General features: G+C 39.9%; 1 protein-coding gene across 3 annotated transcripts; it reads left to right on the forward strand.

The window, feature by feature from the left end:
• The first annotated feature begins 20,034 nt into the window (after positions 1–20,034).
• clmpb (CXADR like membrane protein b) lies at positions 20,035–121,439 on the forward strand. 3 transcript variants are annotated; one of them, XM_047391716.1, is made up of 7 exons: positions 20,035–20,500; positions 91,331–91,482; positions 103,210–103,414; positions 111,852–112,019; positions 113,160–113,282; positions 113,742–113,883; positions 115,610–121,439. In XM_047391716.1, exons 1-7 carry the CDS (start codon positions 20,470–20,472, stop codon positions 115,944–115,946), a joined length of 1,158 nt encoding a protein of 385 aa, XP_047247672.1. In that variant the 5' UTR covers positions 20,035–20,469; the 3' UTR covers positions 115,947–121,439. The 3 variants fall into 3 exon arrangements, with proteins under 3 accessions (XP_047247672.1, XP_047247673.1, XP_047247671.1); XM_047391717.1 differs by lacking the exon at positions 20,035–20,500 and adding an exon at positions 89,539–89,672; XM_047391715.1 differs by lacking the exon at positions 20,035–20,500 and having other exon boundaries at positions 91,285–91,482.
• The last annotated feature ends 457 nt before the right edge of the window (positions 121,440–121,896 follow it).

Consider the following 121,896-nt stretch of genomic DNA (forward strand, 5'->3'; position numbering starts at 1 on the left):
CAACACTGTTTATAGTGGGGGTGGGAGGATGCTGACCTCGACTGAGGACATTATCGGGCGGTAGAAGGAGTACTTCGAGGATCTCTTCAATCCGCATTCCCTGGTGGAAACAGAGGCTGGGCACTCGGGGTTGGACTCTTTCATCACCCAAGCTGAAGTCACCAAGGTGGTGAAAAAGCTCTGCGGTGGCAAGGCTTCGGGGGGGGGGGTGGATGAGATCCGCCCTGAGTACCTCACATCTCTGGATGTTGTGGGGCTGTCATGGTTGACACGCCTCTTCAACATTGCGTGGCGGACGGGGACAGTGCCTCTGGACTGGCAGACTGGGGTGGTGGTCCCCCTTCATAAGAGGGTGTGTTCCAACTACAGGGGGATCACACTCCTCAGCCTCCCTGGTAAGGCCTACGCCAGGGTATTGGAAAGGAGACTCCAGCCGATAGTCGAATGTCGGCTTCAAGAGGAGCAGTGTGGTTTCGTCCCGGCCGTAGAACACTGGACCAGCTCTATACCCTCTACAGGGTACTCGAGGGTTCATGGAAGTTTGCCCAACTGGTTCACATGTGTTTTGTGGATCTGGAGAAAGCATTCGACTGTGTCCGATGTGATGCCCTGTGGGGATGCTCCAGGAGTATGGAATCGGGTGCCCTTTATTAGGGGCCATCCGGTCCCTGTACGAGCAGAGCAGGAGTTTGGTCTGGATTGCCGGCACTAAGTCAGACCTGTTCCCGGTGCATGTTGGACTCCAGCCGGGCAGCCCTTTGTCACCGGTCCTGTTCATAACTTTTATGGACAGTATTTCTAGACGCAGCCAAGGGCCGGAGGGGGTCTGGTTTGGTGTCCAGTGGATTTTGTCTCTTCTTTTTCCAGATGACGTGGTTGTGCTGGCCCCCTCTAGCCAAGACCTACAACATGCGCTGTGGCGGTTCGCAGCCTAGTTTGAAGCGGCTGGGATGAAGATCAGCTCCTCCAAGTCAGAGGCCATGGTACTCGACCGGAAAAGGGTGGCTTGTCCTCTTCAGGTTGGAGGGGAGTTCCTGCCTCAAGTGGAGGAGTTCAAGTATCTCGGGGTCTTGTTCACAAGTGAGGGAAGAATGGAGCGGGAGATCGACAGACGGATCGGTGCGGCTGCTGCAGTAATGGGGGCACTGTGCCGGTCCGTTGTGGTGAAGAGAGAGTTGAGCCGAAAAGTGAAGCTCTCGATTTACCGGTCAGTCTACATTCCTAGCCTCACCTATGACCATGAACTTTGGGTCACGACCAAAAGAACGAGATCCTGGATACAAGCGGCTGAAATGAGCTTCCTCCGTAGGGTGGCCGGGCACTCCCTTAGAGATAGGGTGAGGAGCTCGGCCATCCGGGAGGGGCTCGGAGTAGAGCCGCTGCTCCTCCACATCAATAGAAGCCAGTTGGGGTGGCTCGGGCATCTTTGCCGGATGCCTCCTGGACGCCTTCCTCGGGAGGTGTTCCCACCGGGAGGAGGCCCAGGGGACGGCCCAGGACATGCTGGCGGGACTATGTCTCTCGGCTGGCCTGGAACGCCTTGGGCGCCCCCGGAGGAGCTGGAGGATAAATTGGCCTTAGGTGTGAATAGTGTGTGCATGGTTGTTTGTCCTGTATGTTTCTGTGTTGCCCTGTGATGGACTGGATTGGACTGTGATGGACTGGCGAGAGGCAGGGTACACCCTGCCCATAGATTGCTGGAGATAGGCTCCAGCTCCCCTGTGACCCATTATGGAATATGAGGTGTTGAATGGTGAATGAATGAATGAATGAATGAATGAATGAATGAATAATCAAAAACTAAGAAAAGACCATTCTAGTGATACACTTACAATCAGTCACATTGTTTACAAAGAAAGTAGCCTCACAAGTCCACGATTAGCATTTGGACAAGGTCTTTTTTTTGTTTTGTTAAAGCATGTTTCCAACAACAACCTAATTCATATAATAAACAAACAATGATTCTGTTAAAATGAACATAAATAATGTCTCTGCAGCATCTCTTGGGTGGATGGTCTTTCAGTGATTGATCCGCAGCCTTCTGTTATTTAAAGACATCTCTCTCTCTCTCTCTCTCTCTCTCTCTCTCTCTCTCTCTCTCTCTCTCTCTCTCTCTCTCTCTCTCTCTCTCTCTCTCTCTCAGAAAGCTTCACAACAAAAGCCGTTATCTTTAATGCACACTGTTGTGTCTGTTTTCCTTGTCGTCCTTCACTACTACAAGGTGCTGTGCTGTTGTTTTGTGCCTCAGTTTCTGTTGAGTGCAGCTTTATTGCAGATAGCACCACTTAAGTAATTGGTTCCACTGTGGTCGGAATATACTCGGTTAGACTCAGTGTGATTGGTAAATGTTCCCCTTGCCGTTACTCTGAAAGTGTTTATCAACAGCTTGGTCATTCCCTCCAGTGATGAATTGAGACACACTAAAGATGGATGCCTCCCCGCTACACTACAACCTGACATACAGTTTGATGCAAAGAGTCAGTTGATTTATGCTGGGTTTTTGCCACCATATGGCTCACATTACTCATTCCCCGCGACCAAGATAGCAATCATGTTATCCAACACTGGAAAGAAGATGGTTACAGCAGTGGCTTAGAACGGACAAGGAGCAGAGGAAGTTCTAAATAGGGTAAATCGAGCAATCTGCAATCCTGGCATCCCTCCTCCACTCACTTATTCTCCAATCAAGCCTTGTTTATTTGCCAAACCAAAATGGGCTCGCAGACTTTTGGTCCTGTGTTTACAAAGCTGAAGAGGCAAAGCGATCAATGATAAACAGGCATTCAATTTAGGTTTAAATTAAAGGCTAATCAGATAATTAGCTTTGCTAAAAGTGGAATCCAAAGCTTCCCACAAACGGTCCTGAAATGCCCTGATAATGATCAAGACTATAGTTTTCATTTTACATATTAAGTCAGTTAGTTGTGGCCACAGAACGTGGGTTATTGAAGAACCAGTTGAGATCAGTAAAGTAAGACAAATAGCATGCCAATCTACATATTATGTGTGATATGTATATGTAGTAGATATCAGCAGCACAAGGTCTGAAAAATTATGTAATTAATTTCAGCATAGGGCTGCACATGGACTGTGGCCTGCTAATTAATCCTACAACTTCAACTGTTTTCAGATCTTTTCACAATTTCACAAACTTCAGTGAATTTTCTTTATGTAAATGACCAACACATTGTAGTGTGCAATTCTGAAGTGGAATGAAAACAATATTATTACTTATTTACAATCAAAAAGCTGAAAGGTTTGGTTTGAGCATGGATTCATATTTCTTTACTCTGACAGCCCTTACTAAAATCAAGTCACATAAATACTAAATTACGTCCAGGTATGTGTAATCTAGTCTCCTTTTAAATACAGCTGTCTTGAGAAGGCCTTAGTGGTTTGTTGGAGAACATTAGTGAACAACAGCATCATGAAGACCAACGAACACACTGGACAGGCCACAGAACCTCTATAGAGGTTCTACCCATATGGAGACCTCTGGTGGAGCTGCAGAGAGCCACAGCTCAGGTAGGAGAATCTTCTGACACAAAATCTATTAGTTAAGTGCTCCATAAATCTGGTCTTTATGGCAGAGTTGCATGATTGCTGATTTTTTAAAAGAAATCCTTAGGAAGTCCTACATGCAGCCACAATCAATGTAGGACACACAGCTAACATGCTGAAGAAAGTACTCTGGTCAAATAAGACAAATTCTTTGGCCTACATATGTGGCAGAAAACAAAAAGCCTGAACACACTATACCCACCATTTAATGTGCTGGTTGCAGCATCATGTCATGGTTATTTCATTTTTTAGCAGACACAGGGAAGCTGGTCAAAGTTGATGGGAAGATAGATGGAGCTAAATACAGGCCAATACTGCTGGAAAACTTGTTAGAGGCTGCTAACCTTGAGACTGGCATGGAGGTTCACCTTCCAGCAATATGACTACCCATAACATACAGCCAGAGCTACTGTTGAATAGTTTAGATCAAAGCATAGTCATGTGTCAAAATGACCTACATCTATTTGAGAAATGTGGCAATACTTAAAAAATATTGTTTACAGGCACAAGTGTTATCCATACAGTCTGAATGAGCTTTACCCATTTTGATTAAGAGGGGGTAAAAAAAAAATCATTTTCTAGATGTGCAAAGCTGAGACATACAGTTCAAAAGACTGGTTGTTCTATAAGGTAGGGGAGGAGCTGGAGGATAATGTGGAATCACATGTAGATAAAAACTAAAACATCCATCATTCTAATAAAATATGTTGAAGCTTGTGGTTAGAAAATGACTAAAGGTAAAAAAACTCCATGTGGTAAGCATATATGTTTGTCCAAGGCACTGTAGATAAATGATTGACTTGCCACACTCTAAGGTTGGAAATGACACCTTGATCATGGCATACTGCTGTGCATCCATGCCCTCACTGTTGTAAATGAGCTCTCATAGCCTCCTCTAACTAAAAAAATCTGGTTGATTTTTCTTTTTGGAACATTTATGGGAACAGGCGAGATTCAGTATTTTAATGCATCTGCTGGTGTAGCAAAATGTCTGTGTTGAGGAAGATAAATTCTAATGCCAGATGCAATAATGTGGAAATTATTTTCTACTTTGACTGATCTGCTTTCCCTCAATTTGAGCAGGGAAACTCCTCCCTTTTCTAAAAATTGGAATTATGCAATTTGAATTAAAGAGCCACAAGTCTTAACTTTTTCAAACAAGTCACATCAACCATGTCTGGTTTATTCAGTAATTAATTAATATACTGCTTGATGAAGTCACCCATCCGCTCTTGCATTAGATCAGTCTTCTTGAACTTTTATATACAGGTCCTTCTCAAAATATTAGCATATTGTGATAAAGTTCATTATTGTCCATAATGTCATGATGAAAATTTAACATTCATATATTTTAGATTCATTGCACACTAACTGAAATATTTCAGGTCTTTAATTGTCTTAATATGGATGATTGTGGCATACAGCTCATGAAAACCCAAAATTCCTATCTCACAAAATTAGCATATTTCATCCGACCAATAAAAGAAAAGTGTTTTTAATACAAAAAACGTCAACCTTCAAATAACCATGTACAGTTATGCACTCAATACTTGGTCGGGAATCCTTTTGCAGAAATGACTGCTTCAATGCGGCGTGGCATGGAGGCAATCAGCCTGTGGCAGTGGTGAGGTCTTATGGAGGCCCAGGATGCTTCGATAGCAGCCTTTAGCTCATCCAGAGTGTTGGGTCTTGAGTCTCTCAATGTTCTATTCACAATATCCCACGGATTCTCTATGGGGTTCAGGTCAGGAGAGTTGGCAGGCCAATTGAGCAGAGTGATACCATGGTCAGTAAACCATTTACCAGTGGTTTTGGCACTGTGAGCAGGTGCCAGGTTGTGCTGAAAATGAAATCTTCTTCTCCATAAAGCTTTTCAGCAGATGGAAGCATGAAGTGCTCCAAAATCTCCTGATAGCTAGCTGCATTGACCCTGTCCTTGATAAAACACAGTGGACCAACACCAGCAGCTGACACGGCACCCCAGACCATCACTGACTGTGGGTACTTGACACTGGACTTCTGGCATTTTGGCATTTTCTTCTCCCCAGTCTTCCTCCAGACTCTGGCACCTTGATTTCCGAATGACATGCAGAATTTGCTTTCATCTGAAAAAGTACTTTGGACCACTGAGCAACAGTCCAGTGCTGCTTCTCTGTAGCCCAGGTCAGGCGCTTCTGCCGCTGTTTCTGGTTCAAAAGTGGCTTGACCTGGGGAATGCGGCACCTGTAGCCCATTTCCTGCACACGCCTGTGCACGGTGGCTCTGGATGTTTCTACTCCAGACTCAGTCCACTGCTTCCGCAGGTCCCCCAAGGTCTGGACTCGGCCCTTCTCCACAATCTTCCTCAGGGTCCGGTCACCTCTTCTCGTTGTGCAGCGTTTTCTGCCACACTTTTTCCTTCCCACAGACTTCCCACTGAGGTACCTTGATACAGCACTCTGGGAACAGCCTATTCGTTCAGAAATTTCTTTCTGTGTCTTACCCTCTTGTTTGAGGGTGTCAATAGTGGCCTTCTGGACAGCAGTCAGGTTGGCAGTCTTACCCATGATTGGGGTTTTGAGTGATGAACCAGGCTGGGAGTTTTAAAGGCCTCAGGAATCTTTTGCAGGTGTTTAGAGTTAACTCGTTGATTCAGATGATTAGGTTCATAGCTCGTTTAGAGACCCTTTTAATGATATGCTAATTTTGTGAGATAGGAATTTTGGGTTTTCATGAGCTGTATGCCAAAATCATCCGTATTAAGACAATAAAAGACCTGAAATATTTCAGTTAGTGTGCAATGAATCTAAAATATATGAATGTTAAATTTTCATCATGACATTATGGAAAATAATGAACTTTATCACAATATGCTAATATTTTGAGAAGGACCTGTATACCTATTCATTGAAGTAAAGCAAAACTAGGCTTCTTGATCCTCTTCATTTGCATGCCTTGCGTTTAATTAGGGCATGAAAACGTGTTTTTGAACCCTATCCCTATCTTTTTTTATGTTCCCTACCAAACAACCATAACTTAAAAGAGGCAGAACATTCAGTTTTAAACCTACTGGGCTTTAGCAGGGGACAGAAATGGTTTGAAATAGGAATTAGCTGCTTTTCCTACATTATAGTGAGTAAACAGTTTTTTGTAATGACAGAAACCATAAACTGATAATACTCTATACATTGATTTTCTTGAAAATGTTCCATATAAAGAAAGATAATCCAAAGAGAATATATAATATAAATGATAATAGGTAGCCATGTGGCGGGCACTGAACTGAAATATTTACCCAATAAAATTTCCTTCATATAAATGTCATAATCTGCTATTTAAATTAAGAGACATTGAGAAATGAAACCCATATATCCTACTCTCTAAGACTCTCTATATCTGCCTTAACTTAAAGAAACACAATATACAAATAGGTTAGGAGAACAACAGTGCATGCTCTTCATGTGGTGTAAATCTACGCTGACACCAAAGAAACCAAGACAATAAAAAATCAATAAGCATATTTCCTGCATTGGAGAAATACATTTTCACATTCAGGTCAATTTGGTCCTTTTCATGGCATTGCAGTCCATGTATTGTGGAAGCCTCCCAACATGGGAGGCATGTACTGTAATAACAATTAGCAGTTTGTTTAAAAATGTGAGTAAAGCTATGTAAGTAAATGTGACAATGTGAGTAAAATTATTTTTATTTCCATGCATTGGGAACACTTGCGCATTATATTCTAAATCAAACCTTGAAGAAAAAAGTGCCAATCTTTTAATCACATTATATAAAATGAAGAAAAATGAACACTGGGCTGTTCAATAAAATAGCAGTGTCTGCATTTTTCTTTACAAAGTCAAATGTTTACTGTATAAACTGAAAACTCTTTAGGATTTATCATTCCTGTGAATACTATAATTAATATTTAGTTGTATAAGCACTGTTTGATACCTCCTTGACCTCTGTGTTTCTGTGTTGCATGGCATCAACCAACTTCTGGCACCTGTGAACAGGTATTCCACCCCAGGATAATTTGACATCATTCCACAATTCCTCTGCATTTCTTGGTTTTCCTTAAGAAACAGCACCCAAGTTTTTAGTCAGATTAAGGTCCTGGGATTGGGCTCCAGAACTTTGATACCTTTGGTCTGGAAACAATATGTTACTTGCAACATGACCTCTTCAAGCATTTTGATTATGCCAACTGATCTATGATCCCTTCTATGTGATAAGTTGGCCAGACACTATAGTTAGAGAAACATCCCCATATCATGATGCTTGAACCATCATGGTTCACTGTCTTCAGAGCGTACTTTGGCTTCAATTCAGTGTTTGGGGTTGTTCTGTGCCCCTTGAACCCTCTTTCAATCAATTATTCAATTACACAGTAAAAGGAGCATGCATATAATTAATGTTGGTTCTGTTAGTTTTCTAATTCTTCTACACTTACTAGTAAATTATTTGCTATGTGATAATACAATGTGATTGATCTGGTTAGTCTATTTAGACTGCTATTATTTTGAACACAACTGTAAGTTTGCACAGAAAATGTTTCAGAACTTATTGAATTTTCTGTTTAGTTTGAGGTTAGTTATTGAGATTTCCTACATTACACTATTACCAATATTGCTTTGTGTATTGAGCATTGCTAGGTCCAGCAACACCAACAATCACTCGCTGTTTTTTTAGGGCGGAAATGGACCGTTGCCCAGGGTGGCATTAGACATATGAGGTATGAGCACATGGAGGCACACATGTCAGTTGGGAGTGCCCCACTACCTCATGTTAAGAAGACACTCCCACTTGCTGCTGAGAAGAAGAAGACCAGGTTACTTTTTTAGTTAGGAGGCAGCCTAGAACATTGTGCTTTTTTACCCACCCACAATCTGGGACGATTTCTAACATTTTGAATCATTTTCAAGACTCATGGAATATTAAGGAACATTTGGCATTTGGTTATGACTGTGGAGCAGGCTGCTTTAAGCTGTTAGCAGGTACAGAGATAAGCCACTCCTGAATGTGGAAAACTCCTTGTAATTCATTTATTTTGTTTACATATTCCAAATCAATTCAAAGTTTTAGTTCATTCCCACTCGATCTCCATCTACACCATCTGCGCATTTTTGGTTATTAATGCACTCCTTTCATAGAATAGTGCAAGCTTAATTAGGTGAAAAGTCAAATAGTTGATTGTAAGCGAGGCTATCTGTTTAATACATTTTTACATAGATAAAGAGATAGCATTTTTGTTCTTTTGTGTAAGAGTGATTATCTGTCAAAATAAGGTTAGTGTACGACACCATTCTCAGAATCAGAATCAGAAAAGCTTTATTGCCAAGTACGTTTTTGGACATACAAGGAATTTGTTTTGGCATAGTCGGTGCAATACAGTACAAATTAAACAGTACAAACATATCTACAATATAATATAAATATAAGTGCACAGTTTTAAGTGAGTGAGAGTAAATATAGAGCAGTATAAGATGCAAGAGCAATACAACAGTGCAGATGATCATTGTGCAAGTAAAGCAGTGCAAGTAAGCAGGAGTCCAAGCTGAGCGTTAATGTAACACATAGAGTTACAGGTTACAGGTGTCCTGTCAGCAAAAAAAGGGGGGTGTGGGTGAAAGGGAGAGTGTCAGTGTGGTTTCCGGGCTTTGTTAACCAGGCTGGTGGCAGATGGGAAAAAACTGTTCTTGTGGCGTGAGGTTTTGGTCCGGATGGACCGCAGCCTCCTGCCAGAGGGGAGAGTCTCAAAGAGTCTGTGACCGGGGTGGGAGGGATCAGCCAGAATCTTCCCTGCCCGCTTCAGGGTCCTGGAGGTGTACAGTTCCTGGAGCGACAGTAGACTGCAGCCAATCACCTTCTCAGCAGACCGAATGACACGCTGCAGCCTGCCCTTATCCTTGGCTGTAGCAGCGGCGTACCAGATGGTGATGGAGGAGGTGAGGATGGACTCAATGATGGCTGTGTAGAAGTGCACCATCATAGTCTTTGGCAGGTTGAATTTCTTCAGCTGCCGCAGGAAGAACATCCTCTGCTGGGCTTTCTTGATGAGGGAGCTGATGTTTGGCTCCCACTTGAGATCCTGGGAGATGATGGTTCCCAGGAAGCGGAAAGATTCCACAGTGTCAATTGTGGAGTCACAGAGGGTGATGGGGGCAGGTGGGGCTGGGTTCTGCCTGAAGTTCACAACCATCTCCACTGTCTTTAGAGCGTTGAGCTCAAGGCTGTTCTGGCTGCACCAGTCCAACAGATGGTCCACCTCCCATCTGTATGCGGACTCGTCACCATCAGAGATGAGTCCGATCAGGGTGGTGTCGTCCGCAAACTTCAGAAGCTTGACAGACTGGTGACTGGAGGTGCAGCTGTTGGTGTACAGGGAGAAGAGCAGAGGAGAGAGAACACAGCCTTGGGGGGAACCGGTGCTGATGGTCAGGGAGTCAGAGACGTGCTTCCCCAGCCTCACGCGCTGCTTCCTGTCAGACAGGAAGTCAGTGATCCACCTGCAGGTGGAGTCGGGCACACTCAGCTGGGAGAGCTTCTCCTGTAGCAGAACTGGGACGATGGTGTTGAAGGCAGAGCTGAAATCCACAAACAGGATCCTGGCATAGGTTCCTGTGGAGTCCAGGTGCCGGAGGATGAAGTGAAGGGCTAGGTTGACTGCATCATCTACAGACCTGTTGGCTCTGTAGGCAAACTGCAGGGGGTCCAGGAGGGGGTCGGTGATGTCTTTTAGGTGTGAGAGCACAAGGCGCTCAAAGGACTTCATCACCACAGAGGTCAGGGCGACGGGTCTGAAGTCATTAAGCCCTGTGGTCCTTGGCTTCTTGGGAACAGGGACGATGGTGGAGGACTTGAAGCAGGCTGGCACATGACATGTCTCCAGTGAGGTGTTAAAAATGTCTGTGAAGACTGGAGACAGCTGATCAGCGCAGTGCTTCAGGCTGGCTGGTGAGACAGAATCCGGACCAGCAGCTTTCCGGAGGTTCTGTCTCCTGAAGAGTTTGTTGACGTCCCTCTCCTGGATGGAAAGAGCCGTCCTCGGCGTGGGTAGGGGGCTGGTGGGGGGGAACTTCAGGGTGGGGGTTGGAGGTGCCAAGGCCCCTCTTGAGGTTGGGGAGGTGGGGGTGGTGGATTGTGGCTGCAGCTGTTGGGGGGCGTCGTGGGAGATGGTTGCAGGACTGTCCCTTTGTCTTTCAAAGCGGCAGTAGAACTCGTTCAGGTCGTTGGCGAGGCGTCGGTCGTTGATGGAGTGGGGGGCTTTCGGCTTGTAGTTGGTGATTTGCTTGAGCCCTTTCCAGACAGACGCAGAGTCGTTGGCTGAGAACTGGTTTTGGAGCTTCTCAGAGTACAGTCGTTTGGCCTCTTTCACTGCCTTGCCAAACTTGTACTTCGCCTCTCTGTATATGTCTTTGTCCCCACTCCTGAAGGCCTCTTCCTTATCCAGTCTTAACCTTCTGAGTTTAGTTGTGAACCAGGGTTTGTCGTTGTTGTAACTCACCCTGGTGCATGATGGTACACAGCTGTCCTCACAGAAGCTGATGTAGGAAGTCACAGCCTCTGTGTACTCGTCCAGACTGTTGGTAGTAGTCCTGAACACATCCCAGTCTGTACAGCCTAAACACGCCTGGAGATTCTCCACAGCCTCACTGCTCCACTTCCTTGTCGTCCTCACAACAGGTTTGCAGAGCTTTAGTTTCTGCCTGTATGCAGGAATCAGGTGGACCATGATGTGGTCGGATTGGCCCAGTGCAGCACGTGGGACGGCGTGATAAGCGTCTCTGATGGTGGTGTAACAGTGATCCAGAATATTGTCCTCTCTGGTCGGACATTTTATAAACTGTCTGTATTTGGGGAGTTCGTGGGTCAGATTACCTTTGTTAAAGTCACCAGCGACGATAACTAAGGAGTCCGGGTTGGTCCGCTCCACACTCAGTATCTGGTCGGCGAGCATGCGCTGTGCGACCTGCACGTTAGCTTGCGGCGGGATGTAAACACCGACCAGGATGAACGAAGCGAACTCACGGGGGGAATAGAAAGGCTTACATTTTATGATGAAGGCTTCCAGGTCTGGAGAACAGTGCTGCTGAATCACTGTCACGTCGTTGCACCAACCACTGTTGAGGTAAAAACAGATTCCTCCACCTTTCGCTTTGCCGGAGAGTTCCGTGTCTCTGTCCGCTCTGTAGAGCTGAAATCCTGCCAGCTGCAGCGCAGAGTCCGGTATTAATCCACACAGCCACGTCTCCGTGAAGCACAAAACTGCCGATGAATAAAAGTCCCTGTTTTTCCCCAACAACAGTTGTAGTTCCTCCATTTTGTTGGGAAGTGAGCGCACGTTACAGAGAAATATTCCAGGTAACGGTGTTCGTAGTCCACGCTGGCGAAGACGTACCAGCACCCCAGCCCGTTTCCCTCTCTTCCGGCGTTTCACCGCGTGAACAAGGTGAGCGCACCTTTGACCAGAATGTCCAAACATTCCAGAGCAGTAGGTAGAAATGTTGGAAATAACTCCTCTGGTGTAGTAGCCCTGATGTTCATGAGTTCTTCTCTGGTGAGAGAGCTCCGGGTACCATCACAGAAGACCGTTTTAAAGCAAAAAACAAAACAAAACAATGCGCACCAACACGCCGAGGCGACCATCTGCGGCGCCATCATGATGTCAGTAAAACAGTTGATAACATAGCAACATTTGGCGTGGTTATAGTTAATTATTATAGATTATTAATGATAATCATTCATCTTTTATACCGCTTATTCCATAGTGGGTCACGGGGGGTCTCCAGCAGTCTACGGGCGAGAGGCTGAGTATACCCTGGACAGGACGCCGATCCATCGCAGGGTGAATGATAATCAACTAATTGTAATTATTAATAATGATAAACTCTTACAGGTGGCCACTATTTTCCCTTTCTGAGTTATGCATCAGCTTTCCAGGAAGTGCTTGAGGGCAATTTTTCAGAGCCTCTCTATATCTGGATCCAGACTTTAGCCTTGAACAAGATAACCCCAATGATCACAGGGGTACTACAACACTTGCACCATTTTAAGGTGGGGATTCAGAACAGAAGATCTGGAAGAAGTTATTTTCTTTTTTTAATTAACAAAATAATTAGTATTGAGAAATATCCACATAACTGCAGTCATAGCTAGAATGTTTTTTTAAAGTTAGTCACCAGACAAAGACATTCATCAGAACACATTAACCTAACACTCCAAATGTTTCCCAGCACTGCTGTTTAAAGCACAAACAGATGCATTCAAAGCCTTGTAGGAAAATGTTGCATTTCCATTGTTCAAGTGGAAGCGTCCATTCTATTAATGGACCCTGTGTGTGCAGCAGATACATGCAGACAGAGACCAGGGAGGAGACAGTGATTTGAGCAAATTGCTGTGTTTTTGTTGTTCTGACACTCATTGGCTGGTTTCTACACACCCTTTGCCTCAAAGCTTCAGAACAGAAATTTCTCTAACACAGCAAAGTGAGAAAAAACAAGGAAACTGTAGACAGATAGCTGTGTCTTTGCACAGGAATACAAAACTAACCTGCTAGAGAATATTTTTATTTTGGTATACTGTACTTCATCTGACTATAGGACATCTTTTTATTTGAAGAAAGAATGAAGAATAGACAAGAAGAATAATGGTTTTACTGACTTAAAAGGAGGGTGACAATTTGTTCCTGTGGCAGTGTCAGAGAGTATAGACAGGAGACAGCTTTACTGACCCATACGCAAACATCCAACTGGGATCAATAAGTGGCCAGTGCTGCCTTGAGATGTTTGCCATAAATCTCAGTGGGCCGTCATCTCCCTCATTAAATTATAAATGATCTGCGAGGCGTGAAGCACTAACGGCACAGCATCACATTGGTTGCTAAAAATAGAGACCCCTAAACAAGAGCTTTTTTTTTTCCTCATCCACATTGTTACCCAAGAATCCTTTTACCACCCGCCTCTTTTATTCCTTCAAGTCGATACATCACAGCACACTTGCGTGTGTTTCCAGGGTGTTGTCTCTGATTTGGCAAATCACTAATACATCCCTGTGATGTCATGATAAGGGAGTTACAGCTGCTCAGAACGACAGAAGGAACCGTCTTTGTGAAGTAGTTTGTCTCTGTCCTAAGGTCTGAGGTGCATCTGTTTCCCCAGACTCAAATCCACTTACATTTTACATTTTAGTGCTGCCAGCTAAAATGTAAGCTGTGTTGAGGCAGGGAGGTTTTGCTTTTGAAATCATGGGCACTGCACTTTGGAGGGTTACATTTTCATGCACAAAAGAGGACGTTGATACATTATCACTGTCATCACATCCAGAAGAAGCACAGGATTTTTATTTAAACAATTTCATTTATTCAGTTTAGCTTTTATTATAATTTTCACAACCCAAAGCAGATTTTTTAGCCCACTAAAAAATGACTGTGATGAGATCGCTACGCTCTCAGTGATGTGACACTAATCGTGGGGGAAAGAGCAGTTTCCACACTGGTGACTTTTCAGGCCCCTGTGGTATAAATATCAACCATCTGTGAGGCCATCTGCATTGGGGTGCTATATCATGCACCAAGGCCAAACCACCAAATGCAGACAGGTGGCCTCCAGTGGCCCCATCTACAATGTCCGTAAGACAAGTAAACCATAATGCAATCATTACTATCAAAAATGCATCTGGCCTCAAAGTGTTGTCATCAATATATTTGTAATGGAGCAGGTCCAAAACCCTCAGCGTTTTGAGGTGTTTAAACTAACTCCAGATTCCACAGTCTCGAGAAGAAATGTCAAAGATACACTCAGTGGCCACTTTGGTAGGTAAAGCTTGCTAGAGCTTAGTTGGACCCTTTTTGCCTTCAGAACTGCCTTAATTTTTTGGTGCAAAGATTCAACAAGGTGCCTCAAACAATCCTCTGAGATTTGGCTACATACTGACATGAGAGAATTAAGAAGTGGTTGGCTGCACATCTGTGATGCAAATCCCCTGTTCTATCCTGTCCCAAAGTGTGGTCTTTTGCTGATGTAGCTTGAACAGGTGTACCTAATGCAGTGGGTGGTGGGTGGATATGTATTATATGCCGTTTACTGGCCTTTTGAGGGCTCAGATTACAATGCAACTGTCATGACTGGCAGAGGGATGTATGTCTTTAAAACCTAGCCATCCGTGGCTCTTTCGCAGCTGCTTTTGCCATGTGCACTTCACTCCCCTGTGCTGCAGGTCACTTCTGAGAATACCAATCTCCGTGGATGAGAGTTGCAATGAGACCGTGACCTTTTACATTCTGCCGAATGTAAAAGGCGGACAGAACGCGAAAAGTAGAAAAAACAGCATGGAATTGCAAACAAAATACTAATCCACACAAGACTGATAGCATACCATTCACTAAGTATTTTTGCTTCTTGCAACATCTGGAATTATGTTGTTTATTTGTTCATACCCTCTGCCTATCATTGTCTGTTTTTGTTGGTACGCATGTGTCGCTTCAACCTTGTTTTACAGCGGACAGGAGAGGAACGAGTACATTTGTGCATGTCTGCTTGTGCATGTGAGACGTTGTTTCAAGCTATCTAGTTATTGGAACGGAAGGGGAAAGATGAAGACTGGTGCTGGAGAGTGGGCCACTTGAGGGCTGAAAGAGAGAGCAGGGAAGCAGCCTGGCCACAGGCGAGCGAAAATCCTCCTGTTATTTCTGTTGATTGTTCAGACAGAGAACAGGGGAGGATTAATTTGTCTCTGGGCCTGAGAGCAGCCGTTAGCGCACAGCCATACTTCTCATATTGCTCAATGTTTACCCAACTTAGACCATGCTGCTCTTGTAAAACATCCCACCAAAAATCCTCTCAAGAGATAAATGTGGTGTGGCATGTTTGAAAAGATTGACTGAATAATCCCAAATTTGAGAAGCTGGTTGACAAATAAAAAAAAAAAATATTGAGCAAATATTAACATGAATATGAACAGATTTTGCACCGCCTTTGATTACAGTTATGAATCATCATAGCTTAAAAACTATAGATAGAACAGGAATATGGCATGTTTTGGATTCAACACACGATGCCCTTCATGTAAATTACTACCAACATAGTCTACACAAAAAGTATTTATAGGAATTACAAACAGTGCTGGTTACAGTTACTGGTACCCCTGCTAAAGAGGTTTGAAAATCATTCATCTTTTAATGCAGTAGCATCTCACGCTAAAAAAAAACTATTTCATTACTTGGATAAAAACACTTCTAACAAAATCACTGGAGGCACAATTATTGGTACCCCAAACAATCTTTTTAATATAAAGAAGGTATACCAATTATTGTGTAAGTTAGTTCCAAGACTAACTTTACCTCATTTCCAGATTGCTCAAGATAATCCTTCGCTCTCAAATATAAATAACGTTGAATGGTAATGTCAGTCAGTCAGTCAGTCAGTCATTTTCTACCGCTTATTCCATAGTGGGTCACGGGGGAGCTGGTGCCTATCTCCAGCAGTCTATGGGCGAGAGGCAGGGTACACCCTGGACAGATCGCCAGTCCATCGCAGGGAATGGTAATGTTATATCCTTATATTGGTCATGGTTTTAACCATCTTTAATTCACCTGTTCATATTGTGTATATTCTTCATTATTTCTTTGCCTGGTAGTTTTAGTTGGATTGTTCTAGTATAGTAGTCCAGTATAATGAAATATAAAAGTGAAATATGTTTGACTTTGAGTTTACTTGTTTTTGTTAGTAAATTCTTGTATTTTAAAAAATTGGGTGAATTTATTTAATGTGTGTGCAGAGTTTTGCTGTTCAGTAATGCTCTTGCCACCCTTTTTATTATTGTCCTAGTACCACTGCCTTTTTGGGCTGGTATTCACAGGACAACACTAAACAGACTGAATTATTATTTAATTAAATATTAAATAATATAATCATAATAATAATTATAACACTGGTAATTTTGCCAAAAACATTTCTGTTTATGAAACTTTTCTTCCTGAGTGAATGAATGTTCTCAGATAAAATGCTGGATTTGTCTAAATCCTTTCAGTATAGCATACTATAATGAAAGATTAATTTATTTTAAAGCTTTCATGCATCTTTATCAGGTGTGCAAAAAATGTGTCAAACACTATAACCCTGAATATTGGAGTTGTGCTTAGGACTTTAATGTTTTATTCCGGGATTTTAAATGTTTGTTTTATTTTTGTATTGCTGAATGTTATTTGCTATGCTTTACACTGTGTTAACAAAATAAAACACCTTGGATTTGTTTTGCTTGATTTTACTATGCAGCACCTTGGTCCAACTAAATGTGCTTTAAGAATAAACTAACATTGAGAGTGATGTATTGATTTATACATAACATGCAGTATTTCGACCCACAACTCCCTGTTTGATTACAGATTGATTGCATTGCCATTTCAGTAAGGAAATCTGCACCAGCACAACGAGATCTATGTGCCCACTACGACAACCAATGTAGTCAACTCATACTGAGATTGTTTCAGCGTATTCCAGTGCACACACCATAGCGCTCCTAAAGAGGTCATGCTGACCAGATGCAACTCTGTGAGACCAGGTTACCATGTTTACTTTTGGTATGTAGCAACAAAAAAAAGCACTGAAAAGGTCATTCTGTTTGCACAGAGTCAGCCATAGCCACACTCCTGGCATTTGTTTTTACCTCCATTTTATTTTCTGAAAGATTCTGTTATGTTGAATGAGAAGATTAACAGCTAGTTTAGATTAGATGCACAGACATTAATCTACAAGTGCTTGTATTTTTTATGTCTAAAATAACGTCACAGTTGGATCAGGTACACAGGTTTTAAATTAGTCATTTTTAGCTGCAGTCATATAACCTTGGCTCAGCTTCAGCTCAGCTGCCCACAGAAGACAGAGTGGGTGTTTTCACATCAGTAAATGGTCCTTAAGGAAACGGAATTACTTCTTATTTCTCTGGCTTGCTAGCATGTTAATGATTACACTTTAGGATGGTGTTTTTAGATGATGGCCTATTGGTATCATTGTAGCTATAAGCATGCAGCTGTAATCATAAAAAAAAAAAACATACATTGTCCAGGTATCCTGAAAATGCATGACTATTTTCACTGCTTGCATATTCAAGAAATCATATTTTGTACTCCAAACTCCAACATTCCCATGTCTGACTTAATGTTGTAAAGGGAATGCAAATCATTAAAAAAACATGGTAGCAATGCAACAGGAGCAGGCGTAGCGGTAAGAGTAACGATAGTGATGGAGCATTCATGCACAGCTTTAAATCTTTCAAGCAACAAAACCAGGTTAGTATAATGAATTAAAACTAACTCAGGGTTGTTGCTAGTTACCTCACATCATGGCATGTGACAATGCATGCAGTTTCAATCACAGGTTTACAAGAAGTCATCATGGGCATGAATGTCTTGTCACATTTGTACTTTTAATGTTAGATTTAAACAGTTATATATCGAAGTGGAATGATTCTACAGCATATAACTAAGACAAGAAGTCTGATTGCTTTGTGGTTTTTTTTTAGTCCACAAAATGTCAAAATGTAGATACTGTACAGGCTCAAATATATTCATACAGGCCGATATTATTTGGTAAATGTCTCCAGCCAGTTGCTGAGAAACCACGTGGGTTTTTGTAGCCATGAACAAGAATGTCCTCTCTATTTTCACATTTGGTTGAGTTAATTTAAATGGGTCGGTTTTCTGGCACATGCTCAGGTTTTAAGCTTTATTTGGGACCATTGTCCTCTTGTAGCACCCAGTTGTGTTCTAGTTTAAATCAAACCCAAACTGTCATCTTTAGATGAAAAGAATTTGATTTAGTTGTTCTAAAGCAAGGCTAAGGCTGATCACAACATGACACTTATCACAGTGAAGCGACTTTAGCGTTGAAGTTGCCTAAGAAGCTACTGGCAAAGAGGGGAGTTCATGCTATGAACCTAATACCTTTAAGCTAGATTTAAATTTGCAGTCTACTCATTAGGACAAGACAAAGGTCTTCTGGGGAGAGATTTTATGATCAGACAAGACAAAGATTTAGCTATTTGCTCAAAATGACAAGAAGGACTTTTGTAGAAGTCAGGGTGAGTTTTTTAAACCTAAAAACACTGTGGCAGCTGTCAAGCACATTGATGATACTGTAGAATCATGCAGGGAATCTTGCTGCCAGTGGTACTGGTGCATTGCACAAAGGGGATAAAGTAATGTAGGAGGATTAGCTTCAAATTATTTAACTTCTTTTTGCCCTGCGATGGATTGGCGACCTGTCCAGGGTGTACCCTGCCTCTTGCCCGTAGACTGCTGGAAATAGGCACCAGATTCCCTGTGACCTGCTATGGAATAAGCGGTATAGAAGATGAATGAATGAATGAATTAATTAATTAATATTTAACTTCGCCTCAAATCAAAAACTATCCTGATGAAACTTACATATAGCTAGGTGAACCAACAGGGCAATGATACAAACTTGGCCTGAGGTTGTGGGATCCATCCATCCATCCATCCATCCACTCACTCACTCACTCACTCACTTCCACGGTCGGGTCATGGGGGCAGCAGCCTAAGCAGAGAGACCCAGACTTCCCTTTCCCCAGCCACTGGGGGAATCCCAAGGCGTTCCCAGGCCAGCCGAGAATCATTATGCTGACAAGGCCTAAAATTCTCGAAGTTGATATTTACCTAACTTTTGTCATTTACAAGCGTGAAAGAACTTGCACAGTTAGGGCACCAATGCCAACCATACCTAGGTACCAATATCCACTTAAATTTGGCCCCGTCCCAAATAGTCTTTCATAATAGTTTTTGGTTACAGACTAACTTAAGCTTTCGAACCTCCCTAAGGTTGTACCTTTAAATGTATAGGTATTTGAGTTTGTATGTATAATTATGTCCCTGTTCAATATTAAACGTCTGCACTCAATTCTTGTTTTTTGTTTTTATTATTGAAATTCGTTGTTTTATTAATCTTTTGTGAAAAAAGGTGCAAATAACCTACTAAAAAGCTCAAAATTCATAAGGTAGTCATGCTCATGATGCTCATATAATATATTTTAAATGTTGGAAAGTTTTATAATAAACGTGTTAAAACTGCTGTCTTATATGACAAATAATATGTGGGTTGTGGTAGCATAAAAACACACATTTACACACGCACCCAGATTATATTTGGAAGGAATATTGATATACCTTCTCAGTGGCCACATAAATCAACTTGTCAGCTGAAGTGGTAATTTCTCACACTGGTAAACAAATCAGTAGAGCTGCGTGACTGTGGCACGATTCTGTATTTTGAATAAATCAAAACAAAAATAAAAGCCAGTTTATTAAACCCACTTATTTATTTTCAAGCATGTTTTTTTTTATTTTTTTTTACATATATATTACAGCGTGCATACAACTACAACGTGACCCGCACCCTCCCATGAAGCCTTTCACTGTATGTTGCAGGATGCTCTGACTGCGTAAGAGAACTTCAGACTCTAGAGGTCTCCATCCTTCAGCATCCCCTCATCAGCCACCTATTCGCCCTCTCCTCCTCTTTGGGTGCTTTGTGCGGCGGAGGAGATGAGGAGAGGCTGCCTGAGGAGGAGACAGAGGGGAGCCCGAGACTAACACGTCCCACGCCAGAACCACACAGCCGTGGGCAACTTTAATTTTGGAAGCACCGTAGTATAGCCTGCGATGTACATGACAATTAAGAGAAAGAGCCACGTTTCCTCTTCTTTCTCTCCTTCTTGTTCTCCTTGGGAGGCTTAGATGCGTCGGGCGTGTGCAACATACTACTACGTCCTTGGACTGAGGCGCTCAATGAAGATTTATTTCTCTGTGATTTCGCTGATGATACCGCCTCGCTGTGCCTGCGCTTAGGTCATGAATCCGAAGGCGGTCTGAGCGCATTGTTTCCTGCTCCGTTGCATTTGGGATTTCCAGCCGTGATGTCTGCAATCTTGCGCTCTTTGTTTCTGGGTAAGTCACTTTGTGTGTCTCTAAGAGCTCTGGCATTAAGCTAATTAGAAAGGAGCGCCTTCCTGTCACAATTCCCACTAATACAGTCTAAGTGGATTGACTGTATACATTTTGTATTCCAGTCTTTTATTGTTTAACGCGTCATAACAGCAGATCTCACTGCTTCATTTCGGAATGATGTCAGAATATATTGCCTTATAGTAAGCCATTGCACGTTATGATTCAAAGAGGCTATATTTTTAAGCTGCTGGTCATTTTTATGCTTTGTTTGAAGACATCATGAAAAAGCAGAGCTCAGCTTTGTTGCTCTTCTTTAAAGGGATCTAGTTAAATGAGGCAAAAAAGGGGGATAAAAGTTCGCCGGACCCCTCCCTTTAAATCTGCTCCCCAGTTTTATATACCTTGCATGTACTGACACGTTTTTCAGAGGAAGGCCTACTGTGAATAATCAAAATCCCTTTAGTGACATTCTGAACTAATGTAAACAGATATATGCATGCACTTCCTATTTTGCCCAGTTGTAGCCATCAGGGTTAAAAATCTGTAAATGTCTGGATTAGTTATCAAATATTTAATTAAAACTTGTCTTTCTTATGGTAATAAATCATTGACCATCGATTACATTGTATGTCAAGAAATTAAAGCAAGTACCATGTTTCTTGTGCTAATACAAAAAATACAGCTGCGCAACAGTCGTTTCCAGGTCTGCAGCTAAATGAGGAATGTTTAATTCCACTGTGACTCCACTGACTGGACGTTTCTGTTGCAGTGTGAGCCAGAGTTTTAAATTGACTTCCAGTAAGTGGTGTCACACATCACTTATCACTGTTGTTCTAATACCTAATACCATTGAAACAGAGAGGAAAAACTCCCTATTCCCCTGTGCTGGGTGGAACACTCTTTGAATAAAAGTGGTTGACGTGGAAAAGTTTAAAGCTCCCTGTGTCAGGGTTTAGGAGTGGATGAGAGTGAGGGAATGACGCATGTAACACGACAGCAGCTTTTCCCCTATTGGTGCATCCTTTGGAGTTTGACTTTATGTTTTTGAACAGTTTGCTGAAAACAGTGCAGAGGATGTTATTGGCTCAAGCTTAACACAATTTTAGCTAAGGCTGGTAAACACATAAAGAGTTTGTTTTCCTTAGTTACTGCTTTTGGTTGTGTGTGTGTGTGTGTGTGTGTGTGTGTGTGTGTGGTGTGTGTGTGTGTGTGTGTGTGTGTGGAACACCTATATATATGCTCCACATCCACTATGACCCCGGGCCAGAGTTATAAAACACTGAAAAATACAAATATTACGGAGACATGGATGCATGCTGGCCTGGAAAAGTTTAGATGCTCACCTGTTGTGACTCTTTTGGATGTTGCATCTCGGCTGCGTCATGCTTGTCATCTTCTGTGATATGAACAAAGTTGATTTATTTTTATCAAAACATTGATATAGATAAAATTGAGCCAGTAGGCATATAACAAAAATATTTTGGCACAAGTTCTCACAATATTAAAACATCATGATTTTTATCATGGAAGTGGTTTGTGTTCAGTTGCTGTCAGCAGGCCAGCTGACAGCCTAGCCTGGGCCCAGGACAAGATGGGGCCCCACCCACAACATTCTGGAATAGTAATTACAGAATTATTTAATATTCACAATTTAAAGCCATTATTGATATGGCTTTTTATCTGTCTCCTTCCATCTTTTCACTTACTCTACTATTCGCTTTCTCTCCTTCCTATCTGCTTCATACTTTGGATTTGTTTGTTTTCTTACCTAGAACAGGGACTAGATGATATTGCTGCTATAGAAGTTGTTAAATATGTTGTTTAATGTGTTTATTTGAATAAAATTGGAAACATATATTGCAACTAAATAAATATATTTTTTCAACGTATTTTAAAGGTCTCAGTTTAATACCTAATGAAGTAGTTTATTTAGGAAATAAAACAAGATTTGAATAAAATATTCATATTCAATAAATTTAACAATTATTGACAAGTTCATTTGTTCCAGTAACTCAGTTCACTATGTGAAACACATTATATAGATTAATAAGACAGACTGATGTTTTCAAGCCTTTATGTAAATTATGATTTATGCCTGCAACAAATGAAAACATAACATTTAAGATTGGGCCATTACAAAACATTTTTAATACAGAAATTTAGGCTTAATGAAAAGTATGTTTAATACATGCTTAAACGTTGTGATTCTCTAAAGTTATTTTTAATCTGACAAATGAGCCCCATATTCTAATTTACTGTGTATGACTGTAGATGGTAAAATCATACATAAGAATTTCAGTTTTTGTTGTTTTTTTTTTTGCTTCCTGTGCTAAACTACATCATGAAACAATGGAAACTTCTGCTGTATCTGACTGAATAAATCATATGATTGGTTAACCTGCACAGGAACGCAGGTTGAGTAATTTTGATTTGTGAGGTTGATGTGCTGCAGCACATGACCACACAGTAAAATATTTATGAAATAATTACTAACAATTCAAATGAAATGTTATTAAATCAACATTTATTTTGTTTAAAATAATGATAGATCAATTTATTTAACAAATCCACCTTGAATTTCATAAAAAAAAATTTCTCATGTATTGATATGAAGTTTGGAAATGTTTGACTGATTAATTAGTATCACTATTCCATACTGTTTGTATTTTAGGCTTCTGGTTATGTGACATATTTGGTTTTGAGCTCCAAATGCCTTAGACCAAACCTTCCTTTCAGCAGTTGGGAGTCTAAGTTGGTGTGCAGGTGCAACGGTGAGGGTGAGCCTGGTAGTAACGCCAATCTAGAGCACATTATATAACAGTGCAGCCATTACCATTTACCAGCTTCAAACATTACCTGTCCGACGTGTTCTAATTATATTTTTCCACTAGCAAAGGTGAACAATATGGTAGTGCAATTAGACCAGAGGACACACAGGTAAGAGATGTCCAGCTGTAGTGATGTAGTGGCAGCATGACCCAGAGCAGATGGACAAGGACATGTATTGTCCTGTCTCTGGCTGTAGTGCACTGGGCTTAATGAACTCAAAGTCTGAATTCGCAACAGCTGGTGGACCATTATTGTGTTTGTGGATGGGGGTAGAGCACTTCTAACAATTAGGAAGAAAAAATAAACAAAACAGCTTTTATGTAACTTAAATACTAGGCCTACATTTTTCTTGGGCCCAGGACAATTGAATTGAGCTGCTTGGGACTGAGAAAAACTTCTCATCTGGCTTTTATATTAGCATTGAAGATGCCCCAAAACTTTCAAATCAAAATGTCACAGTTTGAGATTTAGAAAGTCCTTATCTTATTTGAAAAAACAAAAAACATACAAAAAAATGTAATTTCAAATGCTTTTATTTGCAATGATGACCTTTAAATTTGACAAGCATGAAAACCACAGTATAGAGACTGGTCAACTCTGAACTGTTACGCTCCACACTGACTACAGATATTTAAGAACTCAATTTGTGATCTCTGAAATTTTACTCTAATTGACAGAACAAACCACAAAACTAAAACTAAACTGAAGCTAAATCTAAAACTAAAACTAAATTATTAGACTAAACTAAAATCTGGGTGTATTTTCACACACCCAAAATCATGTATTGATGTGTTTCATTAACTGAATGTAACAAAATAAGCTAAATTTCCAGTCACTGTTTTGAAGTAAAATTCCGACATTGCATATTAAATTACACTACAGTGATGTGTTTGTTGCTAATAATAGTATTTCTGATTTCTTAATATAACCACACAAATGTGCCTGGAGTATTAATAGACTTGCTGTTTCCACGGTGAGGCCTTTGTTCCTTCCTGTTTACTTCTCAGACTGAACAATATCCATTTTATTTGGCCAAAAATTATAATTTGTCTGCATGTAAAAAAAAAATGAAGGATGTTATTACTGAGTTCCGGCCAGTGCTGGTTCCGAATGAACACAATGGTCATGATTTAAAGGTGTTTGAGTTTTTGTTTTTCCTCTCTTTATAATTATGTTTTTCAGGTGATGCTTTATTTCATTCCTTTAGGTTTAGTTTCTTGTTCTGTTTATGGTGCATTTTATGTTCTGTCATTTTTGTAAGCATTTCCTTTGCTTAGATTGTGCTCTTGGATTTCTGTTTAGTTCCTGTCATGTTTTGTTTCCACTCTCTGCCTCTGCCATAGCAATCAGCTTCATTCGGTCCACTTGCTTATTGCCACTCTCTAGATTTTCAACTGTGCCATGCTCTTTACATGCTGTGCTTTTCTCTCCACTCCTCGTGGATACATACTGCTGTCATGCCAAGCCAAGCTTTTCCATGTCCTTGACTGTTTCTATAGCAAGCCTATCCACGTTCATTCCTGCAATTGCTACAACCTGCGTGCTATGAGTTTTTCTTTTGGTTAGTTATGAAGAAATATTTTTACTTACCATGCTGCCTCTGCCTACCTGTCTGCATTTGGGTCTTAATTTGAGAGCCACAGTATTTGACCCCAATGACTAAATCAAAGAAAAAACAAGCCAAAAAAGGGGTTATCATATAACATAAGAATCTATATCCATAATACTGGCTTTTCTTTATATTTAACGTTGGCCTTGCCTGTCCTGAGACATCCTTGAATTAATATCTGCTGGAGATGTAATATCCAGTGTTCATGTTACAGATAAGTAGCACAATTAATTGCCACAGAGAGTTCTTCAGTTCCCTTCGGTTCCTCTGCCCAGACGAAGGAAGAAGCAGAACAAGGTCAAATAAAGTAACTCTTTCTCTCTCTCTTACAGTGTGCTGCATTTGGTGATTTAGCCAGGTAAACACGAGTGATTGATTGCTCCGCTAGGCAGAATGAGGGAATTTTAAAGCAACTGTCCGAGGCACAATAACACAGTCCGAGGTCCCAGACAGAAATATAATTGGATAGCCTGAGCAGCTCTTTTCCAAACCTCTGCACTCGGAGTGCAATAAGGGTCTTAACATCACTTGATGTGCCGATCCGTGTATGTCTGCATGCATAAGTGAATAACAGTGAGAAGATGAGATGGCCGTGCGTATAAACTCGCAACTATCGTTAAATGTAGATAAAGAGAGCTATGGCTCCGAACCGAAATACTGTCCCCATTCTATATTTAGCATGGCTGGCGGGGCAGGCAGAGGATCTCTGAAATGTGAAGATGACAAGAGCCTCCTGAGCCAGAGGTTATGAAGTGACATCTTGATGTGCTTGTGTCTGAATCATACTCCCACACACACACAGCCAGCCAAAGACTTTTGACATTCCAACCCAGAGACTTGTCTGATATTTGACGTCTAGTTACGATGCATTCAGGCTTGCTTTTGATCTCGTTTTTTACTTACAATATTCTTCTGTGTTGTCAGCTGGCATCCTCTACGTATATTCCCAGCTTTGGAAGTATTGTGTGTTGAGTGTACGGCAGGTATTCGACAGCTCTGTTGGTGGCATTTTCTTGTGCATTCACATTGTAAGAACAGACTTTCAATGTTACCTGCAAGCCTCAGTTTTGTTACTTATGTTTAGGTAATCGATATAATGCACATACTGTACAGCTGAGTTATAACAACGTCCAGTTTCATACACAAAAATGCTTTGGCGACACTACTTTTGATTTTAAATCAGGACATTGAGAAAAAAATTAACAAATTTGTTATAACTTTCAAAAAGTAAGGTGGGGAAAGGAAATATTGTTGAAAATAATGCTGTGTCTGCATTTTCCTTATAAATTCTAAAATTTATGGTATAAAAAAAAAGTGCTAAAAGATCAAATGCCCAGATTGAACGAACAATCCACAATTCATCAGCATTTCTTGATTTTGCCTCTGAAATAGCACGTATATAGTCACCTCACATGTTTTCTTTTGTATTAAGATCTGGGGATTAGCCTGGCTGCTCAGGGTTAGGGTTAGGTTACCGTTGATCTTGTTGGTCTGGAACCAGGATACTGCCTGCTTACTGGTGTTGTTGGGGTAGTTGTCTTGTTGAAACATCAATTTCAAGAGGATTTCCTCTGCAGCATAAGTCATCATGACCTCTTCAATGATAGTAATGTATTAAAACTGAACCATGTCCCTGGTATGTGATAAACGGGCCTGACACCATAGTACATCCCCATAGTAAGGCCTGACACCATAGTACATACCCATAGTAAGGCCTGACACCATAGTACATACCCATAGTAAGGCCTGACACCATAGTACATCCCCATAGTAAGGCCTGACACCATAGTACAGTATGATGCCAACGCCAACATGATTCACAGTACAGTATGGCTTCAATTTAGTTTTTTTTTGGGTTGTCAAACTTCCGTCTGCCTCTGAACCTATATAGAACAACCTTGATTTTATTAGTTCTCATATTTTTATGAATTCTCTTCAGTCATAGTGATCTTTAAGAAACAGTTTCCTCTTCAGGATGTTTTTTCTTGGTTCTTCCCCCCACAAAAAATGACTTGAGGTCATCATTCTGGCTGTTCTTCAATCGATTCCGATAATAGTGTTCAGTTGTTCAACATCTTTCTGATTTTAGTTTTCATTTTTAAGCTTGCAAGAAGGTCCTGGGTTCGACTCCCGGACGCGGGTCTTTTTGCATGGAGTTCCCACAGCTCAAAGACATGCCTCTAAGGTTAATTGGTCTCCCCAAATTGCCCTTAGGTGTGTGAATGAGTGTGTGCATGGTTATTTGTGTTTTGCCCTGCGATGGACTGGCGAGCTGTCCAGGGTGTACCCCACCGCCCGCCCATAGACTGCTAGAGAGAGGCACCAGCTTCCCCGCGAGCCACTATGAAAGAAGCAGTATAGAAAATGACTGACAGAATGCATTATAACAGGCCTGTACATACATACAGAATGAGCAGCATGCATGTCATGATGTTGGGTCTGTTGGTTTTCTATTACTCTACTACACTTACTGGTAAATTATTTGCCATGGAGAAATCTAATTTCATACACATATAAAAAATTAACTGTACAGCATGTAAACACAAGATTCATAATCCAGTCCATCTTGCATTTTCACTGTAGGACACATATTAGGGAATAGCAAGAATAAGAATAGCAAATATTAATCACACATTTCTCCACATCGTAACATGACTTTCTTTCCAATTTCCAATGTCAGTTGTTGCACATGCAGCACACAGTGTAAACAGATTTTCGTGCAGAGACGATTGTATTAGTCAAAGCAAAAAGTGACCAATCGGAATGCCTCTGCAAAGTCAGAGTACAGTGGAATACAAAATGTCCAAAGAATGCTGTACTTTAAATTGGAAATGTTTACAGGTGAAAAAGGATCTTTGTACAGTAAGAGCTTTTATTCCTGAAAGCAGTGATTTGTGTTGCATTGCCTTTTCTTTTACACTAATATAATGGTTTTACAGAAGGGATTATTGCTGTATTTTCTGATTAAAAAGGAGAATTTCTACAATCTTTCTTGCAGAGTTTCTTCATGGACCTTTCGCCATTTGCAACTTCTAAAACGCAAGACACATGCCTCACCAGAGTCGGGTTTGTGTGGTGCCTCTGACCTGCAGACCCCACCCCCACCTTTCATCCTTCTCGGAGAAAAATGATTCTCAGATTATTTTGGAATGCATGAACAGGAACTGCCTTTTTCACTTTACTGCTAATCTTTGACAGATGTTCTGGGGAGGCTCACGTTCACATTAACTGGAGCCACATGTGCAGCCTGCTGATGACATTTCTCTACAAGTATGCTGCATAGTTCAGCAGTATTAGGAACAATAACAGGCAGATAGTTCTTGCTCATTAATTTGTTTTCTTGACAATGGTTTGAAATAGGATGATAAGATTGTCAATGATTTAAGGGTGACTGGAACAGCAGCTATTTTAGGGGGCTCTTTATTGCCTGGAACAATTAATTAAATGTTTTTTAAATTCTATTTTTATTCTTACACATCTATAGTTGGATAACTCATCTGGTTAGATAATCTTCTCTAACACATTGTAAACCCTGCCCACCCTCCACTTCTCCCAAGGCAATATCCCTTTATGTGAACTGAACCATGGTGAGGCTTTTTTATAGGCTACTATCTTTCTGATACTTCAGAAGTGCGTTAGGTGCATTTTTTTGACACACAAGGTAGTGATCTACAGCTGCATCATGCAGGGTGCAGACTTTTAACCTCCAATAAGATCCACATGCGGAGGCTGAAAAAGTATTTTGCAGGGCTATCCATCGGGAGGCTCGATTTCAAGTGAGTGGACCTAAAATGTCTGCTGCTGTTACAGTTTGGTTTAACTTTAGAGTTTTCCATTTTATTCACTTTGGTTTGGCTGTGTTGTAAAGAGAAAGGTTTCACATTACTTCATGCTGTCCAAAATATGTACACAATGTAATTTGAGCATTTTTCAGAAGAGTGTCAGAAGAGCAAGAATCTACCTTCTTTCAGTGTTTTTACTGCCTGTATTTATTTTTAGCAGTTGTTTAGCACTTTAATTGGTCATAGGGTGCAAAAGCAAAATTATGTTGTGGAATATAAATAGATCTTTCATAAAGATGCTCCACCAACAAATTGAAAACAGGGATTTAACATTTTCCAGGTGCACCACATTTCTTTTCCACCTTCTTTTGTTTTTAATGAAAGCCTGACAAAATGGCCAATAGTAATAGATGATTCAGTCTAGTCTTTGGGTAAAACTGGATTGAAACATCCAACAGGAAGTAGTTCTTTACTTAAGAAGACACTTGTCATTCTACGAGTTTGATTATGATCTACTATATTATAATAAGACCACATGAGAGTAACCACAATAATACAATTATAGTCTAGAATTTATAGCAGTTTGTCCCTTTGTCATTTGGCTGTACTGCCCCTGCATCTCTCACCATTTCCCCCACACAGAAGAATCTTGTTTAACTGTATGCCAATGATTTATTGGATGTGAAATGGAACCTATCTTGACTTTTACTACTTCTTTAAGTCTGATCTTGATGAATTCAACTTGTAGCAATTTTTCTACCTAGTTCCACTAATCATCATTCAAACTGTGTTTTAAGTCTTTAAATGGCAGTTTGAAACCAGTATTCTATTTGTGAAAATTAGAATTAGAACTAGAATAGACCATCCTAGGATTAGACATGGATAAAAATAATCTTTTCTACTCTTTGTGAACCCAATATCATGGATCGCCTTGTTTCGTGAGCTGGATGCATTGTCATAGCCCTCGTAAAAGGCTATTTCGATAATAAAAAAAAGAAAAAAAACGAACAAGGATTCGGAGTCTGTTTAATCACCTCTTGTACAAAATCTAACATTCTTAGACTGATCAAAGTATTTTTAAACATAAATCCATTAAAAGACAGAGTTCTGTTTTTACCTAGTTGCTAAAATACAAAAGAGCAGTTTCGCAACTATTTTTGGTAAGAGGACCACTTTCAATGGAGTCCTGCTTGAAGCTGCATTAAAAAAGTTTAAAATGCACAGATATATCCGCCACTCATTGCAGGTTCTTTAAATCACATTTTTAAATTGTGAAATCCTGCTCTAAGGAAAAAGTCTGGATTCTTAGTTTTCCTGAAATATAGTTTAAATCTGGTTCTGTCTCATTCCCATAAACTCAGTATCATGTCATCATCTTATCTCATTGCATGAGCTGAATGTATTATTATAACTCCAATCATGTTGTATTTCATAAAATATTAATCAGCTATAAGCATTTACTCAAAACCACACATCCCAACCTTAAAGTAACTGTGTACGATGAAAGTGCTAGCACAATTACAGTTTTCACATCTCTTAGAAAATATTAAGTGATTTGCTCCTTGTAACCATTAGTTCTGGATTGTAATCAAGTGCTAAGACCGCTTTATGTAATTAGTGAGTAAATCAGGAAGCAAACAAAACTGAGATAAATGCTGATGTCTGTCTGTGGCTGAGAAAGAAACGGTCTTGCATGGACTCACCCCACTCTATGTCCATCCTAATTCTTTGCAAATATTGGCAGTACACGAAAAGGAATTCAATGGTGAGTGCAAATGTGATTAAAATTCAGACACCTTGCAAAAACACCAATTAAAATGATTTGTTTATCAGCAGAGAGGTTGAGATGCTATCACCTTGAGCCCCAAGCACTGTTGCGGTGCTTTCAAGTGCTTTCTGCCTCAGTGAAAACTAGCAGCGCAGAGTAACGCTGCCGTGTTTTTCTTTTTTTAGTAGAACGTGCTTTTGATCAATGTTATCGGTCTCTAAAACCAGGGATATCTCCTATTTTCTATGCAGCTGTGCAATCCAACTGTACCTGAAAATAAACAGCTAAAATAGCTAAATTTCTGTTACTGAGATGCAAGTTTGAAAAGTGCATGCATCAGTGACAAAGAGAAGGAAAAACTGCACTTATCGATTAACAATTTACAGCTAATTAGCAGCACAGTCGTGACCCCATTGCGTTAAGAAAGAGGTCAAGTGTCCCACTCAGCTGCAAGCTGCGTAACATGACAGTTACCTGGTCTTTATTGTTGGATAAATCATATATTTGTCTAGGTTTTTCAGTGTCAAATCCTACAATCTGTCGATTAATAATTTATCCCTTCTTAGCAGTTGTTTAGTACTTTAATTGGTGGTTTTGGTGTATCTGTCAGACCCCTGCCTCTGCAATGCCTCATCTCACACTGTGATTATTGACTATTACGATTAGAATTAAGCTTGGACAATCTGTTTTCTTCCTTTGAGATCAGTATCAGCAAGAAAATACCGCTCACAGCTTGACTGTGACCCCAATGTGTCCTACCCATAAATCTACACAAAGCATAAAAATTGTTGAGAACAGAAGAGATTTTTTTCATCCCCAACAGTTTGGCACAATTGAACAAAACATTGACTTTTCTTTCACTTTACAAGGAATTCTGTCATAATTCAATCTGGAGGATTGACTAAATATGAATGAAAGCAGCTTGTACAGCAAACAATAGCTGACTAGGTACGTTTTTTTTTCTTCTCTACCATTTGTTGTATTATTTTCAAGCAGGAACTGATAAAATAAACAGGAGGAAATGTCCCCCATCGCTCTATTTAGACACCTGCTGCTCCTTTCAATTTGAAGCAGTCTATTAGCTCAGCAAGCAGGCCACTCCATTAGGTGTTTTGAACCCTCACGCTCCATTGTCTCAGTTCATTTCCTTGTTTGCTCACCAGCCTTCTCTAAAGCAGTTGAGGCTATAATCAGCATAGGTACAACTCTTCCCTCAGACAGTCATCCTTAACTGTCCTTGGTCATCCCAGAGCAGCCAGGAAAGACCTCATGGCGTATGATGGGTACAAGGAAGGTAATTCGGTGGTCACTGATTACAGTATTTCTTGATAAAACGGTTACCTGAAAACCATCTGCAGGAAGATATGATCCTCTCTTCAATGATAGCTAATAACTTTTGAAATGAAGTTCTGATTAAACATTATAAGGAGTTCTTATCTTATCTGCACAAGCTAATGTTCTTGGTGTCTTTGCATATAGAGTAGAAGAATGTGAAGGTGGAGACGAACAATTAGTCTAGGAGGGGACAAGTTTGAAGTGAACTTGTAACATTTTAGAACATCTTCTGTCTCAAAAACATCACAGTGGTTTACTTAAAGGTTATTTTATGAACATTTAAATCTTCAAGATGTTTGCAATGGACATTTATTTATAGAGAAGATGATGACTTTTTACATGTTAAATGTAGCTTGAGGGTGGTGGGCCACCAATGGCCTTCCTGTTTGAGACATAAAATTAGAATTTAAATGTACATTCGATTTAAACATAAAGAGGTGTAAAAAGCTAAATTGTAACAATCTAAGTGAACACCATGTAAATGATTTGTACACTTCCTCACGTTTTAACTCTACACTTTATAAGAGAAGTCCGCAAATGGCGGACCCCAAGATCCAAAGACAGAGATATCTGGACCCAGACTGATTGTGACTTAATATACTTCAACCATGCACCTTTACTGCATTTCAGTCATTTTAATGTCAGCGTTTCTAGACTCTCAGTAATGCAGCAGGAGTCACAGCCTTCCTGTTTTTGCAGAGTAGAGATGGGTAAGCCAGAGAAAAATATTGTGTAAGCTTAGTAAGGAAAATCTGCATGGCTCTAAAAGAAGAGGAACTGAGAGTGGACAGAAGCTTTTTATTCAGACTGGACAGATTGCTGCACAGTCTTTCTTTCTATGGAGAGATTAAAACCTGTTTGTCATATGTTTGGAGACAGCAGAGTATTTACAATATTACATCATACACAAAATATTTGAGACACATAGATCTAAATTTTAATCCAGAAAGTGATGAAAAATAAACACATTGTTTAATTTTCTGATAGCAAATCCTTTATATTTATTCCCCTTTACTTTAATTCTCACCTGAATCTGGAAGTATGCTAAATGAAAATACCAAGAGAGTTGTCTAATGCAGGTATGATGTTAACTTATTATGACAATTAACAAATTCTCTACTATCCCTTTACTGCAATGGTGCCATCAGCCACTATATCATATAATAATGATAATAATAATGAAAATAATAAGGTATAAGTCTTATTTTACAGGAAAAGTGTAAAGTGGTTTATGCTGCAACCTTAAAGACTGCGCTTAATCTGTTTATGTTTTGTAACAAACCCTTGGAATTGACCTTTAAATTTCTATAAGATACAAGATACAATTTCTGCTGATCATTTCTTTATAGACTCAAAGCCCTTTGTCATCAGAATTGCACCTTGCATAATTACCATTTAGCAAAAACTGTAAAATGCAATGATTTCGGCCCAGACTTGGGGTGCCGGTCCTGTCGTGTTTCACTGCGGATGTTGTGTGATGGATGATTTAATTACCCAACCGTACTGCAAGCCCCTTAGTCTTTCATAACACAGCAAAAATGTAGAAAAAAAACAACAAAAATGCTTTGCTAAATATCACTAATCAGTTTCAAGGTTTCCACTACTGTCAGTAAATGCACCACAACACTCCCTCTAGTATTAACATTAAGGAACACAGTGCCTTTTATTAGGCCTGGAAGGTTGAAGACATTTGTTACCACAGGAGATAAGGACTTTTTTTTTCCAGCACTCAGGCTTTGGTTGGAGTGCAGTGTTAGTCTCGATGCTGAGAAAGCTTTTCTCCCTCTCTCTTGTCCTCTTACTTTGTTTTCCCTATCCAAGCAAAGTGGTTCTGAACAGATGGCACCACCACCTTTTTTCTTCCAACTCGTTAAACTTGACTTGTTGATGAAATGAAGCCTTTACGCTGTATTGCCCATGCAGATGTGTAGCTGCAATTTTATTTTTGTAGCCTCTGCTGTAAACTGTGCCTGCAGCGAGGATAGGTGGAATGCACAGCCTGAACGGTGCATTTATATCTTACACTGTTTCTATATAGTGTTCTCCAAAATAGAACCCATTTTCACCGAGACCAGGAAAGCTGTGCGGGATTTTTATAGACCTAAAGTAAATGTTGGATGTGTTGGTGTCCCTGCATAGTTGCTGCATTCATTACAAAAGTGGAATGTATTTGTGAAAGGGGGACAACACATTTCTGTTTTTGTGTGAATCATACTCTGCCTGTTTAGCCTGGCCCATTATACATTTGTCAGAACCAACTTACACAGCAGCACATCTCTTGTCAAGATGCAGACAGGGGCTTAGGACAACATTCAAGATGCCTTTCATGGTTTGGCAGTGTTGTCCAAACTGTCATGTTCAGTACAGAATATTTTTTCTGTGATTCCTAGATGGAGGGTTGTGGTCTATTTCAAAGTATGTATGCTGCAGCTGCGCGAGGAAAACTGTGACGTACTCCAAGATTAATGCTTCTCTCAAGGTTATTAACCATTAAGGGGTTTTTTTTAGATTGCATTTTCTCTCAGCAACAGACATCATTTTTGTGTCTTTTTTTGAGACAAATCAAGAGTGTTTGCGTTTGGCTTGATTTGCTGTCTGGGACTTAAAGCAGTTGCGGAAGTGGAAATAGCTGAGTTTGCAAATTAAAGCTTTTAAAATAATTAAAGTTGGCATGATGATGCTGCTTTGTAGACGGATCCAAGCTTAAAAAGGGAAGCATTGGTAGCTCCAACACAGCTCTGAAATGAGAAATAACAGAGGTTAGAATATGCATCGGCCTGATAAGACAAAATCAAATGCATAATTTTGCCACTGTAGATTTAAATGGGGCTTTTTTTTAACCACTCACCCATCATAGTGGAAAATAAAAATTTTTACATTTAGAAGACGTTAATGCTGTTTACTCTGTTAACCCCTTTCCTCTCAGTTGCACTCTTGACATTGAACAATGTGGAGGAGGCCGAATCCTCATTGGCCTTTTTGCTAATGAGGCAATTAAGTATTTTCTGCCCTGGTTGAGCAAGGGGCCAAGAGAGCATCTGCTGTCTCAGCAAACACCAAGCACCTAAGGTGAGCTGCAGTCAGAGTATATAACAAGCCCACCGCTTTGTTGTCCAGGTTACCCAGTCATTGTGGTTCCCCCTTGTCATCGTGATGCACAGCCAGAGATCACAAGCAGCAAAGGTCAAATGTATTACTTTGAAGTATCACATAAAACAGATATTTTGGGGATTTTTCTATTTACACAGAAGCTGAATGATGATTTACACAGGAAATTAAAATTGGAGGTGGTGCACTACCAATGTCATTTCTGTGTGAAACCAATACTGAGAATGGAACCTTAAACGCTTCGCTGGTCAGAGAATTAAAAATAAAGTGGTACAAAAAGCAAAAATAACATTTAGGTTAAAGTGAATGCTATTTTATTCATTAAAATGCTTTAATTTTTTTGAGTGCAGAAATGCCTTACCTTTACATTTTTGACACAGAAGAAGTATTCGTCTTGCACTGCCTCGTATCTCTATTTCCTGTGTAAACAATTATCAGCTTTTTTGTAAATATTTACTCAATGCAAATGTGACGTCGAGAATGGAGTTATTTTAGGATGAAATTGGTTTTGGCCCTTCTTGAACTAACTGTCAGCTTCAGCGTTCAGGACCAGCTAATCTGAATTAATATATAAAAATACCAAGAGAAGTATTTGCCGCAGGTAAGATATTAACTACCTATAATACTATCCCTTCTATCCCTTCAGGGAATTAAAGAGTGCCTCAAATGATGCCTTATATTTACATGATTGACCTTTAAAACAGACTGATAAATTCTTAGCAGTTCTGCTTAATTTTAGGAGCATCTGTGTACTTTGTTGAGTTGAGAAAACAATGTTTTCTTTGTTTAGGTTTTTTTTGCTACATTGTTCTTTGCTGCTTGACAGAGCGAGTTCCAGGTTTTCATTTGGCATGAGGTCAATCCAGGAAACATTGCATGACAATGTTGTGATCATTCTAATATACAAGATATGTGAGATAAATAGGGCTTAAGCCAATTTATCTGATAACCTGATGAGCAGCCCATATGTTTGCATGATTCAAAAAGTAATTATACAACCATGTGAATACTAAGATGTTAGGCTAATATGTGTTCAGGACTAATTTAGTTATCAGGCCTCTTCCCTGACTCTCGTTTAGGGCTACTACATTTGCATTAAGTGCTAAGAATGATACAGATGCCTTTAAAATGTGCTGATGAATTAAAAAAACAACTCTGTTACCTATTCAGAAAAGCTTGACAGCAATTAGCGCGCTTCTTCCTTCTTAGCTTTGTGGCTGTCTGCTTTGAACAGATGCTGTGTCATATAAAAAGGGCCAGCATTAAACCTTAGTTAATGTATTTAAAGGATGCACAATTCTAACGATTGATAACCGAGGGCTTACTGCTGCTCAGAAGGGATTACTATACGTAGTTGTCTGTCTCAAAGCTCAGGCTTAACCACCATACCCATTTTTTTTTTCCCTCCTCCATCTCCGCTCCCTGGCAGTGAATCGCCACTGAATCCCGACACAAGACATGAAATAAGACATCTTACCCTGTAGGGAATAAAGATGGCTGCTCATTAGCTGTGGAAAGGTGTACCGAACCAGAAACGGGAGATGTCTAGGCAGATTTGTTTGAAATCAATGCTTGTCTTCTGAAGCTTCCTCTACAGTATGCGGCTGCCACAAGTAATCAGATAAGATTCAGAGAAACCAGGTAGGCTCGCACGCAGTGACAGTGGAAAAACAGAGAATAAAGGACAAGCACCATGACACCTTTTAGCATCAGTTTTCTTCTGCAGGTTTCACTGTCTTTTCACTTTTACTTATTTGCCCTGCCATGCGACCAGATCAATACAAAGTGATTATCTATACTTGGTGTGCGCCAAAGATTCCTCTGAAGCAGGAACAGTGACAGAGATGATGGTTTTCAGTTACAGGACACCAAAAATGCATAACGATAAGGCACTAGATTAACTGCACAGTTAGCAACAGTTTACTCTGACAACAAATATGTGTTTACTCCTGATTTAAATAACAGCATTTGGCTCAATATGTTATTTCCCTTTTTTTTTTTTGCAAATATCAAGATCCTCCATAAACATGTAGCATCCTATTAAGCATGGTTTGAGGTAAGAAATTTAGAAAATATACTATGGTATGACCGTATTTAAACACACTTTACTTTTTATTTCAAATAATAAAAATAGCTATTATTTCTGCAGCTATTATTGAAGTCACAAGAACAATAGGCTGACATTAGCTGGGGAATTAGTTGTGCTACTGTCCTTGTTGTTTGTGTCAGATCTTGTAATTCCAAAACTTTGTCTTTCTTGTAAGCATGAGAAAAGTGTAGTGTTCTTCTTTCAATCAGCTGACTAGCGATCACAGATGGGGCAGTGGGAGTTCTGAGTCACTCTACACGCCATGCAGCTGGAAACAATGTCAGATGACTCCAGCACTTAGTCTGACATCTCATTAAAAGCACTTTAAACAGTAGACAACTATGATGGAGGATTATAGTGGTGTTTGAACCTCTCAGAACCTAGGTATAGCTTGATACCAGTAACAGGCCCAATTGTAAATGCCAGCCAGCTCTTGACACATGTTTTGTTAGCTACCTTAAAAAATATCGCTTTGGATCCTATGTCACTCATTGTTTTGAAATTGTAAACAGAACAAAGCAGGTAAAATGTAGCTGGACATATTACACTCTAGGAGAATTAAAAACATCAAGCAGCACCAAAGATCATCCAGTTTTTCATAAGCTCAGATGTTTATGAAGATATTAGAAGCAATGTTGAGGCATAACCTTTACAATGCAACCAGGCAAAGTCGTAGCTTTCATCTGCTTTTTTTTCCTATTCTTTATTAACTGTGAAGTAGGGAGATCGGGCATTTAACCAGATCCGCATTTTTAAGTATTGTTCAGTTTAAAAGCATTTGCATGTGTTGTGATTATTAATCTGATAATATTATTTAATATTAATACTTTAATATTTTATCAAATAATATTTTGCTCTGTTAAGGGTTGTCCTGTGAATACTAGCCCAGTAAGGCGATGGTATTAGGACAAAATTGAAAGGGTGAGCCAAGCTCTGACATTATTGAACAGCATAAACTCTGCACACACATGGAATGAATTCACACAATTTCTTAAAATACAAGAATTTATTAACAAAAATAAGTCAACTCAAAGTCAAACATATTTCAATCAACAAACTCTTTACTATGCTAAAAACAATCCAACTAAACTACCAAGCAGAATGAAAGAACAACAAAGACTAATGGACTATGTACAACATAAACAAGTTGATTAAAGATGATGGAAAATCATGACCAAAAGAGTGATGCAACATTACCATGCAATGTTTATGTTTGAGAACCAAGGAAGAATCTGGAAGTTAAGTTAAGTTAGTCTTGGAACCAACTTAGGAAATAATCAGTAAACCTTTAGACAACCATTCACAATGCAAGATCAGATAAAATATTATTTTGATAAAATAATGTTTTAAATAATGATCTGCTGAATAAAACCAATCTTCTGGATGACTAATTCTCAACAGTGTCTCATTAGCTGCCTTTATTTATTTAAATAATATTTGAAGAAATATTATTAAGGGAGTATTTTGGAAACGGGCCAAATCTTTCTGGAGAAATGAGGCTTAATGGTGTTTACTTAGTTATCAAATCTCGTAAATGATGTTTAGGGACTATTATTCACTAGCTTGAAAACTAACAATCTTTCTGTTAAATACTCTTTAGTAGCAAGCACGTGTTCTTACTGGTTAGTTTTGAGCTTACAAAAGAAGCCAATAGGTTAGCACCAGAATCAAACACATACCTTTAAAATACAAGGGTTAATAAAAGGGTTAAAATGCATAAGCGCCGACGACACGTTATGAGCGATCTTCTGTTTTAAATCACCCTTTAATAAAGTTTGTCTTAACTTTAAAATCACACAAAGAACACAAACTAAACACGCGTGCTGCAGATAGCTTGCTAGCACCAAGATAGCTGAGTTCAACACAACAAAACTTCATAAAATGAAAAACGTTTAGATCATTTCATTCTAAATCTGTCTGTGCCCAAAACACCTAACCTCATGAACCATGGTGAGGAAACGTTGTTCAAGGGGCGAAGCTTGAAGAATTGTCCACAGTCAACAAGCGGTTAGCTTTCAGCTAACCTGACCTCCGGAGCTGTGGCTTGAAAGACGGCTCGTTCTGTCCATCAACCAGCTGTTCATTACCGTACCCACGGTGATGCGGGCCGTTGTCCTTCCTTCAGACTCGGCTTGTAGAAACAGCTTCTCTACTGGGGATTTCTCTGCGACACAGTTTCGGCAGGCTTCGGAGAGGAAGTAAGCAATGCTTATACCTTAATTTCCCCTCTTTATGAATGAAATCACCGGGTACACAAACAGTGCTTCACTCATACTTAACTTGTGCATATGATCACATGATCTTATGACACTCTTGGATCCAGTTTGAAGAGTTTATGTCTTTTTGCCAGCAAAATACATTAGCGCGCTGGGCCTCTCCTGACCGGTCCCACTAGAAGCAGTGTGGAAAGAGAGCGGATGTACCAACAGCTGTGCTTTTATTTGGGTAGTGGCATCACAGGAAGTCCGCAGTTATCCCGTTTCCTGGCTGTGCCGGAAGAAGGTTAATGCACTTTATTTTGAAAAGTTCCAGAAGAGTTCGTACCAGGGTTTAATGTTGAAATCCATGGCTGGGTCCCAACACATGGTTGATGGAATACAGGATTTTAAAGCTCTCATTCTTTTCCATATTGATTTTTATAAAACATAACCTGTAGTTGAGCTGAAGTAATCCTACTTATTGTTTATCGATCGCTTCTGTGGTAGTGTCTTTCATTATATTTGACTGGAGAGCTGTTCTTCATGTTGCCACAGTTTGTTTGCCTGGCTATGGAATGCAATATAGGTATGAAAGATGTTCTGGGCAACTGATCAGCATGGTCATTAATCCTAATATCAAAGTGGAGCTGCCATCCACTCCTTGCCATGGCTGGACCACAAGTAATCATAGCTGTACACCTCTGTGTACTGGGCTGCAGGTAAGACAATATAATTGAATAAGCTTACTCCATCAATCAAGAGGCCAAGCATTTTTTCCTCCGACCCCCTTGTTAGGTGATTTTACACAGCTCCCTCCTCCATCTTCACGGACTATGATTATAAGCCCTTTCTCTTACTGTCCAGTCCCTTCTCCACCCGCTTCTCCCCTCCTTTAAGATCTGAGTCAGGGGGGCTCGAGCCTACTGCGCTGGTATAGCTTTTTGCTGCAGGGTTGTGATGGATGGGCACTCAGCTCTACGCACCTTGCTCACCAGAGGCTGACCATATTTTTCCACCGCTGCTTGTATAGACCCACATCTGCGAAACAATAGTCAGGAATGTTGCTTTCTGTCAGCTCAGCAGGACCGAAGAGGAGTATTTGATTAGATGTAATGAAATTAGAGTAATCTGATTCCAAAAAGATGACATCTGTAATCTGTTGCAGTCTCTGTAAAATGTAACAATCAGATTACAGATTCTTATGCTCCAGCGTTATTGCTTTGCTAAGTTTAGATGTCCCAACTGTAACATCCAAATTGTGAAAAGTTTTTTATGTAGTGCAGATCCGCAGATAGAAATAAGCCCCATTTAATTGAATGATCTTGCATGAGCATTGCATAAATTAACTATTCAAGTGGCATTAGTGGTTGCGATTTTCAGCAGGTAATCAGCACACTGTGTAATTGCTTTTTAAATGTAATCGTTCGGAAGTGTATATCTGGGGCTGCGGTGAATGATTGTCTGCTTGGTCTACTCAGTCAGGGATGGACCAAGGTTAGGTTACTAAGGTTTTACTTCCTTGACAATCTAAGCACACCACACTAAAAATTTTCAGACCCGAATACATTTAAAAGTTTCTTATAATAAAATAAAAGTAATTAAAATTACTTAAAAAATAATTTTAGGGAAAAAAATATTATTCACAAATTGTAACTTAAATAGTTGTTTAAACTGAGAAATATGCAATTTTTCCATTCCTTTTAAGACAAATTTAAAGTCAAGTCTAACAAAAAGCACTGATGTGCATAAATCCACGCAACATAATCACTACAATGATAAAATATTTTATATTGAAAGTTTTTACTAGGTGTTTAATGCAGATTAACCATAATTAATCCCACAATCATTGAAAAATTAACATTACAGTGCTTACTGTGGCTTAAAAATATGGATTAGTTTCTTATTGTTTACACTAAGATTTAAAAGAAAAAAGTATGACAAAATTTCAGAGTAACATTTACGCATGATGTGCTAAAATCTTTGATTATGCACCAAGTATTACAGTTGTAATCATTGTTCCTGTATCGATTATTTATTGTTATTTTTTTATGTTACTAGCAAAATGTTTGTCTTTGTATGAAACATCAGCTCAACATCTGCTAAATTTAGCTTTCAAGTTCTTATCACACAGAATAATAGACCTTTTGCTATTGTGCTCTATAAAGAGCACAATAGCACCAGCTAATAATAACGTAGATTATTATTAGCTGGTATTAACTAGTTTATTCATTTAGCTATTAGCTCAAATAAGGTCACCTAAAGTCATCTGCTTAACAGAGATGTCGTCTGTAGTTTCAAAACTGTAGTTTTAAACAGCGTTAAACTAAAAATATCCTCTGTTTTCCACACTATGGCTGTTTTTAATGACTGGACATTTTCAAAAACAAGTAAACCTATCTGCCTTTAAAACAATAGAAAAGTGTAGTAGCTTTCTTTGAGGCAGCTGACTAGCAGTGGACAGCGAAAGGTGGAAGAGGGGCAGTGTGGTATTGCTCTATGCTCTAACCAGCTGGAGAAAACTCAAATTGGCACTTTCTCTGGCATGTAATTAAAAGCACTTTAAACAGTAAGAACAGTATGACAAAAATCTTAGTGTTTTTGAAATTCTAAATTGGTTTACCTTAATACCGGTAACTGACCAGTGTATATGACTCACAAAATGTATACCATTTCATTTCCAAGTGTGCCCCTGAAAGCTTATTTTTAAGGGCAAAGACTCGTGTCTTTTAGCCTTCCCACTGCTGCACAAAAGACATTTGGACTCTTTCGCCCTTAGAAATGTAATGTTTAGAGTTAAGAGTGAAGGACAAGGGACGAAATGGGATTCAGCCTAAATTCTGTGGGTTGCTTTACATTCAATGCTGCCTTTGGGTCAAAGACATGAGTAGGGAACAAATGGAAACAAAAAAAAGGCTCTGCTAATGATCTTGTGGCATAAGTCTAGGCTGCAGTTACACCATCGTTATGTGCTTTATGTGTGAGCCTGAATGTGTTTTTGCTGCTGAGGACTCCTGTGAATATCTGCCTTGGTGTGTTTATTTGGTGGTGATTAATTATAACCTGTGTGGACACAAAGAAGTCACTCAGAGCAGAGACGTGTGTACATATGTTGGTGTTCATATCCCAATATGGCAATAGGTGAGCCTAATTTTTGTTTGTCTATGTTTGTCCAGGTGTTTGTGTGCAAAAGCATGCAGGATGTGTACACCAGATTAGTGTGTGTGAACACACTGCAGGGTATGCATCATCATTGTGTGAGACTGACTGTGAATTCATGTTTTGTGTTTGTGTGGTACACTCGTGTGCATGTACATTTTGATGAGGCACGAGAGGCTTCTTGGCGACTCATCCATCATTTCCCCCTTGGCCTGCGCTGCCCTCAGAGGAGCATCGCTCTGTCACAGTGACATTGGGCTCATTTTAAAATAGAAAAATGGCGCATCCACCCACAGCAGTGCCAGCACAGGACGCTAACCTTACCCCTTACTCAGCCGGCTTTGATAATGCAGTAACAATCCCTCTGAACAGTCTCAGACTTCACTTGCTCTTGGGTGTACACACTGTATCCACAGGGGTAGATTAGCAATCAGAGTAAGCCTTACTTTGAAGGGCCAAAATGTCTACAGCATCTTCATAAAGTACCTTCGGGTGGGATTTCACCTTCTCTCACCCACCTCACTCATATCATTACCATTTTTCCTTCCTTTCCTCTCTTATGGATAACCTTGGATGGGTTGGACGGAAAGCAAATGAGGGAAAGAAGGGGATAGACAAAACCATTCCATGAGCATCCCACGTCCTCCCTGCCCTGCATCTTTACCTAGCTGATAATGTAAAAGGTGAGTCAGCATGAGCAACTGCAGTAAAGCCTCCCAATCAATCTGTTTACACTTGCCGCTGAAGAGACAATGTCAGAGCCACGCTGCCAAGCCACTGCTGCAGTGTGCATGTGTCTTCCCCCTCTCATCGCAGATTACCAACCCCACCCTCCCGAACACCGGACAAGCTGCCCGTCACTGCTGAGACTGATAGGTGTCATATAGGGGAAAAACACTGCTGGCATTAGATGAAGAACTGAAGAAGAGGGGGAAAAAGCATGGCAGAGATTGGATACAATTTATCTTTTGCAGGAAGATGTGTCGCTGCACCGCGGCAAGTCTTATGCAACATGCAGTGCCACTTTGTTTCTTATCAGGAGTCAGACAAAGTGGTTGGTGCCAGCACTCCTATGTAGGAGTCTGGACTCTACTTGTTGAAATTTTTAATACTGGTTTGGGACAAGATGAACCATAGTTAAAAAGGTAAGAAACACTAGAGATACACCAATCAATCGTCCAGAGACTGAATTCTGCAAATATGCCATTGTTCAGGTCTGATCAGTAACTAAAATCTGAAATATCTGATTTTAATTCCAATTTATTAAATGCATATGAGCTAAGAACTTCCACCATTTTTGAAACACATCAACCAACAGCGTGTACTTTAATGCATTTCTTTGTAAAAAATCAAATAAAGGTTTGGGTTAGGTACATAAGATTGATGCATAAATGCAGATAATCTTCAAATTCCTTGACTTTTAGTTTGATTTCAAACTACAACCTCTATCAAAGCATGTGTGGTAAATGTTTCTCTCTGTGTAATAGCACTTAAAAAAAGGCAAATCAGAACAGGAATTTCAGACTTTAAAGAAAACCAGTAGAAATCAGCATACATTTAATTAAATTCCCCCACCCCCTTCATACCGGCCCTGTCTGCACTTACAGCGGTGCGGCAACTTTGCATTGGGATACACTGACAAAAGCAAAAAAACTATGAGGAGCATAAAAATCCATGAAGGCATAGTTCATCCACCTGTTCCTTTTACATAACGTCATTCAGCACATTTTACTGCCATTACTTGCAAATAACGCTGTGCAATCAGAGTAGAGGCCATGATAAACAAAGGGAAATTAAAACAAAAGACGTCCAGCAAACATAAAGGGCAGGAACAGCAGGAAGCTGGGAGACAGAAAAAAGACACGGTACAACAGTACTTATACAACATGTTTGCTTCAGTGTCATCCAACAATTTTACATACAGAATCAGAAAATGTGCCGGAGATGCACTGATCTTCTGATACTCTGGTAGAGAACCACATGGATTCATTTTGTCAAAAACTTTCCCTTCATGGATAACCTCTGACAATTGCTACAATAGCATAAATCCAGATTCCAACAGCAACCACGGCAATGGGCAGCAAGGTCCCTCCTTAAACTAATGTCAGCAAATTTCAGAGCTTCTGTCTTTTCAAGGAGGGATTGGTTTTGCTAACCATAAGCATCCTGATAGGTGTCTTAGTTGTCGATCAGACAGTTTTCTCAATGTCATCTGCCATCTGAGTCCTACTTTGCTACCTCTCACAGTGTGCTTTGTAACTTTACGTTCACACCTGATCTCACCTTCCTGATAAGTCAGGGCAAAGGTCAACAGCTGTTATCAATCTGTGCAACCTTGCTGACTGTAATGTCCTATTGAGCCACCGCGCAATGACATGGGTGTATTGTCTTTCGTACAGTGCTGAAAATAACTTACTTCCTGTGTGGGGATCAATAATAAGGCATCGTCTGTAAGAAATATTATACCGTTTCCTTCAAAATAAAGTCAGGGTTCTTGGAGGATGTATGTTACCCGGGCTGGAATCGATAGCTGTGATTTAAATGTAAGCCTTTCTCATCCTGCTTTAGTGTGTTTATGCAAATATTATAAACAATAAAAGCAGGTTTGTGTCTGAGAAAGATTCCCTGAAGGTTTAAATATATATATATATATATATACAAATATTGCTCACAATTTAACCATATGCTTCATTGCCTCTTATCACAGCCTCTCACCATGAAGCAATAGGACATTTCAATCATTCTGTCATGGGAGAACTATAATCTTTTTTTTTCTTCTGCATGGCATATGTCTTTCTACTCCTAACTAATCCTTATTATGCCTCGGAAGCGAAGGTCATTGTCAAAGCCGAGAGGTGATTAAGTTAATCCACTTGTTTTGTGAATCTGATTTACCTCATTTTCCAAACTAGGGAACAATGTTCGAGCACAAAGACATTAAGATGATAGTGTGGCGTCCATTAAGACGGAGGGCCCCTACACTGGAGAGCCTTCTACTATCTGTCCGCATTATCTGCATCCCATTCGGCTTCCCAGTTCTCTATCAGCAGATTCCTAATAACTGCATCCAAAGCTCTCTATGCCGTATTTTGCGCCGGAATGAAATGGAGAGGAGGGTACACTTAAGTTAAAAGCGACATGATCTCTCCTATTCTGAAATCAATATGTCACTGCAGTATAAGCCAGTAGCCAAGTAAAAGCACATTGCCAAGTGGGGGGTGTGTGCTGCGGCCAGCGAGCCTCACTGAGTTACGCAGTGCAGTGGCATACAGTTGACTTCATTAGCAGGTCCCTCCCTTCAAGGGAATGGGTTATTTACTTCTGCACCGTGCAGAGACAGATGCTCCACAGATAATATACAATAGAGATTTGTACAAGTACAAATAGGTGTTTGTAAGTAGTAGATAGGGTGTGTTTGTGTGTTTCAGGGGCATGGCTGTTTGTATCCCTTACAGTCAACAAATCAGGCTGAACCTATAATATATCCTGAGATAACTATGTTTGAATTCAGTGTATGAATAAACAGATAACATTATAGACATGTGTTAGTGTGTGAATGTTTCTGTACAATAGAGAGAAGTAGTTTTGAGCTCTTAACCCCTGCTGTACATGAGTCTGCACATACCTACAAATGTTTGGTGTTTGTTCAGTTATATATTAGTGATGCCTGCTATTCCAAATATCTATTTATAAATATTTCATTATGCATTGATGTCATTACATACTGTAAAATGCATTTTCTTTTTCATTTAATATTAAACTTTAAACATTTTGAAGCATCTCTAAATGTCTATCTACACATCTGTGCATTTTCATCCACAGTATGTAACATTATAGTTTTTGATTTATATTTCATTGTAATCAGGAAAAAAAATTATTAATAAATTATTACTTAAATACTGTACTTAAATAATAATGTAAATTATTATTTATTACTTTTATTTATTAAAGTAATTATTATTATTATTTTATTTAAATAAGATTAAAGTTATGTGACAGATTATTTCATTTCTTTGCCATTTTATACATTTGCAGTTTTGTTTACCTCGTACCTGAAATTCAGGGACCTTTCGTATTGCCCTCACATTAATTTATCTCTGAAGTAATTTCCTGTAAGCTGCATTTTCTACTGTAAGGAAATGGTTACTGAGGTTCATGACCCTGATAAATAATATCTACCAGAACTGGTTCTTGAAACCGTTTGCAATTTTGTACTTTTGTAGTTTAGGTTCTTGTTGTATCCAAATAAATTTTGTACAACAGGAGGCGTCTAATATGGGACATTTCATGCTGTTCATTGAGCGAAATATGGAAAAGACCTGGAGAAAAGCAGTTCTTGTAGCTGAAAGTCATATCTGAGCAGTTCCTGTGATCTATATATCTTCAAAACAACATCATGCTGCACAGATGGTTATATGTTTTAAACGTCATGTAAAAGATTTTAAAAGGGCATAGGACAGGAAATAAAGAATAAATGATAAAAAGAAACAAGGACTGGGTTTGGGGTGGAAAGAAATACAAACAGCAACTTAAAATTAAAAAAAACGCAGATCCTGTTGATCCTTTCACTCAATCTTAATAAATAGATATTTTACACAAATACAAAACACCTGGAGCCCCCAGTCACAGACTTAGTGAAGGTTATAATCAGTGCTTTTTTGTACATGTATATGTTTTATTTCCAGCTTTTATGTCTTAGGCCCACCTGTTTGCAAATTAAAGTGTGACCTCAACAGAATGAGATTTCTCTCCAGCTAACACCACAGTACGCATTTCAACAAAAGACCTTATTACATAGTATAGTCGCACTGTTCTTGAATATGGTTTTGTAGTGATAATTAAAATATTGACTGTATTGATATGTTTTTTAGAATCTTCCCTGCTAATAAGCAATGGAATCTTAAAGTAAGAGATACCATTTACTTTCTTCTTTTTTCTGGAGAATTACAGCAAATGAGCGTTGCTGCTTGAGCCTTTAAAAAATGAACTCAAATTGAATGTACGTCAGGCAAAGTTAATGCACTGGCAAAATCATTATTCTGTCCAAGTCACTGATACAATTCAAAATAGATTCTTGTTTGTAAAAATTAAGATTTAAATCAGTGTGTGTTTTGCTTTTTATTAGAAATGAGCTGTTTATAGATCGAATTTGGTTGAACAGCAGACTAGAAAAATTCCCCTCCTGTTTTTGCACTATGAGCTCTAAGCAGTCTCCTGCATCAAATCTGTTTAACTTGGACTTATTATTGGAAAGGCTTTCTATGGAGATACCAAGGCTCACATGTTAAATATGCTTTTGTCTTCTCCGTAGTTATAGCTCATACGCAGGTTTGTGTTTGGAGTACAGTTTCAGATTATTAACATGCTGTAGCTTGCCCCTGGAGGTAAACCAAACTAAGAACAACACAACTTTAAAGCCTTCCTTGCTTTTCTTCTTATTGGAACACTTTACTCTCTTTAGAGTAGAGCCACCCAGGGTTTTTCCACTTCGTTCGGTAAAGAGAGTCAGTAAAACAAACTTTTTGAGCTCATTTGGCCGGAGGTAAAGAGGAAATATTTGATCTTAAAATTTTATCTCCTCTGCATGTGAAGAAAACTTTGTTTAAAGCAAGGAAGAAGAAACCCTAGCTTAATAGGTTTTGAAAAATTTCCAAAGTTGCATCTATTATTAAGACTTCAAATAAAAACAAAGTATTTAATTTAAAAGATAAAATTACATCCGCTGAGCAACTCAATCCCACCTCTCTCTTTTTCTTTATTGCTCTCTGGGTGACTTCCTCCAATGATGAAGCAACATTGGTAGTGGCCAGTGTGGGAGCTGATGCCTATCTCTTGAGTTCTCATTATGCTTGCCAGATGGAGCTCTTGGTGGCAATTTCTCTGCCAGGGAACATTGAAGTAGGAACTTCAGCATGCCAATAAGGACCTTAATAGTTCAAAGTGGTTGACTTTATCCGTCCCTTCATGGACTATTGGAGATGTATACCAGTCATGCTGACCTCTAATCATCTGCCTAATACCTGATTGACTAAATCTTTCAACCTACAAATAATTTTTTTCATTATCTTAATAGATTTGTGTTTTTTAGGAGCACTTTTGGCTAATCCGGTAGTTATTAACTGTCTGTTTCCATCAGGTGGGGTTATGGTGGATTTTGTTAACTCTTTCCAATCATGTGGATGAAAGTGCATCTGTCCAGGTTTGCAGCTACCCAGCTAAATCATTGCCTACTTTGAGACTCTGCCTGTCCTTACAAATTATCTCTTGGCTCACCCTGGGAGCTGGAGTGCAATGATCCATTTGAGCAAGAGAGACACCTCCCCCATTACTCTCAAACAGAGCTCAGCACCTTTTACAAAGCCATTCTGGTTAAAAACAGAGCTGCTTCGAATTTGTTTATGTTAAGGAGGGAGTGTTTTAGTGCATTAATTAGCTCTGCATTGAAGAATCATATTTTTTCATGAGATTGCTTAATTAAAAATAAAGACTCAGTTTACAAATGTGAAAAGCTGATTGGAAAAGCTGACTTCAAAATAGACAATTAAGAAACAGTATAAGAGACATGTATTATTATTTATAGGACCATATTCACTTAGTCTTTGGGGAATAGGTGGGAGAGTCTGTAAAACTCCATGTAAAATTTACAAATTATTGCCATCTCCTCCATTTTTGTATCAATTCCACGAAGCAGTTTGGACCAAATTCATGCAGGAGCATAAAGTCCAGGCAATGGGAACAATTTGCCCTTACTTTTGTGCCAGGTCCCAGCTGTTTTCTCTTCAGTCACAAACACAATGGATGTAGAAGTGATGGAGAAAACTAGTTTTACTTTTTATTATTTTTCAAACCTCCTGGGTCTCTCGACATTCTATGTTTTTAACTGCTTTGTGTTGATACAATTAGCATGAATTGTAAGGTTGCGATTTGATTTCTATTTTGTTTTTATTCCGTGGTGTTAAAGTCCCTTCAAAATTTAATATTTCATCTAATTGTTTTCCATTATATGAACATGTTTTTCATGTACTGTAAATCTTTTAATTTGCATACATGAAAAGAAAAATCTTGTACCTTTTCTGTTTTCATTACAAAATAGAGGCTTTAATTGATAAACCTGACATTTAACAGGTTGTAACATGGGCTAAATATAAGATTGGCAGTATGAAAAATTTGAGAAGAATTATGTTGAATCAGATTATTTATCATAATCATAATATTTTTCTAACAACCTTTAAAATATTGTTTTTGTCTAAAAAACACAGCGCAGAAGAGCACAATCTGAAAGAACCCTCAAGAATAAAGTAAGAACTCCAGGTCCTGACCTGACGAGGCATTTCTCAAGATTTAAAGAATAACATTGCAATGGTGTCTCCAAATCAAGAAATGATGCTGCAGATTGCAAAACAGCACTGATTCATTTCACAATCTTAATGTTTATTATCTGAACTACAAAATGATTTTTCTTTACAATTACTTGTAAAAGGGTCAGGAAGACCGTGCTAGAAGATGGGATCATTTTCATGACCTGTTTTGTTGTAATGTCAGCAGCACAACTGTTGCTTATTTCTTTTCTGCTAAAACTACAACCAGCTTTTTCCAGCCCTTTTTTCTTTGGCGTAATCTGCTTAATGCTCACGTTTTCAATGTTAGAACATGAGGATTTATTTGCATTGTCTGTGATTTACATAAATATGGATGGGTTTCTCCCTAAATGCATGCATACTGCCATGTGTGATAAACTGCATGAAAGCACAGTAACATTGTTTGCTTGGTGAAGTGAACTTTGAAGAAGTGCTTTTGTTTTGGGTTTCAGAATTAAAAGCATTTGCAAACTCAGGTTAGCACCCCCAAATAGCTTTGTGCATCTGCTCCTCAGTGCGTTGCATAAAAAACTCCAAACTAGACAATTATCAAGACAATATTAAGTAATGTCCTATTGGAGGGGTGATAAATGGAAAAACAGGGTTTTCCTTCTCCTTTGGTCCCTTTCCTTTCATAAAACCTACTGATGTTGACTTCTCTGCTCCACCTATTTAGCACACCTTGTATTTTACAAATTTCAATAAAGACACCAATAATTCAAGAGCAAATCAGAATCTCTTGATAATAAGAATGTACCCTGCCATGATATCAGCTCTTTATTACTCTCAAAGCACTTTTTAATCTTTCCTTCTTGCTCCTCTCATTCAACCGCTGTAGGTTATTAAGTTGTGTTGAATTAGAATTTTATATCAACTGTGATTTCAACACAGCACATTAAAGTTCATCTTAAGCTGCTAATTTAAACCATAAAACATGTCATGGCTCTTTAAACAATTCATTTCATCAGGAAGGTCTTTAATAGGAAGCTAGAACAGGAAGTTTAGGACATAATTCAGCTGCTATGTACCATGGAATTATGTGGAAAACATTCACAGGCAGCTAGCATTAGAGAAGCTTTGAAAGTTGGTGTTGTTCAAGGAGCGAGAGGCTGGTGGTCTTTAGGAATGTGGTTTCAGTTGCTGATACTAGTTAGAATGTGTTGGCTGCCAGATGTTAACAGGCCTTGAAGGAATATGCCAGGGCTGGTCCTGTCAGCACTCTGCAAACTATGAGAAGTCTTGGGACAATAAAGTTGTCAACTAATCTTGGCAAATCTTTTCTATTTGCAAGAGAACTCTATTGGTGATTCTGTTTGAATCATCCCAAGCTTCAAGTGGAAGATTTTAGACTTTTTCACAATGTCACTATATTTAACTTTTGTGCACCATTATGGTATTTGTTTCACTTTTTCCTTTCTGCTTTTTTTTCTGTAATCATGTAATTTATTAGCGTACAATTAAAGATTTAAGAAAAAAATAAGACAGAAACAAAACTTGTTACTTTTTTTTAGTTGGTTGATTTGAACTAATGGGTGCTGGTCATTTGTCCTCTTCACCATTGATTTTGTGGCTTTTATATTTTTGTATCTGACTTTTTCAGGTATGAAAAGGAGCCTGTTTGGTATGGGACATTTGGTACCTGCTTTTAACGACTAATGATGAGTAATTTTCTATAATCTGCTCTTAGAGTTCTGTATAAAAATTTGGTTATGTGAATCAAATAAATAATATCTACTAATCTACTAGGTTTTTTTAGTTTGATCAGAGATAATAATCTCCCATATCTCTTTAGAGTCAATTGGTTCAATAAGTTGTAATACAAAATCTTATGCGATGTAAAATTCAATGAATGATGTGTTACACATAAGCATTTTTATATTTATTTATGCCCACAACTCAGTGGTTTAGTACATGGGTATGAAATGGGTTTTTATATGTACAAAAGGAGGTTGGCTGGAGATGACAAGGCTTTGGTACAAAATTGGTTTACAAATTGGTAAAGAGGCAAAACAACACGCAGTAGGTCTAGGTTCCTTATACAATAATAAAGAAATATCGGAATTCTTTGTGTTTTAACATGTTACCTAATCAGAGATGCAAGCGATTGCTGTCTTGACACATCCTTTTCCATATCCTGATAAATTGGCATCCTGTAAGCCTTTGCAATCATCACAGCTGAGGTTCCTTCATAATGCTAATTGCTTGTTCCTTCTCCTCAATCAATTTTACTACTGTTAGTGCAGGCAAACCTTATTGTGGTAGCCGATCCAATAAAAGGAAAAAAAGACTATTTAAGTCTGACTCAGTGTTTTTATCATGCTTCCTCATTGGTATGCATTAAGCCCATGTGACTAATTTGCATTTTGCTAACTTGTCACAATCGTGTCAAAGAGGTCAGCCCCGTGATTGGATCACAGACCTTACAGGTCAATAAAGCCACCCCCTTAGAAGGATGGCCTGCTAACATAACAGGGATCACCCATGTGTCACAGGAGCTGATTAAATCACAGGCTGATGGGCGTTATTTACAGCATAGCCCCTCTGTGTGTGGCTTGTGTGGTCTGTTTACATGTGCACACCTCTCAAGGACTCTGGCCTTGTCGCAGTTTTGGCACCATCACCTTCCCCTGTCGCCCACACTTGCAATGCATCATGTTAGGGGGGATGAGAAAGAAGGCGGTGCAGTTGGATATCATTTTTTTCTTGCCGGAATTGTCACCTCTTTAGCCTTGGTGAAAAGCTAGTTGAGGGTTGAAGCCTGCTGACATACACTTGAACCAAGGTATGACTGGACGTGTGCATGTTTTTAAACACACATTTTATGGTTGACTGGGTGCTCACGATGGTTTGTGTGGCCTGCTACTACATACTGTATGCTTTTGTAGGTGCATTCAGGCAGGACGAGGCCTTTGAGTGTGCACCTAACACAACATTGCAGCTGATGGCTTGTCACTGATAGTGGTCACGATGTGAAACGAAGGTCACAGTACTCTTCTCTGGGTTTCATCTGGCCTTCTCTCAGGAGTACTTCTGTAGCTGTCAGCTAATGAGACAGCGGAGGGCCCAAGCGAAGCAGAGGGCAGATGGAAAAAAGTGACATGGAGCAAAGAGAGAGGACATGGTGTTGTTAGGACAGGAGAGAGGTGCAAACCAAGGAAAAGACTTGATAGAGGCAAGGGAAAAACAGGAAAGCAAAAACTGCTGCACCAAAACAAAGATATTGACATTAAAGGAAAGGGGATTTGATCTTATAGGAATACAGCAAACAGCAAGTGAGAGGTTTCGAGAATGTTAAATGCAGTACTGTGTTTAGCTCCAGCTCTAAGAAGCTGCAAAGCGTAGGGAAAGAAACAGCATGGGAGTGGCCTCCTGCAGTTTCCCATGCACCACACCCTCACAGACATTCAGTCCTGTGTTCTTCAGATCATCACTGCCTGCAAGTATCTCTCCGGAATTTCTTTTCTTTTTGTTTTGCGCATTTTTTGACCTATCCACTTTCCCTATTTTTTCTTTGGAAATTGCCCTCGGACAGTGTCTTTAGGTCACCGTGCTGTAGAATGATAGATTGGGTGGACAGGACATGGAAGTAGAGAGAAGGTTGTGGTGCACTGCAGTGTAGCATGACTGATGGGAACATGCACTATTTTCCTGGAGGGCTCAACCAGCAAGGGCCAGAGAGTAGTGTAGCAGTGCTACACACAATAAATGAGCCTGCAGCATCCAGGAGGCCATATTTTTATTGGTCATTCTGTTATCCTGAATCTGAACCAATGCTTATCACTTCGTAAAAACTGATGGCAGCAACAGCAGAATGGAATTAATAGAGTTCATTTAAACAGTTTTTAAAGGTTTATTGAACAACCATTGTTCTACTCCAGCTCATTGCAGTTTGTTTCCTCTAAATTGTTGTGGCTCGATCCTCTGAGTCACCATCACTGTAGGATGTAATTTCCCAACCGCTACTTCACCATCATACATCATACATTAGCATTACTTTGGCCTAAGTCCATCTTGGACTCTCACTGTTTTGTTTTTCAGTCTCCAGGGTCAGCATCTAAGGAGGTATTCATTTTTTTTAAATGTCATAAACATCCACTTGGCTCTTCCTGCAGTGCCTCTAAGTCACATCACTGGGTTGTAACTTAAAATCAATATTCTGGTCCTAAGAATTACCAGTGACTCAGAAAGAAAAAAAGGATCTGTAAATGTCGCTTCCATTACATTGTGCCTGTGCCACACATATGTACCAAAGCCTCAGCCCGGCTCATTCATTTGTAATGACTGAGTTATGACTCCCCTGAGTCATGCTGGAGACTGAGGTTTTAATGTTCAGTCAACCAGAACCAACTGTTGAAGTTGAAAAAACACAGGGATGTGCGGCTGGACATTCTTTTAAACATAGGAGCAAAGAACTGCTGATGCAATGTTAGCACCTGAGTGGAATAAGAGTCTGTTGTTTTGGATGTTATTTATTTAACTGAAGGTGACCTTAAACCATTTAACGTTGCTTACATTAGGCCCAATACTTGCAAACTGCCTCGCAAAATTATGTTTGGTAACCAGAATGTCCATGTATTTTATTGGGATTTGCTGTGGTAGTATACAAACTCTTAAATCTGAAAACTGGGGTGTGCATTTGATGGGAAGATGGTACGTAAACATGTAGCAAGAGCTAAAAAAGGAATGGTTTACATTAAAGAATATTGACAGGTTACAGTGGATCAGTCAAAGTCCAGATGTAAATCTAATTGGCAAGTGAGGGAAAAATTAAAAAAGTGATGCTCACACTCCATTTATTGAGACTGAGCTTGAATTGTTTTACAAAAGGGAAAGAATTGTGGCGTCTAGATGTGCAAAACTGGTAGAGAAATATCCCAGGAGCACTGAGACCTTCAACTCTAAATGCTTTAAAATGTGTTTTTACAAAGTACTGACTCGGGTGGGCTTAACAGATGTCACCCTATATTAGTTTTTATTTGTAATACATTTTGAAAATCATGTGTTGTTTCCTTCCTCTTCAAAATTATGTTCGACTTTATGTTGGTGTGTTTTGCAATACCCCAATAAAATACTTAATAATTTGTGGTTGTAATGTGACAAAATGTTAAATGCTTACTGAATACTTTTGCAAGGCACTGAATATGCCATTATGTTGCTAATATCATTGAAAAAGGGTAACGGATTGAAGTGTTCTTACTCCATTTTAACGTCTATTATTCAGGGCTATTTCTAAATCATTAAAGAACACCATTTTAGTGCAAATTAATAATTTTTTTTTTTGCCTACATCAGACATGTGGACGAAAATCTGTTCACTTCATGCTGCATTACCACAATCTCGCAACGACTTCCCGTAAGCCTTACTATCTTGGCATCTAAAATCTGTAACAGGTTTGGGCATCAGGGGCAGGAAAATCCTTTCCAACTAGACAAATACTGTATATTCTTGGCATCCAAAACTTAAATTCATATCACTCGTCACACAATAGCCTACAAAATATTGCATACAAGCAGTCTTTTGCATTGAGGATATTGCACACTGTTTTTATGATAATGACTTTTTAAACATTTTTTTTTGTCTTGTTTTTATAAACCAACATTTAATCTGTTTTAAGATTACCTGATTCTCAGTTTGCCTGAAAGCCATAATTACAGAGAGCCTGAGCATTTATTTTACATTTCCCTTCCATGTCACCACAACTTACATTGTTTGGTATTTTGCTTTGGCTTAAAGGATTTTGTCACATAGTCATATTACTCTCATCTTAGATGTATAAAATCATATTTCATTACAGTGTATCATTGTCAATTACCTCTTGATTCAAGTGTCAAATTCCTTTATTGTAAATGTCAGATAAAAGAAAAAGATTTTTTCTGTACAAGAATGATATTTCGTTATTAATGAAGACATGGCTTTGTGTGGATTAATTTCTTTTGTTAGGTGTTTTTACTAACGTTTGTCAGGGGGTCAGAGAACACTTTAGCTTAGCTCTGATATTGTCTCTCAGGTGTTTTTTTGAGCTCAGAAACAGAGGCTCTGTGAAGGGAAAACTCTGTTTCCAAAGGACTGCAGAATAAACATTGAAAGAGCACACTTCATCCCATCTGTCTCATGCCAAGGGTTTCTTTTTTCATCTCTCCCTCACTGCCTAGCCTGCTCCCTCTGTACATTCCTGCTCTCACTCTGTTCCTTGGACCATTTTCTTCATTTTACTTTCCTCTGTCCTTTCCATTCTCAGTCTCTTAGCTTTTTATCTAAACTAGTCCACTGTCTCTCCCTTTACTCCATCCTTCCATAGTCTATCTTCTCCTGCTGTGAACTGGAAGGGCTGCAAGACCCTGAGGACTTAATGTTAGGAAGCCAGCTCCCATGAAAGGCAATGGGTCGCCACTCTGCCTGTATAAGGCCAGATGAGTGGTCAGTGTTGTTGTAATGTGATTTTTGTGTGTGTGCATTTGTAGGAGTGAGTATGTGTCTGTGTTAGTTTTAGAAAGTACCTACTGCTGCGTGTTCAAGAGTTTTAAGATTCGGCCATACATGAGGGAGAGTGCATTGAGACTTTGAGTACATGGTATGTCAGCATGTGTGGGGGTGTGTTTTTCTGCGAGTTCAGCCCAGCAGCAGGCTGACGTGTGCCGAGCAGCCATAGGGACCAAAAGGGTTTTGCTCTCTCTCGGCTATAATCCAAACAAAGCTCTGATGGAGCCAGAATGAGGAATGTCTGGACTGTTAGTCATAGATGCAAAGCGGTCAACTAGTATGAGTGCGTCTGCAAAAGAGTCAAGAAGCTTTGTGACTTTTTATTTTTTAATTTATTTTGTTGCTGTAAGAATATTGGTAACTATCCTGTTCACAAACAGACCTAAATATGTCTAATCACTGAGAAATGATTAATTAACTGTTAATGGGAAATTAGGCAGAATCCAGCTGAGTCCTATATGACGACATTACAGAGTAAACACATTAACACCCACGCAGAAAAATAGGCACGCTTTATGTTTTTCCTGCTTCCATTGTGATGGATATGATCTACAGGATTCCAATGATTCTGTACACAAGAGCATCTCATTTTGTTTTTTCTTAAGAGGAAAGCTAATATATTTACAGTGCCTTGCAAAAATATTGAACTTTTTCCACATTTTGTCCTGTTACAACCACAAAATTATCTTTACTTTATTGGGATTTTAGGTTACAGACCATTAGAAAACTATTCATATGTCGGGGAACGACTGTGGGTCGGACCAAAGCGCAGACAAGAGCTCGGTAGCCGCATCTTAGTACTTCCTTGTTTATTCAAATAAAATCCAAAACGTAACAAAAACACTGCAGGGATGAATCATAAGTACAGTCCAAAACTTACATGAACTCTGCAGGTCACTTAAGGCAAAAACGTAGCATAGTCTCCAAACGAAGCATAGACAAAGCATAGACATGGTAAACGTAGCATAAAAACAAAGCGAAGCAAAACAAAGCATAGACATGGTAGGGAACGGGGGTAGTAACAGAACGAACCAGCGAGGAACTAAGCAAACAGAACAACTAATATACACAGAGCACAGAGAGGGGAACAAAAGGCAGGTAATCAAAGAAACAGGGAACAGGTGTGACATGGACGCAGGGAGACAGAGGGAGCAGGTGAACCTAATAAGACATGAGGAAAGGGACTGATTAACAAAACAGTGAAACAGACCTAAACGAAAACTACAGACCAAGATAAAACAGAATCAAGAATAAACATCAACTAAAGGAAACTGAGAACTGGAGGTAGCACAACAACCTAAGATCTAAGGACTAGCAAAAGAAACCATAAAGTCCAAAAATGTCACTCCATGACATTACCCCCCCTTCAAGGTCGGATTCCAGACGACCACTTGGAGACCAAAACAATAGTTCAAAACAACCCGACCAGGGCGGGCGGAGGGGGCCCCGGAAGGAGGGCAAGAGTCCAAAACACAAACCACCGAAACAGGGTGGGCGGAGGGGGGCCTTGGGAGGAGGGACAGAGTCCAAAACAAAAATAACTCCCAATAAACAAAACAACAAAACCAAAGTCCATAATCTCCAGGGGAGCCTAACAAAATCCAGGAGGCCGATGATCAGGGGGCCCGCGATGACGTAGCTAGCGAAGTGGTTGATGATCCGGAGGCCGGCAGTGACGAAGCAGCCATCGAAGTGGTTGATGATCCGGGGGCCGGCAGTGACGAAGCAGCCAGTGAAGTGGTTGATGATCCGGGGGCCGGCAGTGACGAAGCAGCCAGCGAAGTGGTTGATGATCCGGAGACCGGCGGCGACGCCAGCGATTAAGGAGCCGATGTCTCGGAGGTCTGCGGCGAGGATGCAGGCGGCTTGGAGGTTTGCGGCGAGGATGCAAGCATCTCGGAGGTCTGCGGCGAGGATGGAGGCGCCTCGGAGGTCTGCGGCGAGGATGCAGGCGCCTCGGAGGTCTGCGGCGAGGATGCAGGCTGCCTGGAGTCCGACAGCGGAGATGCCAGGCAAACCCACGAAGCGAGGAGTCAGGCAGTGTATGACGTGGCGAGATCCTCAGAGACTTGGCCCTGGCGTCCAACTTGGACCCAGGCAGAAACTCTGAAGACTTGGCCCTGGCGTCCAACTTGGACCCAGGCAGAAACCCTGAAGACTTGGCCCTGGCGTCCAGCTTGGACCCAGGCAGAAACCCTGAAGACTTGGCCCTGGCGTCCAACTTGGACCCAGGCTGCAATGAGTCAGGCAAAGAGTCAGGCAAAGAGTCAGGCTCTGGTGTGTCAATCAAAGTCAAAAAGTCAGTCCGTATCTCCAGTAACAACCCCCAGAGGAAACTGAGCAGGTGCTCAGGACCAGGTCTTTGAAACAGCCCATCCATGGGCTCCACCGAAGCATGGTGTGGGAATGGAGGCAGCCCGCCCACGGGCTCCTCCGTGTCATGACGAGGCTCTGTAGACCCGGCGATGGCCGGCTGAGGCTCTGTAGATCCAGCGACTGCCGGCTGAGGCTCTGTAGACCCGGCGACGGCCGGCTGAGGCTCTGTAGACCCGGCGACGGCCGGCTGAGGCTCTGTAGACCCGGCGACGGCCGGCTGAGGCTCTGTAGACCCGGCGACGGCCGTCTGAGGCTCTGTCGACCCGGCGATGGCTGGCTGAGGCTCTGTAGACCCGGCGACGGCCGGCTGAGGCTCTGTAGACCCGGCGACGGCCGGCTGAGGCTCTGTCGACCCGGCGGCGGCCGGCTGAGGGTCTGTAGATTTGGCGACGGCCGGCTGAGGGTCTGTAGCTCCGGCGACGGCTGGCTGAGGCTCTGTAGATCCGGCGGCGGCCGGCTGAGGCTCTGTAGATCCGGCGACGGCCGGCTGAGGCTCTGTAGGCTTAGCTGCATGCTGTGAGTCCAGAGGCATGGCTGCCTTAACGGCCACGAGAAGAGGATCGAAGGGACCTCCAGCGGAGAGTGGAGCTGGAGCGTCTAGCCATCCCTCTGCAAGAAACTCATCTAGTAAGATAGTGTGCACGTCAACCAGATCCTGAGGATTGCTAATCAAGTGAGGAACACACTCTAGGCAACGTGACTTCATAAGTTCCTTTTTGATCTCCTGCAACCCGGCCTGAACCCATGGCGGAGCAGGAGGTCGTACCGACGACCGGAGACCAGCAGAGGGCATGACGAGCTCAGGTGCTGCTACTGCTGCTGCTACTGCTGTGGACGTGACGAGCTCAGGCGCTACTGTTGCTGCAGCAGTGGACGTGACGAGCTCAGGCGTTGCTGCTGCTGCGGACTGCTTGCGGCGCCGGCGACATCTCCGACGAGATGGGGCAGGCTCCGAACTGGGAGAGTGCGCTGCAGGCAACTCTGGCTCCAAAAACGAGGAGGAAAAGTAGACTGGAGCTAGTGACTTACACCGGGGATGAGGAGAGGGTCTGTGACGCAGCGGACCGGTACCCGGAAGAGGCCTAGCCAGTCTTGTGCCCCAAAACGGTGACCGCTGCTCTCTTTCCTCATATTTCTAAAGAATTAATTAAATAATAATAATAAAAATAATACATGGTTTGTAATCAAATTGGCAAGTCTTTTCACTACAATTACATCTGCCTTTACATGGCTGCCGCTGGTCTCTACTAGCAGACCATCTGTGAACATCAATGTTGGAGCCTTGTCACTGATTCTCATTTAGATTTATAGGTCTTAGCCTCTATCAGGTTTTCTTACAATGCTGCATGATACTGCCACCACTATGTGTCACCAAGGTTATGGTGTGTACACACTGATGTGCATTATTAGTTTTTCTCCATATGTAGCATTTGTATGTACCCTCAACAGTTATATTTTGGACTCATCTGTCCAGAGCGCCTTCTCCCACATGTTTGGCCAAGGCAAACTTTAAATAAACCTTTCATGGCTTCCTTACAGCAGTGGTTTTCTTCTTGCCACTCTACCAGTATGTGGGCCACATAATAGCTGTCTTAGGATTCTCCTGGCTAGACTGAATCTCTGTACGAATGGATCTTTGCACATTTGAATCCCTACTAGCTGAGCCAGGTGGTAGGGATTCATTTTGTAACTGGTGTTTGCTGGTTCGAACCCTTACTCCATCCATCTCAGTCGTTGTGTCCTTGGGCAAAGCACTTCACCCACCTTGCCTGCTGATGGGCCCGGATTGTATGGCAGCCCCACCTCTGTCAGTGTCCCCCAGGGCAGCTGTGGCTACAGTGTAGCCGACCACTGTCCGTATGTGAATGGGTGGATGACTGATTGTAGTATGAAGTGCTTTGGAGTCCCTGGACTTGATAAAGCACTATACAAGTACAGGCCATTTTGGTTGCTTCTCTGAGTAATGCTCTTTCACTGCCTGTAAGTTCAAGTAGATTTCCATGTCTCGGTAGGTTTGCATTTGTGCCATACCCTTCCCATTTTCAGATAATGAATTGACCAGTTCTCGGTGAGATGTTCAAGGCTTTACACCATGCAATAAACTATGTCACACCTTTACCCGTCTGTCTGCTGTTTTTATTGGTCTTCATGATGCAGCTTGTTTGCTAATGTTCTCTAACAAACCTCTGAGGCACAGAAGAGCTTGATTTAGCTTGATTAACTACCGATCAAAAGTTTTAGACACACATTCTCACTTAATGGGTCTCTTTATTTTCATGACTACTTAAATTGTATATTCTCAACACGGACAATATAACTATGAATGAACACACATGAAATTATCTAGTAAACAAAAAGTGTGAAATAACTCTAAACTTTTTTTATATTTTTGATTCTTCGAAATAGCCACACTTTGCTCTGATTACTGCTTTGCTCTTTTAGCATTCCCTCCATGAGCTTCATGAGGTGGTCACCTGAAATGGTTTTCCAAAGAGTCTTGAAAGAACTTCCCAGAGGTTCATTGAGAGACAGTCAAAGGTAAATCTTTCAGTCATCACAGCAAAGGACGGCTACTTTAAGGAATCTAAATTATAAAACATATTTAAAGATCTCTTACAATTTTTCATTTGCTACATAATTCCATATGTGTTCATTCACTGTTTTAGGCCTTCAGTGAGAAACTACGTACAATGTAAATTGTCATAAACATAATGAAAACCATTAAACGGGAAAGGCGTTCAAAAACTTTTTACAGGTAGTGTATATAAAATTGTATTGAACTGTGTTGATTTTAATTTAGGGATATCAGATTAAAATGGAATAAAAAAATATATATAAAAATATATGTACATATGCAAAGCCTCATTTTCTTGTACTTAACAATGATGCTCTACATTTTGTGGAACTATCACATAAAATCCTAATACAATACATTGAAGTTTGTTGTTATAATGTTACAAAATGTAACACTTTTGCAAGGCACCTTATTTTCTCCACTCCAGTCACATTTGCACAACACATCCCCATTTGGCTCTCTTCTCACATTCCTATTGCATTTCAAAACTCTAACCGCTGATGCTGGAACACAGTTTTTCCTTTGGGAAAAACTGGTGAAATATCACTGTTTTTTGGAAACTTGAGTCTTTTGCTAAAGTAATTATTAACTACCAGTGACTGTGTTTGTCAAACACATTAAGAAAAGAAAGAAATGACAATGTTGACCTGACCAAATAAATTGAGCGCGGTATTCATTCATTTTTTAAGTGAAAGGACTCATTTTAATAGATGTTAGTGTCTAACAGGAGTGACAGGGAGGTGTATATTCCTTGGAAGATTTGATGTGATAAGGGATGCCATAGTTCTTATTAAGTGTCACTTATGCCTGTGTGTGTATTTGTGTTTGAGAAGAATAGAAGGCAAAATATAGCCTGTGTGCGATTAATCTCCATGTGCCTGCAGAGCCCATCAGCCACGGACTTTAGAGCAGCTGTGACTGGTCCCACCTCTGACCTCTGAATATTTTACTCCCAGGGTAAATCCCAGAGCGCTGTGTTTGCATTAACATGCTGACATTTGTGCATTTATTTGGCTCCATAACAATCAAACACTTGGTTGATATATTGTAAAATCTTATCCTCTTGGATTGTTTTTTTTTTTTTTTTGTATCACAACATTATGATCTATGGGGGCAGTATAAAACTGGCAGAAAACTGCAGTGGCCCTGCAGAATGCATCATGCAGAGAGATTTGACTACTGTTTGGCATTAATTAAGTTTTTCCTTCTCTACTCTTTCTTTCACATTGCATCACTGAGAATTCCAAGCTGTAATAGAAAAATGCGGCAACAAAGCAGGTCACTTTGTGTTTGAGCGCAGTTAGACTCTTTAGTACCAGTGTCTACTCCGGTGGACCGTTTAGCTTTGTCTCAAAACTGGTATAAGCTAGAACTGATTGGAGCCCCCAAAACATTGTGTCCTTCCATCGCTCCCAGACACAAGCAGTGTGTATTGGCCGTACAAGAGGGCCAATTACAAGCCAGTGACATTCGGCTGTGCGAGACAAACTGACATTAAGCGCTAATTCCTGCTAAAACCCAGTGACATTACAGCAACAGTCAGACAACTAGAGACTGTTCTTCTTCAATCTACTGCATTACAGAGCAAATAATTTGGTACCTTGTAAGGAAATTGCCAGTGACTTTATGAGTTCCTTTTCAAATGTCATTAGACTTTTCTTGTAGGCTTTTTAGCATTGGAGATGGGCTATGCATACTGTACATGGTAGCCGGGGGATTGATGGGTAGGGGTACTGCCTGCTTGGAGCTATGATAAGAATCTAAAGCACCCTGTTTGACTGAAAAAATGTAATGAATTTCCAATGCAGGTGTTTAACATTTTATGCAGATACAATGCACCACAGTGCATTATTGTGTTACTTTTTAGATAAGTGTAAGGGACTGAACATTGTTACCAAAGTGACAAGCATTGATTAGGTGTTTAAAGCATAAAAAGATAGGGTCTCCACTTCCAATCCTGTTTTATTTTGAGGGCATCAGACAGATGTTAATTCCACCCTCCCTGCTTTGCATTTGTGAGGGATAGTGAGGCCAGCCTTTAATAAGGGAGACCTTAGTGATGAAGGACACTGGGCTGGAAAGGTTGCAGCATGGAGTCAGTAGCACATTGCTGAGGGAAGCATTTACTCATCTACTCAAGTGCACGTGCACCCATGTGCATGTGAACATGCACATGGGTGCCACAATGGTGTAGCCTGGGAAATGTTTATGCGAGTCAAATGGTTAATTAGATATGCATTCTCTCTCTAGACTGTTTATAGAAAGAGGGAAAGATGTGTTTGCTTTTAAAAATGTTGCCCTAAGTGAATTCCATTCATTAAAACTTTTAGAAGAAAGTCTTCCTGACCATCACCCTTGTACGGTGAGCTTTAATTTGGTCACAATACTGCACTGCTTAAAAGTTCGGCAAAGCTTTTTAATTCGACTTTCTAGTAGGGTTTTAGAAATATAGTACATCCAGCTCAGGAGATGATAAACAGTATTGGGTTCAGAAGAACAACACAGGATTTTATTAATAATGTTGGGATTGCTAAAAACCTTTGTATTTAGTTATGGCTGGGGAAATCACAAACTCTGCTTTAAAGAATCTGTAATTGGTGAATAATGTTTCAGTCTAGGTTTGGCCAATCCGTATATTAGGGTATATGTGCCTATTTACGATCATCCTATGCCAAATTAATTTGAAAATGCTATTGTATTTTTTTCACAATTAAAATAATAGTTTCATTTTTCTCAATCTATGTTTTAAGAAATACTGTCCTGTGCACAATTATGAACAAGTTTGACCAGACCATTATCCTGTCAGACTATTGTGACATCTCCTCCTTGTGTGTTTCAAAGTGTTAGGTAAATAAGGCTCCTATGTAGCACAACAGTGTGATCTCCAGCTAAGCCAGGCTGCAGTGGATTTTTTGGGAATGTAAGATTCTGCTGTATGAGCTCAACAACTCTCACATGCCATATAAATCTCACATATGCATCACTGTTACAGCATTTACACATCATCATAGGAGCTTGAGATTTTGAACTAGAGGCAACAGCCCTTTTGCACCAATGGGAAGCTTTCAAGCACGTTTAGCCAGTCACAATATTCTCGCAGGAATTACAACTTCTTTTATTCTTGTCTAACACTCTTTCTACTGTGCACCTAAAATTCTGCCACACAAACAATTTAAAAGCTGTGGAAGCTTTGGGGATTTTCAGTCAAGTGTTGTCGGCAAGCCCATGGAGAAATTTTTATTAGCTGGCTCTGTCACCACAACATGGCAACAACTTAACCTTCTTCCTTTATTTCATTTAAAATTATTTTACCAGATGGTCACACGCTGACCGCAACTAGAAAGTGCTTTTCCAGATCTAGTGCCAATAGATCTTGTTACGTCACTACTTTCTCCAAGTTATTTTTAGTTTATTTATGCAGAAACTGCCAATCAAAAGGTGTATGTCACTACTCATTCTGATGTGTGGATTTTGAGTTGTACTGCCTGTGCATGCATGCATGCAATCTTTCACATGGGAACAGTATTCATCTGTCTCTTTCTCTCTCTGTCTCTGACCTTATATTATCTTCCTCCTATTAGTGTGGCTTCTCGTGCAGAGCCACAAGTGTCACATTGCATCATTGGGAGGCACCACTAATAGAAACATTAATGGGGGGGAGATGATGGAGAAAAGCTTTTTTTTCCACTCCCTCTCTTTCTTTTTTTCCCTCTGTGAACAGATTAGTGCCTAATCCACCTAGAATAGGGAAGATAAAATGGTCCTGATTGGCTACATTGGGATAAATAAACACGTCTGATGTAAGTGGATTTACACTGCACCAGCCAATTTTTATCAAGTCATGCTACGCCTTGCTAGCTAGTACCGGGTTGGACCCCCTTTTGCCTTCAGAACTGCTTTAATCCTTCGTGGCATACATTCAACAAGGTACTGGAAACATTCCTCAGAGTTTGGTCCATACTGACATGATAGCATCACACAAATGTTGCAGATTTGTCGGCTGCACATCCATGATGCGAATCTCTTCCACCACATCCCAAATGTGCTCTATTGGATTGAGATCTGGTGACTGTGGAGGCCATTTGAGTCTAGTGAACTCATTGTCATGTTCAAGAAACCAGTCTGTGATGATTCGTGCTTTATGACATGGCGTGTTATCCTGCTGGAAGTAACCATCAGAAGATGGGTACACTGTGGTCATAAAGGGATGGACATGGTCAGCAACAATACTCAGGTAGGCTGTGGCGTTGACACTATGCTTAATTGGTACTAAGGGGCCCAAAGTGTGCCAAGAAAATATCCCCCACACCATCACACCACCACCACCAGCCTGAACCGTTGATACAAGGCAGGATGGATCCATGCTTTCATGTTGTTGACGCCAAATTCTGACGTCAACAAGAGCAGGCAACGTTTTTCCAATCTTCTGTTGTCCAATTTTGGTGAGCCTGTGCAAATTGTAGCCTCAGTTTCCTGTTCTTAGCTGACAGGAGTGGCACCCGGTGTGGTCTTCTGCTGCTGTAGCCCATCAGCCTCAAGATTTGATGTGTTGTATGTTCAGAGTTGCTCTTCTGCATGCCTTGGTTGTAATGAGTGGTTATTTGAGTTACTGTTGCCTTTCTATCAGCTCGAACCAGTCTGGCCATTCTCCTCTGACCTCTGGCATCAACAAGGCATTTGTGCCCACAGAACTGCCGCTCACTGGATATTTTCTCTTTTTCAGACCATTCTCTGTAAACCCTAGAGATGGTAGTGCGTGAAAATCCCAGTAGTTCAGCAGTTTCTGAAATACTCAGACCAGCCCGTCTGGCACCAACAACCACACCACATTCAAAGTCACTTAAATCACCTTTCTTCTCCATTCTGATGCTCGGTTTCAACTGCAGCAGATCGTCTTGTCTACATTCCTAAATGCATTGAGTTGCTGCCATGTGATTGGCTAATTAGAAATTTGTGTTAACGAGCAGTTGGACAGGTGTACCTAATAAAGTGGCCGGTGAGTGTATATATATAGATAGATATTCAATTCAATTCAATTCAAAAATACTTTATTAATCCCAAAGAGAAATTAATTATTATATATATATATATTTCAATATGTATTTAAATTAAAACATTGTCAGACCCTCAAACTACCAAGCTAGAAAACAACCTAATTTGTGGTATTTAGCTAACCTAGTCCTAAGACGTTGGGGTAGACCCTGGATAGGTCACCAGCTAATCACGAGGTAACAAAGACACACAAGACTGGGCATTTTCAAAGAGAAACAGCTTCAAAACCAGTAAAGGTTTTTCATGATACCCAGTCAACTGTTGAAAGTGCCAGAGAATGTGTTTGTAGTGTGGCCGTATAGAGCATAGAGTAAAGCAGTGCTGCCCTTCCTCCCCCTGCTTGTGCACACTGCTGGTCAGCTGGCACAACCATAAATTTCACATACAGGAAAGGCAAATTTGGCAGAAATATCTGCAGATGCAAATAAAATGGATGGCTAAAGTTAAAGGTGTGCTACCTATAATTCTTATTAATGAGACACTGTATTATTACTACAGTTGAAAAGCTTTGACCTTTAATAAAAGAAAGCAATAATCAAAACAACTAGATCTTGCTGTACATTTTTTATATTATTTTTAACTTTAAAATGCCAGCACAGGGCAGACAACACTCACACCTATAGGCAATTTAGAGTGGCCAGGTAACTGAACAAGCATGTGTTTAGACTCTGGAAGGAACCCGGAGTACCCTGAAAGGACCCACACAGTCATAAAGACAGTCGTGATTTAAACAATCTTATTTTCATTATTCAGTATAATTTTAGAGTCTTTTCATGCCTTAATTTATTCTGTGGGAGTTAAGTAAAGTCTGATCAGGTCTATTTAATAACTTAAAATGGTGGTCTGTGAATAATGTCCTGTCTCTTCTCTAACCCAACAAATTGGGTCACAATTTATGGTCTAGTTTTTGCTTTAAACTACCCAAAATTTCTCTCAACAACCTGAACCCAGAATTTAGTCTAAAGATTTTACTTTTTTTAGTGTGTTTCAAACACAAAGTTGAGATATTTGAATCATACTGTCTTGTGGACTTAAGCAATGTTCAGCCCTTAGCATGACACGGGGGTTATAGATTCTCTGTGCTGACCAGAAGCCATGCAAGCACATGAAAAAGTGAGCTTTTACGGCAATTTCCGCTTACGTGTGTTCTTTATGGGGTATGGTGTACATCAAGGCCGGGAGATAAGAGAGAAGGGAGATACATGGCGATCGGGGGGGTAGATAAATGGAGTTCCTGCTGGTGATGGTGGTGGTAACCTCTTGCTTTAGGCTGCCAGACTCCTCTATTTCCCCGAAGAGCAGATGCACTAAGATTGGAACAGGATTTTTGAGGCGCCTGTGCAATGTAACTCTCAGCAAGGAAGAAAGGACGCAGCATGGGCTATTATTCGTTTCCTCCAGAGCAGGCCTACACCAGCATTACCTTGTTTTTTTTTTTGTTTTTTTTACCAATTTAACTTAAAGACTGCCAGTTTAGCCAGTGGGATATGCTCTTTAATTTTTGTTTAATCTTGCATTAAGATTCTTTCTAATCTGGATCTTTTGGCTGCTCTGCTACAATAAAGAAGGATAAGTGTTTAAGCTCTTTGGAACTTTACCAACCAGACACTTCTACCCCTATCACAAGTTAAAAACATGACTGAGTTTTTGCCAAATAATACAAATGACAGTTAATTAAGAATACATCAGAATGTTTATAAGTTACCTCATGTGTACCAGACAGATGTGACCTGTAATTTCCATCTGGATGTCTGAAATAAGATAATAATAGCCTTGCCAGCACCTGGTTCTTGTAGAGCACATCCAGGTGCTGTTAGTGCTGTCTCCTGTCATAGAAAAACTGCATATTGAACAGCCTATTGTAAGCATGTTCAAATGTGGAACATATGGCAATGAGCATCCACTGTAAACTGACATGTTGGAAAATTATTCATCTCCACAAGCTTTTTTCACATTTTGTCACATAACCACGAACTCCAAAGTATTTTATTGTGATTGTATGTTATATTGTATAGCATATAACTTAAGCTCAGCTTAAACACAGCTGTAGCCATAGAGGTGTTTTAAAACACATTTGTGAACAAAGAGCATTATGAATATCAAGAACAAGAAAAGGTCTAACAATGTGTTCTGGTCAAATGAGAAAACAATTTTGACGTTTTTTCCTACATGCAAAACACCATGTGTGGAGGAAAAACAACACAACACATCAACCAGAACACACCATCCCCACAGTGACAAATGGTAATGGCAGCATCATGCTATGGGGAAGATTGCTTTCAACACTAGACTTGAGACTAGCACTGGCCTGTAAAGGAATGGGTTCAATTAAAGTACCTTGCCTTGGAATGGCTTAAAGTTTAGACCTACGTTCAATTGAGAATCTATGGCAAGACTTGTAAACTAATGTTCACAGACACTGTCTATTCAGTTTGACTGAGTTTGAGCTATTTTGCAAGAAGAGCAAAAAGAAAAAAGAAAAGAAAAGAAAAGAAAAGAGAAAAAAAAAACTGTGCCTAGATATGCAAATCTGTGAGAGATATACCCCAAAAACTTACAAGTGCAGGTATCAAAAAAGTCAAAATTATCAAGGTGGCGTTTTAAGCACTTAATTCTTCATCGAACCACAAAGTGTTATGAAATAGTAAAATAAGTCAGGAATGGGGTCCTCCAGTAAGATATCTTTTATTCATATTGTTGCTGAACACCTGTAAACATGTATCCTTTTTGTTTCACATCACAGTTATGCACTACTTTGTGTTAAATCTTCATGGGAGTTTGTGGTTGTAACATGACAAAATGTGCAGAATTTCAACTGGGATGAATACGTTTGAAAGCCACTTGAACCCAAAAAAATCAAATGTTGGTTTATAATTAAAATATAACTGAGCTTCACTTTTGATGTTGCAGCTATGTTGGTGATTATTAGGTGTAGTATAAACAAAAATACGTTCCTTAAAAAAGAACATTCTCAGGGCCGTGCCACATAAACGTCTCGCTGGTCAGAGGCCATTTATAACCTTTGTGTGGGATCTAAAATGCCAGAGAGCCACACATCTCTCGTTAATCTCGAGACAAAAGCTCCTTGCATCAGCAGAAGCAGCAGTGTCGACAAACCATATCCCAAACCAATTTTAGTTGCTGCCACTTCTGGTAAAGCCTACTTACTGCACCGTCTTTCCTCACCTTAATTTTTATTTAATTTGGGAGTAAATAATCCTTGAGGGTTGTGGACAAAACACTTAGCATGTCTCATCCTAACTCCAAGTCTCCTTTCAGGTTCCAAAAACATACCAGTTTTATTGGTTGCCTCTGGGGTTTCTTTGCATAATGTTGATTGTAACACTGTAGATTGCCTAGGCTTTACCAGTGGGACCAAATTTAGGTGAAAGCACTGTGGGAAATGAATTTACTTTATATTCACGTGTAGAATGAATGGGGGTGGGTTGGGGATAATGGGTGGGGAAGGGGGAGCTTCAAGGTAGAGCTTGAGATGAAGTGACTGCTATGTCAACAAAGCAAAGATTAAATATAGAGCCTTGCTCTATTCTCCATCATACCCTTAAAATACCCATCCCTACATCCATATTCTAACATTTGATAAATTAGTGCCTCATTCTACTGACGTACACTCAGATACACCTCATTCACATTCATTCTAATGTTTAATTCACTTAAAACCTGAGCACAGGGCATGTTTTCCTTTTCCAGACGCTCCCTCTTTCTCCATCTCCCCATGGAGATGTCACAGGGGATTAAGTCATAGATTCCGAGGGACTTGTTTGTGATTCATCTGGAGGGAGGCTGCAGCCGCTCAGAGTACCCGTGGGGCATGCAGCTAGTGGGCTACTTGCTCGGGAAGCATCCTAGCTTTACTTCATGCTAACAGGGCACCAAACACTAATACGTGCCTAATGGTCTGCCTGTCTGCAGAAGGGCAAAGCAGAAATTAATGGTTATTTGTGTGAAATGTGTAAAATTACAGTGCATTGCTAAAATATTCATAACCCTTGAACTTTTTCAACTTTTTCCATGCCACAATCATACATTTCTGAAATGTATTATGATTTTAGGTTATACACCCACACAAACCGGTTTTAATTGTTAACGGGAAGAAAAATGTTACATAGTTTTCAATATGTTTTACAAGTAAAGTGTAAAATCTGAGAAGTATGGCATGCATTTGTAGTCAGACTCATTTTCTCAGATACTGCAAAATAAATTCCAGTGCAACCAACAGTCTTCAGAAATCACCTAGTAGTGAATACAGTCCACTTGTGTAATTTAATCTCAGTAAAAATCCAGCTGTTCTGTGAAGGCCTGAGGTTTTTTTTAAAGAACATTAGTAAACAAACGGTAACATGAAGAGCAAGGAACACATAAGTTATGTTTTGGATAGAGTTGTGAAGATGTTTTAAGCCACACTGACCTTTATAGAAGAGTGGGGAAGAAAAAACCTGTTGTCAACAGAAAGCCACAAGAAGTCCAGTTTAAAGTGTGCCAAAAGCCATGTGGACGGGACCGTAAACCAGTTGAAAATTACACCAAAACTTAACTAGTTGACCTACATGCAAAACGCTACATGTGTGGGAGAAAAAAATAACATTTCACACAACACTAAAAACACCATCCTCATGATGAAACATTGTAGTGGGAGAATCATGCTATGGAAATCTTTTTTGTAAGCAGGGACAGGAAAGCTGTTGATATCAAGATGCATGGAGGTAAATCCCGGTCAATTCTGGGACATAACTATAAGAGCCTGCAACAAACTTGAGACTGGGGCGGAGGGTCATCTTTCAGCAGGTCTAGCTTTAAAGATTGCTAGTATTCATTTTTAAAATCGTTTTTTAACTTTTTTGTGTGTTTTACCATCTCTTATAGACTAAAATACATAGCACCACCAAAGCTTTACCCCTAGTGATGGCAAGCCCTGTCCAATTCTGTCTGAACTAATTGAATGTCAGGTTTTTAACAACCTGTTGGAGTTAATTAACATTTTTAATAGGTGTGTGTCTGTGTGTGTAATAGTGAGGCTTACTTTTTACAAGCGGACTTCCACTGCATCAACCACAGTGACTTCTGAGGGTTAGTTGGAAACACATGTTCAGCCACAAAACAAGCTGATGTCAAGATAGGCTTTTCAGCTCCACTATTACTGCTTTCCTTTGTTCATTATGAAAAGTGGTTTGTTAGTTGTGACACACTACACTAGAATTGAGTTATTCAACATCAGTGCATGGGTGTCAAGGGAGCTAACATATTACCACTGTTAGTGGGACTTGATGTCTTCTTTTAATTGCTCTTTTAATTAACTTATGTCTACCCTTCTCCTTGTCAAAGGATGCCCAAGCTTGCCATTTAGCACAAGGTAATGAGATTAACCTCTCGTTGACCAAGCAAATGTAGATTAAACATAGCCAAATGAAATGAGCTCGGGAGCTTTATTTACTCGTGTGCACAGGCGAGGCGGCAGGCAGTCGAGCCACAACCCTGTCGGTGGTAACATAGCTGAAATGTCAAAGGGATAAAGGGGAGTGTTTTTGGTTTCGACTTGCGAGTGTAGCCGACCAGTTGCAGCGGGGAAGAAAGAGAAAGCAGCTGGCGCTGGAAAATAGTACCAAGTTCTACCACTCTGGCTATCTCTGGAGAACTGGCTGCAGGTAGTCGATGAAAACGGGGCTCTAATTAGTTTGTCATACTTACATGTGCTAGGTGGCTCAGTCAGAAACAAAAAGACACCTACACTACCCAGAATCTCTACTCTGCTATGTTCTGCTGCTGCTCTGCACTACAGATTTGTTCAGAAAAAAAAAAGTAAATGGCGTCTGCTTTCTATGTCTATGACCGAGTTTAAAGTCACACTCAAGCTAAGGCAAGGGGCGCTGCACATTTTTGGCTTTTCAGTCTAAATGGGTTCTGGTCCAAAGTTAGTCACAGTTCTTAACACTGGCCGCTATGTGTGTGGAAACAAACATGGACATGATGCTTCAAATAACCTGTAGTGTCCTGATTTTCAAAATATATTACCATGCACTCTGCACTATTGAGAAGTTTTCTATTTTTGTTGAAGCATTTCTTAGTCATGCATGGAAAACATGGAAATGCATGGAAATGCATGGAAAACATGGCCACAATATATCAAAAAACCAAAACAAATACATCTTTATGTGTCAATAAATTAAAATTTAGGACACATACAGTTCCTTGTAAAAATAATTAAACCTCTTGAACCTTTATCATTTTGTCACTTTATAACCACAAATTTCATTGCATTTTATTGGTGTTTCATGAGACAGACTAACACATAGTGCATAGCTGTAAGATGAAAGAAAAATGGTACATGGTTTTCATTATTTTCTTGCAGGTAAAAACAAAATGTGTTTAGCTCTTTACTCCGATACTCCTGTATAAAATCCTGTGCCAACTATACTTCAGAGGTCACCTAATCAATAAACAGATTCTATCTGTGTGTAATTTTATCTTATCTTAAATACTTCTGTTCAGTAAGGGCCTCAAAGGTTTGTTAGAGAACATTAATGAACAAACAGCATCATGAAGACCAAGGAACACATCAAAGGTCCATAGCTCAGGTGGGAGAATCTGTTGACATGACAACCATTAATTTTTTACAAAAAACAGGTCTTTAATAAAGAGTGGACATTTTTGAAAAAAACCTGTATAACGTCCTGCAGTTCATCATAATCTATGTAGCAGAAACACCAATTGTGGAAGAAGGTTCTCTGGCCACATGAGACCAAAAATGTTGGCCTACATGCAAAACATAGTGGAAAACCAACACTGTATATCACTCTGAACACAACTTTCTCAACATAAAGCAAGGAAGTGGGAGCATCATGACCCAATCGCATTCCACCACTTCCAAAACAGGGGAATCACTGACAGCAATTGAAGATTACGGCCCTATCCCTCCAATCTTACTGAGATTGAATTAATTTGCAAAGAATGGGCAGAAATTTCTGTCTCTAGATGTACAAAGATATAACCATACCCCTAAAGCGCCAAGAGAATTGAAAAGGGATGATGAATGTAAATGTAAGTCATTCTTAAACAAGAATCCATTTCTTTCCACTTCAGAATTACGATTACTTAATATTAGTACTTTCTATTAGTGTATCACATGAAATTCTCTGAATTCTGCCATTATAACATGAGAAAATGTTGAAAGGTTTAAGGTGTTGGTGTACCTTTGCAAACACTGCAAGTAAAAGTAAAATTGTGTCTATACTACTGTACAGCTGCATTTGTTTTTTCTCATACACATCGCTTGTGCATTACATTGATAGGCCTTGCTCCAAAATTCTTGCAGTTTGCCCTCATTTCACTTGATGCGTTAGTTAACACACCCCAGTGGCCTACTTTAAACACCCTCCTGAACGACCACTGCATCCTTCATAAAACACTCAGTGTCAAGGCTGGATCCTGTCCTATCAATCTCTAGTGGATATCATGGTTTAAATAAACAAGAGAGAATTTTGCAAACGTGGCTGTGTTTCATCAGAAAACATTATACCTCAAACATACAAGGTCCTTCCAGACGCTTTATTGTCAACTTTCCCTTTTCATTTTTTGCCTAGAATGTGAGTGCAAGCAAATTCTCCTTTCAGAGCCAGAGTTGGGTGCCTTGGCCTCAGCTAGTGCCACACCTCGTTTTAATCAGGCTCTGGGAGTGAAATATAGCCCTGGCAAGAATTCTGCACCAAGCTCCATTCATCTGGTTTCAATCTTCTCTCCGCCCTCGGATGTGGCCGTGTGGGCATTCCTTTTCTAGACGTGGGGGTGGAAGACGTGGTGCTGAAAAGCACAAATTGCAGGCTTATTTGTTTGAAAGTGCATGTGTGTGTGCATGTGTGTGTTTGTGTCACTATTAGAAGCCTGCAACAAAAGCCTCCTTAAACTTAGAAAATAAAGATAACTTTTTTAACCAGTAAAAATAGGAGTAGTTGTAATTAGGCTGGTAGGTCAACAGAAGTGCGATAGCAGTAAAGACTCCATGAAATGTTTTAATGTTACAGCCATTTTATTGGGATTTTTTTTACAACTAAGACAAAGTAGCATGTAACTATGAAGTACAAAGAAAAGATACATGTTTGTCAAAACGTTTTACAAATAAAAATCTGTCCTAAATCCTAAATAAAATCCAGTGCAACCAATTTCTTTCAAATGTCACATAATTATCTACATTCATGCATTTTAAGGAAGTCAAGTCAAATTATTTATAAAGCACAAGTAAAACAATCAGAGTTGACCAATGTGCTTTATATAGTAAAAGACCAACAAGTAAACAACTAAAACAGGCAAGATGATCAATAAAAGTAGCACAGCAGACACAAAGATGTCCTGCTTAACTAGAGGTAAAAGCATGACAAGAAATATGTTTTAAGCAGAGACTTTAATTGATCAGCAGGTAATCTCAGCATCATCTAGTCCTGTGTGTGTCGAGCCCACACTTTCAGAGTTTTGATCTTGTTTTTGTCTCAGGATCTTTTTCTCAAGACCGGTAAAGACCTCAGCTGCAATTTTCCTTTTTTATTACAACACATTATATAACCTATTTAAAATTCAAATTTCTTTAACTGTTTCAGCAACAACTTTATTATTATGATCACGGCAGGGGTCTTCAAAAAGGTCTCGCATTTAGTTGGTCTTGGTGTTGGACTTGGTCTCAACTCCCTCACACTCTTGGTCTTGACTGGGTCTTGGATTAGGTTGCCTTGACTACAAAAATAATGTCAACACAGTTGTTCTGAAAGCCTGAGAGATTTGTTAGAGAACATTGTGGCATAAACAAAGCCTGGGTAAACTAGTAACTTGGTAGACAACAGATCAGGGGTAAAGTTGCCTTACATTTGTACTAGAGCCACATTCACACAGCCACACTCAGGAACATGCATACATACACTAAGAAGTAGACAGACAACTTTGGGTTAGGGGCCTCATCCAAAGACACGTTGATATGTTACTGGGAAGGGAGCTGAAATTGTGTTTTATTTGCAGTTTCCAACAATCAATGTAGGGACACAGCAAACCTTTTTTGCCTACATGCAAAATGGTATGTATGATGGAAAACTAATGCCCCTTTTCCACTGGTTCGATTTGGCCCAACTCCACTCCACTCGTACGCTTTGCGAGTGTTTCCATTTCTATTTTTTCCATACCAGTACCTACTTTTTCGTACGACCGGGGATCAGTGGGGACTAATATGACGTAAACAGACTGCTGTTCACTTATTGGCCATGGGACCAGGATAAATTAGAAGGATTTGAAAGAGATATTGCAGAGAAATGCAAAACAAATTGAAGAGCAACTACAATAATATTAAGAACCACGATGGTCTGAGCGGGTCAAATCAAAATACAATTGTACTATTTAGAAACCATAAACCATGCCTGAAGGCTGAAAGAGAAGAAAAAGGACACCATGTCAACTTTGTGAATTACAGTCAGGTGGGGTGTGCTGTATTTAATAACATGCTAAATCAGCTGATCACACATAAAATCAGCTGTTCAGATGCACAAACATTTCCATCAAAACACACAAAGCATGTGTGTTTTGAAACAGCATGTTTGGTTCGGAAATGTATTGACAGTCCTTAAGCAAGCCACCATCTGTAGGAGGAGGGAGCAGGCAGAGAGCAGCTGCCCATAATCAGACTTCCTGCATCGAGTCAAACAGAAGGGAGATCCCACTGAATTATACAAATATCCAATGTCCATCCTAAAACTAACTTCACCGCGGTCAACACTCCATGGTTTTGCACTTTAAAGTCCTTTTCCTTGTTATTGAAATGGCTGAGACAAAAACTTCCTCATATCGCCCAAAATTGTAACTTCTTCATGCAAACTTTGGAGCTTCACCAGTCCAGACAGTGGCGTATCCCCTCTCCACTACTCTTGCCACACCCCCCTCACATCATAACCCTTGAGCCTGTTTTTATAAGTTCTGGCTTGTCATGATTCTGCACTGGTTGTCTGCATCAACTCTGTCTGCCCGCTCTGTGCTGCCGCCATTAGGTGGACTGTCTTCACCTGCTCTTCTCCAGCCAGCTACCTAATTACTCCTCATTAGCTCCACCTGTGCTCCTGCCTTTACATACAGCTCTCTGATGGCCAACCAGTGCCAGATTTTCAAAAGCCATAGTGTGTGTAGCATCCAGCATTCCTTCCTTGCCTGTCTGCCTGATTTGATCTGATCTTGTTTTTGTCTCTTGGATTTCTCTGCCCTGCTTGCCCTCATCGGATACCTTACTGGCTTGCTTTCTGGACATTGACCTCGCTTCTGTTTTCTGACCACCTCTCCCTGTCTCCTCCCTGGATCTGTTAGCCCATATCTGCTCTCACGGCTCTGACCCTGTTTCTGTTCCCTGACCACCGCAACTTGCTCATTCACTGGGTTTGTAAACCTGAGAACCTGTGGAGCGTTTCCCAGCTGTTGCCCTACCAGCACTCTGAGGAGCTGAAAATCAGCCTTCTGGTTCCAATATGGATTCTGAGAAGAAGTTCCTGAGCCTGCCAAAAAGGAAAAAGGACATAATATTGGCCATCACCCTGAACACACCATCCCCAAAGTGAAACATGGTGGTTCGAAATCTTATGCTCTGGAAACTTTTTTCTTCAGAAGGGAAGCTGGTTGTAGAAATAAAAAATAAATGGAAGGAAATTATAGGCCTTCTCACCATAAAGACCACTCAAAATGCTTTTATACACAGGTACCCAGATTTGTAGGCAACCTATAGTTAGGTGCCTTTCACATGTCGCAGAGGATATGTCCCACCACTTTCCAATTGCAAGATGACTACAGTGTCCATTGAGTCACAGGTGCCCTCTACATGACAAACATATAGCAACATTGGAAGAAAACCTGTTGGAGGCTGCAAAGAAACTCAAAAGGTGGATGTTTACCTTCCAGCAGGAAAATTATCCTAAACATCTAGTTTAGGATAATTTTCTAGAGCTCAATACATTGGTTTAGATCAAAGCATATTCATGTGATAGATTGACCCAAAGACTAGATCTAAATTAGAATCTATGGTAAGATTTGAAAATTGATGTTTGAGCTTGAGCTGTTTTAAAGAATTTTTTGTTTTTTTTCTCTAGACTCAGGAGAGCTCAATACAAAAGCATGCCACACTTTTCAGAGTTTGATTTGTAAATGTTTTGAAAGCACGTTTCATTTTGCTTCCAATTCATGGCTGTGGACTTATACTGTTACATGAAAAAAAAATTTAACATTTTCAAGGGGTATAAATACTTTCATAGAAATAAAAAAATGACAGGTTTAGGCCATCATTCTTTTAATAGTTGACCTTTAAAAAGTGTGTATCCTTTAAAAAGTTTGTATCCTTCTTTATAAGTCAAACAGATTCACATACATGACCTGTGCTATAGTCTATCTTAAATTAGATAAATCCCAATGGGACACGACACACTGTGCATATTTGTGAGCTGTTACACCACATGCAGAAATACACTGCAGCTGTGTTGCACTTGGCTGGTGTTTATCTGAAGCTAACAAAACAAAGCCTTAGGTCTTGCATGAATGGGCTTACCTAATCATAAGGGCAGATGGTAGCGTGATCTATTAGCTCACCTAAATGAGCCTCGGTAAGGCCTTTTCTGGAAGCTTTGCAGCCCACACCAACCTCCTCAGCCATCATATAGACAGCATTTTGACTTATGTCAGCTACCCTAAAAAGTCTATACCTTTCAGGTTACTGCTCCTAAAGCAGACATAACATGTGCCCACCTATGGGGAGATGGCCATCAGTGTGTCCTTGGTAGCCAAGAGCTTTAGATGATATGTTATCTCATTGTTCTTTAGAGCTGAAGCATTAGAAGCAGTGACAATGTCATCCAAGGCATTCTGCGCTTTATTATTTTCCACCTAACCCGTCAAGTACAAGGATGCGGTCAGATACATACCATAGGTCTGACAGCAGCACTAATATGTCAGTGACGTAGCGCACTGAGACTGGGCGGATGGAGACAAGGAGTCAGAGTCCCTTCTGTTTTCAATTAGCCAATGAAATGTACAACACGGGAGCTGTTCTGTTTTGTTCAGCTTCTATTCTCCCTCGGATCCAGAAGAGTAAATTAGCGTCACTGCTGATAGAGGCTTACCATCAAGCCTCAGGTGAACTTGGACTTTAGACAGTGACAAATAATCGCAGTGACCTAAATATTGGAAGTAAACCCGTGTGTGCACAGGCGAGAATGCAGTGAAGAAAAAGAAGCAAGACCTGCAGAATCCGCACACATGCCTGACTGTATGAGCTCACAAAATGCAATGCTTACATGTCCGGACTGAAACTTCCACTGCCTCTGAAGCTCAACTTTAATGCGGCTCCAAATATAGTTCTAGCTCTAGGCTTGTTTTCTTGCCGTTCCCGTTGTTTTTCACATGTCTTCATACTTAACCAAAAAGCCCACTGTAGCTTTTATTGTCCTCCCACAAGTTGTTAAAGCGTGTCTTGAAACTCCACGGGGATATTGAAGTGTGTTCAATAGATGCCAAAGGTGTAGTGCTTTGTAGTGCAAGAGGTAGATAGTGTTTTAGGTTTCCATCAGTTTCACACCATTGGGAAGCATTCATCATCAGGATGACCACGATGCATTCTACTTCTTGTGCCCACGCCCCTAGTCAGCTCTATTTTGAACCTAATGGACATAAAAAAATGCAGCAAAATGGACTTTGTGGCAGAAAAGCTTATTAAGTATTGATCCGCTGATATCACTGCCCATGTCCAGGCGATCCAACAATGTGAGAGGAGTTCATTCATATGCTTGCCAGCCACAAATTGAGATTGTACCACATAAATAACTAAGGAAATTACGGACCATTCGTGAACAGAGAGGGATGCTCACATTTACCTGAGGTAGTGGGAGGGAAAGGTTGCACATATATACGCAGTGTAAGCTTTATGGCTGTTTTTTATCACAGCTAGCCCATCTGTCCGCACCCCAGTGGTGCTTGACTGGTTTGATATACATCAGGACCAATGCCCAACTGGAAAGATTTAACTCGATCTGCAGCAGGCACACCTATCTTCTGCAGTGTTTTTTAATGAATACGGATCATCTTCTTTCCCACTATGCCATCTGTTAGGTATACAGGGTCAGGTGGAGCTTGATGTTAGCAAAAACAATGTTCCACTTAGTTATCAATGGAGATTTCTGAGATGCTGTTTAAAATATATCTTATTACTCTACTTGTGCTTGACAAAGTACCAAAAATACAGCAAATCGAGGTTTGTGCTACAACAAAAACAAAGGTCAATGTTTTATAGTGGGATTTTGCCTGATATTCCAATGCAAAGTGAAATGGATGGAAAAGATGGTTTTCAAAATATTTTTTTAAAATAAAAATCTGAAAATGGTGGCCAGCATAAAAAAATGCCCTTTAAATCTGACACCCCTAATTGAAATCCAGTGTTTTCAGAGGTCGTGTAATTTAATCTCAGTGTGATAAAATCCAAAGCTTTGAACATTTCCCTGAGCACCATTCAATTCTGCATCTAAAAATGGAAAGAGTATGGCACAACTGCAAATCAACCAAGACATGACCGTCCACCTAAAATGACAGACTTGATAAGGAGAGCATTAACCAGAGAACCAGCTAAGAGGTCCGTTACCACAAAACTGAGAGGAGTGGAGCTGGCCAAAGTAGAGCCCCTGTAAAAGTGGCGTATATGTCGCAGAAAGCTAATACTGCAGATCACTCTGAAAACACTGTCCCTATGCATGGTGGTGGCAGCATCATGCTGTCGGGAATTAGTTTTCGTCAGCTGTTGGGGAGGTTGGTCAGATTTGATGGCAAGATTGATAGAGCTAAATACAGAAAATACTAGCCAAAAACCATCTTGAGGCTGTAAAAGAACTGAGAGAAAAACTTCAATTTGTAGACATTGCCCAGACGACTTGCGGCTGTGACGGCAGCAAAATGTGGTTTTATTTACTCTGGAAGGCTGAATACAAATTTACATTTCACATTTTAATTTGTAAAGAAATGCCACTTCACAACAATGCATTTTTTAACAGAGAAAATTCCAACAAAATATATTGAAGTTTGTGGTTGTAACATGAGAAGGTGCAAACAGGTTCCAGGGTATGAATACTTCTGCAGAAGATGTATGTTAATGCTGCATAGAAATCAGCTCAAACTTTAGACTTAAGTTGTTTATATTTTGAAAAGTATTGGAAAGCCTTTTTTTTTTTGGAGGAAATAAAAAGAAAGTTGTCTTTGTGAACAAAATGAGATTCCTTCCTAGCAAATACAATCTCCTAAACAGGATTTGGAGTTGTTTTCTTTTGATAACCCATATTTGCTTACTTTAAAACAATGCAATTGTTTTTTCCTCAGATTTAGATCTGTACCCTGAGAAAAATTTGTTTCAGTAAAATTGGCATCAGCATAACAAAATAGCTAAATTATAAATTACTTTTTTTAGGAATCTGTTCATATGTGAAAGGACATTCTCTCCTGTCCTCACTTAATATATGTTCTCTGTGGGAAACAGCGGGTTTAGTCAAGGCTGTGTGCATATGCTGCAGGGAAGATTTGCCCTTTACACACACACATTACATATACCCTCTCGTGCATCCACACACACACCATAAGTCACTTTGGTGATAAGTTTCATAAAGATGTTAACTCCCCATCTCCTTTGTTGCTTGTCTCACAGATACAGGGATACTCAGGTAGAAAAAAACAACTGTCCATACATGCTGGTTTATTTAGGCTTTGCCAGATGTTGGGACAATTTGTTGTTTCATAGAGAGGTCACTGTCCAAGCCCCATTTAACTGAGGCATGTTATCTGGTCCAAAGCAGACCACTTGACATTTGGACTTTTTGTTCACTTGAAACACATTAAAGGGAGGAAAATATGAGCTTTCTGCAGTGCATGTTAGCCTGTGGATGGTTTAGCAGCATAAACCTCTGAACAATAACCAGCAGACGTTCATAAGATGCATTGCTGTAATTAACATTTAAAATGAGGACCATCCTTTTACAAAAAATATTATTTTCTTTAAATCTAGAAAGATATTTTTTTAAGGTTGTGACAGTGAAAGCCATCATTTCACAAGACAGTGAAGTTAAGTTTTTATGCATACTATCTCCCTTTCATCTAGTTATGCATCAGCTGTAGTTATAACCAATGCAAAACTACATAAAAAGTTAAAAAGAGACATATATTTTACATCAGCCATGGAGAGTGGACAGTATATTGCATTTGTGCTTTTAACTTGTTGGCCAAAAAATGTTCTTGATAAGATGTGTATGTTCTTTTGACAGTTTCAGGCTAAAACAGGAAGATTTATAGAGCAGCCAGAATATCTTGGACAGTTACACCCATGAGTGTGGGTGATGCCACATTGATAAGATGTATATAGCCATGTATAAGCAGGTTTCATTGCCTCTTTTATTCCCTCAGGTAATGGTGTAATTAGCTTCCCCCCTCCATCGTCTCTGCATCCTTATTTTACACAGGGAGATATGAAATACCTTGGGGGAATTAAAAGTGCTTGTTGCAAAACTAATTTTGGATCTATTTTGGGGATGTCAGTGGAATGATATTGCTATCACTCAACATGACAGCGATGACAAGGTCCTGAAAGGGATGCTAATGAAGGCAATAAAAACAGCACAAGGTGAACATTTACCACTGGGGCTTACATTGTTCAGACCTCCATGGTATTCATGTTTTTTCCTATTCCCATGAGTGTGTCTCTTTTTTCCCATTTGCTTCCCTTCCAGGTTGAAAGGATTATTGTGAAACTAATACTTGCTCTGTTTTTATCTTCAGTTCCAAGATTCTGTCCTCTGGCCACATCTTTTCATCAAAAATGAACATGGAATATATATATTTTTATATGAGTAGATTAATGAACATCATGGTCATCACACTTAGTACTTCTAGCAATTATAGAAGTTCAAAACTGAATGTTCTAATTCTCTAATATAAAAGCAGGGCTCTGCTTCTTAAATGTTTTATAGTAAATCTCATATTTTTATCAGTTATCTGTCTCAAATAATGTCAAACACAAATAAAGCACAAACACAAATGTGTTATTTATTTGATCCAAATGCTAGGCATTTGCTTTTAAGATAAAGGTTGGCCTAATTCAACAGAGCATTGAATTAAAAACTGTGACTGACTTTGTTGGGTCAGAGAAAAGTCTAAAAGGAGCCTTCTCATTTTTAATTTACCAACATTTGTAAACTATACAACCTAATCAGACTTCACAGAACCTCTTCCATGTGATGAAATAAGAAATCGTACCATGATAACATTGTTATCATGTCAAGCAGTTTTCTTATTGTGAGTTGATAATGGCCCCTTCTTCAACCAAGATGGCACCGACGATGGCAGCCTCGGAGCTTCGCTCTCTCTTTGTTTTTATATTTTGTGTGTTTTTATGTACTGGGAAATTTTAACAGAGCAAACCTCTCCAATGAACTCCCCAAATACAGACAGCATATTAAATGTCCCACCAGAGACAAAAACACACTGGACCATTGTTACACAGCTTTAAAGGACTCATATCATGCTGTTACCAGGACTGCTCTGGGTTTTTCGGATCATTATCTAATCCACCTCATCCCAACCTACAGACAGAAACTAAGAGCTTCCAAACCCACGGTTCACACTGTTAAGAAGTGGACTGAGGAATGAAAGCAGATGCTACAGGCCTGCTTTGAATGGACAGACTGGACTGTTTTTGAAACTTCAGCCACTGACCTAAACCAACTAACTGATGTGGTGACATCATACATCAGTTTCTGTGAGGACATGTGTGTGCAGACCAAGACCTTCTGCACCTTTGGGAACAACAAGCCATGGTTTACTCCACACCTCAGGAATCTGCGCAGGGAAAAGGAAGAAGCTCACAGTGGTGGAGATTGGGCGCGGTACAGGCAGGCCAGGAACAGACTAACAAAGGAGATCAAAGCAGCCAAGAGAAGCTACAGTGAGAAGCTTAAGAACAGCCTTTCTACTGGTGACGCTTCGGCTGTATGGACTGGTCTGAGAAACCTGACTGCATATAGGAGCCCCCCCACCCATCCTGAACAGAGTCGTCTCCTGGCCAACCGTCTGAATGGCTTCTACTGCAGACATGACAAGAAGCCATTCACACCTCAAATCATCCCCTCCACATCCCATTCAGGAACAAATTTGACCCGTAAAACAACCAAACCCCTACCTTCAGATCCTCTGCCTGCACTAAAGATCTCAGAGGAAGATGTAAACAAGCTCTTTCAGCGCATGAAAACAAAGAAAGCTGGAGGACCTGATAACGTCTCCCCATCATGCCTGAAAGCCTGTGCAAATCAACTCGCTCCGATCTTCACAAGGATTTTCAACAAGTCACTGTAGAAATGTGAGGTCCCCTCCTGCCTCAAACGATCCACCATCATCCCGGTTCCCAAGAAACCCACCATTGTAGGATTAAATGACTACAGGCCTGTAGCCCTGACGTCTGTGGTCATGAAATTCTTTGAGAGGCTGGTGTTGAAGCACCTGAAAGACATCACAGGCCCCCTGCTGGACCCCTGCAGTTTGCTCACCGAGCAAACAGGTCGGCAGATGATGCTGTTAAGTTAGGTCTACACTTCATCCTGCAACACCTCGACCGTCCAGGGACGTACGCCAGGATCCTGTTTGTAGACTTCAGCTCCGCCTTCAACACTATCATACCAGACATCCTCCACCAGAAGCTCACACAGCTCAACGTCCCAGCCTCCACCTGTCAGTGGATCAACAGCTTCCTGACGGACCGACAGCAGCAGGTGAGACTGGGGAGCATCTTCTCCCGATCCAGATCAATAAGTACTGGTGCCCCCCAGGGGTGTGTTCCTCTTCTCCCTGTACACAAATGACTGCACCTCATCGGACTCGTCCGTGAAACTCCTTAAGTTTGCAGATGACCCCACTGTCAGTGGACTGATCCAGGACGGTGATGAGTCTGCATACAGACAGCAGGTGGATCGGCTGGTACACTGGTGCAGTCAGAACTACCTTGAACTGAACCCACTCAAGACTGTGGAAATGGTGGTGGTCATTCGGAGAACACCACCCCCATACAACCCCCTCACCATCCTCAACAACACTGTATCGGCCGTGGACCACTTCAGGTTCTTAGGAATCACCATCTCTGAGGACCTGAGATGGTCTTCACACATAGACACTGTTCGAAAGAAGGCCCAGCAGAGACTGTACTTCCTGAGGCAACTCAAGAAGTTCAACCTTCCACAGGAGCTGCTGGTCATCTTCTACACTGCCATCATTCAGTCTGTCCTGTCTTCATCCATCTCAGTGTGGTTTGGCTCATCCACAAAACAGGACAGGTCCAGACTGCAATGAATAATCAGGAATGCAGAGAGAATAATCAGGGCTGACCTTCCCTCCATCCAGGACTTATACAGGTCTAGGGTCAGGAAAAGAGCTTTTAAAATATCTGCAGACCCCACACACCCTGCACATAAACTGTTCAGAGCTTTACATTCAGGCCGCCGCTACAGAGCACTGTTCACTAAAACCAGCTGCCACAGAAACAGTTCCTTCCCCCAGGCTGTTTCTCTGTTGAACATTCAATAAAGTACAAAACAACAGCATATAGATGTTGCAAATGCACCTTTTTATTATATATGTGTATATTGTACATTGTAAATTTGTATATTCTGTAATGCAAAAACAGAAAAAAGAGCAAAGTGTACCGGAGTCAAATTTCTTGTTTGTATGTACGAACTTGGCAATAAAGCTGATTCTGATTCTGATTTTGATTCTTATTTTTCACAAAAAATCCAGGGATTTAAATACCTGGTATTTTCCTTACCCAGTAAGAGGAATACTGGGTAATTTGTGTGCTTTCCTTTTCCACTGCTCTGAAAGGCCACAGAAAATGTATTTAAATCAGCCTAATGATGTATGGAGAAGTTCTGAAGAAAACGGCACTACACCCCCTTTCCTGCGGGTTGCAGTAATAAGAAATCAAAGGCCAAACAAGTAAAGCCTGACCAAGAAGCCCGTAACCCACCATTTGTTCAAAAAACAAAATGAAACATGCACAACTGGCGTTTTTTGCTTGTGATGTTATACCACATTGTAATTGAAACCCAGTGATCTACAAAGGGAAGAAGACAGGTGACCGCTCAAAGACTCTTAAATAAAAATCCCTACAAAGTAGAAAACAAGAACAAAATGCAGGTCTTGGGGGGTGAGTGGAAGTCAGAACACTGCAAAAAAGGATTCACCAATCATTGATGCTCGGCACATAATTTCGCCTCTCAAAAATTCCAGGGTAATCTGAAAGTCCAACCCCCCATACCAGGACCTTTTATCTGGGGAAGTGTGGACCCAGGAAATTGAAATTACTCAGGTGAAATTTGTTCGAAACATGCAGACGGCTTTCAAAATCCAGAGTAATGGTTGAAGGTCCCTGCATGGAAAAGGGGCTATTGTTTTATTACTTAAGTTCCCACTAGAGAATGAGTTTGCTCATGTTAATAATACATTAGACATTTACCAGCTTAGTAGTTAGATCAAGCCAGTTAAAGCTTTTTCAGGATTCACACTTTGACCAAACAATTGGTCAGAAAGTGAATAAATACAGAGAATATTTGATACAGTGTTATAAATTGAGTATGCATTTTGGAGTCCAAATTAAACTTTTTGTTCGGTAAACTTCATTATTACATTGTGAGGTGGTTATCTGATCATTTTTAATGCAGAATTATACTAAAAATTTCTAATATCTGAAACCTCAAGTCATTCCCGATATTACTTAGTTAGTAAGTGGGTTATTGGTAATTCTTTTCATTTACTTTGGGGTAACCTTGACTTTAGAAATTAGTCACTTTTACTTGAGATGACAATATTTAAAAATATAAGAATGGTAGTGAAAACATGTATTTTTTTTATTAATTCAATTCAGTTGATTCATATAGCACCTATCCACAACTAAATTAACATTTTAAACACCTTGAAGAGCTTAGTATGGTGTGTTCATAGATCGAAAGAAGATTGATTTATGGAATTGGTCACCGGTCAAGGCTGTCCGCTCAAGCTGAGCTGGTCGATTGTGCTAACCAGCTGACCTCGTAGTTCATACTTATGTTGAAACTATGTTTTGGGTTGAAATCTGGATGGAATGGGTTAGCTAAATAACCCATATCTGGTCATTTTTAACCCAACAGTTTTTAGTTCTATATGTTTATTAACGTAGTCAAACGTTTTTAATATTTTGATTTTGTTAGAACTTGGGACAAGTACTAACAATAACTAATACTGCTGTAATAATGAGAGGAAAGGGTGTTATTTAGAAAGTCCTTTTAGGCTAATGTGAGTTTTTATGGCTCTTTCTGCATTCCTTGTTAACAACTATACAGTTTTAAAAGCTCTGTGTCAGCAGATAGTGGTTACTGGGTGTGAGGGAAGGAGGATTATAGCTTTTATTCTTTCAAAGACCCAGCCTTAATTCAAAATAAATAAAAAAAAAACAGGCCTTTTAAATTTCATAAAGGCAATGAATTCATGAGTAGGACCTTGAAACTAAAAATGAGTGTTGTAAGCTATACTGAATATGCATTTTAATGGGGTAGAGATACCATTTAGAGTTTAGCCCCTTTTAAGTTGTTTATTGACTGTATGAGTGAAGAAGTCTTCCCAGAACATGAAAGCAGCCTGGATGTTGGTTAATTTATTTCCAGCAACTGTTCGGCTGAAACATCTGAAGAAGGGTGTATGTGTGTGGTCTTCAAAAGACGAAAAAACCTCAGCCTATCTGTAAACCTGTGACTTTGTGCATATTTACAGAGCATATGCTGTAGAGTTAAATAGACAGCCTGGGTCTCAACAATAGATAAATAAAGTTAAACAAAGGATGTAAAACAACACGCTGAGCTTTGAGTTATTTTTGCTGCAGCCTCATGCCCGATGCTCCTCTCAGTATGTTCCCAAGTCAGCTTAAAGAAATCCCGCTTGGTGTCAGCAGTAAGAATGGATGACTTGTATTAGCATTTGCCATGTGATTTTTTTGCTAGTTGCATACATCAACCGTAAACCGCCACCTGCCCGTTTGCTTCTGTGTATTAGGATCCATTCTGTGAGCCTGGTAATTAGAGAAGATGAGCTGTTCTGGCACATATTGGAGGTAATTGTTTTACAGTGAGATTCCGAGTGTCACTCAGACATCACTGGCGTGTGTTTGCCTGAAACAACTGTAGGTATGTATACTGAGGCACTGGTTTATTGTTCTAGAAAGTTACTTCTATCTGAGGTGTATCTGGGCAGTTGTTAAATTGTCTTTGCAAAGGAGTGCATGTTCCCATAATTCATGCGTCATGGATAGCAGGAAATTGTGATCTTCAATCTTTTTTTTTTTTTTTTGTGCTTTAGGTTTCCTGTGTCTAAAACCACCTTTGTGATGCTATAATCCTTGCTCCCCACCAGTGACTTAGCCTGGCATAAGAGCTCAAAAAAATGCACCAACCTCCCTCCCTCTCTTCCCTCAGCCCATTTTTCTCTGTCCTTTCATTTTCCCTTTCTGAACTGCTGTGTTTGAATAGCAGAGGTCATAAAGCTTTGGACATGGCAAAAGCCCCAGCCAGGCCTATGTGCTGACTGGGGGGATATGGGGCTTGACTTTGGGGCAGTGTGAAAGATCCAGGCCTGTCTTGTTTGTCTGTCTGTCCGTCTCACTGGCTACACTATAATGAGATTGCAGGGTACTGTAAGGCGGATTTACTGGAGCACAACTCCCCCTAGGGCCTTTTCATAGAAATTGGTTCCTGCATATTTCACCCAAGCTTCTCACTCTCTCTCCTGCTTTGTCAAATGTGTCTATCTTTCTCCCTCACACCCTCTCTCTTTCTAAAACCTCTGATGTTAGCTCCCACTTTTGTTAATTATGATACACTGCTTTCCTTTCTTTCTGAGGGCAAAGATTGAAACTTTCAACAAAGCACAAAGCTTATCCAAAAGCGGGAAGGAAAGAGGCACAATGGGAGAGAAAGTGGGATAGAGGATTTGGGCTGGGATGTGGCAAAAATACCCTATCACAAGGCCTCTTCACATTTATCTTCCCTTCAAGATGGCCACGTTCGTTTTGATGGCCTCTCTCAAGTCTGTGTGGAATCTCATAAAAATGCATGAATGCATACACGCAACTGTGACGAGGAATATTTTCAAAGCTGATGCTAAATACTTCCAGTTTTTATTGTCTCCCAGTGACTTTGCTGCAAATTGAAAGCCAAGGTCATAAAGCCATACAAAATTTCCTTAGCATCTGTGCAAAGCGTTCCACACAGTTGAGTTCTGTTGGGTTACACAGTTGATATTTACCCACATGGTGGGGTCTCGCAGTCCAGCAGCCCAGCTGTGCACATTTAGAATGGGGCCAATTCAAATACAATCTCAAACTTACATCAAGGCAACCTTTTTTTGGAGAGGTGCCATGTTATCCAAAGCCCCTCTGCAACAGTTGTTGTGTAGAGGACAATACACCCCTTGAGCTAGTACATATAATTCCCAATATTAGCACAACATACAGTTTGTGTAAACCATCTAAGGTACTCTAAACACTACCCAAGATTGGGCAGTCATTATTCATCTCTACCACTTCTCATCAGTTTCTGGAAAGTCAAGTAACATTGGAAGAAAATGTCCAGCTTCCCTGGGTCATGTAACCACTTCAGTGTACAGAATCAACAGCTTAGGCAGCAGAACATGAAAAATAATGTAAGATGAGACCACCTACTCAGCAGTGAGCTAAGCCCCAGGCTGCTAATTAGTCCAGGGGCACTGATTACAGAGGCTTGCCTAAAGAGCTGCAGGGAGACTATGGGTAGAGGTTTCCCAGCAGACCCCTCTGCCACCACCAAACATTAACTCGCACCATTAGGTCCAACCATATGGTCTTTGTCTTCTCATTCTTTGTACTAGAAAATCCTCTCTTCCTTTTTCTGAATTTCCAACCAATATCGACAGGAAGCCCACAATATAAATGACCCTCCAAATGTAGCATTAAAAAGTCATAATCAGGAACACCTTCAGGGCTCAGGAGTTCCTCAGTGAAGGGGTGGCCTATTATTTTTGTGGTTCCTAATATTTGAAAAAATAAGAACATGTAGACCAGAGGAAAAGAAGTAATGTTGCTGTTCAACAGAGGTGCTAATTGTTAATGGGCCAGGGATCTGCAACTCCATTCCTCAAATGCCACTGTCCTTCAACTTTTGGATGCATCCCTGCTCCAACACATTTAAAGGCCTGATCATTACAACTAATTTGATTCAGGTGTGTTCGAGCAGGGATGAATCACAAAGTTGCAGGAGAGTGGCTCTCGAGGACGGACGTTGCAGACCCCTATAGACCAATTGGAAATGTTTAGCTGTTTTCCTACATCTGATATTTTGTAAACCAGTTAGACTCATGTTTACAGTAAGTAAAGCTATGTGTGTATTTCCAAGAGATTGTTGATCCTTAGCTTAACTTGGATGTTTCCAAAAGGCTGCCAACATTTCTAAATCCAGCATGTTCCGTCCCAGACAGAGTGGAAGCTCTCAAACAGATGAAACACAGCATTTGTTGCACATTCAACCTTCTTGATATTGACTGAAGTTATCTCCTGGTCAATTCTCTTCTTCACTAATTAAGTGAAATGTCCCAGAGTCAGGTATTAATCGCTGTTCTGTGACTGATGTCTAGCTGTTGTGGCAGCCTGAATGAACAACAGAGATGTCTCAGCAAAAAACAATAGCTTCTTACAGCTTTGGAAATTCATTTCACTAAATGCTTTACTGATACTGAAAATAGACAACTTTAAGTCTTTTTCTCTTAGTAACAATGACAACATTGAAGAGAGCTGTGATCAGTGTGACCTGATACTTTTTAGGTATGATCTAAAAAATATCAGGTTTTTGAGTTTATGCCCGGCCAGCCATTGGCCAGAGCTGGAAAAGCTGAAAATCGGGTCACCACCAAGTAACAGTATCTATAATGCAACAATTCAGGAGACACTTTAGACTATTGTTAGTGGACAACACTTAACTCACAAAGTTGTGACACAATTTAAGCAAAACATTGGAAACTGCTGATGTCATCTGTGCACATGAAGGAAGAGGGTTTCTTTTAGGCTGCTCTTTTTCACCATGTCCTACATCAGCACTGACTCAATGGTTTCACAGTGCAATGCTGACATTTTCACTGGCCCGGAGATTTCTTATGTGATCAGGGTGTTGGCTCCTTTGAGGTTGGACCAGTAAACAAATGGACAGTGGCCCAGTGAGGGCTGGCCTTCTGAGAAACATTTGACAGTCCATGATTATGTCTGCTGCATACAAAGGCTTTCCCACTGTCAGTATGTCCTGGCTAGGTCACACAGCAGACGTAGACCTTTAAAAAAAAACGTAATGTGAATTTCATTCATGATGTTTACCTATTATCGAGTTAGCATTTTAGTTCCAGAGAAACTGTTAAGAATGGGGAATTTTGATACATTTTAGTTTAGGTACTAAACTGTTGACTTATTTTGTATTTAACTAAAAGATGGATCATCACGTTAAGCATGTAGTCAAAAATAGACACTACAAATGTGTGTGTAAAATTAGCTGAGCTACGCAGCATTGTGCCAGTTGGAGGGAGTTAAATACCTCACAAATGCACCAACCCTGAGCATCACACAGTAACACACACAATCCATAATTTCAGTTTACAGCTAACCCAAGTGACACCTGTAGTTAATTGTGCTCAAGCCTACGGGTCTGTTTAGTATCCTCTAGTAAATTAGCCTCTGTCCTCCCCCACAAGTCCTGCCAATCTGGGCATCGCCTAAAGTCATTCCCACATGTACACGCACTTCAAGGCAATACATTGATTATGAAGTCTTCCTAATACTTTTGTCAGACCACTTATGCAGATATTAATCTCCTGTAGAAATGTTTTGTGTACTTTTAGTGTAGTCTTTAGAGACATGTTTTATCTCTGTGGTTTGCTTGCTTTCTGAACAACCTGTCTCTCTCATTCTAGGGTTAGGCCACTGTTCGGGTCTGACATGTCATCACTTGCTTTTTCATCTCCCCGTCTCTTCTCTCCCTTAGTTCTGTTCAGCCTGCTGGCAGTGGGTGCCCAGACAGAGATGAAGAAGGTTGTTGGGGACAATGCCACCTTACCATGCCATCACCAGTTCCCACCTTCCAGCTCTCTTGACATCGAGTGGCTGCTGCAGAAACCTAACTCAAAGCAGAAAGTGGTAAGATTTCTAAGCCTTCATTTTGTATGAATTTCTCTCACAACTGCATCTTATTAGATAGTAGAAAATATTTTGCTTTTACATCATACCTGGATGAATTGCTGTTTAAAAAAATAATTGACCGCTCTTTAACAAAGGATTTCTCATTTAAATTATTAATTTTATTTTAATCCTGTTTCTGTCCCTTTGTCTTAAAATTAGACAGTTAAGATTGTCTGTTGTCAGATGTATATTTCATATGTTCCATTTGCCCAGAAACCTGGCTATAATTGTTATAATCATTTGCGAGTTGGCCCTTTTTTTAAAGTCCATTAGCAATTATAAAAAGATATAAAAAAAAATCCTAATAAACGGTTTGTCACCTATGAGCTGCATAGGTAGCTTATCATTAGCATTGCAAATGTGAAGACTTCTTGAAATTGCTAAAACAAAGTAATGTTGAAAAAGTAATAAAACATTTATTTGTAAAGACAATTCTCAACAAAGACTAAGCAGCTTCTGTGGAGCTGACACCGTATAAGACAAGGATATGGTGTTCTGTCTTTGGATTGGCCTAGCCTCAGAATACTCACAGATAATGTGCTAGTTTTTATTGTGCCAGAACAGCATTATCAAGGTCTACTAGCGATATGCTTTGTCCCCAGTACAATATGTATCTCAATACTCTGCTGATCATCAGATAAACTAAAGATACATTAGCAGCTAACACTGATACAATATGATTTGATTCACCTCTCAACCACAGTTCACTAAGATTTAATGTTTTGATTTAGCTGAACACAATATGATTCAAGGCAAACAAAATAACTATGAAATGATACTGAACTATTGATTTATTTTAAAAACATGTGAAGCCCTTCTATTATAATTCCAGTAAAATGATTTAATTTTAACAGATGTGCCTATCAGCACCTCAGCTTTCAAATAGGGCTCTTTACATGCCAATACATACAATTCACATTCACAGGAGGCAAAACAGTATTTTCATTCTAAAATTATAAAAATTACAGCAGTGAAATAACAGTGTTGAGAATAAAATAAAAAAAACTCAAGTAATCAAAAATGAATTATTTTAGCAAATTAGATTGGTGTCTATAAAATTGAATTGTGCACTGCTTATCAGTGTATTTGGAAAACATACCATACAAAAAGGTGTTTCTTTCAGGAATAATTGGTGTTTCCCAAAATCGGGTTCAATGAAGCTGCGCTGGTCTTAAAAACTGTTTATTTTGGAACTGCATTGGTTTCCTTACCAGTAGGAGTCACCACAGAGATTTTTACAGCTCCAAATAAGAAAAATAAGAACAAGCAGAGTCCTGCAGGGGTTAGGACTGCAAATTGGCAGAAAGTTTCCACAACATTTTCATAGAAAGCTAAGATGAGAAATTTTGGAAAAATTCCATAGGAATTGTGGGACTTAGCTTCAATTGCTGGGAAAATGCAGGTTGATTCAACAAAATTAATATCATGCATAAAATATATTTACTGTATTATATACCATCAGAACTTAAAAAATTACACTTTACTCATGATCAATCTCCTTCAACTGTAATTTTGATCATGATTAGCTTGTTAAATGGTAATTCACTCAAGTTCCTGTTTTTAGTATATTTTCTTTGGCTTTCTTCAGTTTGACTTTATAATAGTGCTAAGTTTGTATGATTTTATGTTTTATTCAGTCTGAAACTCCATTATCTTTAAAATCAAAAGATGTCACTATTGTTTCTTCCAACATGTCAGATGTTTTTATTACAATTTTTATGGCATCTATATATGACCTCTATTTAACCAGGTAAAGCATCATTAAGATTAGAAATGTATTTTCCAAGAGGGATCTGGCAAGACTGCAGCAGAGTTACAATAAAACAAAATGCATTCATACACGGTGAAACACGTCTGAACAAATCTGGGAGCGCAAGATCAAGGTACCGACTCAAAAACAATTACGGTCTTTTAAGATTGCCTTGAATTCACCACAGTCTGTTAGCTTTTAGTCTTTCTGGAAATCATTCCAGGCAGTTTGTCAGTTTTTAACTAAAGTGAAAGTTTAAGAAAGCATAAACTCACACTAATGTCTGAAGAAATGAAGAGCTGGAATATTTTCTTAGATGTAAAACTATCAGAATGGAAAAACTGTGGAGCAGAAAAAAGGAGCTCGCATAGAAAAATGAATAAAACAAGTTTTACATTTTAATTATGAATATTTAAAGTGATGATAACACCGAAGGCACCATTAATTAAAATCAAACATCCAAAAATTTGATTATGAGACCAAGCCTGCAGGCAGTATTTGGAAGGAATTGGCATTTTGTCAACATTTAGCTCCTATTTACTGATTGAACAAGCACATGTGTTGATGACTTGGGAAATCAGAGGTGGAGACACGTTTCTATGAAATTGCTCAATGTTAAATATTCGACTGTGTTGGTTGTCACAAAGCTTATCTACAAACATACAGTTAAGCCCAAAATAGGCAGATTTAGATTTAAAATTGTTATTGTTCACCCGAGAAGTTTGGTTCAGATAGGAAATGAAACAGGCATTGCAGTGTAAAAGACCTATCAATTTTTTATTAGCTTTTATTAAAATATAACATGTTGAAAATTCGTTATCTTCGTCTCAGTAATAATAAAAACATTTAATGATAGGCAGGGAGCTGATGGAGAGGGAGAATGAATGACACTGAGAAGCAGAAAAGAGATAAATAAAACAACAAAAAAACAACCCAAAGAGGTTTGGTGGAGGTGGCCTCAGAAATCCAAGACAAGAAACAAAAAACAAAAACCACAGTTTAGGAGGGTGACTGGGTGGTCATCCTGAGAAGGCACAGAGTTCTGGAGGATGAACCAGAGGTCATTCCGTGATGGCACGAAGATCTGGGGGGCAACGGCGAAGGAGGCCTACGATGGCGAAGGAGGTCTGAGGGTCAACTAGGGAACTGGGAGAGCCCATGGAGAATCTTGTCTCTGGGTCAACCAGGGAACTGGGAGAACCCACAAAGAACCTTGTCTGGAGGTCAACCAGGTAACTGGGATAACCCACGAAAAATCTTGTTAAAAGGTTGGCTCGGGGAATGAGATGACCCACGGAGAACTAGTCTGGTAGCCAGCTGGGAGGCATGAAAAGTCCAGGATGGAGCTCGTGAACCTGGGACTCACAAAACAATTTGAGGGACTGGGACCCAGGAAATAGCTCGGAAGATGGACACCCATAAAACAACTCAGGTAATTGGGACCCACGAAGGAGCTTGAGAGGTGGAGACCCATGAAGGTGCTTGGGAGACTGGAATCCATGGTGTAGCTCTGATGACTGGAGCCCTCAGAGGAAACTTTCAGAACGGCAGTGGAACTGCTAAAAACGGCGGGGGAACACTGGAAAATGGCTGGAAATCTAACAGAGAAAATCTAAATGTACAAAGAACACAAGAATGAAAAACGAAATAAGTACAGGTCCTTCTCAAAAAATTAGCATATTGTGATAAAGTTCATTATTTTTCATAATGTCATGATGAAAATTTAACATTCATATATTTTAGATTCATTGCACACTAACTGAAATATTTCAGGTCTTTTATTGTCTTAATACGGATGATTTTGGCATACAACTCATGAAAACCCAAAATTCCTATCTCACAAAATTAGCATATCATTAAAAGGGTCTCTAAACGAGCTATGAACCTAATCATCTGAATCAACGAGTTAACTCTAAACACCTGCAAAAGATTCCTGAGGCCTTTAAAACTCCCAGCCTGGTTCATCACTCAAAACCCCAATCATGGGTAAGACTGCCGACCAGAATGCTGTCCAGAAGGCCACTATTGACACCCTCAAGCAAGAGGGTAAGACACAGAAATAAATTTCTGAACGAATAGGCTGTTCCCAGAGTGCTGTATCAAGGCACCTCAGTGGGAAGTCTGTGGGAAGTAAAAAGTGTGGCAGAAAACGCTGCACAACAAGAAGAGGTGACCGGACCATGAGGAAGATTGTGGAGAAGGGCCGATTCCAGACCTTGGGGGACCTGCGGAAGCAGTGGACTGAGTCTGGAGTAGAAACATCCAGAGCCACCGTGCACAGGCGTGTGCAGGAAATGGGCTACAGGTGCCGCATTCCCCAGGTCAAGCCACTTTTGAACCAGAAACAGCGGCAGAAGCGCCTGACTTGGGCTACAGAGAAGCAGCACTGGACTGTTGCTCAGTGGTCCAAAGTACTTTTTTCAGATGAAAGCAAATTCTGCATGTCATTCGGAAATCAAGGTGCCAGAGTCTGGAGGAAGACTGGGGAGAAGGAAATGCCAAAATGCCAGAAGTCCAGTGTCAAGTACCCACAGTCAGTGATGGTCTGGGGTGCCGTGTCAGCTGCTGGTGTTGGTCCACTGTGTTTTATCAAGGGCAGGGTCAATGCAGCTAGCTATCACGAGATTTTGGAGCACTTCATGCTTCCATCTGCTGAAAAGCTTTATGGAGATGAAGATTTCATTTTTCAGCACAACCTGGCACCTGCTCACAGTGCCAAAACCACTGGTAAATGGTTTACTGACCATGGTATCACTGTGCTCAATTGGCCTGCCAACTCTCCTGACCTGACCCCCATAGAGAATATGTGGGATATTGTGAAGAGAACGTTGAGAGACTCAAGACCCAACACTCTGGATGAGCTAAAGGCCGCTATCGAAGCATCCTGGGCCTCCATAAGACCTCAGCAGTGCCACAGGCTGATTGCCTCCATGCCACGCCGCATTGAAGCAGTCATTTCTGCCAAAGGATTCCCGACCAAGTATTGAGTCCATAACTGTACATGATTATTTGAAGGTTGACGTTTTTTGTATTAAAAACACTTTTCTTTTATTGGTCGGATGAAATATGCTAATTTTGTGAGATAGGAATTTTGGGTTTTCATGAGCTGTATGCCAAAATCATCCATATTAAGACAATAAAAGACCTGAAATATTTCAGTTAATGTGCAATGATTCTAAAATATATGAATGTTAAATTTTCATCATGACATTATGGAAAATAATGAACTTTATCACAATATGCTAATATTTTGAGAAGGACCTGTATACATAAGAATAAACTAAAATGGCAACACTAGAGAATATAAAGAACAGAAATATTATGAAAAATAAGACATGAAAGGAGCTCAAAACTCAAATACCTCGAGATCATAACAAAAATATGGCTGTAGTAAAAAGTAGACAACACACGCATTCGTCATTTGACAGCACCCTGAATTATGTGTGTAATTAATTATTTTAAGGTAAGAAACAAGCAAAGGAAATTATTAACGTAAACAAGGGAGGGGACTCCTTGATCTCATCTGGTCTTACTGATCCCCACTGAATAGGGGAGTTTTGAATTTTAGCCTGATGTAAACTAGAGCTGAAGTCCCAGAGATTAGTCCTCAGTGGGTACATGGAGATTCCCTAGTTGTGCTCCATGTTCAAATAAGCTGGCGCCTGTTTTTAGATTTTAGTTATGTAATCTCATCCACAGCCACTGACACGTGGAATGAAATTATTAATAAATTAAACAAAAATGTGAAAAAAATTATCATTATGGAGTCTCATTATCATTCTTTGGGAGGCATAATTGGCATTCCAAGATTAATGCATGAATGCACGACATTTGTTTATTCCACATTCATTTTAATTAAACCTGAAGAGGACGGGGGGTGATGTCTCAACGAGTATTTCAGTTCATGCTGAATAAACAAACCACTTCATTTTAATTGGAAACTGTACCAACAGCCTGTGGTCATTTCGTAAAATTTCCCCCCAATCCCTTACACTCATGGGCACTTTCAGTATCTCGGTCTCATAAGAGTGTCTGCAGTATATACCCAGACATAACCAGAGGCATAAATACACATAGTCATATGGTGCAGTCTGCACTCACATATGTATGAGAAATGTCCACAGTTCATAAAAACAGCAAAAAAGTGCCCATAGGCAAAGATCTTATGTTTTGTATGATTCCAAGGCAGTTCAAGTTTGCACCATTATGTATGTCTGTATATTTATAATCACTGCCCTTAGAAGCTACTGTGTGTGAAGATCTGGGTATATACATGTGTAAGTGGCTAGTGGTCACCTGTGGTCCCAGCAGGTGCCCCCGTTTTTTTGGCACTGATGTGCTGTGGCACCGGCATTTAGTTGGCCCCCATCTGCAGGCTCTCACTTGCCCTGAGTAATAGGCCACCATGACAGCTGCATTTGTTTGTGTTTGTGCATGTGGATAGAGCGGGAGAGGAACACATGCACACCAAACTGAGAAAATACATAGAAAAAGTTGAAAATGAACATGCCTACAGTCAAACTATACATCAATTGTTTCATTTTGCTTCAGTTTAAGATGTTTAAATCACTGAATTATTTATCTAGCCTAAGGTTAGGTATGATGATGTTAAGAAGGTTTGCCTGCAATAAATAAGCAATAAACTTGAGATTTTATAATAAGAATTTTGTGCAAAATTTTGTAAAGCTCTACCCTGCCGACAACAGTTTTAACCAATTCTGATTTGCTGTAATTAACAGCTATCAAAATGTTTTTTTTTTTTCTTTTTCATTTGTGTGAAAAAGGTCATGCAGTAACTCAGAGCTTTGGTATAAAAACAAAAAGAAAATGATTACAGAGCTGATATTCTAAACTGTCTTTAGCATTTTATATTAGGGATTAGCACAATTAGTACAGCTAGCACGACTGATGGTGAAAACAGTCTCAGTCATTGGTCTATATGTGAATTCATTAGAGAATATAGACCCTTTCCCCCTTTCCATATCTGAAATCTCCAAATATTTCTAAAACAAGCTCTTTCTAAAACAGACAGAAGCTGAAAGCTTAAAAGGAATAAAACAGGGCAGCTTTGTTGTAATATACTCAGCCCTGCTTTTATCTGCTGAAATCTCTCAGACTTTTTTCCAAAGTCTCAAAGCAGTTGCCTAGAACTATAAAGAACTATAAAAGTTGCTGGTTTCTGGTTCTTCAGTTTGCCAAATATAGAAAAAGTGTCAGTTAACAACTGGAGATTGAGTTTAGGGCTGGAAAACTGAGAAAAATCACTTGAAAAGCACTTTAAATCCCATTGACTGTAAAAGCTACCTTTTCACAAATGTGCCCTCCATGGGAAAATAATTTGAATAAAAGGTCTTATGTCCTTGCATTTACATGTTTTTGGCTGCAATAATTTACATGCAGTGTTTAGAGGGAAAAGGTGCACAGTATCATAAGGTGGTGTGAGAAAGGAAATAAAACCAGGCTGAGAGGCAACAAACAAGTTTCATATACAGGCCAGAGCTAGTCTAAAACAGGATCAAATATTGGCAAAACGAAAGGTTTATTTGTTACCAAGAGCCCCAAGAAACCCTATTTATATGCATTTAACTGTTCATGGGTAACTCAGATCAGGTGTGGTGAAAGCTAAACCAAACCTGGGAACAGACCAAGGAAATTAAACTTAAGCAGTACAGCAGAACAAGACCAGACACATGTAAGATGATGAAAGTCAGAGAAAGTAGATAGATAAAATAAAAAAATACAAACTAACAGCCTACAACTGTGGAGATGACAGTAGACACCCGGAGAGCACCCCCAATACTCATTCCCACAACCATCCTTAACAGCACTGTGTCTACTGTGGATCACTTCTGGTTCCTATAGGAACCACCATTTGTCAGGACCTGAGATGGCCCTCGTGCATAGAGACTGTCCGGAAGAAGGCCCAGCAGAGACTGTACTTCCTCGGTAGTACAACCTGCCACATCAGCTGGCGGTTATCTTCTACACGGCCATTGTCCAGGCTGTCGGCACATCCATCACTGTGTGGTTTGGCTCAGCCGCAAAACAGGACAGGGCCAGGCTGCAATAGACAGACAATAATGTCTGCAGTGCAGATATTAAAGGAAGACCTTCCCTCCAGACTTGTTCCAGTCTAGGCTCAGGAAATAGGCTACTAATATCTCTGCTGACCCTACACATTCTTGACAAAATTCGTTAAGACTTTTACTTTCAGGTCAGCGACAAGGAGCGCTATTTGTAGTAGTCAGTAGTCACTCTAATGTGAAACAAATAAGCATTTTGCACTAGTCTAACCTGTCTTAAAAAATATTAAGGGTGCATATTTATTTTTTTTATTTTTTTTGCACCTCTAAGGTTTACATATTTATATTTATCATCTGTATGCTATCAGCATGTGAAACCGAAGTCAAATTTCTTGTTTGTATGCACAAGATCGCCAAAAAAGCTGATTCGGAAACGTTTATTTTATTAGAAATTATTTAACAGGTTCATAAAGGGACCCCTTCGGACTTTATACCACCAGTGGCACTGGAAACACTTCTCAACTAGAGACTCTTTCATTGAACATTGGTGTGGTGAGAAATCAGCAATACCAGATGAAATACAGCTTTATTGATTGTTTTTTTTTAGCATTTAATATAACATTGAAAAACAAGGAAAGATGGAAAATACCTAAAGGTAAACAAAGGCCTTGCATGCTGCAGCCTTGGAAGTCAGGCATGACCCAAGGACAAGAGAAAGGACAATTTGTTAAACACTCTAGGATCTGACAATTTTAAGAGTAGAATAGATATTGCCACATTATAGAGCTCTCTCAAGCAGAACATCACATATTTTAATGATAACAATAAAAAGCACATGTTTTGCAGCTCAGCAGGAGTAATCCTCAATACATCTTTAAATCCATGAAGGATGACCTCAGGAAGTAGAAACCTCAGACCTTGCTGTGGCCCTCACCGTTCGCTGTTATAAATATCAAATAATATAAATGAAAGTAGTCCACCTTAAAGGAGAAGGACATGCAAAAGTGCAAAGAAAATCATAGAATCTTTTTTTTCTTATTTCGGTGTTTCATTGCAGATGGTAAATAAATTTTATGGTGCATCACTGCCACCTTCTGACTTCGAGTTTGGACAGGATGCTTTGGACAATGCTTTAGCTATGCTTAAGAACTTCTTCATTAGAATTTTAAAGTAATTCATGTTCACATTATTGCAGTGTAGCTGGGACCTTAGTGGGCTACAAAAAGTACTTATAAACACGATGCTTATGGGGCGACAGTGGTAGAGGTTTGTCCTGTAAACGGTGGGTTGCCGGTTAAAATCCCCCCTCTGTCTTTCTCAGTCATTGTGTTCTTGGGCAAGACACTTCACCCTCCTTGTCTGCTGATGGTGGTCAGAGGGCTCAGTGGCACCTGTGTATGTCAGCCTCACTTCTGTCAGTCTGCCTCAGGACAGCTGTGGCTGTTTTTTTTTTTTTTACGGTAAACCACTATACAAAGACAGGCCATTTACCATTTATCATAATTTTGCATCCAATTCATTATGAAAAATGTAAAAATCTTGCATAACAAATTACATGAACTGAAACCTGTTTACCTGCTTTCTGAAACCTGAACTTGTTGTTACAGAATATGTTGTCCTCTTCAGGTTGGAGGGGACTTCCTGCCTCAAGTAGAGGATTTTAAGTATCTCGGGATCTTGTTCACGAGTCGGGGAAAGACGGAGCGGGAGATCGACAGTTGTATCGGTGCGGCTGCCGCAGTAATGGGGGCACTGTGCCGGTCCGTTGTGGTGAAGAGAGAGCTGAGCCGAAAAGCGAAGCTCTCGATTTACCGGTCGGTCTACGTTCCTACCCTCACCTATGGCCATGAACATTGGGTCATGACCGAAAGAACAAGATCCCGGATACAAGCGGCTGAAATGAGCTTCCTCCGTAGGGTTGTTGGGCACTCCCTTAGAGATAGGGTGAGGAGCTCGGCCATCCGGGAGGGACTCGGAGTAGAGCCGCTGCTCCTCCACATCGAGAGGAGCCAGTTGAGGTGGCCCGGGCATCTATAGCGGATGCCTCCTGGACGCCTTCCTCGGGAGGTGTTCCAGGCACGTCCCACCGGGAGAAGGCCCACGGGACGGCCCAGGACACGCTGGAGGGAATATGTCTCTCGGCTGGTCTGGAAACTCCTTGGGCTCCCACCGGAGGAGCTATAGGTGATGTCTGGGGAGAGGGATGTCTGGGCGTCTCTGCTGAGTCTGCTGCCCCCGCGACCCGGTCCCAGATAAAGGAAGACGATGAGTACGAGTACGAGAATATGCACAAAATGTAGGGAGCAATGAGAATAAACCAGGCCATGCTACCAATGTTTGGCTTTCATTTGTTTACAATAGTTGAAGTAGGATAGCATCCCTGCTCTTTACCTTCAAAATGCCTCAAAAACAATAAAGTGGGAAAAAATTCAGAACTCAAGTCAGAATAAAATAAAGAAAAAGTTTAAAAGCTCAACTGTTTCTTTGATAGAATTGGTTTAACCCATCAACAGGTCCAGATTCGAGATTTTCTTCTAAAACAATGAATTTTCACACTGACACGATTATCTTTTCTGAAAAAAGACACCTACAAACCTTTGTTATAAATAACCTAAACCTTTACTTTGAGATGGGCTAAGCAAGGACCACCCCACCACATGCACAACAATTTGCAGGGCCTGACCTTTCACAATGAACTAATAGAAGTTTCCACTACAGAGTATTGATCTGCAAGAGTCTAAACTCATGTCATCCTCCATTCACATTTATTATGATTTATAGATGTTATTCAATGTTTGTAGAAACTATGCTTCTAAGAGTTATGCTCACATTGATTAGTACTAACTGATTAGTAGTACTACACCGATGTTGTACTGCTACTTTTACAGACATTAATTTGTACTTTAATCAATATTGTTCTACTTAATAGCATTTTATCATGAAAGAATGTAAGACTCTAAACTGACAGTTTTAAATCAATTGTGTCACTGAGCTGCATAAAAAATCACTAAAGTTCTGCTCTAAATAAAAAAATAAAAAACTTTTCTCTGGATAATCTAGATCTTTGCGTTGCCTCACACAGGGGACAAACTGATGTGATTCCTTTTTTTTTGTTTTTTGTTTTTTACAACTGAATAATAAAATGTGACTAAAAATGTAATTTCTTTGTAAGCCAAGTTAAATGTTTTGCCATCTGAAAATATAGTGTTACATTATGCTGTGCTTCTGTGTGGCTTGTTACTCTGCTCCAACATCTCATCTGTGCCACAGTGGGTGGTTTAATCTTTTATCAGCAACCAAACAGATTTTTCTGTCCTTTGGTATGGTCACTTTGACAGCTTCGCTTGTACAAAAACCATAAGGAGATAGCAGGCCTCACAGATAATCAGCTGAATGAGCTGTGGCATCTCAACAAAAGCCTTCATCTATAAAATATTCTGTCGCAGGGGTTAATTATAAAGTAACTGTTAACATTGTTACTCATATTGTAAGTACCGGGATTGTGATTTCTTCAACACTGTGCTCAGACAGCGATGCGTTGCTATGCTTATGTACCAGTCATGCATGCAGCATCTTTGGAGTTATGCAATTTTTAATGTTTCTGGCTGCCTACCAGTTAAATAGATTGAGGGTGTTCCTCTTGAGACAGATCTAGTTAGGCAAATGGGCTAAGTGACAGGATTTGAAGTAATGTTTGCAATGATAAAATAACAAGCATTTCAACTGCAAATACTGGGTTCAAGAGGGAGCTTGGGCTATTTTGTTTTTGCTTTTTATAACAGGAAAAGGACAGGTTTGGAAGCGGCAGGGCAGATATGATTTGAGTCTTTGTATAAAACATTAGACGTTTGTCTCTCAGACACATGAGACAGATTTTACAGTGTTAAAGTAAATATTATTTTCCACTTTCAGATCATTACCTTCTTCGGAGGACAGGTCTACACCAACGAGGCCACTGGGAGTGACGCCAGCCGCCTGTCCTTTGCCGGGGAGTACCTGGGTGGTGACGCCTCTCTGCTGATCAGTGACCTTCTGCTGACCGACTCTGGGGAGTACTACTGTAAAGTCAAGACTGGGGGAAAGTACCACTGGAGTCAGGTCAACCTCATTGTTCTGGGTGTGTTTTCAGACATATTCTCATGCAAACAAATAAACTCAGGTAGAGATACAGAAGAATGCACATGCAGATCCACAGACATGCCATTAGGTTATGAGGGAACTCATTTGCACTGAAAGAATATCACACACATACACATTTTGGCCTTATCATAAGATCATTAGCCTGGCACATTTCCTCCATCATGCTGACTGATCTAATGATTCAATTTGATGCAGACGGTGTGATTTGATTTTGCCTATGCTGTTTGGGTCCATTTGGATTGGTTTCTTGATGAGGTGAGACGGAAAAACATGGAAGGACAGAGAAGTGGGCTTGGGAGGATGAATTCAGTAACTGAGTAACACAGACAAGATATGCTGGTAAATTCAAAGATACTTAATATCCCTTGTTAGATAAATCATACAGCACTCTGAAAAAGTATGTGTCCCCTGAAAGATTTCTTCTTTCTCATACTCTTTTTCACAAAAATACTCTAAGGGAACAGAGAATACAGTTTTCAAATTATGATTTTAGTTATTACAGAAAAAAAAGTTATGCAAACCAACCTGTACCTATGGATAAAAGTAGTTGTCCCATAAATCTAACTGCTTATGCCATTCTTAGTAGCAACAACTGCAATAACTGGAGTAATTTATTGTGGTGGATTTTTGGCACACTCTTCTTTGCTGGACGTTTTTTAAATTTGTCGTCATTGTAGGGTTTTTGAGCATGAACCACCTGTTTAACGCCACGCCACATCATTTCAATTGGATTCAAATCTGTACTTTGATGTAGGCCTTGTCCACACGTAGGCTGATATCTGGAAAAACGAATAACTTTTTATGTGGTTTGGCCTTTCATCCACACATAAACTCTGTTTTACATAATTAAAAACAAATAACTATGAAAACTACAGCCAAAGTGGAGATTTTAAAAATCTCAGTTTTTGAGCCTGCGTCTGTCCATGATCAAACGGACATTTATTGTTACGGGGCATCATTGTCTGCGACACATATACGGGAGTTGGACAATGAAACTGAAACACCTGTCCCTCTGTGTGGGAGGTATCATGGCTAAATTGGATCAGCCTGGTAGCCAGTCTTCATTGATTGCACATTGCACCAGTAAGAGCAGAGTGTGAAGGTTCAATTAGTAGGCTAAGAGCACAGTTTTGCTCAAAATATTGAAATGCACACAACATTATGGGTGACATACCAGAGTTCAAAAGAGGACAAATTGTTGGTGCACGTCTTGCTGGCGCATCTGTGACCAAGACAGCAAGTCTTTGTGATGTATCAAGAGCCACGGTATCCAGGGTAATGTCAGCATACCACCAAGAAGGACAAACCACATCCAACAGGATTAACTGTGGATGCAAGAGGAAGCTGTCTGAAAGGGATGTTCGGTTGCTAACCCGAATTGTATCCAAAAAACATAAAACCATGGCTGCCCAAATCACGGCAGAATTAAATGTGCACCTCAACTCTCCTGTTTCCACCAGAACTGTCAATATACACGGCCGGGCTGCTATAGCCAAACCTTTGGTCACTCATGCCAATGCCAAATGTCGGTTTCAATGGTGCAAGGAGCGCAAATCTTGGGCTGTGGACAATGTGAAACATGTATTGTTCTCTGATGAGTCCACCTTTACTGTTTTCCCCACATCCGGGAGAGTTACGGTGTGGAGAAGCCCCAAAGAAGCGTACCACCCAGACTGTTGCATGTCCAGAGTGAAGCATGGGGGTGGATCAGTGATGGTTTGGGCTGCCATATCATGGCATTCCCTTGGCCCAATACTTGTGCTAGATGGGCGCATCACTGCCAAGGACTACCGAACCATTCTTGAGGACCATGTGCATCCAATGGTTCAAACATTGTATCCTGAAGGCGGTGCCGTGTATCAGGATGACAATGCACCAATACACACAGCAAGACTGGTGAAAGATTGGTTTGATGAACATGAAAGTGAAGTTGAACATCTCCCATGGCCTGCACAGTCACCAGATCTAAATATTATTGAGCCACTTTGGGATGTTTTGGAGGAGCGAGTCAGGAAATGTTTTCCTCCACCAGTATCAAGTAGTGACCTGGCCACTATCCTGCAAGAAGAATGGCTTAAAATCCCTCTGACCACTGTGCAGGACTTGTATATGTCATTCCCAAGATGTATTGACGCTGTATTGGCCGCAAAAGGAGGCCCTACACCATACTAATAAATTATTGTGGTCTAAAACCAGGTTTGTCCAACCCTTGTAGATGCGCTGACATCAAATGTACGACCATTGTTTATAGACTCGGCCGTACAGTGGAGTAAAAATTAATGCTGTCAGGGAGGTGCTGATTACATAGGTTCAGACACATGGAGTTTAAACGAAAATTCAACATGGAAGACTCACCACCCCGTCTCGTCCAATCACTCCTCACTGGCTGCTTCAATCAACTGCAGGTCCGCACTCCTCCTCGGCCAATCATCTCCCAGGGCATCACTTTTAAAGACCATCTGCATGGAAGACACCGCTCTTCTGCTGAGCTTCAACCCTCCACCACCCCTTCTCCACCATAGGCTCCCAACTCCTTCCATACCAAGGCCTACACCACCACCAGGATCGGATCCCAGGGGGGAAGACGTACCTAATCATAATCACATAATCATAAGACATTTATTCAAACTCATTTCATCCTCAGCGTTCACATCTTCCTCGGGGGTCCAAGTGCCAAATAAATAATCTTTCATTAATAAACTCTTTAACCGTCTTCTAGTTGTTTCTCCATTATGTGAGTTTTTCCAGGTTGAATTTTGGTTTGTTGTGTTTTACAAGACCTGCTGCTGCAACACACACTACTGTCCACACAAACATGTGCCTAACAGGAAGTCATGATTGTTTTGAAGGATTCTGATTGGCTGGTATAGGTTTCATTTTTGCAGTACACTGCCCCCTATGCGTCTAGAGGTTTTAAAACAATGCTCAGTGGCGTATTTCTGCGGGTTGGTGCGGATGGAAACCTTGCTGAAAAACCTAACGTGTGTACAATATTATTTTTAAAAACAATCTAGGGGAGATATTTGTGTTTTTAAAAACCCTGTTATGTGTGGACAAGGCCTAAATCCTTTCGAAATGCTTTTTTTTTGGGGGGCATCCAGAGGTGGACTTGCTGATATGCTTTGTCTTGCTCCATAACCAAAGTTCACCTGAGCTTAAAGTGCCTGTGACACGCTTTTGCCACAAATGCAGAAATTTAAATGAAGCATCTTAATGTTGAAGACATTGGGCAGTAATTGACATTATATTAGGATTAAAGATGTGAAAAAACAAAATAGGCATATTTTTTTGTAAAAATTTAAAAAATGTACAAGTCCAAAGTCACCCGGAAGTGATGTGAAAGGGAACTGTAGTCATTCATTGTGTGAGCATCAATGATAAACTGTTCTGGTAGAAGCCAAGTAATCATCACTAAAACATCACTAATATGGTGAAACAATGCATTTCTGGTGCTTGAAACATTGAAGCAGATGCTATAGCCACACTGTTAATCTTATGTGAAAAGATCGCGTAAAAAGAATTCAAATTCAGCTTCCAAAAAATTGGTTAATCACAGGTAATTCATAATTTAACAATAGGAAGATAGCAATGGAACCTACTTTTTTAGTATAAACCAGTTTTTTTTATATTGTATCTTTTTTTGTTCTTAATAAATTGAATTATCTTTTAAATACTAATATTATTAATTTGTGTCTAATATTAAAAATTCATAATCTGAAGCTTTTAAGTGTGACACAAATGCAAAAACTGCAGAAAACAGTATGGGGGCAAATGCATTTTCACAGCACTGTAACATGGCTTATCTCAGTTTGTTGGACATTGTGTAATTAAATTGGTCCATTATAAATACATTTAAAAAAAAGTAATCCATAATGAGTACTACTACCACACGTCTCATGCCTTGACAACAGATATAGCTCCACTGTGTTCAAGAACATGCAGCAAAAGAGGAGAAACTCTGCCACAAGATCCTGACACAAAGTCTGGCGGGATGAATGTGATTGTTCTCAATGTCAGAAAAGCAGGCGATTTAATAAAACATCATGGGAGATTAGTTCAACCACCAGTTATTGGTTTTCTAATGGAGCAGTCTGTTAATCCTCTCTCTCTCTCACTCTCCTCTCACTTCCATAAAGACATTCTGGTGACTTAGAGCCTCATTTTTACAAATTGCCTTCAGCTCTGCGGTGACACTTTCGCTTCTGAGAGGGGAGGAGCGTCTTGAGATTCTCCTCCCACACCCCCACGTTAAGATAATAACTTGGCGGCTGAACTTGTCGCTGGCTTGACATGAGACAGTAAATGCCAGTGGTTGCATTTGTTTGCTTGCCAGTGCATATAGCATTATGTGCAAGCTTGGTCCCTCATGCCAAGGTGTTTACTGTTTGCTCGATTGAGTGTTTGAATTTTTATGTGCAGATTTTGGGCTTTAGGAGTTAAACTTTTAGGAGTGAAACTTTTTTAAGGACTTCTGCTGCAGTTCAGCCCAACTCACCATGACAGAGCTGACAGATGCCCAGTGCTCCTCAATCAGCAGCTCTCATTATATTGCTTACCAAGTGTGACATTCTGCTTCTGACTCCCGAATATGTTACCATGTCAGAATTAGTTATTCACCAACTTTGCTCACAAGCAGCTAAAAAAGCAACCACCCACAACTCTACATGGCTAATTTGACAGTTGCACAAAAACACAAAACAGATACATAAATTTAGTCCACCAATCATCTAAAAATATGTCACTAGAGAGGGAGACAACTGTGCTCCATTTTCTTTTTATAGCGAAGCAGCTCCTCTCATCAAGAATCTAAGCAAAGCAGCTGTACGGACATCAGCAGGCTGCAGCTATGCTGCTCTGTGCCTCCAGCTGTGGCAGACTATGACCAAAACCATTGACCTGTGGAGTAAATATTATTACACCCATTCGTGGCCTGGTCTGGGGCCCTGTTTGTCCATTCCCTGTGGAAAACCCTTTTTTCATTTTCACCGGTTTGCAGGCAACAAGCTGAAAATGGTCGACCGACTAGAAAAAGACTTAAATTTAAACATATAGTAAATTAAACTACAGTCTATGGTGAACTCAAAATATTTCGAAATTATCTGCCATATCAAGCCACATACAGCACTCTCCATAATAACTTGCACCCTTGTTAAATATATGTAGAAAAACATTTTAAAAAATAAATGGTTGTCAAGATAGCTTGGTAAACCTAAGATGTCACATTTTTCTTTTCTTCCCATCCTGATCACCATGCATGACAGCAAGATAAATTTGGGTCCTCATCCAGCCTTATTTGTTAGAGTTCCATTTGTTAGTAATTATTACTCTGACTATAGATGTGGGACTAATTAACAAGCAGGTATTTTCTGTTAGCTATTTTTTGACCTATAAAAATGAACACATATCTGCTTTTCTGTAAATGGAAAGTTATAAGAAGAAATGGGCCTTTTATCGCATATTTAGAGATGCGCCGAGAAAGATGGTGAGTAGAATCAATTGATTTCAAGCTTGTTCGTCCATGACCGGTGACCTGCCTGTCATAAACTCAATAATCAGATATTTTCCTCAATTGGTGACCAGGCCATACTTAAAACATGCCTTGTTTAGGCTGAGAACAACTCTCTTCTGACTGAAATGTGTTCCTTGTGTGAAAAAGAATCAAGGTTAACTACATTTTGTTGCACCCTGGTATTTCAAATACAAGTACTTGGTCCTGGTCTGCAGCACAAAGGGGCTTTCCTAGAAAAAGAGCTAGGATCTATTTTGGACAGGTGATCAATCCATTACAGGGACAGACAACAAACGGCATTAGCCGGACTGGATTTTCACAGCAAAGTGAAAATATCACGGTCTTATGGTATCACAGTATTTGTACAAAAAATAATAATAAAACGGTGTAACTTGTTCTTTAATTTAAAAGAGAAAAGTAAGATAGTCCTGCTACTTAAAAAAAAACAACCTATTTGGTAGAATCTGAAACTTCTTTTGTAATGAGATAGTTAATGCTTGTTAATCCCTCCTTGTGTTCAACTTGTCCACTCATTCATTAGAAATTAGGAGTGGACTGATATGAGATTCTCATAGTATGATAAACCTGAGGAAAAATGACATTTTCACTGTATTAGAATGAAAATTTAAAACACATAACACAATTTAGATGCTTTTGTTTAAAACAAAAAAAGAAAAATTGTTCCTACAACATCAAAATGAGCTAACATATTGATATAAACCTATTCAGTTTATTAAAATAGCCCTGATGTCATTTCAAGACACTTCACAAAACAAACAAATTCAGTTTATATACAGAAATGCATATTTAAATCAATCCAATCACATAAACAGATTCAAAGCGGATTACATTGATTCCAATTTGATCCTAGATAGAAACACTGAAGTCAAGTTGAGTTTACTGTGACAATGTTCTCTATCTGAGGAAACCCATCTGATTGCATCAAATCACTAACTTTACAACAATCCTTCATAAAAAAAAACTAGAACAACTTTAGACATGCTTATGATGCTGTCCTTAAGTTTCCACACATAGACTAATCATACTTTTCTAGTATTTCTTTCTTGGAAGAGTGGGAAAAGTGTACAATCCTTCTGTCAACTAGATGACTCGTAGTTCCCGGTAACACCTCTGGTAAGGGCAGTGCTCCCCAACTCTATGCCTTAAACAGATGGAGAAAACTGTGGGCTCCAGCAATTTCTTCATTGCTTCTGGAGCTGTGTCTGTCGGCCTTTTGCTGCTCATGAATGCTGAGTGTTGCAAGTTTTTTGTCCTTCTTACCATTCTAACAATTTTGCACCTTCAGGTGACAAATGGTTGAAGGTTAAACAAACACAGGTTCCTATTTCAGCAGTGTGGCCTATCTACTGTAATGCTAGATGCAGTCTTGATTAAATAAGTCAATTAGGATTGTCTCTCGAGATATCCTTTTTCTAGAGCAAAACTACCCTGGGACATGTAAGTAGCCAGCTTTTCCACATGGTATGCCTGAAATGTGTGGCACATAAAAAAAAAAAAAGCTATAGTTGCCTCAAGGCACCAGAACAAAAATGTCTGAAGAGCAGGTGAACTCCACACAGCAAGGCCCCAAGATATGATTTCTACTGCCTACAATCTATCTGCATTGCTATTCATGGTTTAGCACGTAATTAAATTAAGGTTTTCTATTGCCTATCTTCTTCTCTTCTCTGTGATCCGTTCCTTATAGAAATTCTTGCTGGACTGTCTTTAAACTGAAATCAGGATTCATACATTAAAACTATTTTGTAAGAATATCTACTTAAATAATAATTCATCTTACCTTTTCACATACAGAGAATACTGTTACTACTGGACATCTTTTGAGTGGATTTAAACTTTTTTCTCAAGTTTTATTGTTAATTTTTTTTCCGGTAAAACTACCCTACATTGTTTAAACACACAATTAGTCTCAGTATCTTATTCTGCTGTAATGTAGCACAGTTATACTACATTTGATAATATTAAAATTCAGAATTGAATTAGTCTTATAACTTTTCCAACCAGGTGATCTGTATTACATTAAAAAGGACAAGGACATCTCTGTTTCTTTCTCAGGATTTAGAGATTTTTATGGAATTTATAATTGATGAAATTTAAAAATAAAATATAAAAAATGGATGGATGGATGATGGATAGATGGATGGATGGATAAAACCTAGTTCCCGACACAATAAAAAATGTGGTTTATTATTATTAAGTTGCTATCTACTAACTAATAATGAACTAAAACAGAATAAACAAAACAAACTTGAAGACTGAAAAAACAAAAACACTGACACAAATAGTTTGCTTTATAAATATTAAAAGGGGATACTTTTTAACCAGAAAATAACTTTCAGTGAATAACACAGCATTCATGTTTAAGGTTTAACACAGTTTATCGTTAAAGTTTAGATGTATAGCCAATCTTCAATTATTTTAAAGTGATCTGGATTTCTAAATGAGCAAAATAAGATTATTCATTTAAATGGAACTTAAACAAGTTCTGACTGGTGTTCAGATAAACCTCGAACATAACCGACAAGGTCATATGCTCGTATTTGAGATCTCTGGTGGAAATCACACCAATACGATGTTTGCTTTGGCTACATTGGTGGTCCTACAAGACTATAAAGACTGACCAGGAGAAAAAACATTTAAAGCAGGTTAAATTTCACTTCCATGGACCATTGGCTACACAACAACCAACAGCCACACATTGCAATAAGTATCCTAAAGATCATTTTTGTGTTAACCGATTTCAACTGATTACCTGACCGCTTGTTATTCACTGATTCTGAATAAAAACATTATTATACCTGGAAGTGTGCAGTTTTTTAAAACTGTATCTGCTATTTTTTATCAATTTTATTTTCTCTGGGGCACATATTTTGTTTTCCTACAGTGAAGCCCTCCAAGCCAAGGTGCTGGATGGATGGAAAACTCTTGGAGGGCAGGGATGTCAAGCTGAGCTGTAAATCCAGCGATGGTTCAGACCCCATTAGCTACAAGTGGGAGCGAGTGCTCGACAAAGGGAAGAGTCTGGGCAAGCTGCCAAACCTGGCGCTGATAGGTAAGAAAAATAATGCTTTACAAAAACTTTAAAAAAAGAAAGACAGCACTACAATGAGATGGTGTTCTGATTCACTATTCAGTCTCTTTGTCCAGAATGCTATGATAATTCATTTTTATGTTAGTGACATTTTTTTAGTCCAGGAGTGGGTTCTGCTGAAGTCACCTCTGTAACTCCACCTTCTCCCATCTTTACTTTCATACATCTGTAAACACTGGAACCTAAATCTGCCGAAGTGAACTTCAATCACCCGCTGCTGATCCTTTTGTAGCTTCACAAGAATAATTAAAAGTTACAACACTTGGCTCAAGGGGACACGTTTATTTTGTTTGTTTCATCCACTGATACTGCATTGAGTTAATATGTTTAGACTACTCTGATTCTCTCTCCACATACAAGAAAAAAGCCTAAAGCCATAAAATGAGTGCTATTTATTCTTTTCCATGAAATCAAACAACACAACATTGTGATTTGTGGTTCTGTTGGGATTATTTGTATTATTACGAGGATTCATGCTAAAAACTGGGATCTAATGAATTTCAAATGTCAAGCCGACTCAAGTGAATCGTAGTTGCGAGTGTGAAGGTGGAGTGAGCATTTTCTGCGAGTGAGGCTGAAGTGGAAAAAAATCTAATCCAATACATTGAAAGGGTTTGCGGTTATTTTCTAAATCGCAATCAAAAAACCAAACAGCAGATGAAGAAAAACTGAGTATTTGCCTCTTTCTCTGAGTTTTGTATTTGGTGGCACATGTCCAGACAAAAACCTTTCAGTTAATGACAACAACCAAGCGCCACCTGTTCGGTATAATTACTTTTCACGGGACAATAACACAGCTTCAGCAGCCATTATTTATGGGTCTAGTGAAAGCTAATACCGCTTGGTTGTCAGTGGTGGAGATAACTAAATATCCCATAGGGCCATGGGGCTCAGTCACCCAGTCAGATGTACTCCTGCTTCTTTCCTCAGGTCCTCTTGACTGTGATTGTCCTCCACTGGAGAATACCCCCCCCCCCCCCCCCCCCCCCCCACTCACCCACCCCACCCCACCCCCAACCCCTTCTTATTTCACCCCTGCTCCTTCTTGTTGATTATAATCCTATTCCCTGCTCACATATGACGTCTTGTTTTTTTCATCAGATCTGAAGAACCCAGAGATCGTCACCCTGAGGAATCTCACCCTGGACAGCACGGGTGTCTACAGGTGCACGGCAAGCAACGACGTGGGAGAGGAAAACTGCACCATTGAGGTCACGATGCAGCGTGAGTTGTGGGGGGGTACCTTGACCTCACAATTTTCACATTGCACAAAGCTGCCACACGGATTGATGGTTATTGTTTTAAACTGCAGCTGGAAATACATTTATTCTCAACCCTGCCTCTCCTTCTCGTCACCCTCCTCTTGAATGCAGTAAACTCTAAGCGATGGCCACTGGTAACCCCTACTGCTTCAAATGCCATCCCTTGAGCGTCCCCTGACAGGATCATGTGTGGGAGGGGGGGGGGGGGGAACGAGAGATCTAGGAGCTCAGCAGAAATGCTTTTCAGACCTTGGTGTCAAATTAATGCGTGTGGTTTAAAAGAAAGAAGTGAATCTTTTTCTGGTAAATGTGGATGTAAAATGATTATTAATACATTTAAGACTAACAGGGAAAACGGAATATTATTTTACCAGAGTAACTGAATTTTCTGTCATTGCTTTCTTCTTTTTTTCATCTAAAGATGTGAGGGATGTTGGGATGGTAGCGGGAGCAGTGGTGGGAATATCCTTCGGTGTCCTCATTGTCATATTAATCATCTGGCTCGTCTTCCGGAAGAAAGAAAAAAAGAAGTATGAAGAGGAGGAGACCCCAAATGAGATCAGGTTCAGTCATATTCTTTTCTTTTGTCACTTTTTTTTTTTTTTTACATTTGTACTGTTTAAAACGTGGCTCACTAAACTTTGGAACAGAATTACTTGCCTGTTCACGTGTTTCAGACATGTTTCTGTCTCGGTTATGTTAGGCATAGGCCGGTTACTGGCGTCAAGGTTCAACAAGGTTACAAACAATGCTGTTCCAAACCCATCAAAGTTTTCTATTATACTATCCTGTGGTTTTAAGTCATTTTAATAAGATGTCGGAGAAGTTGCTATGGTGACCAAATGTTTCTCTAGTGTAGAACAATTAATCGTTCCCCATCTCCCACATGTTGCTGCATGCTGCGATCAGCTGAATGAATTAAGGCTAATACACCTTTCCCTCACTTACAAAAGATACAAATTTGTCTCCTTTGAAACATTTACGATCATCCACCCAACACTCATTAATGTACCGCTGTTTAAATACTCCAGATGGCAAGCTCTAATAATCATGCCTGTTAAGCAACTAACTGCAGGAAGGCCACCTTAGGAGATAGTTCGACCATTTAAGCAGCTGATATCAGCTTGTTATGCTTGGGCTATTCTGTAGAGAGTAGAATGCCAAAATAGTATTATATTCTACATAATAACCATTATTTTTTTTATTTTCTGCTTAATGTAATGGCTGTATAGGCTATATTTCTTCTTACGAATATGTGTCAAATCCAGAACAATAGATAATTATTGATTACATTGTTAATAATCAATGTATTGCAGCAGAAGGAATCATTTTTGATTTTGTAATTTAATTAATACCAATTGGATCATGTTATCGAATTTAGTTTTTGAATATTTTTTATACATGCAGTTATACAGTGAAACAGCTTTATATTTACTCAGTGTTATATTTTGACAATCTCATGCACATGCCTTGTCTTGCATTTGATCCTTTTTTCTATTTTGCCTGGGAAAAAAAACTGTTAGGAACACAATACACATGATCCCTGTTCTCTGCATGGGGTTACCTGGATGTTTTTGTATGAAACTAATGAATAAAACCTCAAACTTGATCCATTTTTACCGATTGCATTCTATTTTTATTATTTAGTGTCTCTGGCTACATTAAAATGTATGAGCTCAACCTAAAATGTGCAAAGTTGTATTTGTTTCTGATGAAGCAAACAGTATAATTTCTGTCTTGGCATATTTGCAAGCGTTATCCGACTTTATGTAAATACCTATAACTTTTTTTTTTACAAACTTGCTGTAAGATTTTTGTCCTTTGTTAAAATAGTTTACTTTTGAATATGACAAGAATGAACAAGGAAAAGCGGTCAGTCCTTTTTAACAACCATGGGTCACCAAGGTGCTACATTTCTGGACTTTCTTAGAGTCTTTTATCATATCATGATAAAACTGGAGAAAAAGTTGATTTATTTGGGAAAGTTTTCATTGTATTTTCAGCAAATTCACACACTTCAAAAGTTATGTCAAGGGAACTAGTGATTATAGCAGATTGCATTATTACATGCAAATGTGTTTCAGACAACTCTGAATCTGGGGGGTATCTCATGAATTACATGAAGCCCTGGCAAACTACAACTCCCCTGTGCTTTAGATCTCGGAATAGTGTAAGGCAGGAGCACTGTGCTGTGTTGTTATTGTGTGGGGGGTTATTTTCTCTGTTTCAAGACTTTCTTTTTATATCTAATAAATATTGTGTTTATGTTCTGTGTTTCTCAATACACAGGGAAGATGCTGAGGCTCCCAAGGCCAAACTGGTGAAGCCAAACTCCCTATCCTCATCCCGCTCTGGCAGTTCGCGATCCGGTGCCTCCTCCACCCAATCAATGGTGCACAACAGCATCCAGCGTGGTCACCGCCCACGTCCACCAGCTGTGGCAGCTCTTAAGGAAAACGGACAGCCCCCAGGCTTCCCCCAGTCCCCTCCAGCCTACACTGCAGTGGTGCCCCCCAAAACGCCCGAGCCTCCTATCACTCCAAAGTTCAACTCCAGGAACATGTCTGGGCCCACACCCCCAACCCTCATGGTCCCAGCCCAGACCAAGGCCTTTCAGACTGTGTAGGACTGAAAGCCACACCGTTTCCTTCAGCCATGTAAGACTACAACCCCTCCCCGAAGCCTCGTATACCCCTCTCCCAAAGACTGAGACTCTTCCATAAACAAAGAAATGCAACTAGTTTAAAGGATGTAATTAAAAGAATCATTACTATAAGTCCAAAAGTACTTTTAATGAATGCATAATTTAAAGGGTAAAATATAAGACATGCTTGCCCCTACTGAATTAAAAAAACAAACAAAAAAAGCAGAAACCTGAGATGCAAAATGATCCCATGGCTGAAGGCTGAACTTTTTTTGCTGAGTTTTTCTTTTTGCCTCGGATGGCACAGAGAAGATCCTCGTGCATCGAGGTGGAAGGCGCCCTCTAGAAGAGCTTTATTAATTTATCAAATTGTAGGCTTAGGCATGCGGTCGAAGTGAGAATAGGAAACTAAAAACATACTTGTGTTCACTCTCAGTTATACAAGATGAATATAAGTGGGGCGGAATGAGGGGGAAAGTGGGAGACTGTGTGGGAAGCTGGGTTTTGTGTTTTTATAAAGTTGGAGACCAGGGAGGAGGGTTGATTCTCTGATTCGTGTCACTCTGCGCCTCTCTCTGTCTGCTTCCAACTACTTGCTCTAAAACCACAAACCGCTTTGCCTCCCCCATGGGCCTGGCCGGTTTTGCCCATCCATGTGGACAGGCACGGTGCTCGGCATGTGCATCATCCGCCTCATTGCGCTCGGTCTTTTGTGCTCTGGCAAAGGAACCCATGAGAAACCACATACTGACTCAGCTGACTCACAGACGCCTCATGTGCTTCACCGTTCAGCTGGGGTAGGGGGGGCGGGAAGGAAGACCTCAAGTACAAGGATGCAGCATTGATGGTAAAGTCAAATAAATGGACTTGTTAACTTTCCTCCCACATCTACATTGTTAAACTCTTGTACTGCTACCAAATATTCTGCTAAGTAATTTTGTAGCATTTATTAGCCCTATAGCGATACTTTAAACATAGGGGTAAGCATCTATTAGAATAGCTAATCTTTTCTTTTTGTTTTGTCTCTGTTTTCCTTTGTCTCTTTTTCCGGAGCAGTTTGCAAAACGTCAAAGACAACCATGTGTCTAATCATTTATTTTAAGAAGTGCCACCAATGCCTAGGACGGCTTATTATTTATTTTATTTTTTTCTGTTTTTGTTCACCAGCTACATTTCTGAACTGAAGCCAAAATCTGTTGCGATGAATGTGTGATGTACAAAGATGGTGGAGTCCATTATTTTCAGCCTCCTTCAGGGTTCATTATCAAACTAAGGCACGCAATTTTTAAATTTTACTTTAGTGTGTCTAAAGAAGGAGACCAAGGAGTGGGATTCTAGATAAATCCAACACTTTCCTTGGATCCTTAACAGTGGTGTGGCACTTGATTGTTGTTTCACCCAATCACCTGCTTGGTTAATGTTTGTCAGCAAGATACCCAATTGTTGTATCCTTTGAGAGACAAAGTGCAGTTTGACTTAGAGTAGCTGAAAAAGGGCAAGTACCCTCTCTAGTGTGCCTTTGCAATCCCTCTCCCTTTAGATTTTTTTTTACCATCCGCCTCCCTTCCTTGGTCCTTATCTTCAGTATACCAGTGGTTAATTCTGTTCACATGCAGCTTTGAGGGTCACCAGCAGGAGGCACTTGATATCACAAAAACCGCCCCAGTAACAGATGCTGCCGAGGGAGCGCCAAGTAGAGTGAGTGGTGAGAAAGCAACCCCATGCCACAGGACTATGTACTGTACATTCTGTAATCAGTCTTGTTTTATATTGTACATAAATAGATATATGCACACATTGTCAGTTCAATTGATAAATAAGGGTATGTCAGTAAAGATTTTCCTTTTACAGGAAATTGTCAAGTGAGAAATCCAAAGTGAGGTCAAACTGTCTTTTTTTCTGATGTAACCAATGACAATGAGATAATCAGTCTCCCTAATTGGAAAAAATGTATATGACAAAATGTGTGGATGTGTAAAGGAAAAATGCATCTCATCCATCATAACCACCTTCCAGATTGCCATATTTTTTCTATTTCTGAAAAAAATATTGAAATGGATTTATAGCCACTTGGGCAAGTTTTCACAACCTTCATTGTGTTAAGTCTTCACTTGTGAGTGACAGCTGGAATATAGCTTTAAAAATACAATAAAATTAATTGGATAGAAAATCAGCTCATTATGAAGAAATCTTTTAAGAAAGGCCTCGTCTTAAACTTTAGCTCAGCCAGAAGTTACAACAAACAGTCGAGTGTAGAACTCAGAATAAAGGCCAGGAACATTTTTCACTATTTACTTTTGCATTATTCTCAATAAACGTGAGGAGTAAGAGCAGAAAGTGTTAATTGAGCAGTTTGCTTATATTACTACACAAATCCAAATATTACTTCAGCATATTTTTCTTTTTTTATGTTTGAAAGGTTCTTTCTATCTCAGACATCATTCAGCCCTTTCAACTTACAATTATAGTTTAATGGTAACAGGGTCTCAGCAAATCCTGAAAATGTATGTATAAGGGGTTTGAGTAGCATTTTTTTCCGAGTACACAAAGCAATATTTGGTCATAGTTTCTCAAAATTTTAATTCCGCAGAATGGTAGATCCTTGTCCAAGGTTTAGCAACCTGAAATAATCCCTAACCTGAACAGATTTCCTCCATCTGGAAAGTTGGAGAAAATGTGGCTGTTCAAGTGCTCAGATTAGGACTTCTGCTCTCTAAAACTTCACATAGTTGTTTTATCATTTATCATTACATACTCCTCAAAGTTAAAAAGACAAGATAACACAGTTTTTCAGTAAGTCAGAAGTGTGTTGCTCGTTTTTAATTAAAAAATTGATACAAGAAAAGGTTCTACTCATAAAGTCTCTGTAGATTCTGTATAAGTTATAACGCTCCTAAAGTTAAAATATAACTGGACAACTTCTGACGACATCATTACCAGCAGAAGTCATCTACATCCTCGGCTAATGGTGTCATCATACTTTTTTGCGTCATTCATTAGAGACTATCTACAGCTTGGTACTTTTTTCCTTCTTCTTGTCCATGCAATACACTGATCTGTTCATGTCACACACAAATCCAAGTGTGATTTCTTAACCTTTGGAGTACTACTATCTGTGTAAATTTGCTTACATCCATGGTCAGAGCAATAATTTAAATGTTTAAAACAACTAGAAGTGTGAAAAACAAAGCTGTTGGAAGACTTAAGTTTATCTTGCAAAGACACACTGTTCTGTTTTGTTATTTAACATCTTAGAACTCCCATTTCCCCTGTCTTTGTACCTTTATGATGGATTTGGTCATATTTCAGTTCTAAATCTGCAACATCTGCCAGGAAAGGATGTGTTGTTTGAATTCACACATTGGATTTCACACATGACTTAACCACAGGGGTAATTGGGGGAAAAAAAGTTGTTTTTTTTTGCTTTGTTCTTTTTCTAAATTAACTAGCAACAGCGTGTCATATATGACCAAGGAGGCTACTATTTGTTCGCAATAGAGAAGGGTTGTTTGTGAGTGTGTGTACTAGCATGTCTGCGAATACACTTGTAAATGTGTATGAACTTGTATGTGTGGGTGTATGCATGTAAATTCAGTATTTGCCCCAGGGCCACACCCACACACTGATGTTGCCCATTTGATGAGGTCGAAGGATGCACTCAAGCAAGGCAACCGCTGTCTAAATGTACATGACTCCAGACTGGCAGTATTTATTTTAGCTTTTGCTTAGTTTTATATGCACATTGAATTTGGCTTCACAGGCAGCAGTCATGTTTTTGCTTGTGGGGGTGGCATCTCGAGACAAAGAGCGTTCATAATTCATAACTCATCAGCCCTGAATGGGAACTTGTGCACTCCTGCTATCTCCGTGCAGAATGCACTTTGTCCGGGTTGTATTGATGGCATCTCACCAAACACACAAACAGTTACAAGTTGTATATACGCACACATCAACAGGTGCACATATCATATGCGGGATGCATATGAGAATGCAGTTGTGTGCACTTGCAAGCACACCTCACAAAAGTTGACACCATTTGCACAAACAAAAGCCTAAACAAGCATTCCGTTATTTCTGCTCCTTCAGAATCAATTTGATGGATTGAATGTCTGGAGGTATTACGGCTGACTGAAACTAAATGTGGTACAGAATAGGACGTAGCATCACTCAGAGGACATTTGCACAAGAAAAGATACAGTAAGAAAACAAATGGACACTTGCAAGCACTCAGTAAAACAGACACTGCTATGCATCCTCAAGATCTTGATAACATATGCTGAAAGATTTTTTTCTTCTTGCTTGGGAATTTACAACAGTGGTACCGGGAAAAAGGAGAGTTATGACAGGATTGGCTCAGAGCCAGGGCTGTGGGCCCTTGTCATTGAAATTTGCTCATCCACAGATGAAAGTAGCATTGGTGGAGGAGGTTGGGAAGCAAGTCTTCCAGCTTTAAAATTCTCCAAGCTTTTTTGATGTGCTATCCAGCTTCGGCAAGTCTCAGACTCCCCAGTTTATGATCCCTCGCGCTACGTCCCTTTGTGGCCCAACAAACTCACTCGTTTTCCAACAAATGAATTTTAAGTCGCTTTTGTCAGTTCAGTGAGCACAGGAGGAGAAAGTCTGAACACGGCCCACAGCTGAGAGCGTCAACCCAACATCCAATATTATCCGTCAGCACTGCACATTGTGCACTTGTGATCAATACTCAGAGGTGCCGTTAAATGGTTAATGGTTATCCTGCGGTACGTGACGAGAGAATGAATCTCATGTAGCTACAGTGTTTTACATTGTATTAGTCACGTTTCATTTCTTATTAAAGCTACTGAGCAGGGCAATCTGTGGTTTGGCCTTGTCTGTCAGTATAAGAGAATGTGATGTATTATTGCTTTTTAAGACTGGATGAGGCTTCTTTGAACCTCAAGAAAGGTAAGAATGGTTCAGAGAGAGATTGCAAAAGGTACCTGCATGTCATAGCAGATTGAGCAGATGAACGGGAATGCTTTGCTTTGATGTAACATAACTGTAATCAACTAAAAGTAATTAAATGAAGAAAATCTAAAATTGTAAATATATTGACACAAAAGGATTTTTGAAGCTTTATTTTTGTCTTCTTTTGGGTTTTTCAAATGTTCATCCATGTACTTTGCACTTTTCTGTGTGCTATGCTCATCAACGGCGAGTGTTGATTCTGTGTGGTCGGCTGTTTCCTCTGGACCGCGTTGTTTCAGTGACAGAGGCAGACAGGCTCAGCATGGCTCAACTAAAGGGAAATGTAAAACACTTTTGTTTACTTTACTCTCATCTGTTTTCTGATGTGCATTGTCATTTTGGTTTTCTAAAACAATAAAGGACTTTTTTTTTGCTTTTATTTGTTTGGTGAAAACAATCCATGTAAATATCACAAGTAAAAAATGTATATTTTTACGACTTCTGAGTTATTACTCTTTCATTTGCAAATAAAATATTCAATCTCAACCTAACTGGTCTTTTGACATTTTCCTTTAGAATTAGAATGAGGGAGATTCCTTCAGTTATAAAATGGTGAATAATTTATTAGAGCTCCTCCTTTGCTGAGAGTGGTGAGTGGGAAGTGTTAAGGTCAGAGCTTTTATGCTTAGTAGAAACTTGTATGCTCTACGTGTTTATGGATGGGTCAGTCTGGTCTGCTTGGCTGACTAAACCAGAATTTGACAGCTGTCAAAAAGAATAAAATATGTTGTCTGCTTGTCACAGGAATCAAACCTGGAAGGCCAAATATGAGAAAACATGAATATTAGCAGTACGCCATTTCAGGGTTACACAATTCCACCCCTGACTAACAAGTCAATAAGGGTTTTTATTTGATCAGTTTATAGGTGTTGAAGATGTCTTATAGAAAGTATATCTGCATATGATAGTGACAACAGTGATAACCTTTTGAATTTAGGTCTGA

Source organism: Girardinichthys multiradiatus, chromosome 18 (assembly GCF_021462225.1).
Source record: "Girardinichthys multiradiatus isolate DD_20200921_A chromosome 18, DD_fGirMul_XY1, whole genome shotgun sequence".
Classification (NCBI taxonomy): domain Eukaryota; kingdom Metazoa; phylum Chordata; class Actinopteri; order Cyprinodontiformes; family Goodeidae; genus Girardinichthys; species Girardinichthys multiradiatus.

Coding starts and splice junctions, on each gene's coding strand:
- clmpb (XM_047391715.1), top strand. CDS start 91,285: ATGTCATCACTTGCTTTTTCATCTCCCCGTCTCTTCTCTCCCTTAGTT. Junction 113,283..113,741: donor CATTGAGGTCACGATGCAGC/GTGAGTTGTGGG, acceptor TTTCATCTAAAG/ATGTGAGGGATGTTGGGATG. Junction 113,884..115,609: donor GAGACCCCAAATGAGATCAG/GTTCAGTCATAT, acceptor CTCAATACACAG/GGAAGATGCTGAGGCTCCCA.